General features: G+C 44.0%; 3 protein-coding genes across 12 annotated transcripts in view; 2 read left to right on the plus strand and 1 right to left on the minus strand.

Moving 5' to 3' along the window:
- The first annotated feature begins 966 nt into the window (after positions 1-966).
- On the plus strand, positions 967-30,464 carry CASP7 (caspase 7). 4 transcript variants are annotated; one of them, XM_049645804.1, is made up of 7 exons: positions 967-1,187; positions 6,127-6,236; positions 23,784-23,920; positions 24,606-24,734; positions 25,744-25,919; positions 26,277-26,406; positions 30,151-30,464. In XM_049645804.1, exons 1-7 carry the CDS (start codon positions 1,059-1,061, stop codon positions 30,372-30,374), a joined length of 1,035 nt encoding a protein of 344 aa, XP_049501761.1. In that variant the 5' UTR covers positions 967-1,058; the 3' UTR covers positions 30,375-30,464. The 4 variants fall into 4 exon arrangements, with proteins under 4 accessions (XP_049501761.1, XP_049501762.1, XP_049501765.1 ...); XM_049645805.1 differs by lacking the exon at positions 967-1,187 and adding an exon at positions 1,776-1,857; XM_049645808.1 differs by lacking the exon at positions 967-1,187 and adding an exon at positions 1,913-2,684.
- Positions 30,465-32,267: 1,803 nt separating this feature from the next.
- PLEKHS1 (pleckstrin homology domain containing S1) lies at positions 32,268-69,263 on the plus strand. Of its 7 annotated transcripts, none has more exons than XM_049645798.1 (14): positions 32,268-33,405; positions 34,037-37,112; positions 43,606-46,511; positions 54,911-54,999; positions 55,111-55,217; positions 55,836-55,970; positions 57,341-57,416; positions 58,275-58,394; positions 60,158-60,283; positions 61,314-61,420; positions 61,913-62,119; positions 62,819-62,920; positions 64,026-64,161; positions 66,814-69,263. In XM_049645798.1, exons 3-14 carry the CDS (start codon positions 46,484-46,486, stop codon positions 67,012-67,014), a joined length of 1,434 nt encoding a protein of 477 aa, XP_049501755.1. In that variant the 5' UTR covers positions 32,268-33,405; positions 34,037-37,112; positions 43,606-46,483; the 3' UTR covers positions 67,015-69,263. The 7 variants fall into 7 exon arrangements, with proteins under 7 accessions (XP_049501755.1, XP_049501759.1, XP_049501760.1 ...); XM_049645797.1 differs by lacking the exon at positions 32,268-33,405 and having other exon boundaries at positions 35,138-37,112; positions 43,606-44,526; positions 46,465-46,511; XM_049645800.1 differs by lacking the exon at positions 32,268-33,405 and having other exon boundaries at positions 35,138-37,112; positions 61,913-62,077.
- Positions 69,264-106,163: 36,900 nt separating this feature from the next.
- DCLRE1A (DNA cross-link repair 1A) overlaps positions 106,164-113,493 on the minus strand; it is a 23,857-nt gene continuing 16,527 nt past the window's right edge. The window contains exons 9-10 of the mRNA XM_049645809.1: positions 108,079-108,220; positions 106,164-106,764 (exon numbers count right to left, since the gene is read on the minus strand). Coding sequence (XP_049501766.1) covers positions 106,604-106,764; positions 108,079-108,220 — 303 coding nt within the window. The 3' untranslated portion in view covers positions 106,164-106,603. The remainder of the gene's footprint in view (positions 106,765-108,078; positions 108,221-113,493) is intronic.

The raw sequence follows: 113,493 nt of genomic DNA on the forward strand, positions 1-113,493 counted from the left end.
TATCTTAGTGCCTACAAGGACTTAGTTTATCCCCAACATTTTAGAAACATGGATGTTATATAAACTGCCTTAGCCTGTTCGGGCTGCTGTAACAACATACTACAGACTGAATAGCTTATAAACAGCAGAACTTATTTCACCCGGTCCTGGAGGCTAGAAGTCCAAGATCACCGTGCCGGCATGATGGGGTTCTCCCGAGACCCCCTCTTTGGGGATGCAGTCTGCAACTTTCGTCTGTGTCCTCACCGGGTGGAAGGGACTAGAAAGCTCTGTCAGGCCTTTTTTTTTTATAAGGGCACTAATCCCACTCACCAGGGTTCCACCCTCAAGACTTAAGCACTTCCCAAAATCATACCCAACTTCTAATACCATCACGCTGAGCATCGAGTTCCAACATTCGACCATGGGGGCCGTGGGCACAAATTTCCAGCCTATATAACACAGCCATATTGGAAACAGTGTGACTGTTTAAAACATTCGGGAATTCGGGATTTTCGCAGCAGTTAGTAAATTACAGCCATGCCCTGACACTTACCTGGAGCCAGTCCTTCCTAGACCAAGAAAGCGTCCTTACCTGGTGAGATTCTAGAGACGGTTACTTTAGTCTCGGGCCCAGGGTAAAGCCAGCAAACAAAACGACAAGATGTGGTTCTTGCCTGATCTCACGCCACGACGGTTTCCTTTCACTCAAGGTGGTTGAAAGTTCTTCAAAAGCAATTATTTCTGGCACAGGTAGAAGTGTAACTTCTCATACATGCACACCTCAGTGTGACCCGTTAATTAGTCGCTTCCCTGAGCGGGCTTGGAGACAGAGGCACAGGAGGCGCCGGCTGGAGGCCCAAGGGTGAAGAGGCCAGCGTGTGTGTTGCGCGTGTGCATCCGCGCACGTGTGAGGGGCGCAGGGGCAGGAGTGAGGTGGGATCCGGGAGAGCGCACGGTCCCTCCCACGTTCGACTAAGTCACGGCCACATCCCCGGTGGCTGACACTTGGGGGCGCTCAGTAAATCGAGCAGGACAGATTCTGGCACTAACTTCAGACCAGTTCTCCGAGTTAGGAGATGGAGCTCGTCCACGACGACGGAGCGGAGTTCGGGTCCTACCGCCCCCCGCGCGAACCGAGACGCCCCAGCGAGTGGAAGCCCATCGGCGACCCCAGGGCTGGTCCCAGGAGCCCCGCCCCGGAGAAGGTAGCTCCAGCTGCTGCGGGCGCCCGGCACCCAATCCCTGGGGTGGGCACGCCACCAGCACGGACTGGGGTCGGGGGGCCCGGCTGGGGAAGAGCCCTCTGGCTGTGGGAACCGGGTCCCCGAACAGGTGCGGAGACCCGAAGGGAGGTGCAGACGGGGGACAGCAGCGGCAGGAGGGGAGAACCCCTGGCGAGCGCCCGACCCTCGAGCGCCGCGAAGTCCGCGGGGCGCGCTCTTCAGGGTGTGCGGCTGCCGTTCCGCGCGCGCCCCGTTGGCCGAGCGCGCTCCCGGGTCCCTTGGAGCGCTCCCGGGGACTGTGAGCGCGGCGTCGGGATCGCAGAGCTGCCTGCGAACTTTATCCGGCAAGTTCTAGGGGTGCGCGGGCAACTTTGCACGGGCGCCTTTCCCCCGGGCGGTGAACGCGGACAGCGTGCGGACCCGGCCACCAGTTTTGCAGAGGGCGCCCTCCAGGGGCGGTGCGCGCCCGCTGCGCGGGCAGCAGGCGTCGCCCGCTGTACGGCCTGCCCGGGGCTGCCCCGCGCGACTCCGCCCCCTGCCACGCCGGGGCTTTTACTTTCGCTTTCGTTTGGGCGGCCTCAGACCCTCAGCGCCGAGGGACCGCGACGGACGCCAGCGCTGGCTGCCCCGCCGCCCGCCGCGCAGGGGCCTGGTAACTTCCGCCCCCGCCCCCGCTTGCGCCCCTCCCGCCCGCGTGCGCTCCTTCCCCCCCTCCACAACCGCCCTCCCACCTGGCCCTGCTCCCCCTCTCATCCCCCCAGCCGGCCCGCAACGAAACTTTGGGGAAAGAAAGGGCCCTCGCGCCCCCCGCTCCCTCCGGCATCGCCGGCTCGGCTCAGCGCGCCCTCCCTTCCCCGCTAACCAGCTGGGACTGCCGGGCAGTTCGGGCTGTTCGGGATTTGGAAAAAGGGGGCGTGGATTGAGACGCGAAGGAGGGGATCGATCTCTCGCAAGGCAGGCAGTGAGCGCTCGGGTGTCTGACCGCCCTGGGCGCCAGTCCCCGCGTCCCTGTTTGTCAGCTGTGGGCCTCGGTCCTCCCTGTGCCTGTCTGTTAAATGGGGTCGGTGGTGACCGCGGGCTGACGGTTGCTGCCAGGCTGTAAGGAGGTGACAGGCGCACAGCCCCTCCGTCGGAGCTCAGTGCGTTGGAGCTACCGTCGTCCTGGCTGGGGCCCCTGGTACTGAGCTCTTGAAGGTCTCTTGAGGAAGTGAAAAAAAGGCAGGCTGCAGGTCACCTTGCTACCGTTCACCGTTGTACTCAAGTTTAGCGTTTATGGGGCAGTAAAATCGCTTGTGGGTTATTCTGTGTGGGTCATTTCTAGGCCATTTCGCCTGAACTCTTGCTCTGGCAGGCTACGTGGCCCCGTCCTTTGTTTACTTACAGGTTATTTCCTCCTTCGGGGGCTACAGCCTGAGCCCTTACAAAGGGGATGAACACAAGAAAATAACAGTAGGCCTGCCCTCTCCAGGCACAGCAGAGGTGAGATAGGCCTGGATTTTCTTGGGTAGGCTGTGGAAATCCAAGCCTTGGCCTGACTGAAATGATGTGGCCAGGATTAGGCACCTCACTTGGTCAGCACCCTTATTCTGGGTGAACTTGAGTTCACCCAGAAATCAAGCCTAGCCTCATAGGAGTAAGACAGTCGTTGAATGTTTGCTGTCCCTCTGCGCAGCGTTCAGCGTCAACCCAGCAAGATGCTGTAGGTTTCAGGCTGAAGACCCTTCTGGCCTAATGTTTGGAGGGAAAACTCTGGGAGGCCTCCCACGGCTGATCCGTAGACATAAGCCTGAATTTTATGTCTCTGTAGTCAAGTCCAAAGTCCCCTCCACGTGGCTGGGAAGGACAAGCAGTTTAAGCCGCACCCCTGCTTTGACGGAATAGGTCAAGGGTTTACTGAGTGTGCAGTTCCCCTCTGCCTGCAGCACCCCCCCGCCTTGTACCCTCTGGGCTTCCCCTTCTCAGACCTCAGGTCAGATATCTCCTCCCCTGAGAACCTTCCCGAATTCCTCTGAAGCCCAGTCGGGTCCCCTGGGATGGCCACAGATTGTTGGTCCGCATGGCACTCACGACAATCGCAGCTTGACATTTGTGCCCTCCTTTTATCAAAGTTTGTCCCCCATCAAGGCAGCACCAGGTCAGTTTGCTCCCAGCAGTGTCCCCAGCTCCTAGCACACGGCCTGGTGCGTTAGGCTCCCAGTAAGTATTCGAGGAGGAGCTGCCCCAACTCTTCCCAGCACCCCCAACACCATCAGAGCAAAAGTCTGGCTTTCTTAGGAGCTGTTTTGCTTAGGTTTGTCCTTTTTTAAAAAAAAAATTGGTCATGTTGTTTTATCATCATACATCCTAGATTCAGCCTTGAAGACTAGCATTAGCAAAAGGCTCAAGGCTTAATTACCACATGTTGAAGGTAGTGTCTTCTTCTGACGGCTCTTGTATAACTTTAACTTGCTAACTTTACAAAGTATTTCTGTGCTTTGCTGACAACAATCCACACTGAAAAGTAACTAAGTGTATGTAAAGGAGATGAGATAAAATTATGGAGCGTTTCTGCGTGTCTGGATTCATGCTTATCTCCTTTGGGAATGGAGTCATCTCTGTTTTCAAGAAACATTTTGCACCCTAATCTGAACGCTCTAACCGCCCCCCCCCCCTCCCCGCTGAACACACAATGCACATTGCTGGCGATGGTGGAGGGTTGATGAGGTGTTGGGAAACAAGATGGCCACCTGACTTCCCACAGTCATGGTAGAGAGCTCGTGTGGGACCCTCCCTCCCTCTCCGTTCTCTCCTTACTGCCCAGCTCACCCCTCAGGTAAGCTGCAAGGGGACGTGATACTACTACTCAGAACTCACAGCCACTGGGTCAGCACTCTGCCATCTTGGATGCCTCCCTCCCCTCAAGCTGGGTTCCTTCTCCCCACCTCCAGAAGCCGTTACTTGTGCTCTGGGGCACAGTGTGTTGTGTCCAGTGGATGCCTTCTTGTTTTCTGACTGAGTGAAAACATCCCTGGGCGAGCCTAACAGAAATGCAGGCCTGCATCTGCGCACCCACTCTGTGCAATTGCTCGGAGACTGAGACCAGCAGAAATTAGACTCTGGAGAGGGTTTCCTTTGTTACTGAAAGCCGAGCCCTTCACGGGGAAGGAAACAGGACTGGATGTAGGAAAAACGGCTTTAGTACAGGCTCTACTAAAACTCTCTTCTAACCGGCCATATCACTTTTAGCGGATTCTCTTCCCTTGGGACATTTGTTTCTTCCAGCTTTCCGTTCAGTTAATATTTCTTTCGTAGGCACCTTTTGTGTGTTGGGCGCTTCTGCCGTGATGAACTTAGAATTGTTGTGTTTGAGCTACAAATAAGCAGAGTGAAAATGAAAAAAAAAAGACAAAGAGAACAGGGGTGGGGGGAGCTGATGAGATAGGTGTAATCAAGGAGGACCTCCCTATGGAGGTGCCATTTAAGCTGAATTCTGAAGATTGATTATTAGCCCGCTGGACAAAGGTGTCATGTCCAGCAGATGTATGAGTGGTGACTTCCAGAAAGAGAGAACTATGAGCCCTGACAGAACCTGAAATGAGCATAATATGTTTAAGGATGCTGGGAGGCTGCATGGTATGATGGTAACGGGGGGTGTGCTCTGGGTCGGGTGCATGCTGCTGCCTTCAGATCCAAGTCCTGCTCTTTACTCGTAATATAACTTGGGACAAGCTATCTACCTGTTTCTAACCTCACCTTCCTCATCTGTCAAAAAGCAGTGATCATAGGAATGGTCCGACAGCATTGTTGAAAGTATTAAATGAGATAATGCTTACAAAGCAATTAGCACAAGCAAATAATAAGTCAGTTTCTATTCTTATTGTTGTTTTCACGTCTTAAAGTAGAGGGAGTGGCAGGTTAGTAAGAGATCCCACTTTTTTTAAATAAAGAGCCAGGTAGTAAATATTTTAGGCTTTTCAGGCCATATGGTCTCTGTCACAATTGCTCAACTCTGGTTGTGGCAGGAAAGCAGCCATAGGCAATATGTTAACAAATGGGTATGCCTGTATTAACAATAAAACTTTATTTACAAAAACAAGTGGTAGGCCGGAGTTTGCCAACTCCAATACTAGATCATAAAGGGTCTTAAAACCCAAGGAGGTGGGTTTAGATTTGAACTGTTGGATCATAGGGATCTCTTGAAGATTCTGGATGAGGAAAATAATACGATGGAAATCTATCCATTTTGGTAGACCCGCCGAAAACCTTCTGACACAGAGAGCTTTTGCTTTTTGCAGATTGCTAATGTTTTCGAACAGGGTTCAAGCGATGCCAGGCAAAGCTTGAGCACCTTGTCACCTGTCAGGAATGTAGAGGGAGTTTCCTGTTACAGACCTTCCACAGCTTCTCTTACTGGGGGATCCTTTAACAAAATCAGGGACGCCAGATCAGAAGCTCCCTGAGGGCACAGCTTTTGTTCTCTTTGCTGCTGCCTCCTCCCTCTCTGGAACACTGCCTCAAATAGAGTTGGCACTCGAGCATTTAACTGAATGGTTGGTGCAGGAGCCTTGGAGCCTAAACATGCAAGACTGCTCATCTCCAGGCTTAATCAAAAACCGCAACACCTAGGGGCGCCTGGGTGGCTCATTTGGTTAAGCCTCTGACTCTTGATCTTGGCTCAGGTCACGATCCCACAGTTTTGTGAGTTCGAGCCCTGCCTTGGGCTCTGCGCCGACAGTGGAGAGCCTGCTTGGGATTTCCTCTCTCTCTCTCTCTCTCTGCCCCTCCCTGGCTCCCACTGTCTCTGTCTTTCTCAAAATAAATAAATTAAAGAAAAATCTTAGGAAAAAAAAAACCTGTATCATCTAATGAGTGCTACTTAAAAGGATCATGAGGCCAGTGATGCGCTAGATACCAAGGTTCTGGTTTTTTTTCTTCCTTCCAGATGGCAGACGATCAGGGCTGTGGCGTGGAGCAAGCAGCTGGGGACTCAGCAAGCAGAGATGCAGTTGATGCTAAGCCAGACCGGTCTTCCTTTGTGCCATCACTCTTCAGGTACGTTTCCTGGGCTAAAGAGGGGCCCCGGGCCCCTCCAGCCTGCCATGCCTCAGCCATCTCCACACATGTGTGGGGAGAGGGACATTCAGGGCAGGAGGTCCGTGCTGCGCGTGGAAGATTTGCACAGAACCCTGACAGCTGTGTGTGACAACATTCGGGTTCCGGTGTGCACTTCCTGTCTCTGGGGGCAAGCCCAGAGGTGGGGGAAAACAAACTGGCGGCGGGGGGAGGGGGGGCGTCTCCGGCTCCGCAGCTGTGCATCTGGGTGGCACCTGCCCAGGAGGGAGGGGCTGTCCGCATCAGAGGTGATTTGCAGGCAGCCTCCTTCGGGGCAGAGCCTGGGTTGCTGCTGCCCTTTGGGACCAGGTTTGGCTGCCAGGCAGAATCCGGGGGCATGGGACAGGAGGTTTTAGGGTAGCCCTCCATTGAAGGAAGCATGCTGTCTGCAGATTCTCACCTTGTCGTTTCTTGAGTCCACTTCTAAAATTCCAGATCTTGGCATTTAATAATAATAATAACAACAACTTAATTTATTGCGTTCTCGTGTGCTAGCTCAGTATGGCACGCCATCCTCCTAATCCCCGGAGATAGTTCTATCGTTATCACCATTTAATAGGCAGGGAAACTGAGGCACACAGACGTTTACCAGCTTGCCTCTTTGATGACAGTTAATAAATGTCGGAGGGGCGCCTGGGTGGCTCCGTTGGTTAAGCATCCGACTCTGGATTCCGGCTCAGGTTGTAACCTCACGGTTTGTGAGTTCAAGCCCCGCGTTGGGGCTCTGTGCTGACAGTGCAGAGCCCGCATGGGATTCTCTCTCTCTCTCTTTCTCTCTCGCTGTCTCTCAAAAATAAATAAATAAACATTTTTTTAAATTAAAAAAAAGTAAATGGTGGAGCTGAGATGAGAACGTACATGGTACCACCACCACCCAATAGCTCTCCTGTGCTCTCCATTTAAAAGTAGGAATGCAGGGACCCAGAGGGGCCCCTCACCTCCCCTCACCCTTGGCCATGGGGCGGCAGGCAACAGGGCTTCCTTGCAAGAAGCCGGAGGGCACTGTGGGTCAGAAGCATCAGACTTTTCGGCGTCTCCTAAGCCGAGCCCCACCTGGGAGGGACGGTGACAGAGATCAAAGTTGAGGTTAGGGAGTGCTCCCAAGCAGTGCTCAGGAGGGGAAGAGCCGGTGATGAGGGGCAGCCTGGCTCCCTCCAAACAATCCCAGAGAAACCCTTGGGTCACGCCATCCCGGACAGGACTCGAAAAAGTGAGAAGACCTCCACATCCTGGACCTGAGTTCCTTTGGCCTTGGTGGCCATTTAGGGTCAAGGATACCCCATGAAATGAGCAGAACATGCAGCTGCAACTCCTGAGAACTTTCGAAAGCCATAAGGTCAGTTGATCCAGTACGAGCCCTTTAGAACAGTGGCCAGCAAATGTTTCGTTCACGGAGCTGCAAAATAACGTTCTAAAATGACACATGCACACACATACTTTTTTTGTTGTTGTTGTTTGTTTTTTACATTTATTTTTGAGAAACAGAGTGAGACAAAGAGTGAGCAGGGGAGGGGCAGAGAGAGGAGACACAGAATCCGAAGCAGGCTCCAGTCTCTGAGCTGGCAGCACAGAGCCTGACGTGGGGCTCGAACCCGCGAACTGTGAGATCATGACCTGAGCTGAAGTCAGCCGCTCAGCCGACTGAGCCACCCAGGCGCCCCTATCTGCACACACATATTTTAAGGTGACCTATAAATTTCTTGGCAAATAGGTGCAAAGGACGTGAGAATATTTCAGTTTTCCCAAGTCTCTGAGTCTTTAGGTTAAGCAGGTTGCCTGTCGGTGACAGAGAAACAGAAACTGTAATGTTCATTTCGGAAGTCTTAGTAAAGCCTTGTGGTATACTTCCCAGAAATTATGAAACCCAGCGGTATGTTGTAAATACTGACATTTGAAAATCACTTCTTTAAATGTATTCAGTGGACTCTGAATCCACAGTACTTTTATAACCACGTTTCTCCCTTAAAAATGTACACAAGCAAGCTGTCTTCAACAGCTGGAATTTTTGTTGTTTCTTTTTCCCCGGAACTCTTGTTTTTTCGCTTTATTTCCCCCCACAGTATTTTATTCTGCTGTCATAGATTTAGTTGCTTGAATGACCTCCCCATCATGCATCTCTGTAACCTAAAGGTGTGCATCAATGCATATGCATAAAGTTTTTCAAAATTTAAAAAAAGTTTTTTTTTTTTTTGAGAGAGAGAGAGAGACAGAGTGCAAGTGGGGGAGGGGCAGAGCGAGAGGGGGACCCAGAATCCGAAGCAGGCTCCAGGCTCTGAGCTGTCAGCGCAGAGCCCGACCCGGGGCTCGAACTCACAAACCGTGAGATCATGACCCAAGTCAAAGTTGGACACTTAACCGACCGAGCCACCCAGGCGCCCCTATGTATGCATAAATTTTAAGACATTTTTCCAGGTATCATGAGTATTACAAGAAATTTCTGCTATGTTAAGTTACTGATAATTTCTCCGAGACTAAGTTACTGTCTTGACTCTTATTAATTCACAGTTGATCCAAACAAATGTTGGTAAGTCATTAGCACTATTAAATCATTTTTCATCAAGATAATTGTTAAATAGAAATTGCATTTAAATTGCAACTTACAATGGGAAAGCGGGCTTTTCAAAAGCTAGCTTATGCATACGTGGATAAATGAGAGCCATTGCCAGAATAAGGAAGTGTTCAGTTATCACCTCTTTTGCCTGTTTGTCATTTTTAGAGGTAGAAGCTCTAAGAAACCATGAATAAGTACGTGGGATGGCAACAGTTTTGTGATAATAGTGTCACTTAATTCTTTGAATTCCTTCTAAGTTCTGTGCCAAAAAATGACAAATCAATTAGGTCCTTCAATTGTATCGAAAATAATTACAAATTACTTGACTTACAAAAGGGTTTGTTATTCTGCCCTTAGAAACATTGATTTTTTTCTGTTAATGTGAAGTATGCTCAAAAGGCTTTACCAAAACTTCTCAAAAAACTGTTAATTAAACCTGTTCCTCTTTAGTTGGAGGCAAATTGTTTAACCCAAAATATTCCCAACAGAGATAAGATAATTAAAGTAGCGATGATGAACATTTGTCAGTATCCTTTTTTTTTTTTTTTTTTGGTAAAAAGCTTTTAAACTGCTTTTTAAAATATTTCATGGTTAAGACCTTAGAGCTGCGAATGTAGCTCATTCACTTACGTAAAATGTCTGCTGTATATTCTAGTTGACAAAGCCAGTCCTTCTTGTCGAACTAATCTGCCACACCAGATTTACTTTCAACCAATAAAGGTCTGATACCATTTCCAGTTCAGCAAATGTGTTATAAGGCATCCCAGTGACAACCATCTTGTTTCTAGTTCTTAGAGGATGGATGCACGGATGGATGGATGGATGGATGGATGGATAGATGAATGGAAGAAAGGAAGGTTGGATGGATGGATGTAGGGTGGGGAGAGAGGGAAGGAAAGAGGAAGGAAAGGGCACAAAGAAAGCCGGATGCTGTGTTCACTTCTCTCAGTGTTTATTTGCTTTGCTGTCACAGAACTCTAGCTCAAAAGTGATAGTGTCTTTGGAAATAATCAGGAAGTGAAAAAGGCAAAGTCATTATTTAAGAGCCACAACGTTCCCTTTCCATTCTATGTTTATTTTTATTCAGTATATTTTGTAAACATATCATCGAATTTGGAACAGCCCAGGGTGGCCCCAAACAGCCCCATTTCTAACGCCATCCTTCACCCTTATTAGACTCTTGTGTAAATAGGAAGCCCATTACCATGCCTGATTCAAAGAGACCCACAGATACTTATATTTGAATTGTCTATTAGATGATGTGGAGGTTTTGACACCATCTAAGAATCAGGGTGGATGAGAATTCTGCTCTTCTTTTACTTGGTGGGAGATGGGAAACAGGGGAGGCAGTATCTCAGGCAAACCAGTTTTTGGAAAAATACACATGCAAGTTGAGGATCTGATCATGAACTCCCTTAAAATATCCTATGTCTGCACCCCTTGGAAGGTCTTTGAGTGCCCTGTTTGAACACCTCTGCCTTAAGATGCATCATTTTACGGAAGAGACATGGTCTGTGATATTGGGGTTTTTTTACCCCCTTAAGTCCTTTGGAAAGGTCAGTATGCTCAGGTAATTTTCTGTATTCTAGTTCGCTACCTTTTTATAGCATGGCTGATGTTGACATCAAGCTTCATTTATCAAAATAAACAATTATCCTTGCAAAATATTTGAATTCAATTCCATTTTCCAATTAAATATTTGAATTAAAGTAAATGGGCAGGGGCCAGACTTTAGAAGGGTTTGTCTGTCAGTCATATTAAGGATTTGGAATCCTAAAGAACAAGGACATCATGGAAAAGTTTAAGTAGAGTGACTTGATCAACCATACCTACCAAAAAAAAAAAAAAAAAGTGCCAGAGCAGCAGAGCTGCAGTGCGGGGCAGGGCCTGAAGGGGGTGCTGTTGCAAATTCTCTGGGCGAGAATGGGAGCGAAACGCCAGCCGAATACGACAGGTGGAGCCTTCACCTTTGGCCCCAGATGTGCCAGGGGTGCAGAGAGGTAGAAGCAGCGAGACTTTGTGACCAAGAGGGCTGAAGGGCTGAAGAGGGGAGAGGCGAGGAGGAAAGTGGCACCTGGACCCCAGGGAATAGCTGAAGTCATATAGTGACCCCTGAGCTGTCTGGCTAGGAAAGGGGTGACGAAATCCATTATTTCTAACAGAAAAACCGGTGTTTGCCACCTTCCATTGCTTCCCTGAACATTTCTGCTGCCTTGGCCCTGCTGCCCGAGAGCGCAGGACGGATTTGGGTGGTGCCAGGGACTTGGCATGTGATGGGGCCAGACCCTAAGTGCAACTCCAGACAGTGGGATTTGCCGCAAAGAGCAGGTGTCCACTGTCACACCTGACTGGTCAGCACCCTATACTTTCACTTCTGTTACTTAAGATTCTAAAGGGGAGTTGTTTATTCTGCTGAATTTAATTCATTGGGGTGACCTGAAAATGGCAGAGCAAACGGTCCACCTCCACGGAGTGAGGGACGCTATGCCACAGGTCCGACGGGTGAGCGCATCAACCACTGCGCTGGAGTGCTCCCCGCAGCTGATGGTGGGCACCCTACCCAGACTGTCCTGTCCCCAGCTCCCTTCTCGGGGCGTCAGAATTGCTATCAGGTGGCACCTCTTGCCCCTCTCTAATTGAGGACACGTGCCCTCCCCTGGAGACCTCAAGGATTCTGGGAAACAGGTCTCCTTTTTCCCCCCCAAAGCTTGGGAGGACTCAGTGGCCCCAGGTAGTTCCAAGCTCTCAGACTTGTCTTGGCTTTTTCACCTCACTGTCACTAGATGGCGCCACAGCCTCGTTTTATTTCCATTCCATCGGACCCTGAGTAAACCCAACTGCTCTTTAACTTAATTTTTTTTTTTTGAAAAACAAGAATGCATTAAAATGTTTTCTTATTTCCCGATTATTGAAGAACAGTTAGAAAACATAGGAAACCTCAAAGGAAAGACATGCAAGATATTAACTTAAAATTAGTAAAAGTGTTTTAATTAGTTAAAATTAGTAGAAGTAAAAACAAAAAAGGAGAAATCGGTATGTGCACAGCCTGCATTCATTTTGAGCCAGTGTTTAAGGAACAAGGCCTAAAGTCATCTGCGAACTTATAGAGGGATTCTTCTTGAAGTAAAGGTAACCCAAGCACCTGGCACAGGTTACCGGCCATCCGTGTTAGCAGTGTGGTCCCTGCCCTGAATGTAAACTCAGGTTCTTCTTGAATGTCTAGGCGTGGCTACAGAAAATGGCTAATGGCTGAGAATAGCTAATTGCTGAATTATAGTATATTAGGAACTATGGGAGGAGGAGGGAGAGCCAGAGGAGTTGGGAGTTGAGTTATCAGGGCCCAGGAAGAGCCACAGCGACAGTGATGGTCAGTCCAAGCTACAAAGCACACAGATTCTTAGAAAGTGAGTGGAGGCCCACATCTGGTGGCACCACACCGGGAGCCATCGAGGGTACGAGGCCAGGCCCCACCCAGCAGCCTCACACATGTCCTCTTGCAGGCATACCTCAGCTCTGAAATCAGAGGCTTAGTTCTGCTCAAGGTCAGCATTAAGGGAAATAAAAGACAAAGGAGCAAACAGATTTCATGCACTGAGATTTCCCCCGGGCCCTGGTGGAGCCTTTGTGTCCCTGCAAAGAGGTTTGCTTATCCTTCCATTTACCAGGTGAAGAGGGCAGGAGAAAAGCCTCATTCTTGAAACTTGATAAATCCCCTGTTTTTGAGACGCTGGTTCAGATCCCATGGACTTTGTCTTCCATATCATCTTCGTGCTCTGCCCTGTGTGCTCTTCGAGTGTATTTAATGGATGCCACAGGGTTATCATTCTTTTTCCTGCATTGCAACTTGGGTTTCTCCACCAGTTAAGTGTTATATGTAAACAGATCCCTGTAAAAAAATGTGTGTTATTTGTATAATTATAAGAAAGATCCTGGTGGCCTGTCTTTTCATTTGGAGGGGAGGGTGTTTCAGAAGAAGCAATGCTTTGGAATTAAAGAACAGAGCAAAGATAGCAGACCTTAACTCATTCCAAAGAATATGTTAAGCAAAAGCCATTCGATCACACCCACTGATTAAGAGAGGCCAGGTCTGGGCCCCCTAAAATAAAGAGAATGGTAAAATATACCCAGGGAGTTCACCTTTCAATAAAGGAAGTCTTCGAATTCATACTACAGAATACTGGATGCCTGTCTCCGAAATTTGTACATAGACCATACTAACGATTTAATGCTGTAATAAATCTAGAAGCAGTGATGATTCTTAAAATGGCAACAATGGAGGCGTGGAGGTGGACATCCCAGGTTCTGGTTCTGGCCTTGCCTCATCCCAGGTTCTGGTTCTGGCCTTGCCTCCCAATCACTAGTTGAGGTACCAGCAAGTCCTTTGACCTCTTTGAACCTCAGTTTCTGTGTCTGCGTAATAGGTATATGAATACCTGTCCACTGGATTGCTTATGAGAATTGAATACAGTAACTGTCAGCTTACTGAACTGCCTGATGAGGAAGAAACTGTACATGATTCCTGACAGGGAAGAAATCATAGAACCGTAACGTTAAAACTGGAAGACGCCTTAAAAATGTGATTTATCCAGCTCCCTCCCATAACAGTCAAGGACGGTTAAGACCAGAGAGGTAAAGTACTTTACCCATAGTCACCCAGCAAGACCAGCACCAAGACCTGGGTCTAACTTGGGGTCCAGCGATCCACCCCATACATCAAGTGCCAGTCACAACTGCAGTGGCGTTGAGCTGGCCAGCCACGTTAATCTACCAGCAGAGCAGGTTTTTTCTTCTACCCAAGTGGGTCAGCAAATTTAATTCTTCGTTGAAATTGCTCCCTTTCTGCCCTGCTTCAGCTGAGGGCTTGGACAGAGTTCCAGCAGGGCTAGCGATGGGCATGCTGATAGAGGGTCAAGTGCCCATTTCAGGAGCAGAGAACCACACCTCTAAAGCATGGTGACGGGATCTAGAGACTTTGAAGCTTCCCCCACATGCAGAATATCTCCAGTTATTATAGGTTATTGCTCTTCTAGAAGGGAAATCATGAGCTAGCTGTATGGTTAAAAGAAAAAAGTGAAGAAGGGAAGTAAATGATCAGGTTTTCATAGTAATAAAAATGTTAAGACACTATTTGTACAGAATTAAGCCTAGGTGCAGAAAAGTACTATGAAACTTAAGACCTGTTGTTTCTCGGGGGAACACGCGGTCACAAGTAAGAGTTAGTTGTGCAGTGTGGCCTTGCCTGTTCAAACCCTGAGCTTGCTGGGGCTCAGGGTGTTCTGTCTGGCACGGATGTGTAACAGTGGGTTTGTCTGCTGTTCCACAGATGAGGAAGAATGAGGGCCGGGGCACCTGGGTGGCTCAGCGGGTTAAGCATCCCACTCTTGATTTCTGCTTAGGTCATGATCTCACGGTTTGTGAGATCGAGCCCCACCTTGGGTTCTGCACTGACAGCACGGAACCTGCATGGGATTCTCTCTCTCCCTCTCTCTCTGTCTCTCTCTTTCTTTCTCAACATAAATAAGCATTAAGAAAAAAGAGAGAGAGGACTGAGTCCTGTTAGCTGTTCTAAATTCTAGAGCCCCCCGCCATCATACAGACAGCAGTTTGAGGCTGTTTCAAGAGAATTCTGTCCTTTATCTCCCTCCTGAATTTTTTTTAAAATTCTTTTATCAATTTTTATTGTCAGAGGTCTCTCTGCTTTGTTTTTCAGGGGAGGAGGCAAGTGATGTGGAGAAGTTTGGGGAAGGAATCTTTCCCTCCATAGCCTATTTTAAATAGACTTTGTTTCCCAAAGTAAGCGTATGTTTGCAAATCTGGGTTCCAGAACAGAACGTATGGAGCCAGATTTCTCTCTGCTCACAGACCTGAGCGTGGCCGAGGGTTCGGTTTGCCCAGGATATCAGGTGTTACAGCTCCGCTCTGTCAGTGGCACACCTTTCCCTGGCCGCGACCTTGAACCAGGAAATTGAGAAAAGCATCATCGTGAGCAGTTTGCTTAATAAGGGTGTTGTTTTTACGTGTTCACACTTTCCTCCTTGCATTTGGAGGGGTGAGATGGGGAAGGGTAGTAACTCCTGGATCATTCAATTTGTTCAAGATGATTGAAAAATGATTTATATGCCTCATTTGACAATTAAGGTCTTTGGCTTGCCTCTGTAGTCTTTTATTATTTGTACGAATGCCTTGCGTGCTTTTATAAGGCGAAAAATAACCTCGAGCATTTGGACTCTGATTCACCACAAACTCCCCTCCGATTTTTGTTCATTTACTTACATATAATTTTGCCACCTCCTGTAGCTTGGCACTTTGTTGGGTTGCCCACATCTGCACGCTCATCACTTTAAATAGCCGTGTGGTATTTTATTCGACTGAATCTCAGTCTCTCGCTTAGCCATTCCCGTTTCCATGTTTTCACTCTTAAAAATGGTGCCGCTGGCTGCATCTTTGTGGAAGTCTGGGGTATTTTTTTCCCCCCACTTCAGATCCCATGCTCCTAGAAAGTCACTTTTTCTCTAGGGAGCTGTCCCGGGGTGGGGAGAATGCAGCCGTGTGGAGCCTGGGCATTTCTGCCGGTCAGCAGAGAAGGGGGAGGCCAGTGTGACTTTCCCAGCCCCAGCATGAATGGTCCTATGGAAAACTCCAGTGTGCGGTTCACTGCTGATTCAGTCACGGGCCTTCAGGGCCAGGCGGGCTGTGCCAGTCTGCTGTCCCCTGCTGAGCCCCGAGCATGTTGAGTTTTTATTATTACAGAGAAGAAGGAAACCCGCTGCCCAGAGTTGCCGGGCGAAGCCTAGTTCTGATGCACAGGGGGGTCCTTTCGGATGGAGACACAAGGTACCGCCTTCAGTCTTTCCTTTCCTCTCTGCCTTGCTCTGTGCCTTGGTATGTCAGGACTGTCGGGGATACCCGCTGTTAAAATGTTGAAACCATGAATGAATCATCCCAAAAATATTTAGACAAAGCAGCTACGAAAACCAGAGCCCTAGTTCCGAATGGAAGAGCCCTGGGGAAATGTGTGCCTGGTGGTGTGTTTACTTTCCTGCTGATGAATGTCTGCAAACAGATAGAGCTTCTGGGGATCCTATTCATGGAGACGCTTTAGAAAATAAACAGTAGCAGGTTTGCGTGCTTCTATTCCCTTCCAAATATAGAAAGGTATAATTCACATCTCGAGCAGCCGAGGGGATCTGGACTCGGATAAAACCTGTATTTATCCACTCCGGTGATGGGGAAAATTATACTCACGCCCAGAGTAGATTGTAAAAGTTCATTGTGCCCTTTCCGAGGTTTTTTACTTCTTCGCAAAGTAGGCAGAGTATTTTTGTCCTACAATGGTTTCTGGTACAGGTTGCTATAGGCTCTTCAAGGACATCTTTTTTGTATAAATGACCATCAGGGCTTGGTTGTGATTTTGTGCCTCTTGACTTTGTTGAAATGACTGAGTTGCCCTTGCACTGCAGAATTTGAGGTTCCAAAAAACAGGTCCCTAACCGAAGAAGTTAGGATAATCTAGTTTCTTCCTGATAATCAATGCTGGCATTGTCTGTGTTCTTAGCAGAGATTTGAGCCTCTCTGAATGTGTCTGGGAAGAGAAGATAATGGTACGTGCTCATACTGGTGAGGAAATGCAATACCAAGAAAAAATAAAAGACGGTTAGGATTAGGAAGCATTGGTATTCGATTGACTGCCCGTTGCATTTTAGTGCACACTTTTGAACAGTTGCTAAGTTCTGCTAGGTTATGGTAGTTATTGCAATCTTGTTTGGCCCTAAGAGCAGTGATTTCATGGCCAGATTTATTTATTTTTTTAATCTGTGGCCAATTGCAAAACCCAGGAGCTTTTAAAAGGATTTAGAACTTTTAATTCACTGTTCTGGTTTGTCATGAGCCTTGCACTTGTGAGCAAGAACCCTGTGTTTCTTCTCAGCATAGTAATCTTGGCCAAAGTCTTCAGAAAGTGAAAAAGGTCAGGATAAAAGCTAGGTTTATCAGCAGAGAATTAGCGAAGGCAGAGGAGAAGGGGTGTGGGGGGGGGTGCGCAGGTAGTTTGGAAAGTGGTGGAATCTGACTTAAGTACTGTGGCCAGTTTTTATTTACTATGTCTTTCCCTGCCTCTCATCTATACTTTGCAGAATAAATGGGATAATGATGATGAACAGGCTTTGTAAAGCATAAAACACTATTCAGTGATATTAGTGATGCTTGTTCCTGGTGACTTAGGGAATGTCTGGAGTGGTTCCTCCTCCCCCGTTGGCGAGGTTTGTCAGATTCAGGACAAAGACTGGTTTTCCATTGATCTGGTCTTGGGGTCTCTGTGCCACAGCAATTCCATGCTCTAGGCTCTTCTGCAGAAAAGTCCTATCAACCCAGGAAAACAAGAATATCCACTTTCAGAAGGTCTTATCTCTGGGGGAGGATCACCAGCTGAAGACGTTTCCAATCTGATAAATGTTAAAAAAAAAAAAAAAAGACAGAAAGAAAAAGAAAAGTTTCTAATCTGGGTCTTTGAAAGCTTCTTAGCAGCCTTCTCGTTCCCCACCCCCGGGAGAACCTGGCCCCACTGAGCTGTGGACTGTTACCATCTCTCTGCGGTGGCTAATTAATTAGCACAGTCTCTTCGGAGCCCTTGAAGCAGCTGCTCCTGTCCGATAGCAGTTGTTTATCTGACAGTCTGCCTGGCTCTAGCAATTGATTTCCAAACAGACAGTAACTCTTTAAGAGCTATTGGCACCGGGATGGCAAAGCTTCCGTCCCCTGACTCTGAGTTACTGCGCCACCAAGGCCACGCAGGGGACCCGCCGAACACCGTGCCAATGAGGGAGAGCAAGGGTGGCGTTGCACACACAGTGGCATTTCCTGGAAGCGTCTCAGTTGCGTTGTCCAAGTAACAGCAGTGTAACATTTCACTTGACTGTCACCCCTAGGAGACCTCGCAGTTTTCACGGAAAGCTGTGGATCACACACACGTGACCCTAAATACGGTCTCGCTGCTGCCGATTGGCACCTTCCCCAGGCCGTGCTTCCCGAGCTGTATCTGGTCCGAGCTTCTGGCCAAGAACCGAGGGTCCCAAAGGCCGTGCCCACATGGAGAGTGATGTCTGAGAGCGGAGGGTGAGCTGGCCCTGGGGACCGCAGTGAGAGCTGAGGGTCCGGGGAGCCCAGGCAGCAGGCAGACAAGCTAGTGCTGAGGCCCTCACATGTCAGAGGCGAGCAGCTCCATGAAGACACCCAGGTCCGGCTCTGATCCTCTAGGTCTAAGCTTGAGGCCCCGGGAATCTGGGTGTTAATAGAGACAAGAAATGTGGGAATAGGAAACTTCGTGTTGGACCTGTGAGTGAATCTGGGCTCTACCCCTGTGTGGCTTTGTGTTCTCAGGCAAGCTAATGTCATGGGGCCAGCGCCTGACAGAGTGGTCGTCAAGAGCACATGAGGTAACGTATACAAGGCAGTGAGCGTTCCAGAATGGTCCTTCTTAGAACTGTGTTTATTACCAGCACGGTTATTGACACGGAGAGGAGGAAAAAGCTCAAAAGGCTAGGGAAGAAAATCACGTGTAAGATCACAGTGAAAAACAGAAACACGGTGTCTCTTTAACAAGTAGCACAAAAAAAGTCCGAATCCAGTAATCTTCAACATAAGCCAAGTAACGGAATCTGTTTGCAGCAGGTGATTTTTAACTACTAAATCATTTTTTTTAATTTTCTTTTTTTATATTTATTTATTTTTGAGAGACAGAGAGAGACAGAGCACAAGTTGGGGGAGGGGCAGAGAGAGAAGGAGACACAGAATCCGAAGCAGACTCCAGGCTCTGAGCCATCAGCACAGAGCCCGACGCGGGGCTCAAACTCACAAACTGTTGAGATCAAGACCTGAGCCGAAGTCGGCCGCTTAACCGACTGAGCCACCCGGGCGCCCCGCTACTAAATCATTTTTATTGTAACCTTTTGAATAATTAATTCAGTCACATGTACTAAAAAAGATATATCGTCAAATCCTTCCTCCTTCATGCTGCCCTTGCCCCAGGGCCCCTATTTACACAGGTAACCACTCTTCGTGATATACAACTACCATTAGTAATAATAACATTTAGGTACTATTTTCTGCAGGCCAGAAGCTGTTCTGAGTGCTTTTTGAATATCCGCTTGTTTATAAGCCGGGAGGCAGATGTTGTAATTTTGTTCTTTTTACAAACGAGGAATCACAGAGGGGTTAAGCAACTTGCTGATCACTCGGCTCTGTAGTAGAGCCGGGTTTCAGAGCCAGGCAGCCCAGCCCTGGAATTAATGAGTTTACCCATTATGTCACCCTTCAAGAGTCTTTATGCAGGTACAATGGAATGTAAACGTAGATTTTCCCCTCATCTTCCCCTAAAGGGTGGTATACTATTGCCATCGTTTTGTCCTTCTGTTTTCTTTCATACTTAACCTCCGCCTTGGAAATGATCCCACGTAGGGACACAGAGAACTTCCTCATTCTTCCCTGCGGTACCGTGTTATTTTGATTAAACACCCTGCCCCTCGCGGTTCGTCCAGGAAGTAGAGGCTGAACTGGATCTTTGTACCTGTCTGCAGGTCATTATGGGAGGGGCCGACGGGACACATTTGTGTCTTCCAGCCGGGCCTTTCCACAGTTGGAAATAAGAGCCTCGGGGGTGGGGTGGGGTGGGGGAAAGGGAAGAAAACCCACCAGGCCACGAGTGTCTCCAAATAGCCTTAGGGGTCACGCACAAGAGAAGTTCTGCAGTGAAATAACTGTCCTGTGTGGGTAAACATGCAGCAGCTAGGGACTATCCTAAAAGAGTCGCCTCTCAGAAGTCATTTCTCTCCCCAAATGTGAGGCTGTACTTAATAATCTCTGCAGCAGCCTTGCAGGCAGAATGGGCAAAATGGAAGTGAAGGCCTTGCTCTCACCAGAGTCTTTGAAGGGAGAATGGGACAGAAAGGGCGCTAATCCCCAGGAGAGGGTGCTGGGAAGCCTCGAGGCTAGTCAGTGAGGGACTCTGATCTCTTGGACTCTGATTCTAGCAGAATGTATCTATTATGCCGTGGGCTTCGGTCCACATTTTTTTTTTTTTTTTTTTGTCCTGGTGCTCTCTCCATCTTGAAAGCCCTTTCGTCCTTTTGTCTGTCCAGTGACATGCTTTAACCCGGTCACGGGGGTTGCTTCCCCACAAGTTAAGCTGCAGATGGAATTTGCCCAAGGCCGGTGCCTCTCTTAAGAAGATGAAGTCAATGGAGTAGAATTGATTGCTCTCTAATACACATTTGGGATCTGGAAAGACCTGGGTTTAACAAAAAGCTATTTGGGGTTAGAAGGAAAAATAAACGACGGACTCAAATCCAGAAAGAGGAAGCAGATACTCCTTTCATTTTGAAAAATGAGAGTTCAAGTTAGGGGCCGGTAAGGTAAGGGAATCCCCTCCCCTTTGAAATATTTGCCAGGGATAAGAATCACATTTCATATTCAATTTTAAGGTACTTTTCATAACCATGGAAATTTCTTTAAAGTGTATCTATCATTATTCCCCTTTTGTGTTCCTTTTTTTAAAAATTGATTTTCCAAATCCTATTCTGATAAAAGCGGAGTCCTTTTTTTTTTTTTTTTTTCATGTAACTTACAACCAAGCCTGTTTTTCTTATAAAAGATGCTCACTGGCATCTTTTGTTTTGCTCATCATTGGGGATGGGCTAATGACAGCTTTAAAAAAAAAAAAAACCACAGCACATTTATTACTTGGATGTTCTTGTACAGTTTGTTTTAGGATAACTCATATAGCAGAAGATAGAAGTAGAGTCTTATCTCTTAGAGATCCTCCAGCCTGCTAGACTTTATGCTGGTCTTATTTCGGGTCTTTGAGTGGCCTTAAATTAGCTAAAGACCTGTCAGGAGGAAATGAGAAAATGCAGGGAGAATTTTAACAAGGTCCTGGCCCATAGTAAGCCCTGACAAATGTTAGTTGTTATCAGTACCTATGGAATGGCCATAATTAAGCCACCTCCCCCAACTTCAGAGGCATCAATTGAAGACCAAAGACTTTGTGTGCATATGAAGGACTATGTGCAGATAATCTGCCTCATGCACAGAGGACACTGTCAGTGTGGGTCGTTGACAGGGAATTCAGAAGTAAATCCTACGCTCCCATACATGGCATGCCCTTGAACACCACAGAAGCTCACTTTGCTGGTATTCGTCTCCTCTGAGCTTTTATGGAGGCCCGGGAGGGGAAGAAGACTCCACAAGAGTATTTGCTGCCCGTCAAGTTGGCCATCTGATTCTGTGACGGTCACAGAAGGCTGTTTTCCAGGAAGGGGGCTCGGTGCTCTGTGAAGGGTTCCCTTGGGCAGATTCTGAGTCTCAGTCCAGTGCTGGTTTGGGCTGCCTCCCTGGGGAAAGAAATGTGGAGAAGAATTGACATCACCCCTCTAGACTAGACAGAAAAAGTAGGGAAGAAGAATCGAGAGATGGTAGAACAGATCGAGGATGTTTTTCTCTGAAAAATCAGACGATATCACGGAAGAAAGTTGGCCTTATTAAAAGTGGAGGATAAAGTGGTGTAGCGGTTGAAAAACAGCAATCAGCTGTCTGGAGATTCATAGAGAGCTACTCTGTAATCTGGACCCAGGTAGGAGGGGCGACGGCAAAGGCCATGTCCTTCCAGAGACTCTGAGAAACTACAACAGTGAGATTCAGTGAAGCCTGGGGAGGGGGAAATACCCTTGGGCCTGCATTTGTCAGGTACCAAGCTGAGTTTTTATTTTCACTCTACTCCTAACAACTTTTGATGACAGTTTTGCGACAGTGGTGGATGAGCCTTCTAACAGATAGGCCAGGGCGTGGGACTCTGAAACACCAACATGGGATGCTGACCGTCACCTGAGGCCAACGTGTTGGTCTCACTGTGCTCATCACTGCCTGGCTGACCTTGAACAACCCCTGCCTCTCTGTGGACCTGTTTCCTTATCTGTAAAATGAGGGGATAGGACTTGATTCATTCATTCACAGAAGACTTTTTTTCAACCTAATTGCCCTGACTAGAACCTCTCCTGCAGTATTTAACAGAAGTGGCCAGAATGGACATATCTGACCTGTTTTTGACCTTAGGGGGAAATCGTTCAGTCTCTCATCATTAAGTATGGTATTAGCTGGGAGTTTTTCATAGATGTCCTTTTCCAGTTGGATTAGTGCTATTGTAATCCTAGTTTATGTAGCATTTTTATCATAATAGGGTACTGTATTTTGTCAATTCCTTTTTCTGCATCAATGGAGTTGATTATATGGTTTTGTCCTTTATTGATATGATGGATTACATTCATCGATTTTTGGATATTAAACTAACCTTGAATTCCTGGGATCGATCACACTCGGGGATGGTCAATAATCCTACAGATTTGACTTGCTAATATTTTTTGAGAGTTTTTGCATCTATAATTATAAGGGATATTGGTGTGTAGTTTTTAAAAAAATATATTTATTTTTTATTTTTTTTTTAACATTTACTATTTTTGAGAGTGAGAGAGACAGAGCATGAGCAGGGGAGGGACAGAGAAAGAAGGAGACACAGAATCGGAAGCAGGCTCCAGGCTCTGAGCTGTCAGCACAGAGACCGACGTGGGGCTCAAACCCACAAGCCGTGAGATCATGAACTGAGCCGAAGTCGGACGCTTAACCGACTGAGCCACCCAGGTGCCCCTCCAAAAGATATTTATTAACGGATAACTTATATGCTAGGCATTGTTCCCGGGACTGGGGACGCAGCAATTTTTCAGAACAGATTAAAAAAAAAAAAAGATCTCTTCTATTGCGGAGCCTATATTCCTGTGGATGACTGGCACGGCTGCTTTCCACCCACATTTGACCTTTTTTTCTGTGTTCTCTCAATGATGCTTCATGTTCAGCCTCAGTGCCCATGTGCCAGACTTCTGGAAAGCTGGATGGTCAGTGTTTGGAGATTGGAAGGGGACTACTTTCTTTTTTTCTTTTTTCTTCTTTAAAGTTTATTTATTTATTTTTGAGAGAGAGAGAGAGAGCATGAGCAGGAGAGGGGAAGAGAGAGAGAGGGAGAGAGAGAGAGAGAGAGAGAGAGAGAGAATCCCAATCAGGCTCCGTACTGTCAGTGCAGAGCCCAGCGTGGGGCTTGAACTCACAAACTGTGAGCCTGAGCCAAAATCAAGGGTCAGCATTTAACCGACTGAGCCACCCAGGGGCCCCAACTTGCTTTTTTAAGTTGCTGCTTCTTTTGTCCACCTTTTCACGTAACTGCTTCTACTATTAGGTATTAGCGTTTTCTGTATGTGGGTTCTTTCATCCAGTATTATATTTGCGAGATTTGTTTATGTGGCTTCTTGTTGTCACGGTTGGTTCATTCTCGTTGTTCTGTAGGATTTCATTATATGCATGTTCAGTTTATTCACTGCACTGTAAATGCACATATGGATAATTTCCTGCTTGGGGCTATTGCTAGACAGTACCCCTGTGCACGTGTGTAGATCTTTCCTTTTTTGCAAACATATTTACTCTACTTTGGGCGATAGCCCCAGAAGTGGAATTGCTCTGTCATAGGATGTGTTTTAAGTTCAGTTTTGGTAGATTCTACGAGTTTTCCACCACGCAAGTCCAAAGTAGGTTCCCACAGCAATGTATGACAACGCCAGGTGTGAAACACGGTCACCAGCACGTGGTGGCCATCCTGGTGAGAGTGTCCCGGTATCACACTGTGGTTTTAATTTGCATCTCTCTGGCATGTAGCGAAACAAGGCAGGAGATCCCGTTCGTTTTAAATATGACAATTAAACAAAACCATCTGCCCCCCTCGGGCCTTTTTTCTTCACAGATACCGCAGCTTTCTTGGGCACCCCTTCCCTGCTAATAATAGAATCCAGAGGCCATTTCCATCCAAATGTCTTCCATAGCCTCTGACTGCCTTTATATTTCCCCAGTAAGAAGAAGAAAAATGGCTCGGGAAGATCAGTCACGACCACCCAGGACCAAGTGCCTGCATATCAGTATAACATGAATTTTGAGAAGGTGGGCAAATGCATCATAATAAACAACAAGAACTTTGACAAAAAGACAGGTAAGTGTTGTGGGTGTAGGCTAACCTCTCCTGTTCCTTTCCATTGTCTTCAACTTGTATCAGACTTTGATTGGAGAAAGGCAGTGCCCATCTGCTATGGCAGACAGCCCCCCATCCAATGCTATTTACGTGTCTGGGGGGAAGGGATGTGAGGACGCCAGAAGCTTTGGAATCGAAGGTCCCACCATGTGCATTATCTGATGCAAGACTGGGACCAAAGGGCTAAGAGTCAAGGGGAGCCTTTTGGCCCCAACTGGAGTTGCCATGATGAGGCTCACCTTCTGTGGGTGAGCTGAGTAACCCTCTCCTTTAAGTTTGCTTCATATATCAATTCCACATTAAAAAAAAATTAATGTTTATTTCTGAAAGAGAGAAAGAGTGCAAGTGGGGGGAGGGACAGAGAGAGAGAGAGGGAGACATAGAATCTGAAACAGTCTCCAGGCTCCGAGCTGTCAGCACAGAGCCCGACGCAGGGGCTCAAACCTGTGAACTGCGAGTTTGCGACCTGAGCCGAAGTCAGACGCCCAACAGACTGAGCCACCCACGCGCCCCGAGTTGCTCCCTTAAATTGTGACCTTGGGAGCATTTACACAAGAGCCAGCAAAGCTGCACTTAGTCCTGACAGGGCGATGCTGGCAGGCAGTTCTCAGCCCGGGATTGCTCATCGTGGGCTTGATTCCCACAGGCATGGGCGTCCGAAACGGAACAGACAAAGATGCCGAGGCTCTTTTCAAGTGCTTCAGAAACCTGGGTTTTGACGTGGTCGTCTACAATGACTGCTCTTGTGCCAAAATGCAAGATCTGCTGAAACAAGGTGCGTGCCTACCCCCTCCCTCCGTCTCCTTCCTGTTCCCAGGAGGGGCAGCACACCAGTGGGCTCATAGATGGGGGGCCGCCTTTGCAGGACAGAGGGATTTCAGCCTGGGCAACCTTTCCTTCGTCTGGACTACTCCATCCCTGTCTGCAGGCTAGGCGGGGGTCTTTCAGGAAACTTAGATCTCTCCCTAAAAAGATGAAATCTGCTCATAGGACAGCAAATGATAGGTTTGGGATCTACAGAACAGTTCCAATTTCAAAGAGTTAATTCGTAGGGAAGGAACAAGTCTGTATCATTCTGTCCAGAATGGAGTTGAAATGTAAACTCTTTTCTAGTCCCCATGTACTTCAGAAGTGTTATTTTTTTTGAAGCTTCTGTATTTCTTTTGAGAGAGCGAGAGAGAGAGAGAGAGAGCAAGCAAATGTGCACATGAGCAGGGGAGGGGGAGAGAGAGAGAGAGAGAGAGAGAGAGAGAGAGAGAATCCCAAGCAGGCTCACCCTGTCAGCCCAAAGCCCAGCACAAGGCTGGATCTCACAAACTGTGAGACCATGACCTAAGCCGAAATCAAAAGTCAGACGCTCAACCAACTGAGCCACCCAAGCACCCCAGGAAGTACCTTCTTTTTAAAACAGATTTTACAGATGAGGAAACCAAGGCACAAAATGGTTAAGTAACTTGCCTGGTGTCACAGACCTAACAAGCAGTAGGGCCATGCCCTTCAGCACCCCAGTGTGCTGCCTTCCGGCAGCTGCCTGAACCCCCTCCCACACTTGGGGCGCACATCCTCAGGAGGCAGTGCCATCTTGGTTTCAGACTGAGTGAGAATTCTAGAGTTCTCCGTGCCTCTCGCTTCTCTCCACTGGTCTTCCTTCTCTCTGGAGGGGTGCTCCTGCCCCTGAATACCTGTCCCGACAGCGGTCGCTGCCAGGCTGGGAAGGAGGACCCTTTTGAGGTCCCACAGGACTTACGTCTTAACCTTTCAATCTTCCAATGGCTTGCTTGCAGCCTCTGAAGAGGACCACAGAAATTCGGCTTGTTTTGCCTGCATCTTACTAAGCCACGGAGAAGAAAATTTAATTTATGGAACAGACGGCGTGACAGCGATAAAGGACTTGACAGCCCATTTTAGGGGGGACAGATGCAAAACTCTTCTAGAGAAACCCAAACTCTTCTTCATTCAGGTAACCCCCATACTGTCGAAAACAGGAAAGGATTACAGAGTGACTTGGGTCGGATCACTTTTACAAACGTACGTGCTGTTTCGGTCGGGGTTTGCAGACTGGGGTTTTGGTTTTCTACCTCTAAATGCTTCGCATCTGTATTTGCATCAGACCACGGATTGTGAGGGCTTCTTTAAGACACTGCAAGATTTTCATTGGCTCTGGCTTACTAATTCGACACAGGCTTTGTTCATTTATTTATTGATCAAATTCTTGCCGAACCCGCCACGCATAGCCCTCGGCACCGGGACGCAGCAGTGAAAAGCACACGAGTGCCTGTTCCCGACTCCATGAAGTGATCTCTGCTTTATTACTTAGGCTTGCCGGGGGACCGAGCTCGATGACGGGGTCCAGGCTGACTCGGGGCCTATCAATGACACAGATGCCAATCCCCGATACAAGATCCCCGTTGAAGCCGACTTTCTCTTCGCCTATTCTACGGTCCCAGGTATCGAGACCATGCCGCTCCATCAACACGCAGGCCTGGGGCTGTATCCCTTTCCTCTTGCTGCAGTGCTAAATTCCCTAAAACGCAGTAGCTTCCGATATACAAGTGGATTGTCTTCCGCTTCTGGAGGTCAGAATTCCGAAATGGGATGGCAGGGCCACATTCCTTCTGGAGGCTCCAGGGGGGAAATCCGTGTCCTTGCTTTTTCCAGCATGTTTGGGTTCCCTGCCTTGTGCTCCTCTTCCTCCAGCTTCAAAGCCAGCGATCTCACATCTCTGTGACTCCTCTGTGAACCTGTCCCTCTCTCTGACCACAGCTGGGACAGGTTCTCCTCTTCTCAGGACTCCTGGGATTAGGTCGGGCCCACCTGAGTAACCCAGGATATGCTCCCCCCTTACTTCCGTAACTGTGATCACATCTGCAGAGTCCCTTCTGCCAAGTCAGGTACCCTGTCCATGGGTTCCAGGGCTAGGGCGTGGACGTCTCCGGGGGCCATTGTTCTGTCTGCCACGGAGATGTGTTCGAGTTTCTCTCCAAGGAAGCCCAGCCCTTCCATTTAAGTATCACTACTATTATTGGTAATAGTAAGAGCAAACATTTCTGTAGCACTTACACCTTACAGAATGTCTTACAGAGTGTCTCTTACCTCTTGTCATCCTCCTAATAATTGGGTAGGTGGTTAGGAAAGGTGTTACCGTCTTAATTTCACAGACTAAAAAAAAACTGAACTGGGGTGAGCTTAAATGATATGCTCAAGATCCCAGAGAGATTTTGGTATAAAACTATAGCAGTAGCTCAGACCGGGATTCTTGACATTGTGACCCAGAAACAGGCACCAGAAAATGCCAGGAGTGAGCAAGCCTACCCATTTCCCAAGCTCCTTGTTTGCCTCAGTTCAGTAGAATTCCTTCCTGTGCTTTAGTAAAACCTATCACTTAGAAATGCCCTGTGGGGTAGTAGTTTGGTCAAGTGCTTGCTACAGAGGTATTGGTTGGTTACAGTAAATAGGTGTGTTTGGAAAAACAGCTCTGGCAGGATCTACAGATGAGGTTTCATGAGAATGACAGCTTCACACGTTTTAAGGATCACGTGAAAAAAAAAAAAATAGTTTGGTCTTCCTGCTCTTGAGAGGGAGGCAGTGGCACGGGGTCATCGGTCTGGGCGAACAAACCCAAGGTAGAGCTGTTGGTGTTCTGAGCAAGGTCTGGCAGAAGTAGGGGAAGAAGGGTGAACTCCAGGGAGGCTGGTGAGAGAAGCGTTCATAAAACGCCACCGTAACCGAGTCATGAAAAATCAGACAGCAGGGGAAGGGAAAGGTGGCTTGCCAGACTGAGTGCCAAGGGGTCAGAGGCAAAACTCAAAAGGCTGGACCACAGGGTGTGTTAGCCTGTGGGCTGCTGCAACAAAATGCCACAGACTCAAGGCAGAAATATATCTCTCGCCGTTCTTGAGGCTAGGAAATCCAAGACCCAGGTGCCCGCCATTTTGGTTTCTAGTGAGGGCCTGCTTCTTGGCTGGTAACCGTCTATTTCTAGCTCTGTCCCCACCCACATGGCAGAGAGATGGTGGAGGGAGAAGGTCTCTTCTGATCAGGACACTAATTCTTTGGGATTGGGGCTCCACCCTCATGGCCTCACTTAACATTAATTACCTTCAGAAAGGCCCTATCTCCACATCTAGTCCCATTAGGGGCTGGGTTCAACATTTGAGTTTTGGGGGACGCCGTCTATAGCACAGGATGTGACAAGGCACAGCACGGATTAAACCTGGATAGGTAAACAGGGGGGCCCCACCGTGGGGAGTCCTGTGTGCTATCCTAAGCGGCCTGAACTTCACCCTGATAATGAATTGCAATGGAACTATTTCAGGTAGGAGAGTCACAGGGTGAGACTGGCTCCCTGGAAGACCATGTAGGTCAGGGGTTAAAGGACATGAGTGCAGGGGCAGTACTGAAATGGAGGTGACCGTCCATGACCAGCCTCACTAGTTCATTGTATTGAACGAGATGCGTTCCGTGAGCCCCTCTGAAAGTGAATTGTGTTCTGGTACTACTAACACCATTGGGCTTAAATCCTTGCACCGGTGGTTACCAGTGCGCCGCGGGAAGAATTCTAAGTGCCTCGATCATGTCACAGAAAGAGGTTATTTCTGCTTATTGTACAATTATTCAGTAAGCGATTGCCATACATTATAATGGTCTCATTCAACTGGTGAGACCGCTTAGGACTAGGGGCACAAATCACAGCTCGTCATGGAAGCCAAGGGTGACTTTATTTTGTTGCATGCTGTCCTTTTAAACCGGAGGGAATGGGGGTAAGTGAGGGGAAGATTCCCTTGCCCTTGTATGGAGGCATCAGCAGGTCCACGGCTTTACAGCTCATGTTAAGATATGAGACAGTATTGGGGCGCCTGGGTGGCGCAGTCGGTTAAGCGTCCGACTTCAGCCAGGTCACGATCTCGCGGTCTGTGAGTTCGAGCCCCGCGTCGGGCTCTGGGCTGATGGCTCGGAGCCTGGAGCCTGTTTCCGATTCTGTGTCTCCCTCTCTCTCTGCCCCTCCCCCGTTCATGCTCTGTCTCTCTCTGTCCCAAAAATAAATTAAAAACGTTGAAAAAAAAATTAAAAAAAAAAAAAAAAAAAAAAAGATGAGACAGTATTGTCACTTTTCAAGTCACAGGCAGTCACAGCACCGTAACCCGAACATCCAGCCCAAAATAACAACTAAAACCCTGAACCTAATTTGGCTTTCCATTTCTTCTGATCCCAGATCAGCCCCGCGATAGGTCTCAGGTGCTAAAGGGGCCTTGATCCTTCCCCTTACTCACCTCCTCCCCCATTTGCCAGATCCTTTTTAGGTTCTCCCAGAGCCAAAGATGGGAGGGAGGTGAGTTAAGGTAAACTCCGGGTCCCATAGTCACCTGGCTTCTTGCGCTCTGAACCTGTGAAATGCTAAAGGCTGGGTGCTTTCTCCTTGGGCACTTTCCTGAACTGCTGGGTTTCCTGGACCCTATACCTCCTTGGCTTTGGATTTGCGTCTCCATTCCTCGCTGTGCGTCGTGATTCCTTCCTCCTCTTCTGGGCATCCTCCAGGGCACTTGTCCAGCCTCTTCCTGCTGAGGTCTCCTTGTCCCTCCAAAAAATCGTGTTGGACAGGACCCAGGGAAGACTGAGAGCCAGACTCTCTCGGCCACAGACCATATCGGTCCATGAGAAGCACACCCCTTGCCCTTGTGATGGTGGCCTTCCCAGAGCTGCAGGCTCTCTGGGCTCTACCCATAAGGCAGTTGGTCATTCAGCCAAGTCTTACTTTCAGATTTCTCCATGAGGAGCTTGGCTCCAGTTCTGGGTCCCCCAACAGCAGGAACACATCTCAAAATTCTCTGAAATCTCCTGCAAATTCCTCTCTTGTGAGGCTTGGATTGGAAAGTAGCTCTGCCCCCAGAGGACAGCGAGGAGTTCCAGAGTTAACAAAATGCTTCTCCGGCATTTCCTTTGAGCACTTGGGTATTTGATATGCATCCACGCAGGAACAGCAGGCCTTGCGTTGAGCATCTTTACGCAGCCTTCTAAACCTACGATGCGTGCTCTCTGAGCACACGAGCATAATTCTCACCGGGGACTTGCACGCAGAGAAGAGTAAGATAATTTCAGAAAAGCAGGTGTGGAGGCCCCGTACACCAGGAGCTCATTCTTGGTGGTGCGGCCAGGCCAGCCAATCTGATCATCTCCTTTCTGTCTCGTTGAAGGCTATTACTCATGGAGGAACCCGGGCAGCGGGTCCTGGTTTGTGCAGGCCCTGTGCTCCATCCTGAACGAGCATGGCAAGAGCCTGGAGATCCTACATATCCTCACCAGGGTGAACAACAGGGTGGCCAGGAACTTTGAGTCCCAGTCTGATGACCCCTGCTTCCACGAGAAGAAGCAGATCCCATGTGTGGTCTCTATGCTCACCAAGGAACTCTACTTCTGAAAATAACCATCCCAGGGATGCATTCTAGCCGAAAAGCTACGGATCATTCGTTCATGAGTCTTTTTTTTTTTTTTTTTTTTTTTTTTTTTTTTTTTTAACGCTCTTGAAATACCAAGCAATTCTAAAGGATTTTAATTTTAGGAACACTTGTTGATTCAACAGGAAAGAAACTTTTCTGGTGCTGTCTTATGTACCTATGTTTTGGGAGAGTTTTGTTTTTGTTTTTGTTTTTTTTTTTACAATGTTATCCATTTGATGACTTCGTAATTTCTTCTTAAGACTAATTTTCTGTTTGTATTTTTCTCCTTGTTGTCTCATTTCGTACATACAACAAAAACGACCTCTGCAGATGACTCTCGGCTGTGCCCACCATGATCAGTGGTGACACGGCAGACAGAGTCCTGTTTGCACCTGGCAAAGAGCGTTCCAGTGCTTGAGAAAAAGCAGTGTGTGTTCACCTGTATTGCAGAAAGTGGGTACTGAGTGTGATTTGAGTGATTTTTCATTGGCTTAGGGCAGATTCTCATGCAAAAATTCCCAGAGAAGTTAAAGGAGAGGGAAAAAAATCAATGAATCTAATACATATCAGACAGAAAACAGAAGCCATACTAGGTGTTTCAATAGAGGGGTTTTGATAGAGGAGATTGACTTACAAAGATAATCAAAAAGAAGCCAAATAAAAGGAATCTGGTACCACCGAGGGCTATGAAAAGGTGTGGTTCCCTTAATCCAGAAGCTGGGTTGGCCCACAGGAACTGGCCACATGGGCATGGTGGGAGCTGCCTGGTGAGAGCTGGGATCACCCAGGGATAGTGGGGGTTGGAGCCATGGCACAGACAAAGCCCCTGCCTGAGATGGGGCAATACCAGCCGAGTCAGATGTGGAAAAATACCCCAGCTTCATCTCTCCCGCCCTGAGTCTCCCCCTGGCACCCTACCCTACCAGCATTACCTGGAAGCCAGCTGGCAAGGGCCCTTGGAAATGTGATTTCATGCGGTACAGAGCACAGCAAAGCCTAGTGAGGCAGGGCAGGAACAAGAAATGGATATCAGAATGGCCCATAATGTGAATATAAGTCATCATATTCCCTGATGTTCAGCAATTCCTCCATTCAATCATTTATTCATTGCGTTGTCAGGTAATCTACGTATTGCCCACTCTGTGCAAAATAATCTTTTTTTAGCTTTAACATATACCTGGAACTTGTTAGATTATTCCAAGCCTCATTCTGAGTAAATTTCTTGTTACCTCTAATTCTATTATGTGGGCAACGTTTATGGCAAAGATTCTCGCACTTTGTTTACAAGGTTACTTTTTGAATTCTTGATAAGTTACTATTCTGCCTAATAACTGGTTAACACACAGATGTTCATATTTATTGATTAAAATGTGGTTGCTTAATTCCTAACCTGCTCAGTTTGCTTTCCTTCTAAAGTTTTTTATGGCAGTGGAAAAATGGGAAAACAGGATACGAATTGACCTCACTGACTTGACCTCAACACATAATATAATTCATGTTTCTTTTGACGCTGGAACACCAATAGAACAGTAAGTAAATCATCACTTAGGAAGCTCAGAATCTTCATGTAAAAGGTTAGTTAGCTTAGAAAGCTGGTTGCAGTGGGCTACCATTTATTAATTTGGCAACAAAATCAGATGGAGTAGAAGTATTTTCTAGGGGCGCCTGGGTGGCGCAGTCGGTTAAGCGTCCGACTTCAGCCAGGTCACGATCTCGCGGTCCGTGAGTTCGAGCCCCGCGTCGGGCTCTGGACTGATGGCTCGGAGCCTGGAGCCTGTTTCCGATTCTGTGTCTCCCTCTCTCTCTGCCCCTCCCCCGTTCATGCTCTGTCTCTCTCTGTCCCAAAAATAAAATAAAAAAAAACGTTGAAAAAAAAATTTTTTTTAAAAAAAAGAAGTATTTTCTATATCAATAAGAACATTAGGGCCAGTGTATTAGATTTGTCTCTGGTTTCCTGCCATCTAAAGTATACCAAATGTACGAAATTTAAGTGTAGATCATGAATCAAGAATCAACAAGCATTATTCCTATCTTTCTCAGAATTCACCAGCTGTGTGTTCTTTGGAAAATAGACCGTCCTATTTAAGGAGCCTCTCACAGAAATAAATGTGCCTAAGTGCATTGTGATTGGAAGTAAAAATTACAGCACTCTAGTTACTTACCTTGTAAGCTCGCTTAAAGATCCCAAATGTCAGGGTTTGGGGCTTTTTACAAAATTCTCTGAGCGATCATAGGTATTAAGGTCACAAATAATGAACATTCCTTCATGTCCTTTAGACGCGCGGTGGGTGTAAATGGCTGTTAAGAAAGAGCCTTCATCCTTGAATACTTCATTGGGCAAACACTGCTTATCAAGATCCGAAATCCTGTTCCAAGTTGGTTATGTGCTCAGTCACACCTCCATTCTTAAACTTTTCTGATCCTTTTACAAACCAAAGTTCTGATAAGCACTCAAACCTGGTGATTACACATTCCTAGTTGTCATTGTTATTTAGAATGCAAGCTGCCCCTTGCAGGAGGAACAGGCAAAAAGCACCCTCTTGGCTCATGAGGTAGACAGTGCACGTGTGTGGTGTCCTTGCTGGGACAATGGGCTCAAATCAGGGTTTCTCTTTAGTTTTTCTCAAGGTGCCATCAGCCTGTTTTAAGTGTTAGCTATTAATAACACTCGCAGTCCGCTTTAGGCTCTGCCCTGAGCGTTTTCTCTGAGCAAATTTCCATAAACCATCTAAGCCTATTGTGTTTATGAATTGCCCAAAATAGGTCTCAGAGTGATGGAGTTCAGTGTATTCGCATGGTTTAAAGCCTCGAGGAAAGAAAGGCTTTTCTGTGAGAAAGAAGATGATGTCTTCCGGAAGGGCACAGAGCCTAGGCGACAAATTATTTTGTCCAGTCTCGCAGCCTATCACCTGAAATCTTGTCACCAGCGACTCTGGTAACCGGAGATTGCCTTTGGACTCCGTAGGAGCACACTCCTGCTTCTAGGCCCTTTTCCAGCAAACATCTGGCCAAGTGAGAAGGAGGTGGTCACTGGGTTAAAGCAGCAATTCATCTGTGTCATGAGGCAGGGAGACAAATTAACAGCAGCCTAGATATCACTACTTTCTGAAGGCATGTGACCCTTAAGAGTTCTCCAAAGATACGCAGATCGAAACACCAAAGCCCTACTAAATGCTGGGTGTTGGATTAGGGGTGGGGCTGAAAAAGATGACCAGGAAATGATGCTTTCCCCAGAGGAGGTTAACAAATCACGCCAGTAAAACAGTGGCTGTAAAGGAGTTGTGCTCACATTACTCTGGAATGCAGATAAGGGGGTGTCCCACTGCTTGAGGATTCCGAGAGGGGTTCCTGGAGGAAATATCAAATCCTCTTTCATTTTAGCCACCCCAGAAAGGGTGAGAGGAGGCAGTACAGAAGGGGAATTTTTTTTTTTAATGTGACTTTTTCGCTTCAGAGGTTCTCAAGCTCTGGATGCCTGAGAATCCTAGGGGTCTGTGTATGAAGCAGATTCCTGCACCCCCATCGACCCCCGATTGTAATTCTGTATTCCTGGAATGGAGACCAGGAATCTGCTCATTTAACAAACCTACCTGGATATTCTTATGTAGGAGTTTTATACTAATCTCAAAAGTCTCCCTTGCAGATCAGCAAGGCCTAAATGAAACAGCTGGAAAAAGATCACCGAAGGGCCAGCAACGTATTGGCTGTTCACAAGAGCCGGTGTCTTAGCTCAGGCTGCTATAACATCACCGTGGAGTGGGCAGCTTAACCAACAAACATATGTTTCTCACAGTTCTGGAGGCTGGCTGGGAAGTCTAAGATCAAGGTGCTGGCAGATTCCGTGTCTGGTGAGAGTCCACTTCCTGGGTCATAGATTTCACCTTTCTGCTGTATCCTCACATGACAGGAGGAATAAGGACCTTTCAGGGGTCTCTTATGAGGGCACTAATGCATTCATGAGGAGCCTACCCTCACAATCTAATCACCTCCCAAAGGACCCACCTTCCCATGTCACCATATTGGGGGCCAGGACTTCAACATATGAATTTTAGGGAGACAAACATTCAGTCCATATCACCTGGCTAGGCATCTTACGCCAAGATTGAAGAGCAAAGGATCCAAGGCACGCATGTGCTCGGGAGTACAGACCGCTTGCCCAGGAACTTCAGAGGCTGTACAGGAGCCTCAAGGCCATGGCAACTTTTAGAGGAAGCCCATGACATGTCAGGAAGGAGCAGATGGCAGACGGCTTGCAGTGGATGGGTCCAGGTGCACTGCTTCTCCAGCTGCTTTCAGCAGGCACACTTCTTTCTTCTTCCTCTCCAATCACTTAGGCAATCATTTCTAAAGAAGATAGGCCACCCATGTTTTCCCTCCTCTGGTACTTCATGGGTACCACAATGCAAAACACTCCCTTTGACATTACTAACATGTTTAAAGGAACTTCCCTCTACAACACCTTTCATTATGAATACATTAGAATACAGTATTCTAATAAATTAGTGTTAAGTAGGGAAGGGAAAAAAAAACCAATTTTCAAGTGAATGTTTTTTTCATACCAGGGTAAAGGGCTAACTCTTAAAAGCTTAGGAAAATCAGCTTTTGCAAATTATCTTTTCTGAAGCTTCCAGCTGTATTGAATGCTGACAGGTTTTTAAGCACTGAGATGAAAGAGACAAATTCTTTTTCTTTTGCATTGCTAATTGCAATTCTGCTGAGCACTATGAAGCCTGCTTTCCTCTTGAGACATTTGCCAGCATACGTTAATCGCACAAATATTTACAGACTGCTAAAGCACAGGGGCAGCTTATACCAAAAAAGATACAGAACACTTGAAAAAAAAAAAAACACCCTTTCTAACACATCACATTTGTGGCCAGCTACCCAGAATCAGTATAAACTATTTGCCCCTTGGCCTCAGCCAATGTGTTTAAAGAACATTGTCCCTGGGTTGATTTAGTGTTTACTTGGCTGCTAAAGTCTTTCTTCAAAAGCCTTGACACTTCTTTCCCTCAGGGTTAAAAATAAGGTTTCCAAAAATGTATATTCATCTTATGGATTGCTGTATTGTCAACCATTAATCTCTCAGGCCACCCAGATGGCACAGAAGAGGTCTATCCAATGGTTTCCGAACCCCAAGGAGCTTCAGGAAGCTAAACAGAGGAAGCTAGACGACTTGACTAGCAAAGCCACAAACTCTTAGTACCACCTTGTTTTCCTAGCATGCTAGTTAAGAACAAAGGCTCTGGACTCCCGACAGCCCTGTTCAAATCCTTGCTTTGTCACTTCCAAGTCGAATGACCTTGAAGAATCTCTCAACCTCCATAAGCCTTGTTTCTCCATCTTAAAATGGAAATAGTCCTATGTAGGTAGAGCCTGTAAGGAGTAAATGAAATAATGAATACAAAACACTTAGCACAATGCCTGGCACACAGAAACTCCTGAATAAATGTTTGATGGTGTTTTTTAAACCAGTGTGAACTTATAAATAATTTAGGCCACAGAAAGAAGAGAGGGAAAGGTGGGAAAAAAGGAAGTACAAGTGGATCCTAATATCCAAAAGAGCCTCTTTTGAGAATAATGGCTACCCATGCAGAAGAGAGGAGGGACATGGGCAGGAGCTCAAGCTGGCAAGTTGCTAAAAGATCACAGGAAGGCAAGAGAGTGTTATAGCCTCAAGCCAAAGCTTCAGGGTATACAGATGCCCAGGAAAATACAGGGTGCCCAGTTAAGTTAGAATTTCAAACATTTTGGGGGGATAAGTATATCCCAAATATTGCATGGAACATACTTACGTTAACAAAAAATTATTGCTGGGGCACCTGGGTCTCTGGGTTGGTTGAGCGTCCGACTTCGGCTCAGGTCATGATCTCATATTCGTGGGTTCAAGGCCTGCATCAGGCTCTGTGCTGACAGCTCAGAGCCTGGAGCCTGCATCGGATTCTGTCTCCCTCTCTCTCTGCCCCTCCCCTGCTCACGCTCTGTATCTGTCTCTCAAAACTTAAATTAAAACATTAAAAAGTTAAAAAAAAAAACTTAAAAAAATTATTGCTTAATTGAAATTCCAATGTAACTGGGAATCCTGTTTCTGAGAGGTTTTTTTTTTTTTTTTTTTGTGTGTTTTTTTTTTTTTATTGTTTGTGTTCTGTTTCATTTTGTTGTTACTGTTTTGGTTTTTTGTTGTTGTTTGTTTGTTTGTTTTGCTCCATGTGGCCGCCCTGGCCCTAACTTCGCAGGCAGCTGCTCTGGCTGTCCTCACCTCATCTTGGCCCTGAATTCCCACCTCACGTTGAGAGGAGTCAGAGAAATAATGTGTGGGAAATGGCTTTGCAAACTCCAAAGAACTATAACATCAAGTAAGGAGACATTTCTTTCAGTGGGCGTTGTTATGAAAACACTGAGTCATCAAGCAAGAGCTGGGTCTTTGTGAATTTAAGGAGATGTATGGAAAATTCCGAGGAGTTTGGGGAGTGTATTCAGAAGGGGAGCCTCAAAGGACCCCAACGAGAGGGACTAGACGTGACGCTGGTCAACTGTGGCTGCACTGAGACTTACCTGGAGTGCTTTTCCGGTCCCCAGGGAGCACCTAGACCAAGTGAGTCAGGACCTCTGAGAGTGGGGCCGGGACCAGTGTCGTTAAACCTCTCCATGTGATTCCATTTTGTAGCTGAGCTTGCAGACCAGTGGTAGAATACACCTGTAAAAGGGACGTTGAACAGGTGAGACACCTTGGGCCCTGGGGTCCCAGGGAGGGATAGTTAACACCCCTTAGTGAGGTTGGATGTAAGAAGGGGAGGGGAAAAAAAGAAAAAAGAAGAAGAACAAGGGAGGAGGGAATTTGTAACGATAAGATTTATTCCATCTGCTTTTTAAAATTCTTTTTTTAAGGTTTTAAAATAATATAAATACCCAGGGCAAATTTTTGAAGCCAGGAGGTTTGAATGTGAGTGAAAGGGAGTGGGTTAAATAAGAAAAGCAGGCGGGAATTTTCTATATTTAATCAAGCAGCACCTAACAGCCACACACCCAGTGGGGACAGTGGTCCCTCTCATTTGGGAGGGCCAAAGGATCCGTTTGTGATTGAAAAGAACTGTGTTGGAGGGTTGTACTTTCCGTGAAGTCACAGATGGCTCACAATTTTTCTTCTAACTTATGACAGGACTTGTGGTAGCTGAGGACCAATTTCTCTTTCAGGCACAAAGATTTAGAAGGTGTGGGTGGTTATGTAAAAATGTAGGAATTCATGTGCTGAGTAAGTGACACCTACATGAGAAGCCACCACTTGTCTTTGATTAGCCATGACAGTCACCTAACGGGAAGTGTGTATTCTCAATCAACAAATATTTATTGAGCTATGTGCTGAGCACTGTTCTTGGCATTGGTATAGAACAGGTAATAAAACCGTCTTGGTCCTCGTGGAATTTATATTTCAGTAGAAAAGACAGTTCATATAATTTCAGAAAGTGAGAAGAGGGTATACGGAAAGATATAGGAGGATAAGGAGCTCAGGAATGGTGGAGTGGGCAGAGGGCAAGTTAAGTTAGGTGGAAGGCTGAGAAAGCCCTTTCTAATGCCTACATCTGAGCAGAAGCTTGAATTAGAGTGAGGGGCGAACCATGTGGATATGTGAAAAAGGGTTTTAAGCAGAACAAGCAGCAAGTGCAAAGGCCCTGAGGCAGCTACCACCTGGCCCTGTTTAAGAAACATCAAGAAAGCCAGTCTGCAGAGCACGGTGCTGGGAAATAAGGATGAAAGGCAGACAGGGCCAGATCATGTAGGGGCTTTCGATCAAGGTGAGCACCTTGGATCTCGTGCTAATGCAGTGGGATGGAAGCCATTGGAGAAATTTGAGCGGGGAAGTGGTAGGATCTGATGAACCGTTGTGAAAGACACAACAGAGGGAAAGAGTGGAAGAAGGGAGCCCAGGTGGGAAGCTGTTGCTGTCATTGCCTAGGTTAGGTGGGATGATGGCGGGTTGGAGCGGCCATGGAGGTTATGAAAGTGGTGGGATGTGGACTTTATTTTGGAGGTAGAGCCAGCAGGAGTTGCCGACAGATTTGAAGTGAGATTGTGAGAGAAAGCTAGAAACTGAGGATGCCCCCCAGGTTTATGGCACAAGTAGGTACATAAATGGTGCCAATTCCCAAGATGGGTAACACATTTGGTAGGAAGGGTGCAAGCAGTGAAATCAACATTGGTGTTTTGCACAAGCTGCGTGAGCTACCTATCAGACAGCTGAGGTGGACCCTTCCACGAACCCCCCCAATCCCCATTCTCCCTCTATTAGTTCTCAATGGCTGCAGGAACAAATGAGTGCACATTCAGTCACTTAAAACAGCACCAGTTGGTTCTCTTAGAGTTACAGAGGTCAGAAATCTAAAATCCAGGTGTTGGTAGAACTGTGATCCTTCTGAGGATTTCAGGGGAGAATCTATTTCCTTGCTTTTTCCAGCATCTAGAGGCTGCCCACATTCCTTCTCCCTTGGTCCCTTTCACTATGTTCAACCCAGGAATGTAGAATTTTCTCTCTCCTGTAACCAAACGCCTCCCTCCTCTAAGGACCCTTGTGATCACATCAGGCCCCTCTGGCTAAACCAGGATAATCTTTCCATTTCAAGATCTTTAACTTACACCTGCATGCAAGGTAACGTAAGGTAACGTATTCATAGACTCCCGGGAGTAGGATGCAGACATCTTGGGGGGGATCATTATTTAGCCTTATCACTACTTCCTTATCCTCAAAAAACCCTGATGGAGGTCAAAAGAGCAAGGTGCCTAACTGAAACACCACCTCTCCCAGGCCTGCTTGCACAGAAAGGTGCCCAGAGCATCTTGGAAAGGAAACCAGGGCATGTTGATGGTGGTCACCCCTATCCCTCATTTTCATCACTTCAGGGCAGTGGCCTGCTCTCAAGTGCCAACAGCCACAGGCCTTTGCCTGAGGAGTCCCTCTGGTCTCCTGAGCCCACTTTGCTACATGTACGACAGGCCAGAAGTGCCCGAAATTAATGTCCCCCCGGTGATTGACAGGAGTCGGTGTATAAATACCCCAATTCCCTCCCCCCGGATGAGATAACAGGCAGGGGGTATGCTGGCTCCCCGAGTTTCTCAGTGGGCTTCAGCTCCAGTGACCCTTAGTGGTAACTTATCTGATATCAAGCCTTTTATCAACCAGCTTCCCTTCTTGGTTGTGAAACAGGAAAAATAATATAATATCTGCCTTGCGTCCCTCAAAAGGTTTTTGTGTGTCCAGAAGGAGACACTGCAAATGCTTTGTAAATGGTAAACTACAGAATCATTTAAGGTGGTATTACGAGACCCACAGACTATTAGGGCTGTTGAGTACCTGAAGGTCATCTTGTTACCCCAGAAAGAGAAAGAGGACAACTCCAAGGGCTCCTAATGAATGGAAGCAGACCAGAAGGATAAATGTGGTGTCCTAATTCTGGATCTGGTGGGGTTTGGCTCTATCATGATGTTTATTACTAAGTTCTCTCTTAGATGATTTCTGAGCCTCCTGGGGCCTCTACTTATTCATATGAAACATAGAAAGAATGGCCTGCAGTGACCCTGTCACTATGTAGAGTACTTTGGGAGAGTCTTCAAAATCAGGGAGCCCAGCCCCTCTCATTAGAGGTGGGGATTATGCATAATCTCAGTTGCAAATTGCAGACACAATGCCATTAATTTATTTGACAAAGATTTGTAAAGAACTTACTACCTTCTGAGCACTATTGTAAATTCTTTACAACCATCTGCTCATTTAATTCCTATAACCACTCTATCAAGTAAGTACTATTATTATTCTCACTTTAGAGACGAGGAGACTGAGGCATAGAGAGGTTAAATGACTTCTCCAAGATCACAGAGCATAGCAATGAACCCGGGAAGTCTGACTCCATGCTCAAAAATGCTATGCAGTGCTGGGGCACTTGAGGGGCTCAGTTGATTAAGCATCCGACTCTTGGTTTTGGCTCAGGTCACTATTTCAGGCCCCATGTCAGGCTCCATGCTGACAGTGCAGAGCCTGCTTGGAATTCCCTCCCCTTCTCTTCTGCCCCTCCCCTGCTCACTCTCTATCCCCCCCCCCTCAAAATAAATACATAAACATCTTAAAAAGAACACAAAAAAACTATGTCGAGAATACTGTACTATGCTGAGTTGCCTTCTTTTTTATCATTTTCTCCTTCCAAATTCCCTCCCACATCTATCCCTGGGCCAGTTCCTAGTGTTCAAATCATAACATCTCTCAATCAAAATGATTTCCATTTGCACAAGACAATTTAATGTAAATTGACTTAAATAGTCAAGGGAATATCACTTCCTCCTAATCAGTGAGTCCAGAGGAAGGATGGAATTCGAGCATGGTTTGACCCTAAGTTTGCCAGTCATCCAGACAGAAGCTCTGCATCTCTGTAATTCTTTCAGCTCTGCCCTTTCCTTATCCTGTCTTTTAATTTATTTATTTATTTTTGGTTCGCGTTCCTCAAGGAAGCAAAACGCTCTTCCGTCCACACATTGCACTATCCAGAGAAAGAAAGGGAGCCTTTGACCCAGCATCCCACTCATGAGGCAGGTTACTTCTGCCTCTGAACCAGTGGCTGAGGCCAAGGCTGGGATCCAGAGAGTGTCTGCTATCTAAGAATCATGTGCACCCCAGGGATAATTAGGAGGCAGTGGGAGGGTAGGAAGGCTTCAAGGCCCAGATGAGGTGCCACCTTCTCCACAAGGTCTCCCTTTTGGTCTCATCATCTTCCGTCTTTGGAAGAACAGCTCCTTTCTCTGAATTCCCGTGACTCTTGATCTCCGTTGCTCGGACACCATTCACCACTTCATATTCATCATTTTGGATTCCTCCTGGATCATCTCCACTTGACTCTCCACTATTTTCCACTCTTTTCTGCTCTGTTCACCCCAGCAGATGGGCCATTTCTCTTTTGTAACCCACTCCCATCAGATTTTCTATTCTACACCGCGGCACGAAAATAGCTCTTGCCAAGATCGTGCCCTCCATCTTGCCAAATCCAGTGACCAGTTCTCAGTTCTCCCCTTGCTCACCCTCTTGGCAGCAAGTGACGTAGGGGACCCCTCTCTCCGCTCAAAGCATTTGCTTCCACTCCCAGATACCACATGGTTTTGTGTTGTCATGTACTTCTCTGACTGTTCTTTTCTACTCTCTTTTGCTGGCATCTCCCCCATCCTACCCCATCCCCACCCACCTCTGCTCTCTCCATGAGGGCCGTGGTTTTGACAGTGGCCACGTTCCCCTTCCTACAACCACTGCTCCCATGTCATGGCACCTCACCCACAGCTACTACTCTCATCAGAATCTGGAAACACTGCCCCCTCTCTTCTTATCCCCGCAGACCTGGAGGTGGTAAAGGTTTCCCACTATTGCTAGACACTGAATGCTTCATCATGCCTTGCTGGGTCTCTTAATGCAGCCAACACCTCTGTAGACCGTCCCTTCAATAACTCTCTTCCATAAATCCTTGGAGTGTGCTCTTCCCTGGTAGGACTGACTAGCACTCTGCTTGTTTCCTTATGTCACTTATCTCCCATATTAGCTTATAAGGTCACTAAGAACAAAGTCTGTGTTTAATTCTTCTTTTATCCCCAGGAGTGCTTGCTATCCAATTGGTACCAATAAATGCTGAAATAAAGCGTTCTTTCTTATTAACTGCTTTCAGCTTAAACAGGAAGTGAAAGCAATAAAAACATTTAAACACACACACACACACACACACACACACACACACACACACACACACACCTCCCAGGACAAAAGGCAGAAGAATGAAATCATGCTAAATTCTGATGTTATGAGTTTTTGCCTGATTTTTCAAATTCATGATGTATTCGAAATCCATATGGATCATGCTTTTTCCTCTCCAGGCCCAGAAATTAAAGAGAGTTACTTCTATTACAATAGAAATTGAAGTACAGGGGCACCTGGGTGGCTCAGCTGGTTAAGTGTCCAGCTTTGGCTCAGGTCATGGTGTTATGGTTCATGAGTTTGAGCCCCACTCAGAGCCTGGAACCTGCTTCAGATTCTGTGTCTCCCTCTCTCTCTGCCCCTCCCCTGCTCTCACTCTGCCTCTCTCTCTCGAAAATGAGCACACATAGAAAGAAACTTTTTTAAGAAATGAAATTGAAGTACCAATAAACTGAGAAGCAGGGAAGCCCCATTGCTGACCAGCGGGGGGGATCTAGGAAACACTGGGTGCTGGGATTTGCATCACACCCTATGCTGAGATGGGCTTTGGGAAAGAAGCTCTATGGGGGGTGCCCACCTTTGGGGGTCTCCTTCCTACTTTGCTTGTCTCTCTCTCTTCCTATTATGAACTACATTGCCGCTCTTTCCCTACCAACCCTGATCCCATTGCTCCAGTGCCAACCAGGTGGGTAGTATAAGGATTCAGGGCAATAAGGGGAAAGGAAAGGAAGGAAAAAGAAACCCCCATCTTCCTTCCTCTGGCCCTAGTGGTGGTCTTATTAGCTGTCTCCCTCACCTACAATCTTTGGGCCATTCTCTATCACCTATTGTAGATCCCCTAGTCCCCAGAAACTGGACCTAAATATTCTTTTGAAATAAAGAGGATTCTGACTACAATCTTCTATGGATTCCAGGGTCCTCCTTTGACATCTGTGTCTGCTATTGCTTTTACAAACGAATCCAAGTATAAAAATCGACACTGTTGTGTATATATGTTGGGAGAGATGAGTGGAAATGATTACGTTTATTCTGTTTCTCATATTTCAAAAATCTTTAGAGAGTTTCCAAAAGGATAAACTGAATGTCCATGGGGATGACCAAACACCCTTGCCTCTCAGTTCCTTGCCTTCCTCATTACCAATGACCTTTTGTCTACACTATCACAAAGCCACCCACTCTCTGCAACTGCTCTATTTTTAAGATAATCAGTCAATCATTCTGTCTCCAAGCAGCACCTCCTACCTTTCCAGCCAACTGGTTCCATCTTTCTTCAAGTTCATCAGTGCTTCCTCCCTAGGAGTCCCCTTCTAGTCTCTTTCCTCCGTATGTCCCTCTGATACCATGGTTCATCATTTGGGGCAGTCTTTCACAAATATCTTAACTTCCTTTGCTCCTTCATCTATCTGTGATATCTCCCTGGCATAAAAAAAAAAAAAAAAAAGCATTAACTTGAAACAAAGCTTACTCCCCAACTCCCCCATTCTTCTCCTGAATAGCCAAATGCCACTAGAGAAAACCATACATCCATCAGACAGGTCTCTTGGCAAATTCAAGATCACCCATCTCAAGAGGCTCTCAACTCTCCCAGCATCAAGAAATACTTGTAGAGTGGGGAAATATCCACGGAAGGTGCTCTGGGAATTCTGAAATGAATGGACTGCGTGCAGGTAGAGAAACAAACAAAGAGACAAAGCTAATAGATGAGGGCAGAAGGGAACCAAATGGGAAGAGTAATTTGGAAGCAAAAGGAAGAGAGGATTTCAACAAGGCTTGACTGCCATTCCCTCTTGTGAGTAAAACTCTTATTTTTAAGACTTATTGGGTGGCTGTACAAGACAGCCTGTCTAGTTCCACCCTGTTGATGACAACTCTCTTATAGATGAAGAAGCAGATCATCCTGGAGATTGTTGGTGTGTGCAACTGTGCTGGAGAAGGCAGGCTTTCGTTTCCTCATCTGGCACAAAGGAATCCTTCCTACTTTCCCCAGGAGGACGTTGGGAGGAAATGGATTGGTGGGAAGCAAAAGGATTATTTCAGTAGTAATGACTGCAGGAGGTCAAGGCAAGGCTGAGGTTGTTCTCAATAAGAATCATTGTGACTAAAGACAACGGCTAGTGGGAATTTTTTTTCTTTGTTTGCCTTTATTTTTTGATGCTAGACAGCTGGAATGCCAAGAGCAGTTCTGTGCCAAGCCACAAAAAGACTGAAAGCCCAGGACTTCCCCTCGGACAATAGCTTCCCTTTTAGTTTCGGGCAAGAGTAAAATCTGTCCTAAGATAGTTTAGGAACTTCCTGTTGGTTCACATTTCAAGCAGCTTGTATTTAATTTTCACCTTGCCACTCAGAGCTCAGAGTGAACAGGAGACCCAGGGACAGGGTACTTTGCTGAGAACTGACCAGCGACCGGCTGGCTGCCTGTAAGTATTGCTTGGTTTGAATGTTTTAGGTTCTCAAGGCTTCTGGAAATCGGAAATATTAACTGAGCAAAACTGCTGTTATGGGCTCTTGGTTCATAACTTTCTTGGATTGGATAGTCAGAAGGAAATAGGACCTCTTGATATCACATTCATCATATCCCAGGTGACATTAAAATGAACAGGTTATAGACAATGATAGTGGGTGTAGATTCTCTTGAATGGGATCAAAGAGATAAATCTGAAAGGCTTTTTTTGTTCTGGGGTAATGACAAGAAATGCAACCAGAACTACAAAAAGGTTTAATTATTTTATTTTATTTTATTTTATTTTATTTTATTTTATTTTACTTGAGAGAGAGAGAGAGAGAGCGCACAAGCAGGGCGAAGGGGCAGAGGGAGAGAGAGAGAGAATCTCAAGCAGGCTCCGTGCCCGACACAGAGCTTGATCTCACCACCCTGGGATCATGGCCTGAGCTGAAATCAAGAGTTGGACACTCAGCCAACTGAGCCACCCGGGTGCCCAAATTCTCTTTTTTCAAAGAGAAAGAGAAGCAAAGTGGTTCAGACAGCAACTCTCAAGTTAGAATTCTGGATCTGTTTCTTTTTAATTATGAGATCAAAGGCAAATTGCTTAGTCTCTCTGATAACAGTTTCTCTATCTGTAAAATGGGTATTGTACCATTATAAAACTAGTATAAGCTTTATAGTATTATATATAAAAACATATGTGAAATCTATATGTTTTATATATAAAAATACGTATGAAATTGAATGCAATTTCATATTTAGTGTATAATTTTGTTTATATAACATAAGCTTAGGCTTATTTTGCTTATGTGAGCAAAATTTATATAATAGGTTTCATATATATAATGGATTTCACATATGTATACATATACTGGTTTTAATATATATAATATGAAATATATTATGTATGAAATCCAGTATTTATATACATATACACTCGAATCTTGAACAACATGGGGGTTAGAGGTGATGACCCCCCATGCAGTTAAAAATCCACATATAACTTTTGACTCCCCCAAAACTTAACCACAAATAGCCTACTATTAACCAAAAGCCTTACTGATAACATAAAAAGTCAGTTAACACATATTTGAGTGTTATATGTTATATATAATACGCAAAATATGTATCAAGGGCCCTTTGCTTCCCTCCCATTTTACCGGCACTGCCCAGGCACTGAAGTGCTCAATGCTTTCTTCTGTTTTGAAAGTCTTACTAATTCAAGGTAAGAATTGATCACCGACACATCCCTGGTTTCGAAGATCTCACCTGCCCTGAGGCCCTTTACCCTGTAGGATCCCCCTTCTCTCACGGCCCCACGTTGGTCAAGGGATCACCAGCATAGCTGCCCAGGACAGGGCTCCACCTCTCAGAGTCAGTTTCACCACGTGGACCTCAGTCCCCAGAGTCAGGCAGACACCTGTGGCAGTTGAAGAACAGGGTCCCTGCTCTTTGGTTTTCCCCTGGAGAAAGCAAGTTCCTGGCATGGAGAAGCACTTATCTTATGCTTCCTCTTGGCTAGAAATGCTTTCTCAGCTGCATTTGGTCCATAGCATCCTGCCTTCTGCCCTGTTCTTGTCTCTTCTCCTCCGTGCTGCTTCCCCCATGGACTTTGTTGTCAGAGTCACTTATGGAGCAGGAGCAGAGAAGGCCCAGGGAACATGGTCCCTTCAGTCATGCTAGCAACCCCTCCACAGACCTGTCCACTTGGTGAGCACAAGCAGCTTGGATATATCCTTGTAACTGTGGCTACTATCAGCCTTGGGAACAGAATGGAAAGTGGGGGGCTGATAACCCATCTCAGCAGCATTCCTGGGCACCATCCTGACACTGGATGTTTGAGTGGTTAATCAGTGAAACACGCTGTTGTTTGAGGACTAACCGACATTTATTTAACTCTTCCTTTTGACAGAGGAGAACAGACAGCCATAATGGAACCCAAACCTCAGAAGAGTCCAGGTACCCAAGGAATATACTCTCTTAAGGAAAAACTTTATTGAAAATGACAAACAATTCTCATCAAGCTACCCAGGATACAGGAGATAGTTTTAGTGAGGATAATGGGTGGCATTCTGGGACAATGATTCATGGTATGGATAGTGTAGTAGAAGCTGCTGTGTTCAGCTAATTATTGTGTAAGTGCTCACCTATCTAGAAATTTGACATTTTTTGACTTTCATTAACCAGATGTTCCATCTGTTGCTTGGAGATGGTGCCGAAACAAACTATAGCCCAGAAGAGACTGAAGAATATTTCATAATTTAATAGGAAATTCTCCCTTGGAGAAACTGCCTAAATTGTTATTATAGGGGTAGCTCGAGGTGTATTATTCAAAGGTCCTTGTTCATGTTTACACAGTTCATTGCAGGTGGCTAGTTAGAAAAGCTGATTTAGGATGAAATAATTTAGAAATCAAATGATCAAAGCACCTATCATTAGTAAGTCACTGTGCTTCATATTATAGAGGATATACAGAGTAAGTAATAGAGTCATTGCTCTCAATGAGTTTATAAATGTTGTTGGGAAGTTAAGATAAACACATGTGAGTAACTGTGCTGAGAAGCTAAGATAAGCACAAACAATCGGGATATGATAGGAATCATGAAAGTGAGTGTGAAACATTATGGGAATCTGAAAAAGAAAGGGCATACAAGTAGTTTTGGGAATCTGGAGAGGTTTTATGAGAAGGCATTTGGACCCTAAAAGTGGGATAGGGTTTAAAGAGAGATTGGTGAAGAGCACATCTCGGCAGAGAGGGATGGCATGAACAAAGCAATGAGTGGATTAGAGGCAGGATGTATCAGAGGGCAATGTGGATATAAAGTAGGACAGTGGAGAGAGAGTAAAGGATGAGGCTGTGGAAATATGGCACTATATTGCACCAGACCTTGACCTCATTAGACCACCAATCCTTGAACAAGAGAATGGCATCATTAGATTTACATTTTAGACTGGTCCTATTTTTTGAAATAGCCTTTTTCCTTTAATGTCTATTATTTATTTATTTATTTATTTATTTATTTATTTATTTATTTTGAGAGAGAGAGAGAGAGAGGAGGGTGGGGAGGGGCAGAGGGAGAGGGAGAGAGATGATCCCAAGCAGGCTTCACACTGTCAGTACAGAGCCCAACTTGGGGCTCGACCTCACAAACCATGAGATCATGACTTAAGCCAAAATCAGGAGTCGGATGCTTAATTGACAGAGCCATTCAGACACCCCTGAAATAGCTGTTTACAGTAAAAATGACATACAATAAATTGCACATATTTAAAATGTACAATTTGTTAAGTTTTGATATGTGTATATGCCTTGGAAACCATTACGACAATCAAGATAATCTTCATCACTCCCAAAAGTTTTCTGTTATTGATTTTCAGTTTGATTCCATTATGTCCTGAACATATACTTTGTAAACCTTGGATCCTTTCAGATTTATTGAGACTGGTTTTATGGCCCAGAACATGATCTGTCTTGGAAAATGTTGCATGTGCCCTTGAGAAAGGTGTGCACTGTGCTGTTGTTGAGTGTTCTATAAATATCAATCAGGTCAAATTTGTTATTGATAGTGTTGTTCAAGTCCACTAAATCTTTATGATTTTCTGCTTATTTTTTCTATCAGTTATGGAGAGAGGGGTACTGAAATCTCTGACTATAATTGTGGATTTCTCTATTTCTCTGTGCAGTTCTAGCAGTTTTTGCCTCAAGTATGTTGAAAGTCTTTTATTAGGCACATAATTGTGTAGGATTATTATGTCCTTTTGGTTAATTGACCCTTTTATCATTATAAAAAGACATTTATCCCTGGTAATACTATTTTGCTATGCAATCTGATCTTACTATAGCCAGTCCAGCTTTGTTTTGACTGCTGTTGGCATGGTATATCCTTTTCCTGACCTTTTACTTATAACCTATTTGTGTCTTTGTATTTGTTTTTTTAATGTTTATTTATTTATTTATTTTGAGAGAGAGAGAGAGAAAGTGCACAAACAGGGAGGGGCACAGAGAGAGAGATAGAGAGAATCCCAAGCAGTGTCTGTACTGTCAACACACAGCTCAGATGTGGGGCTCGAGTCCACTCCCATGAAGCATGAGATCTCGACCTGAGCCAAAATCAAGATTCAGACATTTAACCAACTGAGCCACCCAGGCACCCCATGTGTCTTTATATTTAAAATGTGTTTCTTGTGAGTACCATGCAGTTGGGTCTTGCTTTCTTACCCAATCTGACAGTCTCACCCTTTTAATTGAATTTTTTAGACCATTTACACTTAATGTGAATATTGATGTGATTGGGTTTGAGTCTATCATAGCATTGTTTTCTATTTGTCTCATTTTTTCTTTGTTCACCTTTTCCCTCTTTTTCATTGTTTTTTGAATTAATTGAGTATTTTTATGATACTATTTATCTCCTTTCTTGTCTTATTAATTGTAACTGTTTTGTTATTTTAGTGGTCCCACTAGGGCATATAGTATATATCTTTAATGTATCACAGTCTATCTTACTACAAATGATATTATACCAAATCACATATAATATAAGAATTTTATAAAAGTATACTTCCATTTTCCCCTCCTGGGCTTAATGCCTTTTACTTAATGAAACTGCATTTTACTTACACATTATGTTATAATCTTCACAGTATGTTGTTAGTATTTTGTTTGAACAGTCGGTTGAATTTTTAAATGTTTTAATTAATACAAAAACAAAATTCGTATATTTACCTTTGCAGTTATCATTCAGCATTGTTCATTCATTCATATAAATTCAGATTTGCATCTGGTATCATTTCTTTCCACCCAGAGGGCTTCCTTTAAGCTTTCTTATAGTATAGGCCTCCTGTTTATGGATCTCTTTAGCTTTTGTATTACCTGAAAAATGTCTTGAAATTGCCTTTATTATTTTTTTTATTTTTTAAACATTTTATTTTATTTTTTGAGAGACAAAGAGAGACAGCGTGAGCAGGGGAGGAGCAGAGAGAGAGGGAGACACAGAATCTGAAGCAGGCTCCAGGCTCTGAGCTGTCAGCACAGAGCCCAATGCGGGGCTCAAACCCACAAACGTGAGATCATGACCTGAGCTGAAGTAGGACACTCAATTGACTGAGCCACCCAGGTGCCCTGAAATTGCTTTTATTTTTCAAAGATATTTTTGCTGCATATAGAATTCTAGAATGATAGTGTTTTTCTTTCAGTACTTTAAATATCTGCTCCACTGTTTTTTTGCTCACATTATTTCTGATGAGAAATCTAATGTCTTTCGCATGTTTTTTTTTTTCCTTCTGCATACATATTTTCCTTCCTTCTGGCTGATTTTAAGGTTATTTTCTTTATCACTAGTTTTGAACAATTTGATCACAACATGCCTTAGTAGAGTTTTTTTCATGTACCTTGTGTTTAGGGTTCCTGACCTGCTTGGATCTCTGGGTTTATAGTTTTCTTTAAATTTATACACTTTTTAGCATTATTTCTTTAAATATGTTTTCTGTATCCCTACCCACTTAGGGATTTCATTACTTGTATAGTAGGTCACTTGAAATTGTCCCACAGTGAGGCACCTGCGTGGCTCAGTGGGTTAAGCATTTGACTCTTGATTTCGGTTCAGGTTGTGATCTCACAGATGGTGGGATCGAGCCCCGCATCAGGTTGTGCATTGACAGCATGGAACCTGCTTGGGATTTTCTCTCTCTCTCTCTCTGTCTCTCTCTCTCCGCCTCTCTCTCTTCCTCTCTCCCTCTGCCCCTCCCCCGCTCACTCATAAGAATGCAGTCTCTCTCTCTCAAAATAAATAAAGTTAAAAAGATAAAGAAATTGTCCCACTGTGCGTTGGTGCTCTTTTAACATTTTTTTTTATTCTTTTTTCTCTCTGCATCTGTGTTGATAGTTCTCTTACTTTGTCTTCATGTGCACTAATCTGCTGTTACTCCTATTCAGTGTGTTTGTTTGTTTGTTTCTGAGACATTGTGGTTTTCATCTTTTGAAGTTCACTTTAGATCTTTCTTATATCATCTGTATCTCTACCTAACTCCTGGAATATATTAAATACAGTAATAATAACTGTTTTTACAACTTTCTCTGCCAATTCGAACGTCTGTGTCAGTTCTAGGCCCATTTCGGTAATGTTCCTAATTATGGGTCATGGTTTCCTGCCTCTTTGCATATTTGGTAGTCTCCAACTGGTTGCCAGACATCGAAATTTTTACCTTGCTGGGTGCTGCCTATTTTTGTATTTCTACAAATCTTGAGCTTTATTCTGGGATGCAGTTAAGTTTTTTGGAAACAATTTGATCCTTTTAAGACCTGCTTTTAGGGCACCTGGGTGGCTCAGTCGGTTAAGCATCTGACTCTTAATTTTGGCTCAGGTCATAATCTCACGGTTCATGAGTCCGAGCCCCATGTCCAGCTCTGCGCTGTCAGCTTGAAGCCTGCTTGGGATTCTCTGTCTCCCACTCTCTCTCTCTGCCCCTCCCCTTCTCGTGCATGCACACTCTCTCTCCCTCCCTCTCTCTCTCAAAAATAAATAAACTTTTTTTTTTTTTTAAAGGCTAGCTTTTATGATTTGTCAGGTGGATCTGGAACAGTCCTCAGCCCAAAGATAATTACTCCATACTCTTTAATTCTTAAGAACCTTATGCATGTTTCTGTGATTCTTTCCGTGTGCAGCTCTTTCCTCTTTGGCACTCTGTCCCTGTGAACTCTAGTGCCTTAATTTCCCCCGAAGCCTTAGCTCTGTCTCCTCAACTCAGGAATTCACCCAATTCCACCTCAGTTCCCCTTTCCTGTGCTATAGCCTGGAAACTCTCTCAAGGGAGTGGTAGGGCCCACCTTGTTTGTTTCCCATCTCATAGGGATCAGTGACTTTATTGCCCATGCCAAGGGTCTTGAAAACCACTATTGTATATATTTTGTCTGGTAAACCCAGTCCCTGTTATTCCATCCTTGCCCAAAGTACTGAATCAGTCAGATTTGGTGTTTACTCTCAGGGATATGTCAAGGATGGATTTGAAAATGTCAAGACTGGAATTAGGGCGTCAAACTGGACACTACAATGTACAGTGAAAAACCTATGAAGGTCTTGAATGCATATGAATTTGAATACATTGAAACATATGAAGGTCTTGAAGGCAGCAGTGGTGGGAACAGAACGATCGGGATAGATCCCAGAGGTGTTTGGGAAGTGAAAGTGAGCATGATTTAATCAGTGAGTGGCCATAAGACTGGAAGGGTGGCGGTTAAGGGGATTCAGAGGGTTCTAGGTGGGGAGGCTGGACAGGTGTTGGTAACACCACTTCATAAAAGGCACCTGGGGATAGAGTGATGTGAGAAAGAAGTTTATGGGAAATCCAGGGGAAGATGTTTAGGGGCAAAAATTGCATATACAGGGGTAAAAATACTGAAAATCTGTCCCATCAGTTTCCCACAGACTAGATTTTGCTGAAGACATCTCTGGCATGGTGTTTACCATATTTCTGTTTTCTGTATTTCCTACAAACTGGACCTAGAGGATGGGTGAGATTGTCCCACTGGTTTTTTGTTGTTGTTGTTGTTGTTTGGCAAAGCTAATTAGTGGGTGGTCCTGTCCATTGGTTTTAAAATCAAACCCACTATATTGGCCTACGGCCTTCCAGGCCCAACTGAACTTGTCTCTAGCCTCATCTTAGACCACTCTTAGAGTCCTCACTGGCTCATTATATTCCAGCCACTCAGTGCTCCTGTTCTCTTCCTGGAACACCTGTCCCCTTTCCTGTCCCTGGGCCTTTGACTATGCTACTTCCTCTGCCTACGCGGCTCTTTGCACACTTGGTTCCTTCTCATCCTCATAAAGGTTTCCCCTGACTCCTCTTCCTCAAGGGGCCTCCCTGCCTGGCTATTCCGTCTCATCACCCTGGTCATGCTCTCCAATGCACGTATCACAACCGGCACTTACCTTGCTTGTTTTCGTTTCTTGTTTATCACCCACCTTCCACACGTGATAGGAAGCTCCATGAAGGCAGGGAATACAAGCAGAAGCCAGGTGGCATGAAAAGACCTCATCATTAAGTGTCTCTAGTAGCTCACTTTTAAGCCCAGAATCCTACTATAGACAAAAACCCCAGTACCCTTATTGACAATCAATGTCATCATGGCCAGAGTTTTTCTGTCACCATACCCTCTGAGTTTGCTTGAATGGGGCAGTGAGGCAGACGCATAATATTTCTGGACTTCACGTACCTTAACCAGTAAATTGGCTGAATACTGATGGCTTCAGTACCGATGGCTTCGTAAACTCAGATTAAGGTAGCCAAATTGTTTACTGGGTTATTTTCCTCAGCTTCAGTTCTGGAGAAAACAGCACCATTGCCATGGTCAACAAACACCATCAGAGTTTTTGTGTCCTGGTAGTCGATGTGAATACTGGGGACAGACACCCTGGGAGTGACAAACTGGGCTACGTACCCATAGATACTTACTTTACTTTAAGGTTCTGCTAATTGTATACGATGTTATTAGGGACTCCTAGGCCCAAATTTTTATAAAATACTGTATCTGTTGAACCTTTTAAATTTTTTTTTTTTTGAACCTTTTAAATTTAATACAACCAAAGAGCACCTGTATTAGAGGCAGATGAGAGACTGGTTTATTCTGCAAACAATAAAGGCTAAAGTTTCCTCTGTTGTTGATAACAGCCCTACTGTGTGCCAGGCCCAGTACTGAGAGGTTTCCATGCATTAACTCCTTCAGTCCTCCCCACATATCTGTGTGGTCAGTACTATTGTCTCCATTTTACAGATAAGGAAGCAGGGAAAGGTAGGGATTCTAGGTGCTCTATCAATATTTGTTTAGTAAATAAATATGTGATTTTTGTCCATGGCCATACGATGTTAAAAAGGAGCCAGCCAAAACTTGTTTTTGCAATATTGCTTCATTCTGTTTTTCGTTTCCTTTTCCGTGTGTGTACGTGTGCATGTAAAGGGATGGGGGGTGGGGTGGGGAGCAGCCAGAGTTGCTACAGAGGAGGGGAAGGAAGCAAAGTGAGGACAGCTGCCTAGGAATTACTACATTCATGTAGTAATTTTGGCACAATTGGAACAGCATCTGACTCTTAATCCTGGGGTCATGAGTTTGAGTCCTACGTTGGGTGTAGAGATTACTTAAATAAATAAGCCTTTTCTTTTAAGTTTACTTATTTTGAGAGAGACAGAGACAGTGCAAATCACGGAGGGGCAGAGAGAGAGAGAGTCCCAAGCAGGCTCCACACTGTCAGTGTAGAGCCTGACGCAGGGCTTGAACCCACGAAGCTGTGAGATCATGGGCTCAGACGCACGAAGCTGTGAGATCATGACCTGAACTGAAACCAAGAGTCAGACACTTAACCGACTGAGCCACCCAGGCACCCCATTAAATAAATAAACTTTTAAAAGAAAATGTTAAAAAAAAAAAAAGAAATACTAAATTCTAGCATAATGTCCCCATCAGTTGTGCTACCTAATCCTGATTCTGTTTTCACTTAATTAAAAAGCTCTAACTCTTTAGTAAAGACGGTCTTTTATAAAACCATGGGCAAACTAGAACTATAGCCTGGAGGTGAAAGCAAAAAAACTTTAATAACATGACATTTTTCTAAATAATAAAAGTAGTACATATTTCTTGAAGACATTTTTGAAAATACAGGGGACAAAAACCCTCTAAATTTCAATCCTTATGGAGAAGCAGTTAACATTTTGGAAACCTTTTGATGTAACCACCCTGCCACCTCATTTTTAAGAGCAGGTGTTTTTGGGGTGCCTGGGTGGCTCAGTCAGTTAAGCATCCAACTTCAGCTCAGGTCACGATCTCGCGGTCCGTGAGTTCAAGACCCGCGTCGGGCTCTGGGCTGATGGCTCAGAGCCTGGAGCCTGCTTCGGATTCTGTGTCTCCCTCTCTCTCTGCCCCTCCCCCATTCATGCTCTGTTTCTCTCTGTCTCAAAAATAAATAAACGTTAAAAAAAAATTAAAAAAAAAAAAAGAGCAGGTGTTTTTGCTTCTGTTTACTAAGCCAAGGAGCAAGGCAGAATTATTCTGCTCCTGTGGCTGGTGCTCTGACAAGAATAGAGAAAAACCTTTGCTCACATCTGGAGAGCCAGTGGTGCGCCCCAGAAATGAGAACCCGACGTTAAGGAGCTTCTAAACGTCATCTGAAGGGAAGTCCTGGCTCTGGTCGAACAAGGATAATGCCCTCGGTCCTTTGGGCTCTTTGTTTTCCTGCTCTAGGATCGAAGTTCTTTTCCATAACTGAATAATTGGAAGACCTTTCCAGAGGGAAATAGCATTTTCCAGCTGAACCAGTTCCTTCCCCAAATCTACAGGGAACAAACTGAGTCTGTTCACTTTCTTTTATTAGGCAAACAATTTACATTTTATTATGAAAATGAAGTCTGCAAACAAGATTACTTTATTAAATCACCACCTCCTCAGCTTTTCTTCTCTGCTGTAAGTATGCACCATGATCTAACGGGCCTCCCACTAGCTTCCTGAACATTTTTCAAATCCCTTCTCTTCCTTGGAGATCCAACTAAGATGCAAAATGTTTTCATTTTTCAGTCTTCTTGGAAAAAGCGGTTTTTCATTCTGTCAAAGAGTGGGGGAAGGAGACTTCACGTCTCCTATTACAAAGACGAACATCGCCGAGGTTCCATTGAAATTGACCGGTGCGCATCCAGTCCGGAAAACGTGTATAACAACGAATACTAACACAGGGCATGCAAATTGAAATTTAAATCATTGACTGAAAGCACCAAAGCCTTCATGCTTACAATACTGGTTGCTGAAAAGAAGCTGAAATGAAGAACATCCTGAGTAAAACACAGCCACATACTTATTTCACGTTGTATATACCAGTTCATAAATTATTCATTAATAAGCATTTAGTTACAAAAGACTTTGATTTGCTTAACTTACGGATGAGGGAGAGCAGATCAAATCACCATTTCATAAACCCAAGATGGATTTTTAAAAAAGTATTGAGATTTGCTTTTTTTTTTTTTGGCCTTCTCTTTAAGAAATTCGGTACAAAATGAAAATTAGGAAACATGATCGTTTGTAGGACAAAGAATTCAACAGAAATAAGAATTTTTGAATTAAATGTGAGGCTGAACTAAGTATTTGCAATCAGTAATGAGCCAGATCTAAACTTATTTTGAAACATTATTGGACAATTTCCAAGACATTGATCAAGCAGACCTAAATTTTATTCAGTTAGCATCTTAATATAAAACAGTAGTCATTGTGTTTGAATCTGTGTAATACTTTGTGTCTATATCTAACAGAAACTCCAGTGTAGAAGTTGGCATAAGTAGCCATGAAAAAATGCAATCTGTATGTAAGATGTTCAAATGCCACCCTGATGAGGTGATGTCCATCAGAACCACTAACAGGGAATATTTCCTCATTGGCCATGACAGGTAAGTAGTAAGATAACACAGTGTTTCCTGTGTGCGCAGTAAAAAGCAGACAAGCAGACAAAATATCTCAAACCAATAACCAATAAACAGACTTTGAACAGAAATCCACGGCCACCCCCTGCAACACCATCATTAGTGTTCATTACTGGGTAGTGTTCATTATTTGTTAAAACATGTCAGAAAGTAACAGTATTCATTCCCTAGGGCTTCTATAACAAAGTACCACAAACTGAATGTCTTAGAACAACAGATACGTATTGTCTCACGTATGTTCTGGAGGCCCGGCATCTGAAATCAGGGTGTCACAGGGCCACGTTCCTTCTGAAGGCTCTAGGGAAGGTCTGTTCTAGGCCTTTCTCCTGGCTTCTGGTAGTTCCTTGGCTTCTGTCAGCAGAACTACAATGTTCACACAGCATTCTCCCTGTGAGCGTGTCTCTGCATCCAAACTTTTTTTAAGGACGCTTGTCATAATGAATTAGGAGGCCAGTATAACCTCATCTTCACCAATGACATCTACAATAACCCAACCCAATTTCCAGATAAGGTCACATTCTGAGGTACTGGGGATTGACACTTCAACAGATGAATTTTGAGGGGACACCAGTCAACCCACACCCCCATCCTCATCACCCCAGTTGCTTTTCACATAAAAGAACCCAATACACAAACATCTGTACAAGCTACATATGTTAGGGAGGGGCCATGTTCATCCCTGAAGAAGTCTTCGGTTTTTAAGGGGGGCTCCCGTTAGCAAAGGTGCCTAACGGATCCTTTGTAGATGATTGGCTGCTTGACAGAGAGGCCAAGGCCAGGGGAGGAAGCTGGGCAGAGGAGGCACAGAACGCTCACGCCGAAGTATGAAGGGCCTTGATCTGCTGCAGATTAAGCCCAAGGCGAACAGCCTTCTTTTTCACATTGTCATGAAAGTCAATAGAAAAGTTGTGATTTATATAAATTCATTCAAACACAGGCTTCATAAACACACGCATCCCCCAAAGGGAGGCACACCTGGGTAGCTATTCAAAAAATGGTGCTGACGGGTTAAGGGGCTCGCTTATGAACACAAAAGAAATCAGTGTCAAAGCCAAAAGGTCCCAACCCTATGATCACTACTGTTATTTTCGACTGTTCTTCCCATTTCTCTGAGCTTTCCTCGCAGAGGCGGCAGGAAGATTAATTCTAGTGTGCAAGTGTGGAGGTGGTGAGGAGCCAGTGGGTCATTGAAGCTACTTCGGGAAAAATCTTTATTTCCCTGGTACCTGCTCCCACTGCCTGTTCCAACCTTAATAAAAGAATCTTTTTCTGGTTCAAAAGGAGCACAGGTGCTATTGTTGCCACACGCCAAATGAAAAGTTTATTCCTATCAACAGGGAGAAGATTAAAGACTGGGTCTCCTTCATGTTATCATTTTGCTGGGACGTCAAAGCAGCACGCCAGAACACAGAGGTGACTCTACATTGCCGATAAAATAACAGGGCACCCGAACACAGCCTCTGTCACAAGGAAACAATGGTAGCTTTTGCTTTTCCTCCTGAGCAACTGGCACTAATACAAGGAAAAAATAAGTGAGAAAATGTACATCCTTGTTATTTTTGTGATGAACAATAGGGAAAAATACTTCCGTGTTTTGCAAGAGACCTAAAATGCAGACCCTTCAAATTTTCATTATGGGGTCGGAGGAGTGAAATGCACTTTTTTAAGCGTAGCTAAGACTACAGCAGTTCCCATCATTGTCATTCAAGGTGCATAACAGCTACCTTTTTCAGTGAGTAAGTCTAGGCTGGTGTCTGTACAAATGCTCCTCATATCTCTTGCGTTTTCAGTGGAATCTCTCTTTAATGTAAGGGCTAGTAGCTTTAGGTTTTTAATTTACTTCCCGAGAACCTTCGCTGATTTACACAAGTCCTTTATGAGCGTAGACCTTTATAAATGAAACTCAGTGTATAGGTATCATTTTGACATGTTTTCTCCAAGTTGTTCTGTGCCCACAGCAAGGGCAGAGGCCGTGGAGGAAGGAAAGCGAGGTGTGTCTATGGTAGACCCAAATGACCAGAAAATAGTGGCACAGGGTCAAAAAGACAGGTGGAGGGAAATTCAGGACATCGGAAGCCCAGGCTGAGAGTCCTCAAGGGCTTGGAAACAGGAGAGAGCTATGATCACCTTGTATCTTGGTGAGAGAAGGCTGGCTGGGGGGATAAATGTTAACGGAAAAGAGTGAAGGCGGGAAGCCCAGCGACGAGGCTGTTGCTTCGGTCCAGGTAAGACATGGATTGTGCCCTGATTGCAATATTCCTCTTCCATAAGCAGGAGAAATTCTCCCTGGGTGGTAAAAGGCCTTCTTCAGACCCCAGTCCTCTCCTTGGTCCTTCCAGCGCGTCAGAGGCTGTCAACCCCACCCCACCAAGAAATAGTCTTCCAGACATGGTAATCGGATTTCCATCTCTCTCTCTCTCTCTCTCTCTCTCTCTCTCGACGCCTTGCCTGGGAGTCTGCTGATGCTTCCAAAGTATTACCCATGTATTTGACACCTTCCTCTAAGCCTAACCCACCGTCATGATCTTAGCCTTAGTATTTATCCTATATTTAGTCTGTTTCTTATACCACAAATGAGCCTTCCTGCTTGCCCTGCCTACCTGGAAATGTATTCATTCATTTTGGGTGCGCCTCACCATGCATCTGGGTATGTTGGCCGGAGAACCCTCCAGCTAAACAGAAGCCTGGCTGGCAACCTTTTCCTTCCTTTCACACAAAGGGTGCAGATTACCTCTGTAAAAAAGATTCCCAACACACCACTCGGTCTCCTGCCATACCGTCTATATTTCTGGGGTAAAACCAAGGTTCTTATTCATCTTTTTCATTTACCCAGATCGATCTTGCTTCCTCTTAAGTGTGTGTGTGTGTGCGCACGCGCGCGTGTGTGTGTGTGACTTCATTTCTAATGAAACCCATTTGAGGAAAAAAATACATCTGGCTCTTGAAAGTGATTTGTGATTGTGCTCTCAGCTCTCTTGGATTCAGTCTTCCCAACTTTGGATTAACGGGCCGAGTGGTTGGGTTGTTTTTTTTTATCTCCTGCCGTGGATACCATTTCGTCCGTTAGAGATGTAACCATTGACTTTTCCTTCTCCCTGGGTGCCAAGCACATCTTAATATGGCATAACCTGCTGTTTTATCTAGTTGGGAGCTCTCCAACTATGTTAAAATCTTTCCTACCCCCTGCTTTTCGAAAGACAACATTACTGGTCGTCTTGCCTTTTCACACTTTGCATTCGAATTCGGAGATTTTTCAGTCAGCTCCAGTTAAGAGTACCATCTACCTTGTTGGGTTTTGTGGTGGTGATGGTGGTTGTCATTGTCGTTGTTGTGGGAACCGTTCTTCACCCCCAGCTCACCACGGTCTGGCTTCATGATCTTGGCACTAGAAAAATGGACACGATTGAAAACATTTTGTTTTTAAAATCACTTCCCTTCAAGGGCTTCCTAGAAAACATTCAAGTTCTTTTCAAAACCCTTGCTCACAGGCATTGTTCTTGGAAGAATTAAGTTGTACTTGTAACAATTTTCCTGCCATGCAAAGCAGCTGCTTTAGTAGAGGATCTTGTATCCACTGGGGAGGGAAGGTGGTAGTTGCTTAAACCTACATTACCTTGTAGACTGTAATTCATATGATCACATGACCAACATTAGCAAATTGCATTGCTATGGAAACAATAGAAGTGTGTAAGCAGAACACAAAAGAGGAATATTGAGCAGGAAGAGGAAAGGTGTGGTGCCCTGACCGTGGGCTGATTATCTTCCCAGGTGGCCCCGGGTGAAAACTAGTATATGAGAGTGGGGGGACTCAGTGGCAGACCTTAGCGCCTTGGAATATACCCTCCCCCACCACCCGCCCCTGAGAGAACTGCTTATTCTAAGTTACAGGTCCCAATGGTAGAGAACAGCCTGAAATACGGGCTTGAATTTTTACCTCATCAAAGTGACCCAGACTCAAGAGGCGAGTTCAAGTTGTGTGGACTTCTGCATGTAACCTTGGGAAATTTTCCGATCTTCTCAACTTAATTAATCTAATATGGCTTCCCAGAAAGCATGTGGTTTAATTCTGTCTCTTGCAAAAAAAAAAAAAGAGAGAGAGAGAGAGAGAGAGAGAGGGAGAGAATAGAATTAATTGTCTTCCTCTCTTTATTCAGCATTTCATGGAAAACAATTCTCCAGGACTCAGACAAGCTCATCTGCCACATGATTTCTTGTCAGAGACTACTGAAGATACAGAAGAAGAGAGTCATTATATTAGTCCTCAAAGTATTCTTTTACAGGTAACCCCTTCCATCCACTAATCCTTCCTTCCTTGTACGGATATTTGCCGGGTCCCTGCTGCGTGCTGTTCCTGAGGCAGGAGGCTGGGCTCGGTGGTGAATCAGGCACAGGTGAGGTGCTCACGGTGCTGACCCTTGAAAAGAAGGAGGCCGTGATACAAGACAGAAAGGGCTCTGTGCCGAAGAGAGACGCCGATAAATGCCTGGAGTGCATGAGGGAAGGGAAGCGGGGAGGGGATTTCCAGACAGAAAGAAAAGGCCATTAAAAAATACTCCCCCCGCCAAAAGTAAGTACAAAACTATGCAGTGACAGTTCAGAGAAGGATGAGACTGGCGTTGGCTGAGGGGGTCAGAGGGGGCTGCGGAACCTCATAAGGCCCGAACACAGCTTCATCAGGCCAGAGAGGAAAGGGGGGGCTCCAGGTGACGCAAGTGGCCTGAAACCTGGCTCTGGAAGAGCACCGTTTGTAGGTGAGCAGCGGGAAGACCGGCTTGGCTGGAAGGAATTTTTCCAAATATGGGTTAATGATTCAACTGCCAGGCAGGCGATTAAAAGCCCTGAGGGTTTTTGAGCAACCAGTCCCCCAAATGCCTTAGTAGTGAGGGGCTAGCCGAGAGCCTCCCAAGGGCAAGGTCTTTTCTAGGACTTCCGCAGCCCCTTGACGCAAGTTGGCTAGCCTGTGAGCACGGTGGCCTGAGGCCAGCTTTGACCCAGCCTGGTGACACGTGTCTACAGCAGCACCAGTCGGGAGAAAGAGTGCATATCATTAAGTTGCCTAGTGACGAAACAGAAAAATAAATAGCAATTTAGTCCAATAAAACACCGTATCGGAAACACGGGGAATCCAGGAGGAGAAAACAGACTTTGAGTCAGAAGCTTTCCCAGTTCAGCCTCCTAGCATGAGCACCACTGCTCATCCGGCGGTGGATGTACTGACCCTTTGAGGGCCCAGAGCCATCACGTAAGGGATAAAAAGCTACCCGGTTATTGGTAGCCTTGCATCCTTACACTTATCCCTCTTGTCTGTAGTTGGATAGTCTTATTGCTTCCGATGATTCTGGTCAACCTGCTGAACCTGGTAGTCCAGAACAGTTCTCGGAGACAAATGAACATCATTACATGCCAATGAAATCCTGGTACGTAAAACTGTCATGTTCTTAAAATTGATTCTGGCTAATGTACTCTTATAGAACAACCACTGTTGATACAGTCATTCAAAAACATCACCATAGACCAAATTCAACACATTATTCCGCAATCTCAAAAAAAGAAGTGAGAATGCTTTTCTCAACCCACCGAAATGCTTTCACTGCCCATGTAGTGACCCCCTCGGGTCATTTTCTGTCTCCTGGGGAACTTATTTTCTATTCTGAATTGATGTCTCATCCTCACTTCTGTCCTTCAAGCCCTTCCAATGGAAAGGGTTATTTTGACTCCATATCCATTTTCAGAAGGGAAGTTTGTTGGATTTGATTCTAACTGTGGCTGTGATTCTGAGGGCTGGGCATACTTGAAGACCTTGTTAGTTTTCACATGGCTCCTAGCTACTGAAATCCGATTCACCCACCAAAGAAAGTTGTAAATAAACATGGTGACAAAGGGTATTGTATTAACTTCTGATTTTCTAGTTTTTTCAGAGAGACATCCCACAAGTCTGCTGATAGCAAAGAGGGATCCCAGGCCCTTCCAGAGATCCAGAACGGGGGGCTTCACTTGCAAGAACAAGGCTCACAAAGTGACTCTTGTCTTCCACCTGCCAATATGGAAGCACAGACCATGAATGACAAAAAGGGGTTGGCCTCACTTACTGTTGTGCAATTATCTATACTAATCAAGTAAAGTTCTATTTTCTAAAACTATGCGCCCTTAGAGCAACACAGCCTTCCTTTTTAACTCAGAATTCAAGTTTAAATGGTTCCTAAAAATCTTCAAGTTGGCCAACAGTCCGACTAGCTTCCCCTTCTTACCGATGTGGTGGCCAAGGACAATGAGTAACAGAGCTGGAAGCAAAGCAGTCCCCTGGGCTGTGGGTAGCATTTCCAAATATTTCTAAAAATTATGCCTTGGCTAGTCTTTCGGGCCCTGGAACTCTGGATCACGCTGACCCGGGTAGCATGTGACCCAACGTCTATGGTTAAAATTATGGGCGAGTTGCATGAGGTTTGGTTATAGAATAAGAGGGGAAGATTTAGGTTTTAAGTGATGTCAAGGGCATTTGATGAAATTGTTCTCAGTTTTAAGTCTTTCCAGTATATTCTTCTATGGAATCGTGTCCAGTGGAGAAATAAGCAGACTGGTGTGATATATAATCAGTTTAGTCCATTTTTTGTTCTTTTCCCATTGTCTGCCATCCATTAGCACATCCCAAGAGGGGTGCGGGAGGGCATTAGTGAGTAACTTAAATTCATATTCTCCCAATGTCTTGGACAATTTTTAACTGGGAAATACCATCCTAGAGGTAGGAAGTAAAGTCTACTCGGAATGTCCAGCTCAGAGCTGCCTGAGGTGACTTTTCTAAACATCTTATCTCGTAGTAACATCCCTGATGAAAGCCGAGTGGACAAACTGAATGTGTTCCTTTCTCCTTCTGACGTCATAAATTATCTTAGTCTCACGGAAGCTGCAGGACGGATATGGTAGGTTGGAGATTTGAGGGCTCTTGATTATAAATGGGGTTGGGAGATAGGCAGACAACGATTATATCCTGAAACTGTATGTGGCAAAACCGATCAGACAGCTTGGACTGTTGAGTTGTTCTCACAAAAGATCTTTGGTTGAGGCAAAAATGAAGGTATTGCTGTGTAAGAGGATCAGCTGGGAAGTGGGTTGGTAGTGGAGTACCCGAAAGTCCAGTACCCATTTCTGATTTCTGGAAGGTAAAGAAGAGCCGGAAGGAATAGGTATGGTCCAAGGAAATCATTCCCAATCAATGAGCAATGACCGTTCGATAAACGAAAAGTTAGTGAAGTCAACAAGAATCTAAGGTCTAAAACAAATGGTCACACCAAGGTCTGAGGCTTCGAGACACCTGTTGGTCTGGGACAGACACAAAAGAGAGAATCTTCTTAAAATCAGCACCGTTTAATTTGATTCTAAATTCTTTTAAAAACTTCATAGTTTATTCTGAAGGAAGATTACATTTTCACAAGGGGAGAAAGTCCTTTAACTTGTAAAAGGCTTATTCGTTCTATAAGAGGGCAGTAAACAACTCTTCCACTTTTCCAAATTTCCCACCATCTAAGAGGCTCACTAGAGAGTCACTAGATAGTCATTGTGTAATCATCATGTGCTCACTTGCAATAAGCACTTATTAAACGCCTTCTGTTTCCTTGGAGTTATATGGGTCTAAAATTTTTTTTTTTGAAGGTAGCACTCTACTTCTGGGGTCTCATAGCCTGGTGAAAAAAAAAAAACCAGCCACATAAACAAGCAAACATAAAATGCACTGTGCTTAAATACACAATAAATGGGTGCTCGCCTAGTGCAATAGAAGTCAGGGATGGAGGGGTTAATTAAAGGAAGAGGAATGTAGGAGGGCCATTAGAGGTGGTATGATTAGAGTTGGCTTTGGAGGGCAGGTCCAACAGCGGTGACAGACGAAAGAATATTCAAGCAGAAAATGCAGTTTGTCTACTTCAGATGGGGTGTAACATAGCTGAAGAAGCTGGTAATGAGGGAACCCCAGTCTGTGTCCTGAGAGCACAGTCTCACACTTGTGTTGAACGCTGTGTTCCATTGCAGTGTGGCTCAGTGGCAAGGCCCCCGGCACCTGGGATGTTTATTTTTTCACGGAGATCACATCTTGGCTGTGAATGACCTGATGCCCCAGGGCCTGGAGGAGGCTTCCTTGTTTCTCAGTCGGTCTGTCCAGAAGGAGGTGAGTCCTGCTGACCAGTTCTGGCCAAGAATAAGATCAAGGTCTTGGGTGGAGCCTGAACGGTTCATGTAAATGCATGCAAATAACAGACTGTGACTGTAGAACCCTTTCAAAATTCTTTCATATAAAGTGATATTTGGAGAGGGCTCCGGATTAAGAGACTGAGCATCGGGGTCCAGGACCCCGGATACACAGCATGATGTGGTGGAAAGAGTTTACAATGGAATCGCATTGGCTCAGGATTTGCATTGCATCACCTTAAGTCAGTTTGTGCCTCATCTTTCTCTTCTGCAAAATTGGGGGTAAGGATAATACAAGTTGTTGGAGAATTAAATGTGATAATATGTGTAACATGCTTACACACGTGACTGTGTAAGTACCTAGTAGGTACTCATAGAGTTATCTGTGCTTTTACTTTTCTGATTGGCTGGGGAACATTGGTCAGGTTCAGCTTTACACACTTCAGTCCCCTCATCTCCGAAATTGACCTAGCTGTACCTTCCTCACTGAGTTATTGTAAGAAGTAAACAAAACATGCGAGCGTCTACAAACTATGTATGTTTTTAAAGGGCTAGCCATGGTTCTGCCTGTGCATATAGTCTCCCTGTGGTAAATTCCCTCCCTGGCCTGTGTTTATTTCTTACATGACCTTGGGAAAATCACGTTCTTCTCTTGGCTTCAGCTTTTTCTCTCTACAGGAAGATAGTCGGTTTTCAAACTGTGCTTCTTGGGTCCCTAAGCGACAGGAACTTGAGGAAGAGGTAAAGAAGGGGACAATATGTAAGACTTCGATGAGAGCAATCTACGTTTATCATTTATGTTTTTTGGATGTTGGCTCTGTTAGCTCTCCTTGAAGAAACATTTCCTTGTCTTGAAATCCTAAAAACTGAGGTACCTGGGTGGCTCAGTTGGTTGGGCACCCGCCTCTTGATTTTGGCTCAGGTCATGATCCCAGGGTCGTGGGATCGAGCCCCATGTTGGGCTCTGCACTGGGCATGGAGCCTGTTTGAGATTCTATCTCTCTCTTCCTCTGCCCCTCTTCCCAGTCGCGCTCACTTTCTCTCTCTCTCTGCTCTAAAACAATCATAATAATAAGTAAAATTAAATTTTTAAAAACTCCTGAAAACTGCTGTGCTAAGTGATCTCTCAAATTTCTTCCAGCTCTGAAGGTTTCTGATTACATAAGTCTTATCTCTCCTGCCTGACACAATTACCCCATGCTATTCCTATTACCTCTATGGGAAAAGCAGCCAAGGATGAGTGAATTGCCAAAGATACATAAATAGTTGTGGAGCAAGGACTCATTCTCATTCATTCACTCACTCGCCATTTATGAACATCTCCTTTAGTACTGAGCTAAGTCCTAGAGCTACAAAAATGGCCTCAGCCTAGGCTTGAGGAGCTCACATAGTATGGATCAAACAGGCATGTTGTGTGCTGGTTACAATAAGGTATATGCCCTAGGATGTGAACAGAGGGCCAGTGAAGCAGAAAGAAAGGAGTAAATCTATCTGAGGAAGTCTAGGAAGGTGTCTCAGAGAAGGTAGTGTCTCGCTCGGGTTTTGAAGACCAGGTAGGAGTTTGTGTGGTGGAAGAGAAGTAGATTTCAGGGGCTCAGTCCAACAATCAGGTAATTCTAATATATTTCCGTTGCCAAAAAGCCACCCTGAGGCCACGTGCCCTATACAATCTTCCGGATCCTTCCAAAAGTTACCAAAAGATACTCTGACCTCAAAGATCCAGGCATCAGCTCCAAAGCCAAAAAAGGATTTTTACCTGGATCCAGGAATTTCACCTGGGCAACGTTGCTGCAGTATATCAAGACTGCCTTTCTGGACAGTGGAATCGTGTATGTGGGAGGGGACAATAGCATTTCTCCTGGGCTGGGTCAGCCTGCCCCTTCCTATTGGAGAACAATTAGATGCTATGGAGAAACACGAGGTGCTCACCCAAATGGTTATCTGGAAGAAAAACCTTCTACTTTCCCACCCCACCATTCCTGACTATTGTTTATATTAAAATGAATGGCCAATTCTTTAAAAAAATTCAAATAGCTGGTCCCCGGAAGGGAAGAGAATGTTGGAAGAGGGGAGATGTGGAACCACAGGAAGGGCAGGCCATTTGTCGTAGAGCATTCAGACCAATCAGATTTACTTTTTCCTCCTGTTGGGCTACAGTTGAGAGACAAGGAGGTCGGCTTGGGGACAGGGTAGGGACAATGTGAGAGTTTGAAAGGAGGGGAGAAGAGGTGTGTGTAAAAAAAAAAAGAAGAAGAAGGAGATGCTAGATTACAGGGCAAACCCATCAAACTTCAATTTCCCCCTGATCTTGTCAGGGGCTGGTTTTGTCTGGTTTCATCTGGATCCTCTAGTTTCAAGAGGCTTTTACTTCCTGGTACAACTGGGCCCATCTGGGATCATCGGTGTTCTCTGGAATCTTCCCTAAAGGCTCAGGCCACGGGCTGCCAGGGAATAAAAATCCATCTTCCACCTAAGTATACAGGTCACCCTGGCTTCCTCTGGCCCAGATGTTATGGTTCATTGTAGGATTTTCTCCCAAACCAGTTTCCAACGGTGCTAATGAGGACAGACCAAGAGCAAACAACGAAGGAAAATCTTTCCTTGCTTTATTTCCTTCTTACTTGTGTTTTAGAAAATAAAACTCACCATCGGCCGGATCCCAAATTCAGAGAAATTCCATGCTGTCGGCTGTACGTGCCCCTTAAAATACAAAGGTGTTGTACCTTGTCGACTGGGTGAGTCTGGACTGGAGAAGACCCTGAAGAGGAATCCAGCCATTAAAAAGCGTCAACACCAACGAACTGGAGAGTCACACGCCAGGACCCACTGCTGAGGAGCAAGGGTGGGCCCTAGACTCTGCTGGGGCCCTGCCTCTCCCTCTCACCGCCGCGTGAGATAACGCACATCAGCACTCCTCTCTGATTTTCCGTACCTACCCCTTAACGGCGGGGAAAACTATCACCTCTCTGGCTATTCATCAGGGATGCTGAGAGGGCCCAGGGGGATGATGACTGTGGAACGCAGAGAAAATGTAAGGCCTTGTTAGCTCAGACGTTGTCCCACACACCACAGAGATTGTTAAGTCCCTCATCTGAAATGCACTGTGTGTTCTCTGAGGTCATGGTCCGCACAATCCCTTCTTTGTTAGGGAACATACAATCGGAAACGCTCTTTCCAGGAAGGCAAGATTCCCGAGAGACGTGATACCATATCAGCCTTCCCAAACACCTCCCCCTATTCATCACACCCACCCATGGTCCAAAATGCTGAGGCAGGGTGGCCCCTTGGCTTCAATAATCATCTGGTTTTCTTAAAGACCCAGAAACTATTCTAGAAGTTGAAGCGGTTTTAGGTCGCATACAGCAAAGGTCTGTTTTCTCTACAAGTAATAAGGCAACAACTTAGCACTTCTACGTTTGAAAGGTCGTAACTGATTGGCGCATTAACCAATTGATCCTACAAGGCCAAAAACGTCAAATCTTTTTTCATAAGTAGGAAGACAAAGGCAGCGAAAGGACTAATCGAATCCGGGAACGTTGGAGCAAAAGGAGGCTTCAGAAAATATATCTTACTATGCTGTCATTTTTGTGCAGGAAGACGTCAAGGCCCCAAACGTTTAATACAAACAAACAAAACAGAAGCAGACTCATACATACAGCAAACAAAATGGTGGCTGCAGAGTGGAGGTGATGGGGGGGGACAGGCAAAGTAGGTGAAGGAGATTAAGAGGTACAACCCTCCAGTTATAAAATAGGGAATGAAAAATCCAGCGTGGGGAATATAGTCAATAACATTGCAATAACATTGCACGATGTCAGATGGTGACTCCATTTATGTGGTATGCACGGCATAATGTATAGAACTGTTGGATCACTAGGTTGGACACCTGAAACTCATATAACATGCTATGTTTTAAAAAATAATAATAGTAACAATATACTTCCTTTGTAGTTCCCAGTTTCATAGCTGTTTAGTGACAGACCAAGAATCTAAAACCAGCTCTGAGAAACAGATGTCCTGCTCCTCACTTTGTATTTGGATTTAGGTTTGAAAAGACCTTGTGCAGTTAGAAGAAACATTCAAATACAGTTCATTTTCTGTTTTCCAGATTGTACAGAACATATACAAATTTTTAGTTTACTGTTCCTTTTTTTAAAAAAGTGTTTTAATGCTTATTATTTTTGAGGGAGAGACAGAGACAGAGAGCAAGCAGGGGAGGGGCAGAGAGAGAGGGAGACCCACCATTGAAAGCAGGCTCCAGGCTCTGAGCTCTCAGCACAGAACCCAACGTGGGGCTCGAACTCACAAGCTGTGAGATCGCGACCTGAGTGGAAGCCGGACGCTTAACCAACGGAGCCACCCAGGTGCCCCTTACTGTTTCTTTTTTAAAGCTGGATTGAAGTTAAGACTTTGCCTTTTTTCTAGCTTTATTAAAATGTAATTGACATATAGCACTGTATCAGTTTAAGGTGTGCAACGTAATGTACAACCTTATGCAACCTCCTGTTTCTATTTCCCAGAAATTTGTGCTACAGAACTACTCACACAAATATACAAAAATTATTTTTTAATGCTCACTGTAGCATTGTCTGTAATAATACAAAAATTCTTCAGGGATTGCTTCATTGGGATGACCTCATGTAATTCAAAACTCTGCAGGTGTTAACTGTTCGGCATGTGCAGTCATGGAAAGATGTTCACAATATAGTAAGAACGAAAGAAGCAAGTTGCAGAACAGTAGGCATAACATTGTCCCATTTTCGCAAAACTAAAGTATTGGTATCCGTGTATATGTATGTGTGTGTACACAACTTTCCCAACTCTAATGAAAAATACCTACCTTGAAGGCTTGTTATGAGGTTTAAATGGGTGACATTCGTACAGCACCTAGCTCACTGCCTGATAGGTCGTGAGCACTCAGTCAATGTTAGGTCTGCTGCTGCTTTGACAATGCCTTTTTGTTCAGTCTCGATGAACTTAGATCTAGTTCTTAATAAGAACCATCTCTGAGAAGTAGGACCAAGATTGGCCATGTGGGGGAAGCATTTCTGTAACGTTTGAATTTTTTTTTTTTTTTTTTTTCAGTGAGCATGTCACTTTTATTAAAAACAAAATAGAAGTGTGGAAAATAAATAAATTTTATATATTTACATAAATTTATGTTTATTAGATAAATGTATACTTATAAGAGCATACTTTTTTGCAATGAGCCTGTCACTTTTATTAAAAACAATAGAAGTGTGGAAAATAAATAAATTTTATATATTTACATAAATTTGTGTTTATTAGATAAATATATACTTATATAAGCATATATTTGCTATTTTAATATATTTTATATATTTACTATAGATATTTATATTTTTATAATAAACATAAATTTAAATAATATATTTAAAATTTTTTTTTTACGTTTATTTATTTTTGAGACAGAGAGAGAGAGACAGAGCATGAACGGGGGAGGGGCAGAGAGAGAGGGAGACACAGAATCGGAAGCAGGCTCCAGGCTCCGAGCCATCAGCCCAGAGCCCGACACGGGGCTCGAACTCACGGACCGTGAGATCATGACCTGAGCCGAAGTCGGACGCTTAACCGACTGAGCCACCCAGGCGCCCCTTAAATAATATATTTTAAATAAATATATGATAAGTATATAATATCTTTAATAATATATAATAAATATATAATGGTGCATTTTAAATACATGTTTATATAAATTATATATATATATAAGCTATACAAAATATATTTTATAATTATTATAAATTATGTATAAATTACATACATATATATATAAATTTTAAATCTTTATAGGTAAGAAACCAAGACACCTCAGTAAAAGAAATACAAAACCATCCATGTCAAACTGTCAGGCAACCAACAATGTGGGTGGACACATGGCTTTAAAGCCCATTTTTGGTTGGAAAGTCTACACCAAGAGACACCTGGGTGGCTCAGTTGGTTAAGCATCCAACCTTGATTTTGGCTCAGATCGTGATCTCAAGGTCGTGAGATCGAGCCCCAACTTGGGCTCCGAGTGGAGCCTGCTTGGGATTCTCTCTCTTCCTCTCTCTCTCTGCCCTTCCCCCAATCTCCCTCTCTCAAAAAAAAAAAAAAAAAAAAAAGTCTACACTGTAATGCTAATAAAAACTAACATTAGATAGATGGACAGACCTGGGCCACCAGGCCCTAAGCCCCTGATGGGATGAGCTAAATCCTAACCCACCTCATAAAACTCCTTGCTTCCACTTCTTTCTCAGAGGTGAGCCAGCAGCCGGCCCTCTCTCCCTCCCCAATGTTCTGCCTGCAACTGAATCAGTTGGGATGGTGGGGCTTGTTAGGAAGATTCTGCCTTGGGGCCCCTCCCGCACAAGGGCTTTCTTCCCAAAAGAAAGCCTCGGGGCGATTCCAAAGTTTCCCCACCCACGACTCAAATGATTTTGATTCAGTAGATCCAGGGTGTGGCCCTGGAATATGCATTCTAATGGCCACTCCCAGATGATTCCACTACATGGGCGAGGGACACTTAAGCGGCATCACCCCCAGGGTTACAGGGGGAGGCACGTGTGTCTCCTGAGAGGCCACAGAACACGCAACCTGGGTAGCTTAGTCGGTTGAGAGTCCGGCTCTTGACTTCAGCTCAGGTCATGATCTCAGAGTTTATGGGTTCAAGCCCCATGTCAGGCTCCGTGCTGATAGTGCAGAGCCTGCTTGGGATTTTCTCTCCCTCTGTCTCTGACCTTTCCCTGCCCGAGCGCTCTCTGTCTCTGTCTCTCTCTCTCTCAAAATACGTAAATAAACTTTAAAAAATAAAAAAGGCTACTCTATGACCCAGCAATTGCACTACTAGGCATTGATCCAAGGGATACAGTGTGCTGTTTCGAAGGGACACATGCACCCCCATGTTTATAGCAGCACTATCAACAGCCAAAGTATGGAAAGAGCCCAAATGTCCATCAATGGATGAATGGATACAGAAGATGTGGTTTATATATAAAATGGAATATTACTCGGCAATCAAAAAGAATGAAATCTTGCCATTTGCAACCACACGGACAGAACTAGAGGGTATTATGCTAAGTGAAACTAGTCAGAGAAAGACAAATATCATATGACTTCACTCATATGTGGAATTTAAGATACAAAACAGATGGACAGAAGGGAAGGGAAGCAAAACTGATATAAAAACAAGGATGGGGACAAACCATACGAGACTCAAATACAGAGAACAAGCTGAGGATTGTTGGAGGGGTTGTGGATGGGGAGATGGGCTTAATGGACAAGAGGCATTAAGGAAGACCCTTGCTGGGATAAGCACTGGGTGTTATTCATAGGGGTTGAATCATTGGAATCTACTTCTGAAATCATTATTGCACTAAATGCTAACTAACTTGGATGTAAATTTAGGAATAAATAAATAAATAAAATTTACAATAAAATAAAAAAGGCGTGTGCCTTACATAATCTCCCCAGAGCAAAGTGCATGGGACAGACCCTCCTCACTGCCCACCCCCAGCCACACCTACACCCATCCTCAGTGCCTAATGCCACTTGTGACCTCTTTCCTTCCAGAGCTGCCCTGGATGTTCATTCCAATCCATTTCTAGGTGGATGAATGTGAGCAAAGGTGGGGCTGGAGGCCACAGAGTGACCCAGCTGTCCCTATGGGGTGGCCCTGTGCTGAGCCATTTTAAAGCCAAGATGTGGGCCTTTTCAATGTAATCTTGTCTTCTCGACAGTTAACAGGTTTCTCTGAGTAATCAATGTCCACTTAGGAGCTGTTGTGGACACACACACATACACACACGCACAAATACAGGATCTAAAACCCTTTCACAAGAGCTTATGACGTGGCTAAAGGAAGGAAAACTGACATACTGCTCTTGTTTACCTGATGTCATTTGAGAAGGTACTGTTCTGTAGGTTTAATTTTAAAATGATGTTAATCATCATCTTCCCAAAGCTTGCTAACACGTTCTCGCCTTCTTAAACTCTTCTTACTCGGGTCATGGCTCTGGGCATTCTTTCGCCACTCTGTGTATTTCCTAAAGAGTACTGAAACCCAGAAAACCCCTTCCTCCTACACAAAATGCTCCCGGACTGCTTGCGTTTATTCTGTGGGCCGGGAAAGCAGATGACGCAGCTTGTTCTAAACATACATAAACTAGGGGCACCTGGGGGCTCAGTCGGTTAAGCGTCCGACTTCGGCTCAGGTCATGATCTCACGGTTCGTGGGTTCGAGCCCCACATCGGGCTCTGTGCTGACAGAGCCTGGAGCCTGCTTCGGATTCTGTGTCTCCCTCTCTCTCTGTGCCCTCCCCCCCCCCCACTCACACTCTGTCTCCTTCTCCCTCAAAAATAAACATTAAAAAAAAATTTTTTTTTAACCTACATAAACTAAGAGTTAATAGGCTACAGGTGTGAGAGATTTTGTGCCCGAAGCCCATTAGTTTCTAGCCCAGGGTTCCATGACATTGATGTGGGATGCCCAGTTATCTTGATGGTGATGTGTGTGATATTGTCACCTGCTTGCCTGTTGGCTTCCAAATGTGTTCTGGGATAGGTGACACGGCCAGGAAAGTGACTGGAGGCCAAGTGCAATGACTCCATCAGAAAAATTAGAGAACAATTAACTACCAAACTGCCCAGTGTGGGCACGCCCCAGAGTCTTACCACAGCTTTGTAAGACCAGGGCCACCGCTATCCCTGTGTTTTGGATCTGGAAAGTACAGCACAGAGAAGTTAAATAATTTATTCGTGGCTAGCACGTGACAGAGCCAGAATTTAAACCAGACAGATTGCCTCTGGAGGCCGCAAGCTGAACTCTACACCACGCCAAAAGCCTCCTGGAGGAGGAGGTGGCTTGAGATCAGAAAGAGGATAATCCCTGGGGCGCAGTGATGTAGGCAGGGGCGAGCCTGGAGCGCGCTTTCCCAGCGAAAACAGGGAATGTGTGGAATGACTCAAGTTTTCTCATCCGGCACTGATTTCAATAATATCCATTCATCTTCTGGGCCTCTCGCCCAGGAGAACCTTAAAAGTCCACACCGTATGTTCCAGGAACCAGGAGGATTCTCTGGAGGCTCCTGTCATGACTGGTTAGCATTTTTTACACCTCTCCTTTTAGATGGCCATCTGGCTCCGTATAACATTCTAGTTAACAAGCAATTAATGCACAGCTCCAATGACACAGGCTGTTAGGCTGGTCCCCGGGATGGAAGATGAGTAATAAAGAATCCTTGACTTTGCAAGCCTTGTCATCAAGTGGGGGTAATACACACATAGAGAGAGAGAACTACAAGGCAAATCCAATGAGCCTAAATCCTTGGTTAAAGTACAAATTCAGTGTCAAATGAGTAAACAAATTTAAAGACTAATCCTATAGAATAGCTTTGGGAAAAGCTTCATATGAAGGGTGGCTTTTCTTTTTTTGCAGGTGCAGGGGGTGAAACTTTATATCCGGCCAAACCCCCAGTGGACAGCCATCACAATATAATTGGCAGGACCAAAAGAGTTCTCAAGGTCCTGTAGAAACCCTGAATCGTTAGGCATTTTGAATTATCCCCTTTGAATTATCACCATCAGCACTTTCTGAGTACTTCTTGGATTCAGGGGACAGAGCCAAACACCGGTGATATTAACAAGAATAAAATATGTTACCTCGGGGAGGTGATAACCTAATTAAGGATATGGGTGTAAAAATTGCTTAGGGGTAAAAACTTCCCAAATAGGATTGAGATATATATTCACACAAAAACTTGTCCATGAATATTCATAGCACCATTATTCATAGTAGTCCAAAAGTGGAAATGTCCATCAACTGATGTAGGAATAAGATATGATATATACGTATAATGGAGTATGATTTAGCCATAAAAAGGAATGAAGTACGGATGTGCACTACAACACGAATGAACCTTCAAACATTATTCTAAGCGAAAGAAACCAGTCACAAAAGGGCCTATATTATATGATTCTGTATATAGGAAATTCCCGGAATAGACACGGTGACACAGAAAGTCGACGAAGGGAGGAGGGAAGATGGGGGATGGTGCTTGCGGATACCGATGGCGTTTCTTTTCGGGGCGGTGAACATTTTTTTGTTGTACAGCTCTGTGGATATACTAAAAACCACCGGATCGTACACTTTAAAAAAAGGTAAATTTTGTGATATGTAAATTACATCTCTATAAAAATATATAAAAATAAATTTCACTCATAGATTCTAAGTGGGGTGGGGAAGTCAGATGCCAAGGCATCCACCCCCCAACCTCGAACATAGGCTTCATTTATAGTTAATGAAGAATAAAGGCAGGAGCAGTCTTCCCCATGGACTGATTTAGCAGCCTTTTCCAACACATTACTTCATGTGAAGATGGTAAGGGCACCCCCAGTGTAAGAAACAGTGGATTACCAGAGTAATAATACTCTTTAAATTCCTTATAGGTGATAATTCTTATTATCATCCAATCTTAAAATGAAAGTACCTCAAGGACCCGAGAACCTGCTTGTACTGCAAAGACCAGAGAACCTGCTTAAAGACTCATTCGGACTAAGGTGTAAGTAGCTATACGAGTCTTAGAGCAGAAAAATGGCGGAAGAGGACAGGAGGGCACCCAGTTACCTAGAAGGGTCAGATATGCAGTGCCAGACCACAGAAAAAGAGGAAAGATACCGATAAATCATCCAAGACAAACTATTTCTCAATTTATCAATAGCCGAGTAGTTCTCGATACTGTCTAAAGGAGCTAAAAGTTATATGCCCTCCTCTAAAGACTTCCAGGAATTGTTTTGAAAACATAACTGCCTTTTCGCTCAGAGTCATATGTAGGACTGAAAGGATTTCTCAGGCTCGAAAGAGAGGTAAGTCCTTGATCAAATGTGATTTGCCTTATATACTAATCTGATCCGGTTTTCTCACAAACTGTCTTGCAATCCCCTTATTTTACCACCACCCCAAAAAAAAAAAAATACACAAAATGTAACACTATAGGAGAAAGGTCTTCACAGAGCCTGAACAATGACCCAGTCGTGAGGGCCAACTAGCAGGTGAGAAGCTCAAGCAACGAGCTAAGCAGAGGAGGAGTAGGGCTTGAAGTCATGGGGGAGATTTAGGAAGGACTTGGTCTTAACCAATTGCAGACGGCTAGCAAGCTGCTGCCGGCTCAAATCAGCCTGCATGCTGTAATCCCGCTTTTCTTTAATTAATATCTCACACTTCCAAACAAAGTGGGTGAAATCGTGGAGAAGTCTGCCAGGAACCCTCTCGGCTTACATAAGCCAAACTTGAGCTGGGCTGCGGATTTATTAGGCAGCGCTGTGAACATTTTTAATGCGGCATTTATTTACTGAGCTGTATAAATAGATTCGATACTAGCGTCACCATCAGTTTAGGAAAGATGCCTCCCTTCGCACGGTCTTGCGGTGGCTGTGAGGCATTTGTACGTTATTCGGTGCTTCGAAACATTTTCGTAGCCACCCCCGCCTCCCGCCATCCTTCTCCCATTTTGCTGACTTTGAGAACAGAGACAACAGCCCCGATCGTTGAGACTGTACCACAGCTGCCTGATTAACTCTCTATGGTCCAGGAATTAAAGGAAAAGTAAGAGTAGAGCAAACCCCAGCGTTGGGAGCACTTTTCATGGAGCATTTACTCACTCGGCAAACGCTCGGCCCACAAGGTCCAGCCTCCAACCAAATGCCAGCTCTCTCCGTCTCTCAGGTGCTGATTGCCCATCCGTGTCTCTGCCTCACGTGGTACCTAATTCCTCTGTGGCCAGTCCGTCTATTAAGGGTAGTTGTCAATCTATATGTTATTCCCCGTAAGTCTTGATTCTTTGCAAGCAAGCTGTATCTTGATCACTTGTATGTTGTTAGGGTCCTTAAGAGTGCTCAGAATAATAATAAATGCATTTTGATTTTTTTTTTAACATTTATTCATTTTTGAAAGGCAGAGAGAGACAGAGTGCGAATGGGGGAGGGGCAGAGAGAGAGGGAGACACAGAAACAGAAGCAGGCTCCAGGCTCCGAGGCGTCAGCACAGAGCCCGACACGGGGCTCAAACTCACGGACCATGAGATCATGACCTGAGTCGAAGTCGGCCGCTTAACCGACTGAGCCACCCAGGCGCCCCAATAAATGCATTTTGAATTGCGGTGAAATACAAGGTTACCGTCTCACGGTGTGAACTCCCCCAAAGTACAGCTACAGGGCCCACGGGACACAACGTCTCCACTTGGTTTTGGTTACAAAGATGAGTTTTTAGGCCACGTAGGTCACAGACTCTTGGGATAAGAGAGTTCTGACGTCCGCGGTTAGCAAATGCCCGCTGCTGGGCCCTAAGTCAGCAAACAAGTGTTTATTCTGTGCTGCTTGATATAGGCTGGGAGCTTAGAAGCTGTAGAAGGTTCCTTCTTTATTCTTACAGTCATAGAAAGGAACGGAAAGAGGCTGGTTTTCATTTTTTGTTTTTGTGTTGGAGCACCTGTTCAACAAAGCGAGGGGCTGCACGGGGCTTTATGTATATTATTCCATTTAACCTTCCAAACAACCTTTGGGCTAAGTGCTGTGACTTTACGCATGAAAAACCTCGTTTTACAGGTGAGAACGATGAGGCCCACAGAGGTTAAGTAATTGTCGCAAGGTCACAGATTCAAACCCAGGTTGGCCTGACTCCCAGACCCATGTGGCACAATAGGAGGCATGGTGTTTGGAGGAGTCCCACTGACCTGTCACTTAGCTGCTGTTTGACCTTGGGCCTAGACGTGTACTTCACCTCTTGGGCCTCGACTACAGCATCTGTAAAATGGAAATAATGCTACCTTTTTGGACAAATGACAACTAATCTTTTAAGGAACGCTGGTAACCCTTAGGCCTGTCATTCTAGATCCACTCAAGGGGATGTGACTAATCACCACGAGACAAGTGCGTAACATAAGAATGTATTTAAGTACTGAAATCTACCACACAAACAGCAGGCAATGCAGGATTTCAGAGGAAAAAGAGGTGCATACAAGCTAACATCCAAGGCCAGTTGGAACAGACCAGGCTTAAACTGGAATGAAAGGGATGAATAGCATTTAGAAAGACGAGGGAGAAAGTAGGTTGAGCTCAGGGAGAAAGGTGAGTTTGAAATGAGCATGATAGTGAGAATGTCACTGCACATAATAATAATCAAAAATATCATTTATTGTGTGTTTGCTGTTACAGCAGGAATTGTGCCAAGCACTTTGTTGGCATAATTTCATTTAATCTTCCCACTAATCTTGCAGATTACCTCTTTGGGTACCTCTGTTATACTCACGAGAAAACGGAGGAGCAGAGGAGTGAGGTGATTTGCTCAAGGTCACATAGTTAAGTTGCAGAAACGAGCCCGGAAAGAGGGCACACCTTGGAGAGAGGTTACGAGAAGTGTACAGAAAGCCAGGGTGATAGGCCTACGTGAGCTGATTTTCCGCACAGAATGTTGAGAAATGCAATACCTTAGAGATACCTCCTCCAAATTCCTAAAACTCGTCCTACCTTTTGATGGAACAGCAAATCCTTCTCAACTGATTTGACCTTTTCTGGGTATTGACTGTATCATTTTCGCCAATGTCAGTAGATTTCATGTTTTGTTTTTATATCCTGATGTGACCACGAAATCAAGGTGGTTTCCAATAGCCACTTTCCCTTTTGAGAAATTATCGTTTCTTCCCCTTTTTCAAGTTAATATCTAAAAAAATGTTTTTACTGATTAATTTGTCTATTATTCCACGTTGAAAGACAACAAGGAGAGGTTGGCTGGTCAATAAATGAGCAGATTTATTTCCTTAATCCAATCTGGCAAACAGCAGTCACATGAATCATTTTATAGAGAATATTTTACATGTCCTAAGGATTCTTTAGAGGAAGATAGCTCAAAGATAGAGATCTTTGTTTTATAGTCTAAATTTCTTTGAATTTCATTGTGTTTAACAAAGAGTCCTAAGTTTTATTATTACTGTAATATTTATAGATGCATTTCTTATGTGCCTATTGGCATTTTTTCCCTCTTTCTCTTTCTCCCACGCTTTTAACTTTCTTCTCTGCTCCTTGAGCTCTTTAACTAACAACCAGCTCTCTATGTGTTACTGTATCAGAAAATTTCTAGGCGGGAGGCTTTGGCTCTATCATATATTTGGTCCTGTGCTCCAAGCGATTCAAGAATTTAAAGCTAGACCTCTAATACAGAAATGACATCATAGAAGTCACTTTCTCATATCCCTACGCAAAACAGAATCATCAAAAGCTGTGACTATGTGGTTTGGGGGGGCGGGGTCAAGAAGTGATCTGGCTTCAAATTAATCTACCTTCAATCATGGGCCCTTTTTGGTTCAGAAAAACCCACTCTTTAGGGGGGCACCTGGGTGGCTTAGTCAGTTAAGCCTCTGACTCTTAATTTTGACTCAGGTCATGATCTCATGGTTCGTGGGACTGAGCCCTGTGTCAGGCTCTGTGCTGACAGTGTGACAGCACAGAGACCCGCTGTCTCTCTCTCTCTATATATATATGCCTGGCTCTCAAAATAAATACTTATTAAAAAAGAAAAACCCACTCTTTAGATGACCATTAGTTTGAAGCATCCATTCCTACTTTTATTCATCCATAGTGGCAAAGATTCAGTTGACCTGTCACCCAACTTCACGGCGTGTCTGTTGTGCCTTCGAGGTTGGGCATCCCAACCATTGGCAGGAGTTTGTACCCAGAGTGCCTGGCAGGAAGAAATCACTCGAAGACTCAGTAGTCATCAGGTGAGGTTGCTACTATCACACGCTACGTTGACTTTCTCGAGACACCGGTAATGAGAAGCCAAACTGAATACCCTGCACAACCAGAAGTCTTTTCAGATGGGAAAATTGTGGATCCTGTGGCCCTCGGTGTGAAGATTACTGCCTGGACAGGAAGTAAAATGTGTTGAAGGTCAGCATTTAGGGGCGTCCGGGTGGCTCAGTTTGTTGGCTCTTGGTTTCGCTCGGGTTACAATCCCAGGGGCGTGGGATCAAGACTCTCTCTCCCTCTGCCCCTCCCCGGCTTGCGTGTGCACTCTCTTTCTCTCTCTCTCAAAAAAGAAAGAAAGAAAGTCAGCATTTAACAATAATCACTGCCCTCACTCTGAGGAATACGTATGGACAGAGGAAGGTGAGGCAAGGCAGTGAGAAGCACCCTCCCTGTATCCTCTCCTTGGGTGCCCAACGCCCCCTGCTGGCCTCGTGTGGAAATTCAGCCACACAGTCTCCAGCTTCGCTACTTGAGTCCCGGTTGGGTGGGGGCTGCCTAGAGCAAGCTTAGCCAATTGCTGTCAACTCACCTGGCACTTGAGGGGGCCCCATATTAAAATACTTAACCGAAGCATCTTAATAGAATATAAATCTATTACAAAACCGCATGGAAAATTACGCAGGTAGCACTTAATTTTGAAAATGACCGGCAAGTGCAAAGGAATCGTGCAGCCTTTCTCCATACGTTAACCGCTTTGCGTTTCAGGTCTGGAAATGAAACCAAACTTAATCATTATGGCAGGACTGAATGGCAACATGTCTATGTGTTCATTCCTTGTGTCGATTCGTTTCCAGATTAGCATTTGCCAAGAAACATAGAAAGCTTCACTTAAGATGGAAGTCACAGTCCAGTGCAACTCGACCAATGTGTATTGAATACCTACTGTGTACAAGACACCCTGAAGCTATCAAAGTGGATGAAATACAACCCTTCTTTCTATTGCCATCTCTGGCGTTGCAAATTGTCAAGGTGAGCACCCACCTAGAAACACATGGACTGAAGATGGGGGAAACAGAAATCGACGTCAAAGCTGAAATCCCTTCCTTAGTCCCAAATTGATGATCAACTTCAACCTGAAAGTGGGGGTTAAGATCCAAGGTTTTGGGTTTTTTTGTTTGTTTGTTTTTTTTAATTTTTTTTTTAATTAAAAAAAAAATTTTTTTAACGTTTATTTATCTTTGAGACAGAGAGAGACAGAGCATGAACGGGGGAGGGGCAGAGAGAGAGGGAGACACAGAATCGGAAGCAGGCTCCAGGCTCTGAGCCATCAGCCCAGAGCCCGATGCGGGGCTCGAACTCACGGTCGCGAGATCGTGACCTGAGCTGAAGTCGGAGGCTTAACCGACCGAGCCACTCAGGCGCCCCATTTTTTTTTTAATTTTTTTAATGTTTTATTTATTTTCGAGAGACAGAGCACGAGTGGGGAAGGGGCAGAGAGAGAGAGAGGGGGAGACACAGAATCTGAAGCAGGCTCCAGGTTCCAAGCTGTCAGCGCAGAGCCGGATGTGGGGCTCGAACCCATGAACCGCAAGATCGTGACCTAAGCCAAAGTTAGATGCTTAACCGACGGAGCCACCCACGTGCCCTAAGATCCAAGTTTTATTTTTTTTATTTTTATTTTTTCCTTTCAACGTTTTTTTTTTTTTTTTTTAATTTATTTTTGGGACAGAGAGAGACAGAGCATGAACGGGGGAGGGGCAGAGAGAGAGGGAGACACAGAATCAGAAACAGGCTCCAGGCTCCGAGCCATCAGCCCAGAGCCCGACGCGGGGCTCGAACTCACGGACCGCGAGATCGTGACCTGGCTGAAGTCGGACGCTTAACCGACTGCGCCACCCAGGCGCCCCAAGATCCAAGTTTTAAATGCTCTCTAACCTTGGTAAATCCTCTAAGTTTCCAATCCTGGGTACTTGTTGGCCAATTTGTACCTGTTGAAGAAAAGCCATTCGTTCAACAAATATTTCCAGCACCAATTATGTTCCAAGTACTGTTCAAGGCACCAGAGCTACAACAATAAACAAAAGAAGCAAAAATCGCTGTTCTCATGGAGCTTACATTTTGGTAAAATCATCTACTCCAGCATAGAAATTATAATAATAGATGTGTTTTCCATACAAAGTTGACAGAGACTATATATTTTCTACCAATTTTTCTTTTTTAGGACTGACATCTGAATTGAAAATAAACTAAAGAATCTGGATACTGGTTATTAATAATACCCGTATTTTAAAAATTAATAATGTATGTATTTTTAGTTAAGTATAACCATCCTATTGATGAAATAGATCTACTTTTTAATTGTTTAAAATATTAAATCTACTTAACACGCTAGCAATATCAAAACACTTTCATAAATTTTCCATTACTCCTAAAGTCTTGGGTCTTGCTGGATGTGGTTTCTGCAGCCAGTGTAATCTTGGCTTTCCCTTCCTGACAAATGTAATCTCTTGAATAACATGTTTTTGTCCTGAGAAGTAGTAATCCCACATGTGTAGCCTTGTAAAGACCTAAGATATTTTTCACTTCATAATTTTGCCGCATTTCTGCAAGGTAGCTGGAATGGATCAGACATTTCCTAGCAACATCTTTCGGATATGAAGAGCTCTGAATTTCACATTCAAAGGATACAGTGCACCGTTTGAAGGGAAAAAAGGGTTTGCATCTATCAAAAGAACTAAAAAGCGGGTAATGTTGCCAGTGAATTCAACAGTAGGGTTCCCAAGGCAGCGGAGTATTGGTGAACCGTAAAACATCTGGATTGAGTTGGAACTCTGCCCCTGACTCACTGTGCAACCTGACATGGGTGGCAGGGTCTCTGGTTCCCCACCCCCTCCATTTCAAACCTATGTCTGGCCTCCAAATAATAGGCCTTCCCTCCTGAACAAATTGATATTTGAGTCAAGTAGATTGGATCTCTGTGAGTAATCCCGTTTGGTTTAAAATGGAACCAGGTGGAACAATTCATCTTAGCAGATAGCATTTTGGTTGATAAATCAACACTGATCTCAGGAATTTAGAGCTGGCTATCTACTTTTCAGGACCAAAGGGCACTGAAATGATTTCCTCCCGTGTACAAAATGATTTTAGCAGATGTTTGCAAAGTCACATGACCTACCTCCCCAAGGTCTGTTCTGGGTGATCAGAATTGGAATCTTGCCTAATCCAAAAGTATAATATTCGGAAATTCACAGGGCTATAATCTAATCCTGTAAATAAGACAAGGATGAGACTGGGCTGGTGGATTGTTTTTAGATTATTTCAAGATCACATCTCCCTAGTTTTGCAACTTATTTCTTCAGCCATGAGAACAAATCATTGCACAATATTTTCAGAACTTCAGTAAGGTTGAAATCAGGCAATAAGACTAAAACCAACTGAATTTGCTCTGCCTCCCTCTCACATTTCCTTATTTTTTTTTGTAAGAGCTCTATTTTTTAGCCACATTTTAAGTTCAGGGGAAATTTCAGATTCATTTTATTGAGGAATAGGTTATAGTACATAATTTTTTTGTCCCGCAGTAAATATTGCCATTGAGGCTAACAGTGACAATTCTCCCCCATCAGACTGGGAAAATATTCCTTAACAAGAGTGTGAATTTTTTGTGTGTTCTTAAAATCTTTAAAGCTAAGAAAAGGCCTAAGGGCTGAAAGATACCAGCTGGGTTTTCTGATTTTTGGTTTGGGTTTAGGTTTGGGGTTTTGTTTTTTGTTTTTTTTTTCCTAGAAAGTTCACACAGTACAGGAGAAGATACCCCAGCTACAGTATCCTTGATAGGAGGGACTCCAGCAGGTCAAAGGCTAAAGGCCTTGTAGGTACAGGTGATGGTAAAAGATTCTGGCATTCTGTCCTGACAAGATACGAGGTATCCCAACACTAATGAGGATGTATAGAATAAGTCTGCCATGGTTTCCTTTGGGTTTGAGATTGGGTTGGCTATGGGGACACTTCCTAACCTGCAGGCATATGGAATATCTCCTGGGAACAGAGGATAAATATTTTCTTATTCTAACAGATGTTCTGTGGATCATTTGTTCACTTCACTTCCAAGAACATCAAACCTTTATTCCCATTCCCTTGCAGTTTATGAACATACGCAGGATCTGTACGTGAGGTGACAGTGGTATGTGAGTGCTAAGTATTTGTATGTTTAAATCATTATTTTCCCCTTCTGCAAATTTCGGTTTCCTTCATGAGCGAGCACAAAGTCAGTCTCAGGTAAATTGTCTTTTTAATCTTCCCGCTTACAACAGTAAGAAAGCCTCTGATTTCTTTTTTTGTTTGTTTGTTTATTTATTTTGAGAGAGAGCGAGAGCACATGGGTGCAGGCAGGGGAGGGGCAGAGAGAAAGGGGTAGAGACAGAGAATCCCAAGCAGGTTCCGCGCTATCAGTGCAGAGCCCGACTTGGGGCTCAAACCCACACACTCTGAGATCATGACCTGAGCCGAAATCAAGAGTCGGTGGCTTAACCGACTGACCCACCCAGGCATCCCAGAAGCCTGTCATTTCTTAATCTCACATGGACTCATGTGGTAAAGGAAGGTTAACTTTATAGGAACACTAATTTGAAATGCCAGGCTACCTCTCTGAATTATGCATTTTTCATAATTCATTTTATTTTTTAGTATTTGTTTATATCATAGGTGATAAATATGTGTGAGAAATAATAGAGCTGACTCATTTTGGGCCGGATTCCTGTTTAGTCATGAGGAAAATCCTAAAAGTTTGCAGAGAAAAATAATTGATTTCATTTCTTCTTAACTCATAAAAGTCACATAAAGTAGAAATGAATTGTATTAAAGGTATGAAATAAATTGGAAAACTGGTCTAGATATGACAAAATGGCATATTTTTCACGGTTACATTAACCTTCCTAATTATTTCTGTACTAGTGAGATTTGACCGATAAGGTCAGTGGTTCCTGATCCTGGCTACATAGGAGAATTCTCTGGTGAGCTTTTCAAAAAATACCAATGCATGAACCGCCTCCCAGACCAAATTGAAACAGAATCCCTAGTGATGGGGCTTGGGCATCAGTATTTTTGGAAACATTCCATATGTTTCTAATATGCGACCAGAGTTGAGAATCACTGATTTAGGCCTTGAGGAGAATCTGACTCTAGAAACATGAATCATCACAGGGTCTATGTTCTGGAAGGTGCCACTGCAGACCTTCCACCAGCAGGTAGCAGCAGAGGAAAATAAAAAACCAGGCTGGATGCCAACTCTGGTTAAGAAAGCATTTGCCAATGCACGTTGGGCACCAAAAGGAAACTTTAAAGACTGAAGGACTTCTTAAAAATTATCCTCAAGGTTGTGTTACTTGGCTTTTTCTGAAACTTATACTTGGGTGTGATATTTTGAAAATCCAACACATGCAACCAAGGCAAGGGATATGAAAGTTTGGGAGATGGGGGAGGGGATGTGGAGGAAAAAAAAAATCACCAAACAAAAAACTTTTCCTTCTCAAGGACTTCCTTGCCTCCAAAATATGTCAAGTTGTTGGGAGACATATCTCTAGCCCTATTTATGTCTGTACTTACCTATGTTCTAACCCATCAGGACTTTGGAAAGAACTATGGCATTTACAATTGAAGGTGGAGGAATCTTGATGCCCTGGCAATGTGATCTTGGGCAAGTTCATCTCTGTAAGCTTCAGTTTCCTCATTTGTCAAATGGGGTTTAGATGGAAAAATAATGGAAATCCCAACCACTTATAAAACTTTCACGTGTACAAGTGCTATTTTCTTCAATTAAAATTGGCTTTCGGGTGTATTGGAATTTCAAGGTCATTCTATCAACAATCATTTTTTGAGGGCCTCCGATGTACACAGCTTTATACTAAGGGCTGTGGTCTAATGCAGATCCTGACTCATTGTCAAGTATGGCTGAGAATACACAAAATGTAGCCATTGTTCTAAATGCCTGTACATGCCTTGACTTTTTCTCAGTGTTTCAAGAACTAGCTAAAAAGGAGTTAATAGTTCAATTAAAGTTGCTTAAATGTGACTAAAATAGGACATTCTCTTCTCAGCAACTGGAAAGAACATTGCTGCATTTTAGACTGCTGGCTTCTGGAGAGCAGCCGAGTTTTAAAATGTTTATATCCCCATGTCCTCCTGCCCCAAAAGGCTTAATAAAGATTCTGGTTGGAATTAAATTTATAATATGGTGACTGGACATTTCATTTTTACTGAAATGTAGTCTAATCCCCTTAGAGTATTGTATTTCATCTATGTAAATATCTACAATTTGCAGATGTCTGTCCCTATGCCAACAAATTGCAAAAGACTGTTGATGATATTTGGCCTCCCAAGAGCTCACAGATTTGTTTACAAACTATAATCAGTATTATTTTCAAGATTTGCAATCAAAATTGTGAGCCTCAGAAGTCAGCTGCTTGGGCATTTCATAACACAAAGCCCGAGACTGATAAACTTGACTCGTGTTTGCATGCCTGATCTCCCCAACCGCACCATAGTTACTGAGGGGCAGGCTCCAGGACTTCTGTTATATGTCTCATTCAGAGCAGACACTCGAAGATTCTTCATAAGGCATGGAGTACCAGAGCTAAAGGGAGTGTGGAACACCATCGGATCTAACATTCTCATCTCCGGACTGAGATCGAAAGACCCCAGGAAGTCCAACGACCTGCCCAAGGTAACTCAGTTAGCAGCAAGATGAGAATTTGCACCTAGGACTCCGAACTCCCAGATTCATTGGATGGATTCATAAGAAACATCAAAAAGCTCAGAGAAGACTCAATAGTTTGAAAGGCTGCCACTGAGAAAGAATCAGAGGTATGGAGTCACCCTATTCCCCCAGTGTCCTGCTGGTCCCCTATGATGGAGGGACACTAGGTGGCAAGTGTGAGTAGCACACAAAAGCAGAATTTGTGGCATTCAGGGGCATATAAGGATACAGAAAAAAGTAGGTGGATTGTTCTATCCCAGCCTGCCTCCAGGAACTTTCCGAACTTGTCCAGACCTGGTTCTTGAAAGAGAACTAACTGGTTTACCCAAGCTCTGAGTCAGGGCTCTCAGGACATCTGCCCATATCAATCTGGATCTGGGAAGCAGGAGAGTGGGAAACAGATTTGTAAATAACAGTGCACCCAACATGCAAGAGGGCGATTGCTGTCCATCATGCATTTCAACGCAAGAGAGGCTCGGCTTTCATTATATTGTTGGAATTTGGAGTCAGAACAAAACAGTGTCAAGGATGCTACAGGATTCACTCTTGGCTTTTAAAGTGCAGAGTGGCCACACTTGTCCCCGTCACCCCCGTCATGGCGGGAAAGGCCCAACGGCTAGCAGTGAAGTTTCCTCAGCGTTTCCTTACTCTAATGTAAGTAGGAAGCACACATCTTTTATTGGATTGAAATCCACCCGTGGCTAGTATTTCAAAGGCTGACAAAACACAAGAACAGAGGGATGCCTTTGCGAATAATCCTCGTGTCATAGAGTGATTTCAGGCATTCCAGCGCTTGAAGTTTACAAAGTTAAATATCAATTTCAGCTATGTTACTTAATCCATGACAAGAAATCGCTGGGGTACAAAAACAGAAAGACAATTAGAATTGCAATGTGTGTCCCCTCGTGAAGACCGAGCGCGTGTGTTGGCACACGCCCAGCAGAGGAGAGTTAGCAGAATAGCTAATACGGCTCTGCACTTGGGGTCGGAGAAGACTCGGTGTCTCCGGTCTGAGGACTCCATAAATGTTCGATAATGGGTCTCAGGCTAAAAGCTAATTGTGCGTTGGGGCACCTGGGTGGCTCAGTCGGTTGAGCTTCCGACTTCGGCTCAGGTCATGATCTTGCAGTCCGTGAGTTCGAGCCCCGCGTCCGGCTCTGTGCTGACAGCTAGGAGCCTGGAGCCTGCTTCGGATCCTGTGCCTCCCTCTCTCTCTGCCCCAACCCACTCGCATTCTGTCTCTGTCTCTCTCAAAAATAAACATTAAAAAAAACTTTTTTTAAAATAAATAAAAGCTAATTGTGTGAAAAGTCACATCTCAGGTAGAGATCTAAAGCGAACATGTAAATTCGCATAGGCCCACGGATTTAGTCCTCAGATAAAATAAACCCAGACCAGGAGAACTGGGAACTCAATCAAACATTAGGAATAGATGGATGATTCTTCTCCGAATAGAAGACTACAACTATTAATGAGTTGTCAGGAATGTGTGCTAGAATTAGTCCTAGGTTTTTATACATGATCCAGAATTGGAAACTCTGAGCCTGTGCATCATGCTAAGTTTTTCCAGAAGCTGAATGCCAAGTTAATAAGGACAAGTCGTAGAAGAGCTTGCCGAGTTCTGAGAGCCACCAGAAGGGAAATAGTTTCAACGTCGGCAGCCATACTTGAAGACTTGGGGGACCCAGCTACCACCGAGACCACAGGAAAGTTGTAACGCGGGCTGAACGTGCTGCCGCTGGAAACAAATGCCCACAAAACGTCATGTCCTCAGGAAGGGAAGTGCAAGCCAGCTCTTCACAAACTTCAAAGCGCTCAGACACTGTCAGGCAGTCTCAATGCCACGTTCCAAGGCGCGCTGCAGAGGGTTCAGAGCTGCATGAGAAGGGCCTGGGGGTGGGAGGCAGGTGGCTGTCCATATCTGGATTCCTACAGATGAAAGCCGTGGCAATGACCCACTACAAAGAGCCGGCTGGAAAAAAAAAAAAGGACATTGGGAATGTCTGAGGGACATCTCTAATCCTTCGGAGAGCTACAGCATTGAAATCACATCCCCTGTCACAGGGGAGTTTTCCTCTCATTTTTACTCCCAAAGGTCATTTTTGGGCGCCTGGGTGGCTCAGTCCGTTAAGCGTCCGACTTCGGCTCAGGTCGTGATCTCGCGGTTTGTGAGTTTGAGCCCCACGTCGGGCTCTGTGCTGACAGCTGGGAGCCTGGAGCCCGCTTCGGATTCTACATCTCCTCCTCTCTGTGCCCCTCCCATGCTCATGCTCTGTCTCTCTCTGTCTCTCAATAATAAATAAACATTAAAAAAATTTTTTTAAAGGTCATTTTTACACTGAATGAATTAGGGTCACAGCTACCTGGACATTTTTTACTTAAGTTTCTTTAGGTTTCTGAGCGTCAACAATTGTATCGGGAGAGTATGGGGGGAGAAATTTTGGAGTTGGGCTTCTGAGAAATTGATGAATGGACTGATTTCCAAAGCAACGAGAAATTCAGAAATGACAAGAGGCGGGAGGAAAGTGATATTTGGAAACCTAGTGGATTTTTCTTCCAAAATACATAAGGTATGAATGATCAGTAATCTTCGTAGAGCCTGATGACACAGAAAAAAATTTAAAGTAAACAGATAAAAATCTTACGTGGTAAGGAATATTACAAATCATAAGCAGGTAGCTAACAACTACGTCCTCATTCTGTATCCCTTTTGGTAATGTTTTCTGGACATCGCTGATTTATCTTCCTTATCTGTGTATTTCCTTCCCAGGGAGAAGTAGAGTGAACAGCAGTAAGGAATCGTCAAGCATCCATCATGCCTTGGGGGTCCCATGCTGCTTGCCGACTACGTGTTTAGTTGTCCCCGAAGTGTGGTCATTGTTTTAAATACATGTTGCCCCTGCCAGCCGAAAGTAGAGTGCTCCTTTGAAACCCTTCGTAAGCCAATATTGTAAAGCAAAGAGTCAACTACCATTCTTTAATATGGAAAACTTTTAAGCATTCCCAGACTCAAAAGATAGCCTCTCTGCCACTTTTCTGATACCTTAGGACACATCTTGCTAATGGATGCACCAAATAAATGCAGGTGGAGCGCAGGTGCTCACAGACGGTTTGGAGCTCTGGAGGTTTCACAGTGAGATGCTGAGAGTGGTTCCCGGGGAAGGTGGTTGGCGGGGCCTCATTCGCTGCTCAGGCGTGTGCTGCCTCTGTAAGGGCTTGCCTGTGTAATAGCTTGACTGCTATTTTCTCTTTTCATCTTTTTCCCTAAAAGCAAAAATCCTTTCCGGATTTCTTTTGGTTAGTGAAAGCAGGTACTCATGTAGGTCTTTCGAAAAAGCAAAGTGGTGGAATGAGAATTTTCAACAAGTGGGGAATACCTGCCTTTATTTCGTTTCAAAATAATACAAAGTCTAATCAATTCGCTGCCCAACCAAAAAAAAAAAAATCAGGATAACAACAAAATATGGACTATTATATTTTTCCTCTTATTCTGCCTTTGTTTATTGCAAATTTGGGGAAACAAATTCACATCTTTGAACATGTGGAGCCCTCTGATAGCATTCCATCCCTCTGATAGCATCCCAGAGCCCTCTGATAGCATTCCATCGCCCACAGCATGAAATCCTGTTTCTTTGTGACTGTCGCCCAGGCCCCTTGTGCTGGCCACTGTCTTGAGCTCTCCACACTCCAATCGCTGATTTGCAGTTAGCACCCAAAAGCCTCTAAGTTCTTTCTTCCGTGAGATGTTTGCACATGCTGTTCCCTCTTCCTAGACAGCCTTTTCTTCCTCTGCCTTTGCCGGCTGTGTTTTTCTCATCGTTAACCTCTTTAGAGAAAAGCAAAAAAAAAAAAAAAAAAAAAAGTAGGGTCAATAGATAAACAGTGTTGTCAAAATCTGTCAGTATTGAGTAAAACCGGAGAACTAACTTATCAACATAAACCATTATAAATAAAAAACAGAACTGTTTTCTACTCATCACTTCACAAACTGTTCCCTTAATGCACTTAAGGTGAATTATTGACTGCCAAAAAACTTCATTCTGGATACCAAAAGTAAACTATCATTGACTGCTATCTTCTCAGAATGTTCGATTCTTCAATATCATTGTTTATTTAATGATCCTTTTTTTGATAGACTTAGTTTGGTTTAAGTTTAAATGCATCCGAGAATCCTCATTCAACTCCTCTCCATGAAAAATGGAGTTTAACAAATAGGTCATTATGGGACATAACATGGAAAGCGTATGGGGCTTTTTGTTGTTGTTGTTTATGTGTTCGTTGCCTTGAGTATTCTCAGATACCCGGTCTTCAGATGTTTTGTTTTTCACCACACCGTCAGCAATCTGGACCTCTCTGTCTGATCCTTACTTCCCTCCCCTTTGTGGGTCACTCACGACTGTCTCCTGGAAGCTTCTGTATGTTGAGCCCACCAGAAAAAACCTGGTGGTGTGGGTTTGTATGATGGGGATAAGCCAGTCACCTGGTTAGGCACGAGATCCTGATGTTTTTCTGCCTTAGATTAGTGTTAAGCATCAACTGGCCATACAGCCTGAAAAACGGTGGGTCCTGAGCCGTGTGCCCTCCCAGAGGCAGTGAACAGTGCATCCATGTGGAGAGAAGGCAGCTTTTGCTAGAAATTCACTGCAGTACAGGCTGTGAAGGGATCCTTAACAAAGCCACTTCTTTACTGGACCTTTGTTTTCAGGAGCATCCTCTTTCTCCGGATACATACATCCAGGCATAAGCTCCCAGCACATGAGTTTCCAAGTTCTTCCGGTTTTAAGTGACCTGTCATGCTGGTGTCTTTTAGGCTGATACTGTGTCATAGCGATGAGGCCACTGTTTTCTCGTTCAGTATTTGTACACGTATATTTCTTTAACGTTTCCGGATGCCATAGAGCTAAGCAACGCCCACATATCTTGGCTGATGGTTCAAATGCTAAAAAAACGTTAAATTCTATCTTTCACAGAGAGAAAAACAGAGCTTGAGTCCTATGGATTAGAGCAATGGTTCACAAATTTTTATCGGCATTAAGAAGCGTCTGGGGCCCTTCCTCCTTAAATAGAAAAGCCAAAACCTAGGCCGACTGCAAATTCCCAGAATCCGCCCCTGAAGATACTGATTTAGGTTCAGGAATTCGTCCTGTTTGTTGTTGTTGTTGTTGCTGTTGTTGATTGTTTGTTTGTTTTAAACTAGGGCCCTGGGTGATTCTGAGAAAGGCCCATGGACCATGCTCTGAGAAACCCTGGAATGAGGGAGAGCTGGTTGGGCTCTTCCCACCCACTTACTAAGCTGCCATCTGGAGTAATTTCTGTCTAAGTGAAGAGAGAAATCCATGAGGAGTTAAAAAGCCCTTTTGTGAGTGAACTAAGCATTACACAGTGGAAGTTTCTGGATGCCTCTGGAAGACATAAAGGCAAATGTTTTGTTTCAAAAACTGGTCTCATTTCATCATCTGGTTACCTTCTCCTTTCTCTCCTTTTTCCCCTTCCTGTTCTCCCCACTTCCCCCACTTCCTCTTTCTCTTCCCCCCTTTCCTCCTCCTGCCCCCTCCTTTCTCCTCTTCCTCTTCCCTTTCCTCATCTCTCCTCCTCCTCCTCCTCCTCCTCTTTTTTTGGTTAATTTAGGGACTATATTCCTTTCTCCTCTCACCCAACCTCTTTTTCCGGAAGCTGTTGCACACTCTGTCAGGTGACTATTTTGAGAAGACACAATAGGTCAGTCTCAACTCCTGGCGGACCGTGGAGGGGAGATTCAGAACTTCCAAAAAGCCCAGAGGCCAGCATCTCGGCATTGGCTGGGAATAAGCCCCCTTAAACTTAGGTTTAAGATAGTTATGATAGGTGTGATGCAAAGTGGTGGAGAAATGCAGTAAAGGGCACACCCACCACCTGTAACTCCACATGAACACCCCCCCCCCCACCACCACCATTACCAGGCACAAGCACACCTACCACAGTCCACAGTCACCTGTCCCACCACATTCAAAACTGTCACACACAGGTGCTAAGACACTGCCTCCATGGAAACTTCCAGGACCTGATTATCAAGATTAGTCACCAGGGTAACACAGCCTAGGAATGGAGCAGAGCTTTTGAAGTAGTTGGGGAATGTGAGGGTGGCAAGACAATTTAAGAGGTTGCTAACACAGACAAAGCTATTTACAAGCAAGGGCTTTCATTCTTTTATCGGTGAAGCAAACCAGCTGCCCTTTGGTCTTGACATTGTAATCTCACCAGTAAAAATGGCAGTTGGTTAACAACATCCTCTCTCACCGAGCCAGGAAATGATGAAAAAGTGTTTCCATGGACCCCTGTAGGGATAAACAGAGGGAAATGCTTATTATCTTTTGAACATTTAGCTGTTTGGGAAGAAAGGAGTGGCAAGAATGAGTGAACATTAACAATGGGGCTCGACTCCTTGGCAGTGTTTGTAGCCATGCTTTTTGTGGTTGAAAGCTGCTTCCAGAGAATAATCAGGAGAGGGAGAAAGAGAGAGGGGGAGAGAGAGAGAGAGAGAGAGAGAAAAGCTACTCTTCTTTTCAAGAGCAGAATATCTCTGTCTCCTCCACTGAGGGCCATTGCCCAGTCTTGCCTCTCCTGATAAGGAATAGACCCATCTTCCACCTGGAAACCTGGCTATCTTAAGCCTGTAGAGGGAGTCCTGGATGCATGGAAAGGAATGGGGTCTGAAAGTTCTCTCCTTTGGGTAGAAACAAGTAGTTCTTACTCGAGGCCACTCAACTTGTGTATGTTTCAATTTCCAATTCTCCCCACAGCTACCTCAAAACCTCCAACACATCTTGCCCTTTGATGCCTCTTGGACCACCACTTTCTTCTATGTGCAGGGGAGGAGCAGGTACTGCAACACACTATCCGCCCATGGAATCGCCAAAGCTGTTCCATAGTTCTGCCAAAGCCTATTAAGGCAATGCATCGCTCAGTTAAATCTGGAAACTGCAGTTCTGAACCATGAGTCATTATTTGGCAATTGATGTAATATATAGGTCCTACCCATGATCTGTATCGACACCTTGTTTATTGCAATGAATAATCGTCGTCTGTTCTGCTCCTGTGTGTTCACTATTAAAGAATTAACGTACTCTGCTCTCTCTTTCCATCCTCTACTGACAGGCTGTTTTGTTGCTATGGGCACCTGCCTCTATTTTGGAGTTAATACCATTATAAGGGACTGATTTCCCATCGCTTCACCTCCATGGTCCCATACCCAGGCTGGGGAAGTTCTGCTGTTCACATATAAGAAAAAAAATAGATAAATATTACGTAATAAATGCACAAAATAAATTGGCCCAAAACATTTTCTCACTTGATATATGTTACCATTACACAACAGATCCATTGTAATAATTGGCTTGACAAATATCATCGTGTCCAAGCTCTAGAAAAGCATGAAACACTCTGGAGAAAAACAAATAGAAAAAAAAAAAGCAACTGAGCTAAAAGACTCACAGAATTATAGAGGCATGATCTAGAGATCAACCAGCTCTCTCACTGTCGTGGAGGAAACTGAGACCAGGTTTCATTCATTCAAAGAAATGAATTAATGTGCTTCAAGTCACAAAATTAGTGGCAGAACCAGGTCTGAATTATAGTTTCTGGACACTAAGCCAAAACTTTTCATCACTACACCTGCTATGTTGGCAATATTTCTTCTCAAAGAGCCCTACATTAATTGTAGGTTGTATGATGGTGATTTCTGCAGAGCTAACCCCTGGCTCCTCAGATCAGCATGAAGAGTGTTAGTGTTCCCAGCTCACATGGGTAATTTTGTTAGGTGCTTAACTGGAACTGGAAAAACTCCCCTCTTCCTGGGGTTCGTGGCCATTCCAATCAAAAGATTTTCATCATTGAGGAACCATGGTGGAGTGTGGGTTCTTCATCCACTCATGTTCATTGCTAAGAGGTGCCGAAAACCTGCCATTTATTACTTTAGCTGCTCTTATCTGGGCTGCTCTAACAGAGACCACCACGCCCCTGTGGAATGCCGCTGTGGCTTTATTTCCAGAATTTTCAAGTGTGAAGACTAATCTCAGCTCATTCTGTTCCTCAGACCTCCTGTCAGTGACTGCCTGAGGTTTCTCATTTATTCACAGATTTATTACACAAGTTGCTGGGGCCTGTATTTGCTATTGGTATTGATAGCACATATGTGGTACCCACCACCCAGAAGGTGCTCGGTGAAGTGTTGTTTGAATGAATGTTTTGATGATAAAACAGGTGGCATACAATTAGAAGCATTTTGTTGGAACACAGTACATTCTACCACAAAACTATCTTGCCCTTAATATTCCTATGTCATTTTCCAAATCACTTATTGCTTCTAAGAGTTATTACAAAGAGAAAAGCATGAAAGGCAAGATGGGAAAGATGACAGATTTCATGTGTTCAAGGAGAGGCAAGAAACAGGACAGGGTATTTATAAAGGAAAAGTAATAATATTATGGAGCTGTGTTAGAGAAAGGATGGCCTGAGAGAGGAAAGAAGGGGGAAAGAGCTGAGAATATCCTTAGCCAAGAAAATTCGGGAAAATACACAATGCAAATGTCAATCAATAATCAAGAATATGAATGGCAGCTGGGGCACCTGGGTGGCTCAGTCGGTTAAGGTCTGACTTCCGCTCAGGTCGTGATCTCACGGTTTGTGAGTTCGAGCCCCACATAGGGCTCACAGCTGTCAGTACAGAGTCTGCTTTAGATTCTGTGTCTCCCTCTCTCTCTGCCCCTCCCCTGCTCACATTCTCTCTCTCTCTCTCTCTCAAAAATAAACATTAAAACAAAATTGAAAAAAGAACACGAGTAGCAGCGTAATTTTTATTTTTGTATGTTTTTAAAAATTTTTTAATGTTCATTTAGTTTTGAGAGAGAGAGAGACAGAATGCGAGCAGGCGAGAGGCAGAGAGAGAGGGAGACACAGAATCTGAAGCAGGCTTCAGGCTCTGAGCTGTCGGCACAGAGCCCGACGCGGGGCTCGAACCCACGAACTGTGAGATCATGACCCGAGCCGAAGTCGGACGCTTAACCAACTGGGCCACCCAGGGGCCGGCAGCTTAATTTTTAATGTTACGAAGTCTATTATTCTTTTCTGGATTTGCGTACGTGTGTGTCTTTACTGTAGGGGAGATGGAAACGACACACAGGAACTACGGATGTAGCCATGCAGCAGGGAAAGCCAAGTACTGGGAGGACTGGTTGTGGCAGCCACAGTCTGAACCACCACAAACAAGTCCCTGTCAGCGTCCCGAGAGTGCACTGATTACCAGGGTGACCGAGTGGAAAAAGCTCCCTGCTGCCAGACGAGTGGCTGGAACGTTGATAAGAAGGTGACAAGGCAGTGGTCGGTACAAGTTCAGAGACCTATTGAAATCAAAGGGGGAAAAACTGAAAAGGAGGAAAAGGTAGTAGATCACTCTGTTAGTCTCCTTGGCCAGGTGAAATGGTTCCCATCTCCAGTTCCCCTGTGTATCCTAAACCCCACTGGATGTGGCTAACAACCTCTCCGTCCTAAATGCAAAAGGTTGTCTTTCAGGACTGACCTTGATGCTTCATGGGCAGCGTTCCTCGCTGCCACAGATGTCAGATTTCCCCTCCCCTTTCTCAGCGGACTCCTTCTGATCCTCCTCCGTGGGCCCCCCTGTCCTTTCATTGGGGGGCCGCTGGGAGGGCCCGTCCTGTCTTCTTGTCTTACCCAATATACTCTCCTAATGAAGTATTATTCCCTTTTCTGGCTCGAGGCACCATCTTTATGCTGGTGATTCTCAAACCCATCTCGAGCCAAGATCCCACGGCCCTGGACATGCAGCTGTTCTCTGGCTGCCTTCGCACGAACGGGCACCAGGAATCGATAACGCTACAAGTCCAAGCTCCTCTCTGGTCTCCCTCTACCCACACTGGCCCTCCCGTTACTGCTCGGTGACCAGCCCATCTCTCACCCAAATGACCTCATCAGACTTCTGAGCCTCCTCTTTGAATTTTCCGTCTTCTTTAGATCACGAATACTTACTGATGTCAATATGTACCAGAAACTGTGCTCGGTGGGCCCTGGGATGGAGTAGTAAACGAGGTCGAAATAGTCCTTGCTTTCCAGGAGCTTACGGCATCCACACTTCTCAGTCTTACCACCCTTCCGGCTAACGACATCCTATTGTTCTTGAGACAGCCCCTTTCTCTCTATGGGACTGCTACTGTCCTATGTTAGGTATCCAACATTTCCGGCCTTGATTACCCCAATTGCTTCCTGACTCATTTCTGTGATTCAAGGTTTGCCTTTCCTAACCACTTCCACTGAGAGAAATCTGCCTAAAACCAGCTTTATCACACCGTGTCTGCTTAACACACTTCAGTGTGGCGCCTCACTGCTCCTAGAATAGAGGTAAAACTCATGAAATGGCTAAACGGAAGGGCTTGGCCAACGCCAGTAGGAACCCTGGGAAGGAAGACAACACAGTATCCCTTCAAACCTAAAGTCTTTAAATATCCATTCAACACTGTTAATCAGGAACAACGGATTCTATTAATAAAACTGAATATCCACTTACATCTAAAGTTAGGAGTTTGCCATATGCATTGACTATAACAGCGTTTTTTATGCATATGTGCTCCATACATATGCAAAAATGGATCCTGCTGTGCATATTGACATGTTATGTAACCTACTCTTTTTGTTTTCATATTGTGGATGTCTTTCCGTGTCATCAAACATCCTTCTACCACATCATTTGATGACAGCACAGTGTTTTATCGAGTTGTTTCTTTATTTTTTTAATTTGACCTTTTCCAAAGCGATGTATGCACAAGTTAAAAACAATCAAATAGCGGGGCACCTGGGTGGCTCAGTCGGCTGAGCATCCTACTTTGGCTCAGGTGGTCTGCGAGTTCAAGCCCCGCGTTGGGCTCTGTGCAGACAGCTCAGAGTGTGGAGCCTGCTTTGGATTGTGTGTCCCCCCGCCCCGCTCTGTCCCTCTCCCGCTCATGCATTTTCTCTCTCTCTCTCTCAAAATAAATAAACATTAAAAATTTCTTGTAAGAAAAATAAAAACAATCAAATAGTACGAAAGCATTCATAATGAAAAGCAACAGCATCCTGTGCCACCTGTCCCCATGTCAGCACTGGTTTCTAGAAGCAGCCATTTAAGAATATTTTAGTGGTTTCTCCAAATTTGCCTCGACATTTCCAAGTAATATGGGTATCACACTTTTTTAATGGATTCATCTATTTTATCAACTTGCAGTGTGAGGTAGTCAATCGTTCAACAAATGCATATTATTCACAGAGAGAGGCACTGTTTCGGGCAGTGAGCAAAACAGACGAGATCGTTGCGTTCATGAAACTTACATTCTAGGAGAAAGGCAATTATAAAGCAAATAACCAAATAAAGCAATTTAACATACTGCTTTGTGTTATAAAGAAAATAAAACATGTAGGGGCACCTGGGTGGCTCAGTTGTTTAAGCTGCCCCCAACTCTTGATTTCGGCTCCAGATCATGATTTCACGGTTTGTGAGTTCAAGCCCCACATCAGGCTCTGCACTGTCAGGGCAGAGCCCGCTTGGGATTCTCTCTCTCTCTCCCTCTCTCCCTGCCCCTCCCCTGCTTGTGCTTTTTCTCGCTGTTTCTTGTGCGCGTGCACAAAATAAATGAATACACCCCCCCCCCCAAAAAAAAAGAAATGAAAACGTGTAATAGGGATTAAAAAGACTGACTTGAGGTAGGGTGGACGAGAAACGTTCCTCTGAGGCGACAAGCTGAGTTGTACTGTAATGATCTAGGGCCAGCCCTAGTAATTAGGTGTATGTAACAGACCCTGTAACAGGGGTTTAAGCATGTGAAGTCTATTTTTTGCCTCATACAACACCCTGAGGGTAGGCCTTCCAGGGGACCAGGCTCCTTCTATTTTCTTGCTCCTCATTTGCATGGTCTGAAATGGTTTCACCGCATCTGTGTTCCAAACAGCAAGAATGAGAAGGAGAAGGTCACGTCCTCTCTCTATAAGGGCACAAGTCAGCGATTTCCCATCTCTTCTGCCTACATCCTTTTGGCTAGAACATAGTCACATAGGCATACCTAGCTGCAAGAGAAACTTGAAATGTGGTTTCTATTCTGGGCAGCCATGAACCGAGCGGAAGTTCTATTTCTGTGGGAGAAGAGGAGATCGGGTATCAGGAACCAACTTATTCTCTGCCAAAAGAACACTTTCCACAGAGAAAAGACCAAGGGCGAAGGCCCTGAAGAGGAAAGACCCTGACTCAGAAGAGAAAAAAGTCTGGTGGGATATAATGGTTGCAGGAGGGAGAGTTGGAGGACATGAGATCAGGGAGGCAGACGGGGACTGGACAGTGTGGGGATTTCAGAACCACAGCAAGGAACTTCGCTTTTATTCTATCAGAAGCAATGGGAGAGTTTCCGGCAGGGAACTGGTTTCACCATTCTCGCTCACGCCTTCCTCTTTCTCCATTCCTTAATAGCATCCTATCACTGATTTTGATTAAATCATTGATCGCTATTTACATCATCACGAGTACGTAAACATTGTTCATCGCAGAACCACGCGGCGTACTAAGGTTTCCTTCCCTTTCTTGTACGGCTTTTCGTTTGCCTCAAGTTAACCGTATCATGAGTTTTTCACTTACGTCATTATACACACATAGGCACACACACACAAATATAGCTTCAGTTCATTCCAGATTCTCTACCCTACTATCTATCTATTCCATCCAGTTTACTTTTTTCTGTCTTCCAGAAATTTCCCATTGAAATCGCTCACCCAATGGTGAGATTATTCTCACGAATCGATTCCTTTTTTATATCTTTATTGCCCCGTTAATGAATCTTGGGATGAAGAGGAGAAAAAATAAGCCTGAATCCACCAATTTAATTGAAATTCCATCAACATTTTAGCTGAAGGATTCTCTCCTTTTGCGATAACTTTTAACTTGGTGAATACGTTGAAAATGAGACCCCCCGCCTTCTGACATTTTTGTGAGACAAAGAAAAGATTCAAAAGCCTTCCAATATGTCTTCGTCAAGTTGCTCTCTTGAATGTGACTGAATGCCAGGAGGGTATGATGAGCGGGCTTGGTTTTTAATCACTAGATTCCTCTTTCAACCCCCAGCCTGGACACTGCGTCTGCCCACACCATCCCATTTCCTCTTTAATAATGTATCATGATTTCTCAGTTGCTTTGCATATTCCTCTAGCCCTGTAAAGGCAGGCCTCTGTGTCTTGCTGGTTGGTTTTTGAACGGCTCAGCTTTTGAACCGCTGAATGAGCCTTGTGGACATTGGCTATTTCTTTTATGTATGGACGCTACCCACCTCAACCCGGAGAGGAAGACTTTACTCAGAACTGTGTCTGATTTTTTTTGACGATGTAAATGCCATTCTTAGCTTTATCTTCCCTCTGAGAATCCCAATTTTACTCATGTTTAAAAGTCCACTTTGAATGCTACCTTGGTCCCTGAAGACCTTCCTAAGGCATCCAAGCCCCTTTCTCTGCCCCATGCAGTGTCTCATACTTAATTAGCATCCAGTAAATGTCTCCGGCATAACTAAATGAAGTCACCCAATGAGGATTCAAATAAACTTTTTAATGCTGTGTATTTTTACAATTTCGAGCTTCTATCGTTAAATATTTAGCAGCTGACAAGCTAGCATGGTTAACATCAAGCACCATTCCTAGCCTAGATGCAGACCCACAGCAAAAGGAGATTTAACGTTGTCTTTGTCTGTTTATTTGGCACAGCAAGGATAATGTAACCAAACCCATCTGTTTCCTCTTGTCCAAGGATTTCAAATGGTGACAAAAGGAACTTTATGCTGAACTTCCAATGACTCCCGACTCATCTCACCTGTTCTTTGTCAGAAACTTGTTAAAAATTTTAATACAGACGAATAAATTACTAGGACACAACCTGGAAGAAGTATAGCGTTCTTACATAAAAATCAACAGCTTTGAAGCAAAAAGATAAGTTTCTTGGCTGATTATTCTCATGACATGTGAATAGCTGGGTTGTTTAAAACAGTATGCTTTTATTATGTACTTAAAGGAAAGCTTGATGTTAGCCAGGAATTCTATGATTATGGGATTTAGGGCTAACCAGGCCCCGAATAAGTTACTTCATTATCCAGCTTTCAGACAAGATCTTAAATAGCATGCTGCAATTTTAAAATGTAAAAACTAAAGATTTATGTGTATATATCACATCAACGTTATACGCCCTTTTTATAGATGGTGTTGCTTATTCAAGGTCAGCTGGTGTTATCCACCCTGATATGTATGTATGTACATATGTTTATTGTTTAATGTTTATTTTTGAGAGAGAGAGAGAGAGAGAGAGCGCGCGCGCGCGCGCGCAAATGGGGGAGGGGCAGAGAGAGGGGGAGACACAGAATCGGAAGCAGGCTCCAGGCTCTGAGCTGTCAGCACAGAGCCTGGCGTGGGGCTCCAACTTACGAACCGTGAGATCATGGCCTGAACCAAAGTCGGATGCTTAACCGACTAAGCCAGCCCGGTGCCCCTCCACCCTGATATTTAAAACCCTCCTATATTACATCCTTCTAACTTCTAATTATGATCGTTTTGCTTCCTTTCTGCAAGCTGAGGCAGTAGGTCTCTCTTACTTGCACTGCGTATAACCACTTCATGAGACCTGGAATGCTGCTGTGCATTTTAAACGTATCCTGTCACTAATTGAAGTAATTCTCATTGAACCAAAATGGTAGTTATTAAGCAGCACCGCTTTCTAGCAAACCAAAGCCAAAGGCTATAAAACTGACCGTTTTGCTTAGGCTTAATAATACATTTTAGAACTTTCTGAGTTTCTCAGTTTAGAACTGAGCTTTCTGGATGGTGTCTTCTTCCGAAACGGTGACAGGATGCTCACTGTAATTCGTCACTAAGGAAATGCAAGTAAAAACCACAATGAGACACCACCTCACGCTTGCCAAGACGGCTGTAATGAAAAAGGTAGACGACAACAGGTGCCGATGAGAAGGTGGAGAGCTTGGAACCCTCCCGCGTTGTTAATGGGAATGTAAAGCGACACAGCACTTTGGAAGACAGTTTAAACACAGTTACCGTAAGACTCAGCAATTCCACCTCTAGGCGTATACCCAGGAGAAACGGAAGGATAGGGCCACACAGACACTTGTACAAAATGTCAACGGCAGCGTTGTTCGCAATGGCCGAAAAATGGGAACAAGCCACATACGCACCAACAGAAGAATGGATGAACGAGTGTGGCGTTTTCAAACAACGGGATTATTTTTGGTCATGGAAAGGAATAAAGTATCGATACGTGCCACGACATGGATGAAGCTAGAAAACATGATATTAAGTCAAAAAAGCCAATCACAAAGACCACATTTGATATTCATTTTGTGTGAAATGTCCAGAATAGGTAAATCTAGAGAGCCGGAAAGATTAGCCGCTGCCTAGGGTGGGAGGAGGGGTGTAGGGCTGTTGGGGGGAGGGCGGAAGACCTGGGGAGTAACTGCTGGTCGATATGGGGTTTCTTTTAGGGCGATACAAATAATCTAAAACTGGTTGTGGTGATGGTTGCACAACTCTGTAAATACACTAAAAACCATTGGATTGCACACTTTAAATGAGTGGATTATATGGTATGTGAGTATATCTCAACAAAGGTATTGAAAACAAAACACAAGAGTTCAGCACTCTTTGCACGGATGAAAGACACTCATAAAAAGAAACGGACTGATTGAGCAAAACAAGAATTTTGGCTTTCACTCCCCTTCCAGACACTGTTGCTTTTAGTTCATTTACAATTTTATCTACTTATCCCATTTGATATGTAATCGGAGCTCAGAGGCTCAACAGGAAGCTCATAACAGTTCTTGTAAACAAACTTAAAAAACAGTTTAATAACATTATCGAATAATGTATTAAAACACTGCTCTGGAGCCACTTTATGATATTAAGCAATTGCTTTCCATTTTGAAATAACAGAAGGGCTTACACACATAATGTAATCTGACTTTACGAAAGTTTTTCTCATTGGAAAAAACGTCTGTCATATTTAGGACAAAGCAAACAGTGTTCTTAGGTGTTTTTAAATCCCTATGTAATCTACAATAGCTCTATATGGATTTAAGCCATAAAATGCAACCCATACATAAGAGCGGCACTTACATAAACCAAGTTTCATTTAAATTAAATGAGCTTTTTAAAGACCAGTTCAATCGATCACTCATGAATTATTTGCAAACTGTGTTTTGTGTTGCTAAATTAGTTTCTCTCGTATCCTACTTCACCAAGTAGCTCATACAACTCCAACCTACTCCAGTCTGTCCTTTCTCAAGATATAAAACCACACACATCTATCTCTGAAGTATTTTACATATATTGGCTTTACCCAGTCGCCTGAGGAAAGTCTAAGCTCCTCTCAGGCAAGGACCTGGTCTTAAACATCAACACCTCACAGATATCCCATAATTATAATGTGTTTGTCAAAGGTTCAAGGCTTGGCCAGTTCTCTTGTTAAGCTCTAATTCATAGACTTATATACCATTCAATACGTGTGTGTGTGTGTGTGTGTGTGTGTGTATTTGTGTGTATCAATAACTACCTCACTTTTTCTTCATTTCCAACACATATACTTATGTTGACTGCCCCCAGATTCTCAAAAACCCTTGGTTTTCTTCAGAATAACCCCCGGACATACTTAGTATGGCTATAGCTCTTTGCCATCTCCCCCCACCTACACTTCCTAGCCTGTTTCACACACCAATACACCAACCCTGAAACTTCCTCTCCCACACTCTGTCCTGTCACACCTCTGGGACTTCTCGGTCTCTGGGATCACTCTCCAATCTATGAGAGGTCTGTCGATCTTTTCAGGGCCATTTCAGAGTCATCTTCTTGGGGTACCTGGGTAGCTCAGTTGGTTAAGCGTCCGACTCTTGATTTTAGCTCAGGGCATGATCTCATGGTTTGTGAGCTGGAGCCCCGTGCCAGGCTCTACACAGGCAGCGTGGAGCCTGCTTGGGATTCTCTCTCCCCATCTCTGCCCCTCCTCTGCTTGTGTTTTCTCTCTCAAAAATAAACATTAAAAAAAAAAAGTCTTCTTCTCCATGGACTTTCTTACGAGAATTAATTTTTCCCTTTTAAGTGCTCCCAGGCACGCTGGTGTCACATCACTTCTCAAGGCTTGACTTTTACGGTGCCTCAGGGGCATGTCTTTCTTTCCTAAATCTATGATGTTTGAGACTATTTTATTCATGCGGAGTCCTCTAACAAACATCTTTGTAACCCCTCCACCCTATACAGAATAATCTCTCAATAGTGCTTGCTGTATTGTTCTTAATTTCCCCACAATACCCAGAATAGTGTGGAGTACAGACCGGTTAATCCACAAATAGTGTTGACTGACAGTTCTCAGAGGGAGGGTTCAAATGCTCAATGACTGATTTTAGTGACAAACCAAAGCGATACATCTTGACAAGAAAAGTTTCTTCTCTAAATTTTTCCCGCCCTGATTTGGACCTACTGGACGTTTTAATATACCAAAAACAATCAACTGAGTAGTCTCAATATATTTTTCTCTGCAGTTGTTCTTCTGGAATGAAACCATTTTTACCTGAGGAAAACATGTGAGAGAATTTTGGAAGTCAGATAGATTTTTCACTGTATATCCAAGATTCATCAAAGCATTTCCTGTTTATTAGAAATGTCTCTGGACCAGACACTGAGAAAGGTACTAGATCATAGAATGAACCAGATAAGGCCTGCCCTGAGAGGGTTTACATACCCTGGGGGAGGAGTCTCAGAGGCATCTGGGTTTTGGTGCCTTAGAACCACGGGGACTAATTAGCTCTATACTGATGAATCTGGAAGTTCTTTAAAATGTACGCCCTTCAATTCAGATTATAATGTTTTTGTTTCAAAACACAGTTATAATAGCATTTTATTTAGAAAACCATTTTGGATTCACAAAAACTCAATAATTAGATCCTACGAGGCAGGGCCTGGGAATAGGATGAGACAAGAGGGTTTCCTAGCATAAAATGTCAGGAGGCTCTCCCTCCTTGGGCCATTCAACTGCACGGTCAGCAAGAGGCAGGGTCAGCACCTCTTCAACTCCCATACGCTAACCTCTTCTGCCTCACCCTAGTTCTGGCCCGGCCTTGAATGTTTAACGAAAATAATCATTTTGCATAATACTTGGTTTTGTACACTTGGCACACTTCATAACAAATGTTTTAGAAGTTATTTCTGGCTTACCAAAAATGGGACTGTGAAATCCTGGGGGGCGGGGAATGAGACCCAGGCAAGGAGACAGGTCTACTTCAAGGAGGAAGGGGTAGATGTTAAGGGAAAGAGGAAACATAATTAGCAGATTAAAATGACTGCCAAGTTAAAAGCTTCCAACTATTCAGCATAGAAGTCATTCTTAGACCTAAACCGTTCTATTACCGATAACCATTAACTTACGGTTTTGCTGATTTCACAGAACTTCTTTATAGGAATTTTCCTGAGATCAGATCGGTATCAGGTGAACTGAATGAATAGTAATAAAGCCACCAGAAAAGCTACAAGCCAATATTAATATTCTTTCCAGACAGATGACTTTGAGGATTAGTACTTGAAGATGAACTTCTTCTTAGTTTCTTAGTCTAGTTATCATCAATGGTTACTCAGGACCAAACAAGGAAATTCTGAATGTATTTGGTTTGTAGGAATATAACGGAGTCACTGAACAACCCATGAAATAAAATTTGTTATTCTGAAAACCAGTTTCATATTTAGGTACATTAATACAGTGACGAAAGGCATTGACAAGAAGTAGAAAAGGTTTTTCTATTACACTGAAGTCACGAGAACGTGAAAAATCGGCCTGTCAAATGTCACTGCCTCTGGGAATTTAATGTTCAGAGTCAGGTAAGAGTGTAAACCAGTTTTTCTGGAAAGTTCCAAATACATAAATAGTAAAACATTTTTCTCTACGTTGGCTTAATTCTACTTCTTCTCTACACATGTTTAAGATGTTCGAGAGCTGTCATCCATTTATTTTTGGTTGATGGTAGATTTCTTCTTCTTTCATTTCACTTTAAAATTGAAATTTTTTATCTACCGAAGTGTTAGGTATTGGAACGAAGAATTTCATATATAGCTCTCAGCAGAGCCCAGAGAAGCCTGGCTGTGATTATGACTTATATTTAAAACTCTTTGGGATGGGCCCTAAACGAGGTTCTGCATATTCCGCGGCAGGAGCAGCAAAACAAAATCATTCCAAGTTGTTGCAAATAGTGCTGTTTGTGTAGAAAGATGTTTTTCGCATTGGATAATAAAAAGGCTGAGGCTGCCCTTAAATAACATGCCTGGATTTTCAAGGTAAAGCCTTCAAAATCATGAAAAGTCTTTTTACCAAGGGAAAAAAAAAATCACAATTCTAAGGAAAAAACCTCATTACTCAAATAATAAATTAAAATGACCATAAGCAATGTGACCATCTCCCTATAATAAAAAGGCCTGTATTTGTGGGCTAGACTAAGTTTTTCTAACTCTTAATAACTAATGAAAAGTTTCAAACATCAAGCCCAAACAAGCTAAAATATTTTAAATGTGTAATTGAAGTCAACTAAGAACATTAAACTGGATTTATTACCACTGTGCCCCTAAAAGCTTTTCCTCCCTTAAATGTGATCTGTATAATCCTTACCTCCAAAGCAACGTAAAACCCAAGCTTGTGAAAATAAAGTTCGCGGAGAACACTATCCTTCTGGTGACTGAAATCATTACTGGAAATAATTTTCCATGAAAACCTTTATTAAGAAATCCCCCGGGGCGCCTGGGTGGCTCGGTTGGTTAAGCATCCCGACTTCAGCTCAGGTCATGATCTCATGGTTCGTGGGTTTGAGCCTCGCGTCGGGCTCTGTGCTGACAGCTGGGAGCCTGGAGCCTGCTTCAGTTTCTGTGCCCCTCTCTCTCTCTACCCCTCCCCCACATGTGTTCTGTCTCTTTCTCTCAAAAATAAATAAACGTTAAAAAAAAATTTTGTTTTAACTCTCCCAAATAATTTCACTGCTAGAGGTAATGCAAGAATACACATACACACACATGCATATGTTCATTATACTTGCCGTTTTCTTATTTTTAACACATTTTTAACCCAAAAACATTTTTAACATGAATTGGTCTGCCCCAAATTTTCATATTGGATCAGCTACTTTGTCTGTGTTGGACAGATCAGGATTCATAAATAAATTATATAATGTCATTTAAAAAAAAAAACCAAAACGCTGCAATCTGAATTTCTAGTAATCTAATGTCTTTAGTAAATAGTTCGGATGAACATCTATTCATGCATTCTTTTCGCCATCCTTTATTGGGTGACTACCTAGGCTCCTTGAATCATCTTCTTTAGTCAAATGGTGAATTACTTTCACTGAAATTTTACAAAATTGTATGAATATCACAGTTACAAATCCTAAAAACCAAAAGACACCATGGCAAATTTAAGATTAATTTTTTATTTAAGTATTCATACCACATAAAAGTTATCTCATAAAAATATGCTCTATATTAAATAATTTTAAAAATACAACATGACAGGTATGTAATGCTTTCGATCTCATTTATCCATTCCCATCATGAATCCTTTGGTCCCTCAGGCTGCCTTTGTTGCCTCTCCTGAGGCTGGATGCAGCAGGACGCACCTGCTTCGGGGGGAGGAGCAAGAATCAAGGGTACTTGGGAGACCAGTCTCCATCATTACTGACGATGCACAGATACTCGGCACCATGAACGTGCTATTCAAATGTAAATGACGAAACAATTTACCTGAGCAGCCTTCCAGACGCTTTTCATATAAAGTGTGTTGCATATCACTTAAGATTTAACTAGTAATGAGCTCTACGGAAGTTACCTAACTAGTTCTGAGTCCTTTTGGGTAACATCAATATCCAGCTTCCAATTTCCACTCTTTAAAATATTTCTCCATTGTGCTCCTAGACTTCAAAGTGCCAACATTCACGGTAGGTATGATTTTCTGGGGCTTCAGCCACTGAACAAAACGTTTCATTTCTAGGTAGCTGCTGTGTTCACTATAAGGGATTCCTGCAACACAAAAGAAAAGGTATCGCCTATGAAAAATCAAATTACTAAAACAAAACCCCACACAAGCTCCAAATAAAATAAAAAGGTAAAGCAATCCACGGTATTTTTGTCAAAAACTCCTTGGTGCTTTATTACTGATAAAAAAAAGTTGTTAATAACTTTTATGGAGAATAAAGATTAAAATGATACAGGAACTTTGAACATTAAAAAATTCTATTGCGTTTCTATGTAGACTTTTTTTTCTTTTTTTTTAAAGTGGGAAGGGGAAGAAAGGGTCAGTTTTTTTAACGTTTATTTATTTATTTTTGAGAGAGACAGAGAATGCGAGCAGGGGAGGAACAGAGAGAGGGAGACATAGAATCTGAAGCAGGCTCTAAGCTCTGAGCTGTCAGCACAGAGCCCCACATGGGGCTCGAACTCACAAACCGTGAGATCGTCACCTGAACTGAAATCAGATGCTTAACCGACTGAGCCACCCAGGTGCCCCTCTATGTAGACTCTTAATATGTATCTCTCTAGATTCTTATTTTTAATTAGGTTTTCTTTTTAAATAATTCTTCTCCTTAAACACTTCATTCAGCTATGTGTTTCAGGAAAATCCTGGAAAAAAACGAATAAAATTTGAAGAGTATCAAGCAAGAAGTCTCTTGGTCTCCGGAGCAAGTAAGCAGATTCCAGCCACCCAAGCTTTTCACACATAAAAAATGAGCAACAAAATAAAAATAAAATCTTAAAAATCCTTTTATCTTTACTGAAGATGAAGAACCACAGAGAAAGGGAGGGAGAAAGGGTCCTGCCGTGAGTTAACTAGGGTCTTTCGGGGCTGAAATTAAGTCACTAGGCCAGTGACACAGCAAAAATGTTTCCATCACCCACTATTCCAATAAGCGATTTCTGAGGACAACGGTAACGCCCCTCCAAGAAATGAGAGAAATGAGTCAAATCTGTACCTCTTGCCGTCACGGCGTCTAATCCAGTCTTCCTGCTGACAGCCTGACGACGGCACCTGAATGTCCAGGATACAACTGACTGCCCACCCCTCCTCCCAAGCAGTTCTACGGTTTCGTCCACACAGCACTGATCAGGCAAACGGAACGATGTGTGTTAGCCAATGCCCATTTAGTTACTCCTGCCACGCTCCTTTGTTTCAGTTTACGACGCACTAAAGATACAGCTGTAGAGAACGCAGAGGAATTCGAAACTCGAATGTTAAAGATTCCTTGGTGTCTGTTTTTCTCGGATCTTATTTTCACAGCTCTTTTTAAAAATGTAATAACAGACGTTAAAAGTGGAAAAAAAATGTAATAACTATACCGTATATTGAAATGTTTCCTTTGGTCTGGGGAATAATGTCTGCTATACCAGTTAACTTGTTAGAATGTGTCCATCCTGTAGGTCGAAAAGCCAAAATCTGATCATATTTTCCACCGCACTTCTTCAAATGACTCTGTAAAGCCTGTTAAATAAAAATAGGGTACTTATTTAATGGTCCGTGAAGGTGGGTTATGCGGAAGAAAACAGAATGATCACGCTGGCATAATCTCAGCGAGTTGGCGCCTGGTGAACGTTCATTTGCAATAACCTAGAGCCATACTTCCAAAAAAAAAAAAAAAATCAAAATCACTAAAAAAAAAAAAAAAAAACAACCCTTTTCCCCTTATCTAAAGTTAAACAAGCTTAAGTACAGTCTGAAAATAAGATGAGGCAAATTTAAACATAAGAATCATGTATTTAAAGATGACATATCAGCTACCAAAAAAAAGAATGGAAAAAAACAAAAACAAACTCCAAGTCCTACTACTATGAGGATACTGCATACACGGCTAGGATGTTAGGGATAATAGTAGTAGGTAAGAGTATCCCTGTTAGAGATACTAATACTGACACGGGTGAACAGAGAGCCAAACATATCCACGTGCATATGTCCAATGGAGGACCGATGGACGGATAGAAGGCGGAAGCAATGCTGTCAATGTCTTCAGACTCAACACGCACACTTCAAAGACACGCGCTGGCACTCTTCTTGGGGGCTCACTCCTTTTCACTCTTCAAACACGAACTAGAATACTTTCAACACTTTTCATGTGGCTACCATTGGAAGTACCGGGCTTGCCTAAGAAATCTTGAGCAGAATGTTCCAAACTAAAGTCATCATAAGTGCTGACATTTGATGAAATGTGACAATCAGTGACCCAGGTTCAATCTTTGAAAGATAAGAAAAATCCAAATAAAAAGAGCCACGGGACAAGAGATACCAAAAGGCTAATACTTTTGGTCGTAAGACAAAACCCACGGTGTCAAGGGCTTAGTGTAAATTTATAATAAAATTCTAGTTTTATGTAAAATAATAAAAAAATCTAAACTGCACATGGTGTCATCTTGGATTTCTGAAGCTCTTTTCTTTCTTAAGCATACATGCTCTGGGGCACCTGGGTGGCGCAGTCGGTTAAGCGTCCGACTTCAGCCAGGTCACGATCTCGCGGTCCGTGAGTTCGAGCCCCGCGTCGGGCTCTGGGCTGATGGCTCGGAGCCTGGAGCCTGTTTCCGATTCTGTGTCTCCCTCTCTCTCTGCCCCTCCCCCGTTCATGCTCTGTCTCTCTCTGTCCCAAAAATAAATAAAAAACGTTGAAAAAAAAAAAATTAAGCATACATGCTCTGAACTATTTAAGTATTATAAAAGATGCTGGTAGAAAGTTCTGAAGAAAGCAAAGACAAATCCATTCATCCATCTACTTAGTCCCTCATCTAATAAACATCTGCTCCAGTATTAGGCCATGTCATGGGGTCAGAGTGCTGGGTAAGAGACACAGCCTTCACGTTCTGGAAACTTATAGCCCGGCAGGGAGATGGTCAATAAAACCCACTGTGTGGATCTTTTTTAGAAATGGAAACCATAGGCCCCGTCTTAACTTTTTCTACTTCTGATCATGTATTACACCATCAACAACTGGAAGCCTTACAGATTGATCTTTTCACAAAGGATTCATTTTAATTTTTTTTTAAAGAAACAGTTGTCTTTTCTTTTTTTTAAATTTATTATTTTGAGAGAAAGAGAGAGAAAATATGGACGGGGAAGGGCAGAGAGAGGGACACAGAATCCAAGGCAGGTTCTGCAAGCACAGAGCCCGATGCAGGGTTCGAACCCATGAGATCATGACTTAAGCCGAAACCAAGAGTTAGATGCTCAACTGAACCACCCAGGTGCCCCTTTAAATTTTTTGTTAATGTTTATTTACTTGAGAGAGAGAGAGAGAGAGAGAGAGAGAGAGAGAGAGAGAGAGAGACTGACTAAGCACGAGTAGGGAAAGGGCAGAAAGAGAGGGAGACACAGAACCCAAAGCAGGCTCCAGGCTCTGATCTGTCAGCACAGAGCCCGACACGGGGCTCGAACCCACAAACCGTGAGGTCATGACCTGAGCCAAAGTCAAACGCTTAACTGACTGAGCCACCCAGGCGCCCCCACAAAGGACTCCTTTTTTAGAAGAAATTCCTAGAAATGAAATTGTTGAGTAAAAAGATTTACCCCACTTTCCACTACTATCCAAGTGGATAAGAGTGCTAATTTCTCTATATCATGGCATAAGAATATTATTTTCTTAAAAAGTATGCCAATTTGGTAGAAGACAAACATACCCTTGTTTTGTTTTGTTTTTTACTTTTATGTTTGATCACTAGGTAGAGGCTAAACATTTGACTGTGTTTATCAGACGTTTATATTTCACTGCTGAATTAATAACAATCTTTTGACTTCTCACTTGTATCAATGATTTCTCATTAAATCCCTACCATTAAACAGTCATATTTCTTACCAATTACTGCCTCTCCACAAAAAAGTTCAGGTTATGGACAGATAGCTAAGTTTTCATTATAATCCCTGCCTCTGCAAACTTTTGGGGTTTTTGTCTTGCTTAGTCTCGATCTAGGTAAGCGTAGTACTATTTGCTTAAGTACTAACTCTCTTCCCCCTGTGCTCACAAAGAAAAGGAAATAACACAAAACAAAGGCAAAAAACAAAACAAAAATCATAAAATGAGAGTCCAGCTCTCAATGTAAGTCATGAAACACATCCATTCCTGTCTGCTCTGCAAAAACACTCAGTAGAATTAAGTGAGAATTTCCGCTTTTCACGAAACAAACTGAAGTTACCACAAAAACACATCATCAACCTGCGCCACAAAAACCGAGGATACTATCGGCCAAGCCAAACATACAGGAAAGACTGCCAACAGCCACTAGTCATTCATTAACCGCAACTGAAGAAATACTACCATTTTAGTAATTTTATCAACAATGATCTGGGGCGCCTGGGTGGCTCAGTTGGTTAAGGATCTGACTCTTGACTTCGGCTCAGGTCACGGTCTCGGGATTTGTGTGTTCGAGCCCCGTGTCGGGCTCCAGGCTGACGGTGTGGAGCCGACTTGGGATTCTCTCTCTCCCTCTTCCCTACTCATGCTCTCTCACTCTCGAAATAAAAATAAATAAATAAACTTTAAAAAAAAAAAACAGTAAATACCTGATCTAGTCACTGTAAGTCTCTGATCCGTGATTTGTGTCTGTTTATTGGTAACTAGTTTGTGATAAAACTGCTTTCACTGTATGCAACCGGGATTGGTTTTCAGTGTGTAATCACCCATAACATTACTGTTGTAATATTTGATCACAGTCAATCGGGTAACTAGACGTGGTAATTAACTGTGTACCACATATATGGACTTGGGATACTGAACTAGATAGCATGAATGGTTTTATAGGGTTTCTAGGGCTTTCAAGCCTGCCTAACAGACCCTGAAAATTGTATATTTACCTTTTCACAATCATTAGCTCTGATGCAACAGAACTATTTTTGGCTGGCAAAAAAGTTGGCTTTACTCCCTCTTTCTGTCCCTCCCCGGCTCATACTGACTCTCTCTCAAAAATGAATAAGAGTTAAAACAATTTTTTTAAAAATTAAAAAAAACCTGGCTTGAGGTACAAACTAAAATACAGCCCCATGGTAACCATCAGCTTCCACTCCACCTGTGTTTTGCACATAAGTAATTTCCAAAAATGTCATCAATAACTTTCATGGAGGAAGGGGAAGGGCTACTGAAGGCAATACCAACAATAGATAACAAATACAGAAAAATACAATGATTTAAGATATTCTTTTTTTTTTTCTTGTCTTCAAGACAGACAACTGCTAGCATTTATTTTCCCCAAAGTGTACAGTTCAGTGGTTGTTAGCATATTCATAAAGCTGCATGACCATCATCACTAATTCTAGAACATTCTCATCACCCCAAAGAGAGACACTACCCATCAGCAGTCACTCCTCATTCCCTCTCTTTCAAGCCCTGGCAACCACTAATCTAGTTACTGTGTCTAAGGTTTACCTCCTGAGAACATTTCCCATAAATGGAATCACATAATATGTAGCCTTTTGTACCTGACTTCTTTCACGTGGCATCATGTTGTCAAGGCTCATTCACACTGTAGCGTGTACTATTAATTCATTCCTTTTTATAGCTGGATAACATTCCTACTTTATGGATATGGTACATTTTGTCTATCCATTCATCATTTGATGGATATTTGAGTTGTTTCCACTTCTTTGCTATTATGAATAATGTGGCTATGAACATTTGTGTCGAAGTTTTTGTGTGGACCTATGTCTCCAATTCTCTTGGGCATATACGCCTAAGATTAGCTGGTCATATAGTCACTCCATGTTTAACATTTTAAGAATTATCTAACTGTTTACCAAAGCAGCTGCACCATTAATCATCTCACGAGCAATAAATAGGGTTCCAGTGTCTCCATATTCTCACTAACAAATGACACTGTCTGTCTCTTTATTATCACTATCCCAGTGAGTGTAAAATGGCAGCTCGCTGTGGTTTTTGATTTATGGTTTCCTGATGACTAACAATGTTGATCCTCTTTTTTCATGTTTTTTAGGCCATTTGTATACCTTCTCATTCATTTGGCCATTTATACCTTCTCATTCCCTCCTCAGCCCTCTACCACTTGGCCTCCTCCAATATCGCTTCAAACAGTTCTTGTCACCCAACACGTTCTAACTGCCAAACTGCCGTTCTTTGCTTACATGACCTCCGTGCAGCACAAGGTACCTTTAAAAACATGGGGCGCCTGGGTGGCTCAGTCGGTAAAGCGGCCGACTTCGGCTCAGGTCATGATCTCGCGGTCCGTGAGTTCGAGCCCTGCGTCGGGCTCTGTGCTGACAGCTCAGAGCCTGGAGCCTGCTTCGGATTCTGTGTCTCCCTCTCTCTCTGACCCTCCCCCATTCATGCTCTGTCTCTCTCTGTCTCAAAAATAAATAAACATTAAAAAAAAAAAATTTAAAAAAAAAAAATAAAAACTCTTTCATGAAAAGTTCTACTCCCTCATTTCTACAAAACTCTGACTCTTCCACCCCTATTATCCTCCTAAATGGGTCATTTGTTCAAAGGGAACAAACGAAGTTAGTAGGAAATAAAACTTTAAGATAAAAATCATAAAAACATGCCATACTGTCCTCAAGATATCAATGTTCGTTTCATGAATAATCAACATCTCATTAACCTCCACACAAATCAGATGATTCCCAAATTTAAAGTACTTTTCCAGGGGCGCCTGGGTGGCTCAGTCGGTTAAGCGTCCAACTTCAGCTCAGGTCACGATCTCACGGTCCACGAGTTCAAGCCCCGCATCGGGCTCTGGGCTGATGGCTCAGAGCCTGGAGCCTGCTTC

This window comes from Panthera uncia, chromosome D2 (genome assembly GCF_023721935.1).
Source record: "Panthera uncia isolate 11264 chromosome D2, Puncia_PCG_1.0, whole genome shotgun sequence".
Lineage (NCBI taxonomy): Eukaryota > Metazoa > Chordata > Mammalia > Carnivora > Felidae > Panthera > Panthera uncia.

Excerpts from the sequence above, each read along its gene's own strand:
- CASP7 (XM_049645804.1), top strand. The coding sequence starts at position 1,059 with ATGGAGCTCGTCCACGACGACGGAGCGGAGTTCGGGTCCTACCGCCCC. Across the intron at positions 24,735-25,743 it reads GCAAGATCTGCTGAAACAAG|CCTCTGAAGAGGACCACAGA; the intron begins GTGCGTGCCTAC and ends GCTTGCTTGCAG. Across the intron at positions 25,920-26,276 it reads CCAAACTCTTCTTCATTCAG|GCTTGCCGGGGGACCGAGCT; the intron begins GTAACCCCCATA and ends TTTATTACTTAG.
- PLEKHS1 (XM_049645798.1), top strand. The coding sequence starts at position 46,484 with ATGGAACCCAAACCTCAGAAGAGTCCAG. Across the intron at positions 61,421-61,912 it reads TACATGCCAATGAAATCCTG|TTTTTTCAGAGAGACATCCC; the intron begins GTACGTAAAACT and ends CTGATTTTCTAG. Across the intron at positions 62,921-64,025 it reads GAAGCTGCAGGACGGATATG|TGTGGCTCAGTGGCAAGGCC; the intron begins GTAGGTTGGAGA and ends GTTCCATTGCAG.